The sequence below is a fragment of the Vigna unguiculata genome, chromosome 3, assembly GCF_037176805.1.
Source record: "Vigna unguiculata cultivar grain cowpea cultivar isolate G323 ecotype 2 chromosome 3, ASM3717680v1, whole genome shotgun sequence".
In the NCBI taxonomy this organism is placed as follows: domain Eukaryota; kingdom Viridiplantae; phylum Streptophyta; class Magnoliopsida; order Fabales; family Fabaceae; genus Vigna; species Vigna unguiculata.
Window position 1 is genome coordinate 4609887 of NC_140794.1, and position 121896 is coordinate 4731782.

At 31.8% G+C, this 121896-nt stretch overlaps 10 protein-coding genes, 1 long non-coding RNA gene and 1 pseudogene across 20 annotated transcripts; 6 read left to right on the forward strand and 6 right to left on the reverse strand.

Annotated features, from left to right (window-relative positions):
- Positions 1–1907: 1907 nt before the first annotated feature.
- On the reverse strand, positions 1908–2494 carry LOC146887434 (defensin-like protein 2). The gene is made up of 2 exons (XM_085670959.1): positions 2425–2494; positions 1908–2343 (listed from the first exon to the last, which is right to left on the reverse strand). Exons 1-2 carry the CDS (start codon positions 2477–2479, stop codon positions 2177–2179), a joined length of 222 nt encoding a protein of 73 aa, XP_085527085.1. The 5' UTR covers positions 2480–2494; the 3' UTR covers positions 1908–2176.
- Positions 2495–7293: 4799 nt separating this feature from the next.
- LOC114177507 (patellin-3-like) lies at positions 7294–10523 on the reverse strand. Its single transcript, XM_028062883.2, has 4 exons — positions 9062–10523; positions 8691–8815; positions 8464–8599; positions 7294–7751 (listed from the first exon to the last, which is right to left on the reverse strand). The coding sequence occupies exons 1-4, from the start codon at positions 10316–10318 to the stop codon at positions 7494–7496; spliced, it is 1776 nt and encodes a 591-aa protein (XP_027918684.1). The 5' UTR covers positions 10319–10523; the 3' UTR covers positions 7294–7493.
- A 13221-nt stretch (positions 10524–23744) lies between these two features.
- LOC114178478 (serine/threonine-protein kinase SRK2A) lies at positions 23745–26964 on the forward strand. The gene is made up of 9 exons (XM_028064410.2): positions 23745–24229; positions 24758–24832; positions 24929–25030; positions 25120–25173; positions 25270–25362; positions 25457–25549; positions 25797–25901; positions 25992–26090; positions 26448–26964. Exons 1-9 carry the CDS (start codon positions 24110–24112, stop codon positions 26760–26762), a joined length of 1056 nt encoding a protein of 351 aa, XP_027920211.1. The 5' UTR covers positions 23745–24109; the 3' UTR covers positions 26763–26964.
- Positions 26965–29064: 2100 nt separating this feature from the next.
- Positions 29065–35009, forward strand: LOC114175726 (ferrochelatase-2, chloroplastic-like). Its single transcript, XM_028060512.2, has 11 exons — positions 29065–29337; positions 29434–29595; positions 29962–30289; positions 30395–30538; positions 31062–31163; positions 32384–32487; positions 32583–32709; positions 33069–33221; positions 33843–33943; positions 34080–34281; positions 34478–35009. Exons 2-11 carry the CDS (start codon positions 29489–29491, stop codon positions 34700–34702), a joined length of 1593 nt encoding a protein of 530 aa, XP_027916313.1. The 5' UTR covers positions 29065–29337; positions 29434–29488; the 3' UTR covers positions 34703–35009.
- A 1278-nt stretch (positions 35010–36287) lies between these two features.
- LOC114174874 (ENTH/VHS/GAT family protein) lies at positions 36288–41625 on the reverse strand. 3 transcript variants are annotated; one of them, XM_028059603.2, is made up of 11 exons: positions 41211–41625; positions 40872–40953; positions 40338–40444; positions 40126–40204; positions 39801–39899; positions 39591–39704; positions 38795–38943; positions 38350–38425; positions 37840–37925; positions 37169–37330; positions 36288–36926 (listed from the first exon to the last, which is right to left on the reverse strand). In XM_028059603.2, exons 3-11 carry the CDS (start codon positions 40433–40435, stop codon positions 36593–36595), a joined length of 1197 nt encoding a protein of 398 aa, XP_027915404.1. In that variant the 5' UTR covers positions 40436–40444; positions 40872–40953; positions 41211–41625; the 3' UTR covers positions 36288–36592. The 3 variants fall into 3 exon arrangements, with proteins under 3 accessions (XP_027915404.1, XP_027915405.1, XP_085527189.1); XM_028059604.2 differs by having other exon boundaries at positions 40872–40956; XM_085671063.1 differs by lacking the exons at positions 40872–40953; positions 41211–41625 and having other exon boundaries at positions 40338–40459.
- Positions 41626–43192: 1567 nt separating this feature from the next.
- LOC114176396 (uncharacterized) lies at positions 43193–44921 on the reverse strand. The gene is made up of 3 exons (XR_003602997.2): positions 44816–44921; positions 44626–44699; positions 43193–43430 (listed from the first exon to the last, which is right to left on the reverse strand). It is a non-coding gene; the product is annotated as an uncharacterized LOC114176396 (long non-coding RNA).
- A 4125-nt stretch (positions 44922–49046) lies between these two features.
- On the forward strand, positions 49047–52974 carry LOC114178640 (GroES-like zinc-binding alcohol dehydrogenase family protein). Its single transcript, XM_028064656.2, has 9 exons — positions 49047–49063; positions 49158–49485; positions 49841–49976; positions 50072–50141; positions 50220–50313; positions 50751–50964; positions 51443–51584; positions 52155–52325; positions 52495–52974. The coding sequence occupies exons 2-9, from the start codon at positions 49212–49214 to the stop codon at positions 52684–52686; spliced, it is 1293 nt and encodes a 430-aa protein (XP_027920457.1). The 5' UTR covers positions 49047–49063; positions 49158–49211; the 3' UTR covers positions 52687–52974.
- Positions 52975–54185: 1211 nt separating this feature from the next.
- On the reverse strand, positions 54186–61084 carry LOC114174904 (uncharacterized). Of its 4 annotated transcripts, XR_003602764.1 has the most exons (12): positions 60928–61084; positions 59681–59835; positions 59299–59471; positions 57782–58200; positions 57532–57610; positions 56857–57203; positions 56238–56665; positions 55963–56128; positions 55726–55887; positions 55537–55625; positions 54459–54728; positions 54186–54370 (listed from the first exon to the last, which is right to left on the reverse strand). XR_003602764.1 is itself a non-coding variant. In XM_028059637.1 (11 exons), exons 2-11 carry the CDS (start codon positions 59791–59793, stop codon positions 54581–54583), a joined length of 2124 nt encoding a protein of 707 aa, XP_027915438.1. In that variant the 5' UTR covers positions 59794–59835; positions 60928–61084; the 3' UTR covers positions 54186–54580. The 4 variants fall into 4 exon arrangements, 3 of the variants coding, with proteins under 3 accessions (XP_027915438.1, XP_027915440.1, XP_027915439.1); XM_028059637.1 differs by having other exon boundaries at positions 54186–54728; XM_028059639.2 differs by lacking the exon at positions 60928–61084 and adding an exon at positions 60526–60682 and having other exon boundaries at positions 54186–54728.
- A 20143-nt stretch (positions 61085–81227) lies between these two features.
- Positions 81228–86626, forward strand: LOC114178038 (phosphatidylinositol 4-phosphate 5-kinase 2-like; annotated as a pseudogene). The gene is made up of 8 exons (XR_014993868.1): positions 81228–82744; positions 82822–82986; positions 83128–83293; positions 83446–83556; positions 83664–83857; positions 83953–84083; positions 84166–84205; positions 85233–86626. The product of XR_014993868.1 is annotated as a phosphatidylinositol 4-phosphate 5-kinase 2-like (transcript).
- Positions 86627–90610: 3984 nt separating this feature from the next.
- Positions 90611–96798, forward strand: LOC114178001 (uncharacterized). Of its 3 annotated transcripts, XM_028063660.2 has the most exons (8): positions 90612–91091; positions 92529–92620; positions 93188–93335; positions 93924–94055; positions 94155–94307; positions 94551–96083; positions 96171–96343; positions 96431–96798. In XM_028063660.2, the coding sequence occupies exons 1-8, from the start codon at positions 90972–90974 to the stop codon at positions 96576–96578; spliced, it is 2499 nt and encodes an 832-aa protein (XP_027919461.1). In that variant the 5' UTR covers positions 90612–90971; the 3' UTR covers positions 96579–96798. The 3 variants fall into 3 exon arrangements, with proteins under 3 accessions (XP_027919462.1, XP_027919461.1, XP_085527001.1); XM_028063661.2 differs by lacking the exon at positions 92529–92620 and having other exon boundaries at positions 90611–91091; XM_085670875.1 differs by lacking the exons at positions 90612–91091; positions 92529–92620 and having other exon boundaries at positions 93204–93335; positions 93973–94055.
- A 613-nt stretch (positions 96799–97411) lies between these two features.
- LOC114178720 (MACPF domain-containing protein At4g24290-like) lies at positions 97412–101763 on the reverse strand. Of its 2 annotated transcripts, none has more exons than XM_028064777.2 (6): positions 101325–101763; positions 100832–101070; positions 100191–100392; positions 99567–99750; positions 99212–99378; positions 97412–98530 (listed from the first exon to the last, which is right to left on the reverse strand). In XM_028064777.2, exons 1-6 carry the CDS (start codon positions 101577–101579, stop codon positions 97883–97885), a joined length of 1695 nt encoding a protein of 564 aa, XP_027920578.2. In that variant the 5' UTR covers positions 101580–101763; the 3' UTR covers positions 97412–97882. The 2 variants fall into 2 exon arrangements, with proteins under 2 accessions (XP_027920578.2, XP_027920579.2); XM_028064778.2 differs by having other exon boundaries at positions 101262–101533.
- A 6803-nt stretch (positions 101764–108566) lies between these two features.
- On the forward strand, positions 108567–121543 carry LOC114177638 (MACPF domain-containing protein At4g24290-like). The gene is made up of 7 exons (XM_028063064.2): positions 108567–109031; positions 109781–110019; positions 110799–110973; positions 115654–115707; positions 116275–116467; positions 119444–119610; positions 120561–121543. Exons 1-7 carry the CDS (start codon positions 108780–108782, stop codon positions 121242–121244), a joined length of 1764 nt encoding a protein of 587 aa, XP_027918865.1. The 5' UTR covers positions 108567–108779; the 3' UTR covers positions 121245–121543.
- Positions 121544–121896: the final 353 nt, after the last annotated feature.

The following is a 121896-nucleotide window of genomic DNA, read 5'->3' on the forward strand; positions in this document are numbered from 1 at the left end:
TTATATACTTTTATATAATTCAATTTATATTAATTATTTTTAAAGAATGTTCTTTTATAATACTGTTTAGCAAAATCCAAGATATTGTTTTCTTCCTTAGTAAAAGTTACATATTCATCATTTCTCAAAAAATAATACTTAGAATTTCTATTTTACTTCAATCTATATTAATTATTTTTAACGAATGTTCTTATAACACTGTTTAGCAAAATCCAAGATTGTGTTTTCTTTAGTAAGAGTTACATATTCATCATTTCTCAAAAAATAATACTTAGAATTTCCATTTTACTTGCCATAAATATCAATACTATCTAAAATATAATTAAATTTTATCGAAATATATTAAAAATTTATAAATTTCGACAAAAACATTATTTATGAATAAAATATTAAACCTATGTGCTTACGTAAGTTATTTCACTACTAAAAATTTTAATACTTTATTGATTTTTTTTTACAATGTTAAAAAATTTAGAACATTTTGTAAGTAAATAATTTTTTTAACTATTTATTTTTAAGAGTTGTTTTAATCAATAAATAATTCTTTCATAAATAATTATTTCTTACAAATAATTATTTTCTACTATATTATAATTTACGAATATTTTCTACATATCTTTTATGAAAAAGTTTTTTAAAAGAAATTGGTAATAATATTTTACAAACACCAAATATACTTTTGTTTAATAATGTTTTACGAACAGAAATATACTTTTTTTAATAGTGTTTTGTTCCAATGATGGTTGGGGGAAAAAACGGAACACGCGAACTTAAGTACTTAAAAGGAAAATAAATCATTTCATGATGTAAAACACAGAAAAAATTAAATAAAATGATTAAATTGCACAGAAAAGATTAAATAAAATAATTAGATTGTATTTTCTGTAAATATTAATACTTTTAGAAAGCACTTAAAAAACATTTAAACGAAACTGTTTCAGAATACTGACTGGCAACACCTTCTTCAAGACAAATTTTCGATAGTATTGGAGGTGCGGTCCAACTCACATACTATTAGTTAATATAAATAATAAATCACATAAACAAAATGAAAAATGTCAGATTGAGACTCTTCAAATTTTAAAATAAATATATTATATTATAAGTATTGAATAGGTGTATTCAAACAAAAATACTAATTAACAAAATAATTTCTTTATAGCTATTTATTTTATATTTTAAAATAAATATACTATATTATTATATTATAAGTGTTGAATAGACGTAATCAAACAAAAATTCTAACACATTCTTACTGAATTCTTGCAGGGCTTCTATAAAGATGCCTTGGAACTGTCTCATAGGATGTTCATGGTATGAGGAAGAAAAAATATATTTTTAGGCTGCAATTTCTTTAAAAATTAATATTAAAATTATCTTTATATTAGTCTCTGTAAAAAAAAAAAAAAAAAACTGTACTAAAAAATTTGATTCTAAATATATTTTTATCCACTTAAATTTGTATCATTTAAAAGTTTTCTAATCTTCTTGTAGTGTTTCATATATCCAATTTTGAAGCAATTTAAACTTTTTTCTATTTTATAACAATATAGATAACATATTTTTAATTCTTTTTTATTTTAAACTATTTTAATTATTAGTAACGAAATCCCCATTATCATTTTGAATTATAAAATTTAAAGTACTAACTTTAAAATTTTATGTTTATTATATCAGTATTTTCTCTAATGTAATTAATGCTATTACTTATTTAATACAATAGAGAACAGGCACAACTTTGAAACTCCATAGCTGTTCCATCTGAAGTTTAGCGAAGATTCATTTTCTTCTGTATAAACTAGTACTTCTAGTATTTTCAAGTCGTGTGTTATGTATAACAGAGTTCAGCATCCTTGTTCCCCATTATATTATTTTTCACTGCATTTGCATTTGTGGAGAAAAAGACAAGAAGAATGCAAAATATATTTCCATTAAATATTATTACATAACCATAGATAGAACTGATTACACTCTTAACAGAGCAAGAAGAAGATGGACCCATAAACAGATCACAACATCATACTTGCTCATGACAGACACATGTAGCTATATATATATAGAGATATATATAAATATAGTTACTTAACCCAGTAGCACCCCGGTGTAGTAGTAGCAGTGATGCTATGTTTATTTGTGATGACACGATATGATATAGGAAGCGGCGCGTGATGGCTACTCAGCAGTTGAGTAGACAATAGCAGCGGCGCGTGATGCCTTGGCACTTGCCTCCCATGTAACCATATTTCCTGCATGAATGTGCACAGGTGGTGTCAATTAAGCATCTTCCCCACCCTTCTTTCTTTGTCATGCAGGTTTTAGCCTCTCCTCTTTCTACAGCCACATCTGGTTTCACATCACAATTAACACATTATTAATCACTCAAATAACATCACCAACCAAGGAAATATTGTATATGCATCTTACCAGAGGCTAAGACGAGAAGGAGCAAGAAGACGAAGCTCAAAGTTTTTCTCTCCATGAGTGATGAATTGTTGAGGTGGAAGTGAAGAAATTGAGGGTGTTGATGTTGTTATATATGGGTGTATGTGTGAGAGATTGTGTTAGAGGTGGAAGATAAGTGTAACATGCAAAGCAATTACGTGTGCGCAGAGAAGGGTCGTAAGGTGCCACCGTAAGGTTTGTGGAAGTGAAGGTCCAATCAGAGAACCACACAATCACCACACACATTGACGGCAATCGGTGCCATGTAAAGTGTGAAAAACATTTATTGTACCTCTCTGTGTGTTTCCTTTTCAGCTTTTGCACGTTATAATTTGCAGGTGAATTAATGGTTATGTGGAAAATCGAGGAGATTTTTTCTTCTTCTTAAAACTGCACATATTTATGATTCACATGCCTAAGAAAATTCTAGTAAGTAAAAAATGAGTTCGTCCTCTTGGATTTATTAGATTTTTTAGTTAGATGATTCATGTTAACTTAGTTATTTTATCAATTTTTACCAAGGATTAGAAGAGTATTTTATGAAAAATACTTGAAAAAAATACACTTAGTTTGAAGTTGATTTTATCCTAAGTTCAATTTTTTTTTAAAAAAAAATAAGGGGATATAAAAAGAAAATCCCATCCAATTTTGTTAAACAATAGCCAGTGATGAAAGAATTTGAATTGTTCAAAACGTAGTAGGCCGTGGACACTTGTCCCATGCCTTATTTCTATGGGCCAAATTTAAGATCTCTAAACACAGACTACGAAAATTTACATCAAGCCCATGAGATAGATGGCCTTTTCTTCCTGCACGCCCCCTAAAGTCATATATTCCAATTTTACCCTTTTCCTCTTACCCATCGTTCTCTCCGTTCATCGCATCAGCACTGGTACACACCCCTAACATTTTCTCTTCAGTATTCTTTTACATCCATCTTCCCCCTTCATATGTGTCCATCATCTTTATCACCCTTCGTGCATTTTTATGACTTCGTTCCAACACAACAACACGAATCCTAAGTTATGGCAAGTGAGGAATGTCGAAAGTGGAAAAGATGGAATGCATTTTTCAAACACATCCTAGAAGTATTTTGAAAATGATTTCCAATCCAAAAAATATATTTAAGAACATCTAATTTGTAATGTATTTAACATTATATTTTAGAAAAATCATTCTGAAAGGTATTTATGGATTTGGAAATATTTTTCAAGATGACTATTCTCAAATAAAATTTTAAAAACATTCATTGGAAGATATTTTTAGATTCCAAATGACTTTCAAAATATTCATTTCATTTTTTATTTTATTTTGGAATGACTGTTTTGAAATATATTTTTGAATTTGAAAATATCTTTGAAAGGACTATTATGAAATATAATTTTAAATATATCTCAAATTGAAAGTTCTAAAAGATATTTTTAGATCTAAATTACTTGCAAAACATGTATTTCATTTTTCTTTTGTATTTCAAAATAGTGTTTAGGAAAGTATTTATGAATCTCAAAATACATTTCAAAATATAAAAAATATTTCTAGAACTAGTGTTCCAAAAGTTACTTTTAAATCCAAAAATATTTTCTGGAATATCCATTCCAACATATTAAAAAAAATCCAAAATGAGTGTTCTAAAAATTATTTTCGAATCCAAAAATACTTTTCAAATCACTTATTTTGAAATATATTTTTTAATATTACCTGGATTGAATTTGTTAGAAGACATTTTTTGAATTCAAAACTATCTTCGAAATATCCAATCAAAAAAATATTAAATATTCGTCTTATATTTTTCTATATTTCATAATATAATATTCATCTTTTGTTATCCGTAAAACCAAAAATAACTGTTTCTTCCATTTGATTTTTTTTTTCTATTTAGCAAATTTATCATCATTATACTGTTAATTGTTATATTATTATACCATATTAAATAAATAAATTTTAAATTTAACTTCATCTTATAAAATAAAATTTATATCCACTCAAATAGTGTAAATTAATTTTATTTTTAATGAACAGTAATATTTTGGTAACATAATTAATATATTTTTGATAATTTTTTTTATAATATGAACTAATTTTTTAAGTGATTTTAAAATATAAAAAGTTAAAAAAAAGTAAAAAATTAAATGAAATCTCAAATCAAATTATAAGATAAAATTGTCAAAGTTTAATTACTAACAAATCATTTACGTTTTTAATTGATACTATATAAGTAATATGCAACCAAACAAGTATGGCAGCCTTACATTTCAGATTTTATTTGAAAATCTTTGTATAGAAGACAAGAAAAGCACTTTATTTCCGTTACGACATAGCTGGTGGAGAATTACAAGGCCTAAAATTGCAGCTCAAACCACAACACTGAGAAAAAGGTACATGGAAAGAGAAAAAAAAACAGCAATAAGTGAACTAAAGTGACACCATTTTCTCACTTGGTTTGTTTCTTTTGGAGTCTCTGAATGTTGCATCTCCTTATTAATCAAAACACACACATAACATCTTTGGAAACCATGCCACTTTAGTTTTTTGCACTTTTTCTTATCACAGAATCGTTTTTTTGTCACTTCGTTAATGCTCGTGACTTGTGAACACCGAAATCGACAACTCCTAACGTTAAGAGACTGCAACATTTGACGTATCATTTTCAACTTCAAATATTCTTCTTCCTTCCTTCTCTTTTCATCAGAATTGGATTCCCTCAGATCCCATTGCTCTTTTCTAATCTCCTTTCCTTTTATCTTTTTCTTTTCCAAAAACAAAAACATTTTTTTGATCAATTATAAAAGAAGGGATAGAGGGAAATGATTGCCCCAGGATTCCAGAAGATTTTATTTTCTTTAAAATCAGGAAAAAATGATTGAGAATTTTTTTCACTTGTTGTGGTGTTTTATCTTTAAACCATTTTTGAACCCACTTTTCCTTAAAATAACAAAGACAGAAGGAGCAGTGTATCCACTTACGCAAGAAACATTAATGTTGATCTGACAGACACATGATGAAGGAGGAAATAGTACTAAGATGTTTTGTTTTAAGGCTTTGCCTAACTAAAGAAACAAAAACACTTCTATAACATTGCTACGTGCTTGGTCTAAATCATGCTCCTCCTGCACTTCATGCCTTAAAAGGATCAAAAGTTTGTTTGAAAAAAGAAGCTAAACAGTGCCTAAAGAGTTTTTAAACGGATCAAAAGCTAGCTAGTTTAGAGTAATCAGTGGTCTTTATGATGAAATTCGGTGCACAAAAGTTAAAGCACCCACTTTTAATATCTTTGGGCCCTTTCACTGTCTTCCTATTTTCTCAATTTACACATGCCATTTCTTCTTCATGGCTGCCATATGCAACTCAAAGATTCAACCTTTTTTTTATTTCTTCAGTAAATAAATACATTAACATACTTAACAAAATTAATCTCCTTTTGAGTAAGTTGTCTCCGACCATTCTTTTTAATGGATAAGTATATATAAATTTATTTGCAGAAAGATTAAATAAAAGATATGAAGGATATTTATGATTGGTTGGATGTTGTAAGTAGATGTAGTAGCCAAGAGTCATGAGTTGGTGCCAGCAAAAAGAGTTGTCAATGCATCACATAACACATGGCAATGATAATACCTACTAAAATATTTAACATGAAAAATAAAATAGTCTTTCTCTCTATTTTAAAAATATTTTTAAAGTTATTTCTTGTTTATTATAGTTTCATAGAAATATTTGTTAACCCACCGAAAAGAAGATATTTTTTTTTAATGTAATACTTTCTTGCCCTTTTTTCAGAATAGTCCTATTTTTATTCTTAAAATGATATATCTTGATCCTTATTTTTCTTTAATTTTTTGAAAAGCTTACTTTAGTTTCTGAACTTGCAAAATGTTGTTCACTTACATTCTTACAAAATGGTAATGGAAAAAATATTAAAATGAATAGCTTTTTCTTTGAAGAAATTAAAGTAAAAAAATTGTAAAATAATCTGTTTTCATGATCAATTTCTTTCTAAAATATTCGTAGATTTATTGGTTTCTTTATTATGCACCTCTCTAATGACAACTATTTGAGAATAAAGAAAATATAGTATTCTTTTTAACTAGAAATATAATTCTGAAGATCTGAACTAAGATGTAATTAACTATTTTATGAATTAACTGATTTTTAATTTTACAGAATTGAAGTTAGAATTAAATTTTCAATTTCGATATATGCACCAAAAGTGGAAATGTTCAGATCTCATTTTTAAGATTTGATTCCAACTCCAATTCTCAATCTCTACCTCAATGGGACCTAGATGTTTTTAATGGATAAGGATGAGAATTCAAGTAGAAAGAATCCTTGAAAATATTTTCAACAAAATGTTTGAATTTATACAAAGTTGTAAAAGAAACCTTGATACAGCTTTCATCAAGAAAAAAAAAAACATTTCAGACAGTGTATAAACATATTTTAAAACATGTCCAAAAACAGAATTTGTTTCACAGACCAAGTTTAGAACACCCAAAGAAAAATCCAAGAATGGTTTTAAGTTGGTGTAATGAAAGTGAGTCAAATCATTCAAAAAGCTGATTCAAGACTTAACCACAATATAACAACGTGACACAGCCATTATAGACATTCACATCATCACTTGATGGGAACACAGATCATGACAGCTCTCAAACACTTCATGCTTTGGGTACAGACAGAGAGACACAGATAGAGGTCCCACCAAAATTTACATGATATTCATAACATACAAATGGAGCAACAACTTCTCCATAATATGAATAACACCAACTCAAAAGACACCCCAAATTCAAAAAGGGACCTTGACATTTATCTTCAGTGATGACAACAACAATAAATAAGCATGCCAAGAGAAACACAGAAAGGGGTATATATAAAATTATATGATATGGTTGAACACATGATAATAATAATAATCATTGAAACAAAAACTTTATATATTCATATATGAACAGCAGGAAAGTCATAATTAATCTTTGTGAGCAACGAATGCAGGTACTGTTCTTGTTCTTCCCTTTCCCACTTGCAGATAAACATAATAATGATAACTTTAATCAATCTGAGGGTGAAGGTTTGGTCTTCAATCGGTACAAGAGCAGCTTCTTCTTGGAGCTTGTGTTGTCAATTGTGAGAACAACTTTTCCAGGTTCACCAACCTTAAAACTATTGCAAACCACTGGTTCTTCTGATGAACCAACCTTTCTACTCTTCTGCACAATTACTGTATAGCTTCCTTCTGAATCTGGTACAAATTCTGCACCATAGCTTACTTCCCACCCTATTACTCTCAGCTCCCAAGAGAGTAAACACTTCTGCACGTTCACAAAAACATAAGTAAATAAAACCATTCTACCAAACATTTTCATCATCTTTCAATCTATTCATCAATTCTAGGACTTTAACTGATATAACTCCTATACCAGCTTCTAATAGTAACTATATAAGATGCAGAACTTAAATATGCAACACTATACTTTGTAGGACATTAATATCATAATCATACTCTTTTCTTTTTCTCTCAAGTTTTCGTCCCGTGTTTTCCTTATGGTTGGTTGCATTTGATTGAACATCAATTTCTGTCATCAATCATCACTATTGAAATATCCGACAAATTTAATATTCAACGTTACTTTATCTTTTGCAGAACATAGCCTATCAGACATCAAAAGTGGTCCACACATTTTATTTGTTTCCTGAACACGAGTAGAAATTTGGCTCTAAAGCTTGAGAAATATATGAAAAAAAATTTGACTATTCCAACCTCTCTGCAAAAGATAGCTAACAAAAGAAGCTGGTTTTTATGTTCATTTTTCAAACCTCTACCGAATTTATCGTGCTCGTTCTTAATTTACTTATGTACGATGTATTAATTAATTTACTACTGAAATTTAATTTTCTTCAAGCCTGCACATTTTGTGGCATAAAATATTGAGAACAGGGAATCCTATGAAAGATTCCCCATTCCGATGCTGAATTCTTTGGATTCTCAAAAACCTGTCCGGAAAAAAGCAATGGAAAGCCAACCTCAGTTACTGGAAATTCAACGGTATGCTTTGACGCCGCCCTCACTGTGATTTCTGTGACAGCATCGGTATTTGCGAACTCCCCATCTTTGCTTAATCCACCGTATTTCACCGGAAGCTGTTCCGGAGCTATGTAACTGAAAGTGCAAAGAGACAGACACATCAAAACCATAAACCAAACCAAAACACCACAAAGATAAAGCAAAATTTGAAACTTTATGTTTTCACCTCAAAAGGGTTTCTGTTGATTTCGAAGGCCCAGCAAAGACAAACTTACTCTTACTCCTTTGAGTAAGAAAAGGACTTATCATCCTATTCACTGCCAGGTACCACCATGGTACATTAATGAAAATCTGAACCAAAACAAAAACGAGATTTAAAGCAACACGCATTTGGATTTGATTAGCATGTGTATGTGTATTGTATGCGCGCAGTCCCAATCTTTGCATTTAATCATTCAAATTCAGGCTGGGGAATCAAAGGAGAATCCAGAAAGACTAACAGACAAATAATCAGAACTAGTGAGATAATCAGATACAGTTGAAAATTTCAACAATTTATCATTAGAAACAGTGAATTGTAAAAGTGTAGGAGAGTACCTGTTTGGCTACAAATTCAGGGTAATTGTCTTGAAGCAATTGTAGGGCATTTTTGGTGGCTTGTCTTAGTTCCCACTTGGCAGGTCCAGGAGATTTGTTGAGGTCATTGACCTGAACAATGGTGCAAATGCCACCAGGGTTGAAATCCAACTTCCTTATACTCTTTTCCAGGAACTGAATTCTCCATCTGAGGAACTTCTCTCTCTTCTCCTCATCGGAAAAAGTTTTCCTGTACAAATCCTTATTCTGGAACTCCCCGTATATGTTGTAACACACGGGGTGTCCCTCCTTGTCAGTGCCATGCATGAACACCACCTTCTCCAACTCATCCCCCAGCTTCTCCTCCATCAGCTCCTCCATCCCAAACTCCTTCCTCCACCGGATCGTGTTCTTCAGCATGGTGAACGCCTCCTTAACTTTAAACTCTCTCGCGCGCAGAAACTTCAAAAGAATCACATCGCTCCTCTCGTCAGCAAGAAGTGGCACTCCCCAAATGGAAACTTCTTCGGGTGGAAGTGGCGGCGAAGCTTCCTCTTTGGCCTCCGTTTCAGAAGCTTTCTCTTCAGCTTGAGGCGGAACAGAAGAAGAGACAGCAACAACGGTCTCTTCAATGGCCTCCACAGTTTTTGCTCCATCATCATCTTCCTTCGTTTCTTTCACTTCCTCCTTCTTCTCTTCTTTTTCTACTTGTTCCTCTTTCTCTGTTTCGACTTGGTCCTCTTTCTTTGTTTCCACCTGTTCCTCCTCGGTTTTTTCTGGGGCAGCATCAGTTTTAGTTTCAGTCACAACTTCTTCTTGTTGCTGCGGCTGTTGTTGTTCTTCCTTGTCAGCAGCAGAAGCCGTTGTTGGAGGTGTCTTCTTTTCTTCTTTGGAGGAAAACTCGTGACTTTGGAGTGCTTCTTGAACGAGCTTCTTGAGGTCTTGGAGTGCCTTGTTCTGGTTTTCCGACAGGTCGGAAAGTTTGGTGCTTTCTTCCTTGAATTCAGAGACTTTCTCATCATTGCTGCTGTCATCGGCGTTGTTGGGTTTGGAGAGGTGAGTCTCGAGAGTAACGGTTTCCTCAACAGGCTTCTTCTCCGGCGCCTCAGGCTCAGGTTGTGGCGGCGAATCTCTCTCGACAGGAACAGTGGTCGTTGTAGTTGGCGGCGGTGGTGGTGTTTTGTCTGCAGGCTGAAGAACATCAGTTACCACCACTTCCTCCACTTGCACCACAGATTCTTGAGAAGGTGGTGCTTGGTTTGAAGCCTCTTCAGCCATATGAGATATAGAAAAGTTTATAGTGAGAAACGATGAGAAGAAGAAAGAGAAATGAAGAAGAGAGTATTGTGAATGAGGAATGAGGAATGAGGAATGAGGAAGAAGGGAGAGAGGGGTTATAAAGAGTGATGGAAGAAGTGGTGAGTCATGAGTGTAGTGGAGAGGGAGTAATGTAAGAGAAGGGAAGATCGTGTTGTAGTGTTGTGTTGTGTTGTGTTGTGACAGCTTGGAAGGAGAAACCTTAACGTAGAAGGTGGGACCCATGTGTGGGACCTGTTTTGTTGTATATCTTGTAATGTAACGTTGTAACTCGGAATTAGGAAAATCAACGGCGGTTTTGCCGGCTACACCATCTCAATTATCCAACGGATCGTGGCCCTACTTACCAGTTACTCACCCCCCACTTTCCAACCCAACTCTTTTTTCCACCCTTTTATTCTCAGCACAACTTAATATTAATATAACAATGTTCCCGTTAAAATATCCGATGATTTTGTTTTTTATTTTATAAATAAAATATATAGATTAATTGCATTATAGATATTGTGCTCAAGAGAATTAGAAGTAAGTAATTTACACGTGTTTGACTATTTATATACGTTTCTAAAGTAAAAACAATTAGACGCGGTTTTATCGAATTAGAGTAAAACCAAATTCAGAGACATGGTTTTGTGAAATTATATGTTATATATGTTTCTTAAAGAAAATCAATTCACATTATTTATCTCTTTTTTCAAAATTTGCCAAAAATGGCATTTCAAACTCCGGATTTTGGTGCCGTTGTTCATATTTGTTTCATATATTGTTCTTTAAAAAGATAATCTGGGAGTTAATGCTTGTGTCCAGAAGAAATAGTGTTGTAATTAACCAAAAGAAAATTGATAAATAGACAGAAAAAGAGAAGATGGGAAGGAATAACGTTAAAAATTGATGAGAAGTGTGGTTGGTTAGGGTGTTACTGTCCCTAAAAAGCTAGGGTGTGGCACACCTGCACTTTGCATGCTTCTTCTTCTGTTAGGAATCTGTTTTGTTTTGTTGTCATCTGTGAAAGTCTAGCTGTACCTATGATTCCATCCAGACCATTAAAGTGTTTTACTTTGGTCCACATTCCATCACAGGTCATTTAACAATTTTTTTTTCTTTTCTTATTATAATTTTTTTCAATTAATCAAAAACAAGTCAATGTAATTCTTTTTTGTAAAAAATTATGATGACAGCATTCCTCACATTTATAATTTATGTCAAATTATTTGTTATTCCTGTTAGATATTACTATCAACAACAAAAAAATTATATTGATTCGTTTTCATAAAAATTAATAAATTAAGAACATTTAGCAGTATAAAAAAATTGAAAAAAAAAATCCATAAGCCAAAGTTGAAAAACATAAGAAAATAAATATTACCTATTATTGTAGTTAGATGTTTAATTCTTCTAAAGACAGGGTGTGAAAGAAAACCGAACCATGACCATAATCCCTGCCAACAAAAACTGCTCTTTGGCAACTACAAATACAACTCGGCCCTTACTACGTTTTTTTCTGGGCCTTTCGAGAACCTTATTTCAAATTCTTTTACTTCCTGCACCTCCACAAATTCTTCACACACCTCTCAAATTTGCGAAAATGACTATTTTAAAACATTCCAGAACAAACTTTTAGGAACTTTTTGAACAAAACTCTCAGAACAAGATTTCTTAAATGAGATTTTCATAAATTTTCAAAAAACGCATAAAATATATATTGGAATGCATATAATTTCTTCCAGAAAATGTTTTCAAAACACATAATACGTGTATTATGGAAAGAGCTTTCTAGAAATCAATAAATACATTCTGCAAAAAGCTTATGAGAAAGTTTTTTTTTTCCACATTTTTTCTCGTCTTTTTCTTCTGCAGTATTCTTTCTCTGCAGCACCGGAGTGACAACGATGGTGAAAAACAACAGTGGTGATGTGATGCAATGATGGAAAATATTTGAGTCTTTACTTGATTTTGCAGGACACAATTAGTAATTATGGGGTGCATGAAGCATTAGCCTCTTTCAGTTGTCTAGTGGGCTCAACAATTGGGCACGGCTTTATCAACTCTTATATCTTACTACTCCTCACTTTTTTTCTATTACATCACACATTAAACTTGGAGTGACTTTAGTTTAGCCAATTAGTAATATATAAAGCATTTCTATTTTACATTTTCAATTTAAAAAATAAAACATTTTTCTTACCGAAAACCAGTGTTAGAAATATTCAATTAAGTTATAAATCTAACTTGGTCTTCTAGTTTTTTTCCTTAGATCCTCTTTTTATAAATTGATTCAATATGACTTTTTTTGATTTTTTTTTCATGAATAAAATTTCAATTTAATTTTATATTTATTTTTAGTTTTAATTTAGTTTCAATTTTTATAAATATAAAGTAATATTGTCTTATTCACAGTTATTTACTTATTTATATATATATATATATATATATATATATATATATATATATATATATATATATATATATATATAACTTTGAGGATTCTAATCACTTATCTCAAAATCAATTTTCATGATAATTGGATATCCCACATAAATCGATTTTGGATCCTAAGATTTGGGCTTACTACCTACCTAAGTGAAGATAGGTTAGGGTGATTTTTGAAGTTCCCTATATTCCTCTTTGGATGAGTATCTCTATATATGTGAGATGTTGAAAGATGAAAAGAGTTGGTTAGTGGTGGGTCCTTTGAAACAAAGCAACATTGAAGAATATTGGGCATAAGACAAGGATTGGGTATGGTTGTGTGAAATAGCATTAATTATTGAATTTGGTATAGTGGCACTAACAAGTAAGAAATGGAGAGTGATAGGGGAAAAATAAAAATTTGATGAAGTTGAACAGATAAGGTGCTTTTAAGGTGGTAGCCAATGGTGGGTTGGCATCTAAAAATAAAGGTTTTATGTTACCAAATATAATGAATGTGGTGATAATGATTTTTGTTGTGTAGTGTGGGGTATGTGTAACTCTGTAAACTACGTTCTTCATTTGCCGTTTAACTAATCACACTCTCTTTTCTTCCTCTGAGACAACCATGTAATTATGTTAAGTAACGTTATTCTTTTAACTCCACTCTCCAAGAATCAAAACCGGACCCGAAATTATCGCACAAATCACAACTTATTAAAAATTATCATCATCAACAAAGATATTTTCACATGGTTGCGTCATTTTTTTTTTCTAAATATAATATATGCAAAGGTAATTTATTTTTTATACGATTATGTAACTATAAACCGACTTTTATATATATATATATATATATATATATATATATATATATATATATATATATATATATATATATATATATATATATTAAGAACTTAGAAACAATCTACTTCATCGTTTCATTCACATATTAACCAAATGTCGGAAGATATTTCGTAATGTTTTTCTCACTCTCTAACTTATTTCGTGTAAACTTTCTCCACACTTTTCACAACCATGTTTTATTATTCTCAGATTTTAAAATCTTCTTCTAGAAATCCAAATTAGTATAATTTCTACGATGGATTTTTTTATAGGCAATATTACTCGTTAATATTTATCCTTTTAAATTTATCAAATCATATTTTTATATTTTTAAATTATTAGTGGGAGAATTTAATTTATAATCTCTTTTGCCATTCTTTTTAACTTTATCACTAAGTTATTTTTAGTCAAAAATTATTTGATTGGAATGTTAATTAGTAACTTGTTAGAGAGACTTTTAAAAATTTGACATCCATTATAAATAAAATCAATTTACAATATATAAATAAATAAGTGTAAACATATTTTATAAGCTAGTTTTTATAAAGTTAAATTATACTTAAATTTTACTTTTTGACATAATACGAGAGTCAGTGATGGATCTAAAACTTTAAATTAATAAGAGAAATAAAAATTATTTGAATCTCAATCCAATAAACTTTGAAAAAGAATAATTAGGAAGGATAAACATATAAAATGAGAGGAAGCAACCTAATTTATCTTTTCAAACATTTAATTATAATTTTAAAAAATCAGAGAATTCACTTGTGCACCTCGTACACACGTAGGTCTGTCACTTATGAGAATGATAAATTAGAATCAATTATAAAAAAAATTATTTACTAAACCTATTATAATATTCACTCGTTTCATATTATCTCTCAAATGAATTATGTAATACTTTAGACAATAAATTAATGATTTATTTGTTGAAGTCTTTTTTAATTGATGAAGGGAGACCAAGTATGAGACATGGTAAGTAAAAATAAGGCGACACGTTGGGGTAGGAAAAGTTGTAGAAAGTGGCATTTGATTTCATGGCAAGAAGCCAACAGAAGAGTTAAGAAGGTTTGGTTTTAAGAAAGTAACTAATCGACATAAATGATCCCATGCTTATGAATTCGAAGGTTGCTTAGAAGTCGACAACTACACTTTTTGTTACGTGGTTTGTTAGGTCAAGGTACAAACAAATACACAATCTCATCCAATTACTAACTCAAACAAAAATTCCTCAAACTTTGGATTGAAACGTGTAAGTTTAGAATTATATAAAGAAACAATATAAAATTCTAGAAACATCTTTCGATACCTAACACAACTCCTATAAACATAATTTACTTGATTTATTCCTGGGCAAAATTAAATAAAGTTTCTGTTCATTTAAAAGAACTTAATTAACATATTGTTTACATTTTTTAACATTTTAGTAATAGAGATCGAGAAACAAAAAACATAAAATCGATTGAAAAAAAATACAGATTTTATAAATTACACATATAAGATCAAAAGATGACAAAATCACTAACCAATGCCCATAAAATATCCTTCTCAAACTTAATTCCCAATGATTTAGTTAAAAAATCATACTGAAATACTTTTAACTGTAACAATTGATTTTTAAACTTTGTAACCAATAAGATCAAACAATCATTTATTAAAAATGTTGAAATGAAAATTCTGTGTAGTTTTTGTTACTGAGAAAAAACGAACAAGGGTCCATCATAAAAAAAAAAAAAAGAGTTAAATGTTTAGAGATCCCAGTGAAATAAGTAAATTATAGTATGTCCCAATGATATCTTTGAGTATTAATGAATTTGGATCGATTGATTTGTCTATGATATTGGCGAAATTAGCTTAAATCAGTGATGTGCATGTGAATTTGTGTGATTGAAGGATTTAGGATGTATCATTTTGGTCTATTTAAGGAATTTTCAAACTTGTATTATGTTATTTTTGAACTAATAGATGTGTAAGAGTGATTAGATGAATCAAATAAATTATTTGATATATTTGTTGAGTTTTTAATTTTATGCAAACTCAATGAGTGATCAAGTCACTCTATTGATGAAAATTTAATTAAATAATTTCAGTGAGTTTAGATAGATTTATTTGTTGGGTGAGTTATGACTCGTCAGACGAAGTTGGTTGAAACCAACTCCTAATGGTCTTAGTCGTTTTGTGAGTAAATTTCTCATCAGATGAAAATAATTTTGAAAAATCCATGGAGTCAAGGTGAATTGGTCCTTGGGCGAGAGTAGGTCTCATTGGACAAAATTATGAGCAATTTCTTCTAGTACTTGATTTGTTGGACAACTCTACTCTTTGTCGAAAAAATATTAAAAATGAAAAATAGTGAGTTTAAGAGAGTGTGAGTCACTGAACAAGTTGAGCGAACATACCTTCAATATTGTCTCGTTGAGTGAGAAAATGATCTTGAGTGAGTTTAAGGTTGGGTGAAAACTAACTTAAAGGTGTTGGACAAGTTTCTTAATGACTGAACAAGTAAAGAACTTAAGAATCAAAAATAATTTTTATTGGTGGGACTGAATACAAAGTTCGGTAGAGCCAGTACTGTTTTATGTCATAATTCTATTAAGTATGGGGTTGAGTAGAGTCATAATCATTTTATGCCATAAATATACTCAGTTTGTAATTATCTTACTTCATGCATGGATTGTTTATGGAAATATGGTCATTTCTAAAGAGGATTGTTATGTTATATAATACTAGTGTACATATTGAATAGGAATTCTGACATGAGATCATTTTGACTTTACTAAATGCCCAGACTAGCATAAAAAATGAGGTTTAGGTAGTGAGAGTTGATAGAGGTTTCGTAGTATAGGAGAATATATGAAATAAGATTGTTCTACATATTGTATGTAAATTACCTTAACATATATATTGGACTATATCAAAAATAAAATGGATCTATAGAGCATGAGAGTTTATGACAGGTGCATGACTTCATATGAATTTGACTCAATTACACACATTTTTTGAAAAATTGAGTATAGAATATGTCTAACATTTTCATGTTTAAGTATTAGTTGATTATATAGAAAATTCAGAATATTAGTATATTGAACGATACATGTGTATTACATTGTAAAAATATTAGTTTAATTATGTTTGTGTTACTCACTCTATTATATGGTATACGTGAGTAGATGATGATGCATGTGATAGTGACACAATGATAGAATTGTTGAGTTAGTGAGAATATTTAATGATTATATATATATATATATATATATATATGTGTGTGTGTGTGTGTGTGTGTGTGTGTGTGTGTGTGTTTAATCTAATATATTATTAATTATGTAATGATTAAATTAGTAGCATATTTTAGGTTAATTAATAGGGGTGACAATGCAGGTCGACCTGACTCGATTAGGCATGACCTGACCCGTTTAGGCCCGCCCCACACTTTTAACACAAGCTGAAAATTCTGACCCGCTTTGCATAAGTGTGAGCTCGTGGGCCAGCCCGCCTTTTTTTATGATGATGAAGCTTTCAATGTTCGACAAATTGGAAAACTTTAACAAATTTACAAAATTAAGTAAAGATTTTAGGAAGTTAGATGATAAATTGATGCACATTAAAAAATACATAATATTTGCTTTTGCAGTCATACAAAAATTTGAAACATTCATGCAGAAGTTCATAATTGATATACGCAAGTATAAGTTTTCTTTTTTTTTTTTATGCAGGCTGCAAACTTTTGTAGACCAATGGGCTCAATGTCCTGGTTTGTCCTGTGTTTTTCTGGCAGGCCTGTTAGTTGGCTTACCGGACCAAGTCTATATTATCACTTCTATTGATTAAGATCTTGCATTTTTGTTGTCATACGAATAATAATGGTTAAGATGTTTAAAATTTAACAAAGCTAAAAATTGATTTAAATTAAAATATTGTACTATGTTATTTCTTAATTAATTTAGCTCAGGTTTCAAATTAATAATCAAGAATTAAATCAAACCTCTCATTATATTATATTTAAGTTTAAAATTTAAATTGCATTTTTTTTAATTATGAAAGCAAGTCAGCACATTTGTATTATAATTTCTAATTATAAGATTATATATTAATTCATGAATATAACAAAAAGTTAAAATTATAAAAATAAACATAGTAATAATTATATACAATTTCTAATATATCTTTTTATTTAACGATTTATAGTTTCTAAATAAATATTTAACAATCTTGTAATAAAAAAAACTGTAAAACAGTTCAAATTGAATGGCAAAAAGTTAGTTTGCTTTTAATTTAAGTTTTATATTAAATTAAAATCAAACCAGTACTAATCATATCGAATTTTTAAATTCAGTTCGGTAACTTCTAATTAAAACCCGAATCATCCCCAGCTACTTACGTATGTCTTTTTTCATAAATAAAAATGAAATAATAGCATTAGAATAATCGAATTAAAATGCTCGCACATCATTTTGAATTTCATAACTTTTATTCTTCTCTTTATTCTCCATCTCTCAAAACCCCTTCCTAAATCAATTTTATCTACTTTTAACAATTTTTGAATTTTTTCCCACTCAATGAAACTAAATTAAAATCAGTTAAAGATAGAAGTTAGTTATTATTTTATTAATTTTCCATTTTTTATGTTGTTGTATTGTATAACTTTAGTTGTTTCCATTATTTAAAAATATAATATAATTTAGTTAAGCATTTTTCTATCTCATCTAAAATTATTGAAAATATTTCCCAAAAGAATATTACAAATAAAAAACCTCTTTATTTTATATTTTATTTATTGGTCACATGAATAAGAATAATGCTGCATGCAGGGGAACCATACCTGTTATTAATGGACATTCAAAGAATTGATCCATTTATGGTCTAAACACACTCATTGAGGATTTTAGTTTTTCTTTATGCCACTTGTATTACCCCCAAAACAAAATATCATAAATGCTTTTAATACAAAATTCATTTTTCAGCTTAATGTCAATATAATTTGGGATCTTATTTAATAATTTAAAATTTGACTTTTTAACTTTCTTAAAAGAATAAATTTTGATCTCATAACATTTACTTTTAAAATATAAATGTAAAAATAAATAAACAAATTTTAAATTTGCATATCATTTATTTCAAGAGAGTATTGTAAATTTATTCTTTTATAAAACTAACTTTGGATATAAATTTATATTTGTGAGTATATCTATATTATAATTTAATTGATGAAAAAAAAATCAATGCTTTTAGCATCAACTAAATCCGAAATAAAAAATAAAAATATAAAATATAAAGAAAAAAAATGAAATAGAGGGAAAAAAAGTGAAAATTTGGGTGAAGATGGTGAATGATTGGAAAATGATGAAGAGGAAGAACATGAAATTGTGGGAGATGGCACATGACTGACATTTGCATGTGGTGAAAACGTGCGATCATGTTGGGCATAATTGAAAACTACAGATGTTTTTTTTTTCATGTCCAACTCCTTTTACTCACTTTGTTTGTTATTTAAAATGGTATATAGTATTTGATTCAATAAATGTTCATTATAAGGTTTTTAATTTAACTAAACTACTTTTATAACTACATTATATGTTACTTTCAGTACATATATATTTACCACTTTATTTGTTTCTCAGAATAGTACTATAAAGCTGTATATGTATTTGTTCAAACTTATTTGCCAAATGTACCTTATTTATTTATATATATATATATATATATATATATATATATATATATATATATATATATATATATTTTATTTAATTCTTAGATTGTGGAATTTGTTAGAGCTGTAGGACTAAATTATGTTTTCGATTATAATCCTTGTATGATGGTACGTATATTTTTTAACTTTTTTTAAGAAAATAATTTTGTTTAGTCAAATAGTTATTTATCGATAATTTTATATCTTTAGATAAACTTATTGAAAATGACACAATAAGACAAAAAGAAAAAATTGCTTTTACACACAAATTTCAGGAGTCGCTTGTTAATAAAAAATAGCTACATTTAAGAAAGTTAAAAAAATACTTAGAATTGTTCATACTATTTTTTGAAAAAATTTATTGGATTAAATATATTTTTGGTTCCTTAACTTTTAGTAAATTTTAGAATTAGTCTATTTTGAAACTTTGGACCAATTTAGTTATTTATCTTTTAAAATACGTGGATTTAGTTCTTTTAATCAAATTTCTTTAGATTTATTTGATGTTTCGTACGCATTTCAGGGTTGTATTTGAGTTGTTTATACTGTTTGACACATTTTTGCATTAATATTAAGTCAAATATTATTATGAAACACACTTGAAATGTCAAATAAACTTAACAAAATTTAATTAAAATAACTAAATTCACACATATTTAAAAAGATAAATGACTAAATTGGTCTAAAGTTTTAAAATAGATTAATCTAAAATTCACTGAGTGTTAAGAGACAAAAAAAATATTTAACCTAGATTTATTTTGAAAAAGTTATTTGTGGTGCTTGAGGAGTAAGAGTCTCTTTGAATTTCAATTTTAACTTTTAAAATCAGATTTTTTTATTTAACATTTTTTAACGTGTTTATTTTTTTAAAATTTAATTAAAATCAATTTTCATCTTAAACTTTAATCAACATAAAAAGTATTTTTTAATTTACATGTGTGGAAGGAAAAAAAAGGGTGAGTTGGGCGAATGAAAATGAAGCGACGGTGGCGCTCTTTGTCGGCTGCCTGTGTATGGCCGACGCCATAAAAGTCGCGAAGAGATGTCCCTACTTCCAATCGGTCAACGCGTTTTCTACGTTACCAACATTTATTTAGTTTTTATCACACAAAATATTAATCTCTCTTTATTATAACCACAATAAAACTTTATCTTCTGATTCAGATAGATTTAAAATTTATTCTGATAATATGTATTAATGTATTTATGGGAATTATTTGTTTGTATTATTTTGAATTGAAACAAATTAGCCTGTAAAACAATTTTGTCCTTAAAAAATCAGTATATACTATTTTCTTAGTTTCTTTTTTTTAGCATTTTTTTTGTTTGAAAATAATTAAAGTGATTGTCAGTGTATAACAATTAGTGCTATAATTATTCATTATATTTAAAAATACTTAGGGTCTATTTGAACAATGAAACATGTTAATTTTTATTACCAATATTCATTATAATAATTCAAAATATAATATTTCTCTATTATGTTAAAAATATAAAGTAATTAATATTTAAATAGTCAAAATACTCAATGAAATATATTATTACATCTTAATTAATATTGTTCGAATCCCAACTCTTTTATTCATTACAAAGTTTTGGCTGTCATTGTCCACCATCGTGTCAGTATTGAAAATTGATTTATATTTGAAAGCAAGTTAAAAGGAGGACTTTAATTTTCATGCATAGTTGTAGTAGGATAACGTTATTTTACAGTGTTAATTAATAAATACTATAATATTTATGATATTTTGGGTAACAAATATAAAAATCAATAAGTTTATTATATTTAACTTTTTTTAAATGATCTCATTTAATTTTTTACATTGTTAGTGAATACATTATTTCTTTATAAAAAATATTTGTTTTTGTTTAGTCTGTAAATAAATTATTTTAATTAAAAAAGTTTTGTGTTTTCCAAAAACGTTTACCAGACTCGGTGTTGAACAATGACACCTTTGACTATTAACTTAACGTTAATTAATTTCGGTCAGTGACGATACTTTGAAACAGTTGTTACTTATAGTGATACCCGTAGGTATAAGCGAATTAAAAGTCAACAAAACAAAATCCATTTTTTTTCTCTTGATAAAATATATATATATATATATATATATATATATATATATATATATTAATTTTTAATATAATTATTAAAAAATTTCAGAAAAATATACTTATAAAAAGTAGTTATACTTTTTGTAATTTCATCACATGTAATTTTTTTACTAAAGATAACTAATTGATTTCAAAAAATATTTACAAAATTTAAAAGATAAAATAATAAAATGAAATATGTGAATAAAAAATAAATTTGAAAAAAAAATGTGTATATAGAATAACGATTACAAATCACTAAAAAAAAATATCATCTTTATCAATAGTTATAAACGAAATTTGTTTCTGATTCTTTAATAAAATTATTTTATCAGCGTTTGGTGAAACATTTTTTTAATAACTTTTCATTTATTTCAATAAACTCTGTAGATTACATTTCAAAATCATTTACAGATGCAAAACTTACATGATACCATTTTACTTTTAGAAAAATAACAATATAAATTATTAATAATGTATGTATGATAACAATTTTTGGTTTATGTTTTATTGCTACATTTTTTGTAATTGACGTTAAGTATACTTATTATTATTTAAATTATTCAATTATTTATTTTACTTTTAATAAAATATTTATTGTTCGTAAAGTGATAACTATTTTAAATTATAATGAGGAATAAATTTTTACATAAACATTATTTGAAATTTCATCTATATAATAAGTTTAGATTATAAATATTAAAGAAACAAAAAATACAAAATTATAATTTAAAAATATGAAAGTTATCTAATATTAAAATTTAATCCAATAATTAGTTATATTTTTATGAGTTAAGTTATAACTTTCAACTAGTTGATTAACTAGTTTTATCAAACATTTTCAACTTAATTTCTCAACTCTTAGTTAATTTTTTCAGTTACAACTGAGGTTTTCAACTAATTTTATTAAATACAGTTCAAATATCGCTAAAAAAAATAGAATACTAAAAGTAAGAACAAAACTGTCCAACTTTCATATTTCATTTAAGATTATAACACTTAAATCAATAACATTTTTTTTATGTCTTATTTATTATGTTAATATTTTAATGTAATTTTTTATTATTTTCAATAAGAGTAAATATAATTATTAACAGTTTTTATGCTTGGCATGCATATTTTTCAGAGTAGGTTTAATATAAATCAAATAAAACGACATATAATTTTTATTATTATTCAGGATGAAGTTACATATTTAATAAAGAAGAAATGGCATATTTACCAATACATATTTTAAAACGATGATATCATTGTTTTCCATGCTAAATATTGTCTTTAATTACATATGAATAGATAAAAGAGATACGATTTGAAATTAAAATTATAGTCTAAGATTCAAAATTTTCAAATTGATTTCACCTTCAAAGTTTATTACTATATTTAAATTGAGATTGGCAACAATGTTTGTGAATGAAAAAAAAAAAACACACACACACTATATTTAATATCAGAAAGTTATATAACATGGTAAAGAAAAAGTTTCCTAATAACACTTTTATTCAATATCAAGTCATTAATTTTAACATAAATAATCACAATACCAGTCTATTTGTTTTTTTGAGTTATATGGTTAGGATTGGATGTTTGTTAACATGACACAACGAGTTTGGATAGAAATATTTTATTTTTTTAGAAAATGAAATGAAGATGTGGCAATTTTGTGGATATGAGAATTTCTCTCAACGTTTAAAGGATAACATTTGTAATATTGTTTATTAATTTATTACTGAGCAAAACAGATATATTAAATGTGTATATTAATTCTATACTGTTATGTATTAAAAGGTAATTAATAATTTCATTTTAAACATTTGAAATTATAAATTAATAAGAATTATAATTCCGTAAGTGCTCAAGTACCTAAATATATCATAGTATAAAGTTAAACATAAAAAAATTTATGTATAATTATTGTACTTTAAATGGATTTTAAAAAGCACAACATTATAAAAATGGATAGAAGATACCCTAACGTATATATACGTGTGGGGTACATACTACATACAATATTTACGTATTTGTTTGATTAATTAATAATTAAAGGGTGGAGTGGTTTTTGGGCGAGTGAAAGAAATAAAGAAAGAAAGAAGCTGTTAAATTAAAAGAAAAAAAAAAGAAAAAAAGAAAAAAAAGAAGAGAAGGTAGCTTGTGAAAACGACAAAGAAGATTGAGGAATGAAGAGAAAGGAGTCCCTGTCCTGTCCCCTACAGCATCGGCGTTGTAAGAGATCCCATTCCAAATACCAATTCCAAATTTCCAATCTCAATTCTCAGTTTCACAACTCAAATCAAAAACCAAACCAAAAGGGTACTCACTAATTAACTGGATTCAAGCTGCTTTGCCTTCATCTTCTTCATGTTCATTGATTAGATCCCATCCTACCCCAATTTTCTAATGTTTTCTCTCTCACTCTCCCACGTGCACTTTCTTCTCTCCCGCTCTAAATAATTCTTCACCCCCACCCCCATCTCTCTCTCTATATACATATATTACACATTATTGTATGTGTGTGTGGAAAAAGAACCGTTTTTTTTTCGGTGAAAGGGACCACCTTTATATAACCCTTTTGATCAGAGTGTGAAATGGTGTTGTGATTCTACAAGGGTCTTGCATGCCCCCTTTGAGTTTCAAGTTTCAAGTTTGAACCCCTTTTCTTCCATTCGTAACCGTAATATCAGGTAGCATCTTTGGTTGAGTCGAGGGATTTGATTATGGAAAAGTATGAGGCTGTCAAGGATTTGGGAGCTGGGAATTTTGGGGTGGCCAGGCTCATGAGGAACAAGGAGACCAAGGAGCTTGTTGCCATGAAATACATCGAGCGTGGTCAAAAGGTTTCTTTCTTTCTTTCTTTCTTTCTTTCTTTTCCAAAAAAAGTATAATCGAATGTTATATTTTGTTTTTTCGTTTCTTCAATCTTCAGATTTGTTATTGCTTTCACGTTTTGCATGTGAAATGATGATTAATGACGGGCATGTGAGGTTGAAGCTCTGATTTGTGAAAAGTGAAAAATCTAGGAAAGGTGTTACATGGTTTTTTGTGACAATTTCATTACGCGTGATTGAAAGAAATGTACAAAGTGATGGAAAATACAATTATAAACTAGTTTTTAAATGTGGAGTAGCTCTTTCCGGAGATAGTTGATTCTGCTAACTGATTATAATTATGAACTGATTTTCTTTCACTAAATCTTTGAGTTGGCAAATCCAACGCATGGCTTTCATTCTGCTGTAAAACCAAGCAGACTAGATGGAGATGTTCATATTCTTTTATTTGTTTCTTGTTTTGAATTTCTATTTATGAAATTGAAAAGCTATTGTTTTGGCTTCTGAAAGTTTTATTCACCCCTTCTGCAATTTCAGATTGACGAGAATGTGGCAAGAGAGATTATCAACCACAGATCCCTTCGGCACCCCAATATCATTCGCTTCAAGGAGGCAAGGATTTAAGCTGTTAACATGTTGGATTATTTGGTATTGAGTACTTTATTTAATTAAATTATTTACTCATTTAATCGCATTTTGGTTTTGTAGGTGGTTTTGACCCCCACTCATTTGGCCATAGTGATGGAGTATGCAGCTGGAGGAGAGCTCTTTGAGAGGATATGCAATGCTGGCAGGTTCAGTGAAGATGAGGTTGATAACTTCCTTCTGGGATTTTCTTCACACCCTTAATACCATTTCTTGTATCCATGTCTCATTTATTTTCTCCTTTGATTCTGCAGGCTAGATATTTCTTTCAGCAGCTTATATCTGGTGTGCACTACTGTCATGCCATGGTATAACAATTTCTCAAGTTCTTGAAAAATTATTGAACTTTCTGCGGTCAGAAATGTACAAAGTGAGAACCTATGATTTTACTCCTTTTTTTGCAGCAAATTTGCCACAGAGATTTGAAGTTAGAAAACACACTTTTAGATGGTAGCCCTGCACCCCGCTTGAAAATTTGTGACTTCGGCTATTCCAAGGTACTACAATGATTAGATTAACACTAGTTTCAAAGTTGTAATAATATGAACGTTAGCCTCATATGTCTGAACACGTTTCTGATTTTTGGTTCAGTCATCTCTGCTTCATTCACGTCCCAAATCAACTGTTGGAACTCCAGCTTATATAGCACCAGAGGTTCTTTCGAGGAGGGAGTATGATGGAAAGGTATGTACTCTACAGTCTACATATAATTGGTTCTTTATAGTTCCCTATATCTTTGTATGTGTGACTGTGTCGTAGGACTTGATCTTTCAAGGGGAGATTTCTTTTCATTTCTTGTTACACCTTGCCTACCTCTAATTTTGTAGCTTTGTTTCTTTGACCATGCTACCTGGAAAAGTCTTTATATGTATCTATTATAACCAATGTATCAATGAATCTATTTAATGTTGTATTCTAAAAATTGTTTTAGTTGGCTGATGTATGGTCATGTGGAGTGACTCTTTATGTGATGCTGGTTGGAGCTTACCCTTTTGAGGATCAGGATGACCCTAGGAATTTTAGGAAAACAATTCAGGTATAATACCATCACTGTTAATACTGATTCTGATACTCTTTCATGCTATATTCTCATTATCTTACCCATATTTCCCGTTCTTATCCGCAGCGAATCATGGCTGTTCAATACAAAATCCCTGATTATGTTCACATATCTCAAGACTGCAGACACCTCCTTTCTCGTATATTTGTAGCAAATCCATTAAGGGTATGTTATAATTTTCAAGTAACTCATGTTTCCTTCTTACATTCCTGAGTTACACTTCTGTTATTTTGTTGACTTTGTAACCTTTGCGGATCATAATGCTGATGAGAAATAATCAAGCTGGTGAAATAATAAACCCTGTTGACTGAAAGCTATACCTATTGGGAAGTTCTGCACCCAACCCCTATTCTTTAATAATCATCTGCTACCCTCTTGTTTAGTTGATTGGTAAAGATCAAAATTTTCCCTCTTTTAACAGAAAGACAACATTTTAAACACAAATCTTGTGCTTTTGATATGAGTCAATATCTAGTATACATCAAGCTAACTGCCACACCTGGTTCTCTCTATTGTCTGCAGAGAATCTCCCTTAAGGAAATTAAGAACCACCCGTGGTTTTTGAAGAATCTTCCAAGAGAGCTCACTGAATCAGCTCAAGCTGTGTATTACCAGAGAGGCAATCCAAGCTTTTCTGTTCAAAGTGTGGAGGAGATAATGAAAATTGTGGGAGAAGCAAGGGACCCGCCTCCGGTATCCAGGCCTGTGAAAGGTTTTGGGTGGGACGGTGAAGAAGACGAAGGGGAAGAGGATGTGGAGGAAGAGGAGGATGAAGAAGATGAGTATGACAAAAGGGTGAAGGAAGTTCATGCCAGTGGAGAATTTCAAATCAGTTAAGCAGTATAATTCTTGTGTTGTTGGTTTAAAGTTTTATTTTTTTTTATTATGCTAGAAATCACCTATTTTTATGTGTACTATAATTTATATTAACTACTATAAACCAGCGAGGCAGTCTAAGTTGCTGCAGTGTTGATGTAATGAATTAGTATTACCTGTATCACCATGGAAGCCGTGTATGAGAATAGTAGTTGTCTGATAATTTATATTACCCGGCTAGTTAACTTTTGTTAGGAATTTAAGTGTGAGTCTAAGTTTCTTATTGGCTAAAAATGATAAAGTAGAGCACTATATAAGGATAAAGACCCTTAAATTCATTGTTTTAAAGTTTTAGGTTGAGAATGGTGTCAATGTTTTATGTGGTTAAAGATCTATAAACACATTGTCTTAAGGTTTGGGTTAAGAGTGGTGTCAAATGTCTTATGTGGTTGAACTCAGGTTTGATTGGTATTGTATTTTTCCCGTTAACCTCTCCCTCGATAAACTTTGACAACTTTAAAATGCTTTTTTTTTAATATCACACCAAACAATGACTTCAACCATGTATTGTGGCTTAAGTTCTTGTATTTGCTTCTGGTTTACTTCTAGAGTCGTATATCACAGAAAGCGGATGATTAAACTTTTCAATGCCATTAATAAAGCTTTGAATGAAATCTCAGTCACCTCTTAAGAGTATTATTTCCAAATACTTAAAAATTTTCCAACGTTGTAAGGGTTGTAACCAAAATGTTTATAAAAATTAATTGTTATTTCTAACATTCGAAGGAGTCCAAAAACTTTTTCATGTGACTTTGCATGATGAATGAAAGGTCGTCAAACTTGATTTGTTGGAAGTGATTATGTTTGAGGGGCGTAGAATATTTCAGTCTTTTAAATGAAGTCTGCAACACTTGACTGCTATATATAATTATTAGTTTATACGTGTTTGAAATTTTCATTAACCAGTTAGAAAACTTACATTTTACGTTAGTGTCCATATTGTACGTTGGTGGGAGAGTTTTTTAGATTGGTTAAATGTAATTATTTTTCGTTATACTTGTAAGAAAAAAAATGTTCTTGGTTAACATCAATTGAAGTTTTCTTTCTACACATAATTGATGTTTTCTGATGATGCATTTTCTTCTTCTCAAGTTATTTTTAAATGAATATTGATTATTTTTTTAGCATGTCTTAAAGTTATTTCTTGACTAATGATATTTAGAATTTTTTTGACCGATTTTAATGGTTTTCCCCTATATCAATATTAATTGAGTTTTTTTTTTCTTTTTTGTTGATGATAATAAAACTAATTTTTGACTGATGTAAATGTAAACTTTTTTCCAACTAATATTGATAAGATTATTTTTCAGTTTTCATAGTGGAGATTATTTATTTGTTGATGTGAAGTAATGCTATTTCTTAATCAACGTTAAATAATGTTTTTATGGATTAATGGTAAAATAACATAAAAAAACAATTTAAATTTAATGAGATTAATTTTTGTGGAAATTATGGGATTATTTGAAACACATATATAAGGGTTGATATAACGATTATTTGAAACACATAAACACAGTATGATGTAGTCAACAAAATCTAAGCAAAATGGTTTTGGAAAATCCGTTGCCCAAATCTAAGCTTAATATGCTAAAACACAAAAAAGTTTTTTTTTTCCTTAAGACCTTGGGTCTCTCATTTAAGCTCTAATTAAATATGCTTTTCTTTTTCCTTAACCTATTGGTATATCAAACCCAAATTGCGTTGACCTTTAACAAGTTAAATTGTTCATTGGATTATTCTAAATTTCAATAATTGAAAACATAATTATTTATATTTTAAAAACATTTACCAAGTTTAATTTAAAGATTGAGATAAAGGCAGGGCAATTAAGGAAGTTATTGGATAATTAGAAATATATTACTTTAGGAAAGAGAAAAGAGAGAATAAAAAAGTACGAATTTAAGAAAATATAAAAAAAAATATATTTCATTTTCTAAATCATGCATTATAAATCTAGATTAAACTCGTCTTTCTCATTATCCATCCCTAACCTTCTGCTAAAAAAAATCAACTCCTCATCTGAAAACAAATAACTTGAAATATATGTACCATACATAATACATCCAATAGGATAATTCAGAAATTCCATTTTTTTCATTTATGTTTTTTTTTTATCAATTTAGACTAGCTCAGATAAATAAAAATTGATTTAATACAAATAAAGCCAGAAAAGGTATACCAATCAAGGAAAGAGTGGTTTGTCCATGTAAGGAAAAATATCCAGGAAAATGGTGGGCAGTAAAAATTGTTGGAGATGAGATGATAATAACAAAAAAAAAAGAGGAAGAAGAGGAATTGTGGATTTTTCTCAGTCTCAGCAGTCACTCTCATCCTCAAGTGTCCCTCTCTGTATTCAGATTTCAGATGCAAATGGTGTTTCATCATTTATGACATTCCCAAAACCAATCCAATTGCAGATATACAAAATGTAAAATAAAAATAAAAATAAAAAATGGAAATTTACATGGTCTTCTTCGTTCACATTACACCCTTTGCTTAGGGATTGCTCCTTCTCTTCCAGTTTTGTGGAGATTTGGTAAAGTTTTTTCCTTTTCCGCAAATTTCTTCTGGGTTTAGTTTCTTTTAGAGCCTTGAGTTTCGCTGCTAAGGGTTCACACATGCATTTGTGCAGAAACAGAAAGACAATAAAGCGGTGAAAGTGCTGTATTTTTTTAATTAATCAAGCTATGAATTCTCCAATTCATGCCCCTTCACCACCTTCCTCTTCTTCTTGCTCGTATAACGGTCCTCCTCCTTGCCTCAGTCATGGTTCTCGTAATTTCAAGTCTCCTCTGTGAGTGTTCCTTCTGACAGTATGATATATGTGTTCTGAATTTTTCAGCATCTAACTTGTCGGATTCGAAGATGGAGTTATCTGTTTACCTTTAAACACCATATTTTAAAATCTGATTAGTGGTGGTAGCTAGTATAAGATGACTTATCGTGTGTTGATCATGGAAGTAAGCATTCCTTAATTATACAACGAGGGTCGAAAGTTGCATTCCGTAGTCTGATATGCTGTTCTCTGAATTACGTTAAGTTGCTGAAATGGATTTCACTGAATTGTTGTTATTATAGAAGTTCTATATAAAATTAAGATTCTGTACTTCGAAAAAATGTTAAACTGTGCTTTAATTTTAATATTTTTTTATTGTCAAAGGTTGTTGCCACAGACAATTCGTACCTCTCAAAAGATGTATCGCTGCTCTGGAGGCCATGTGGAGGCTTCTTCTAACACTAATCCTTTGAAAAATTATGTAGTGGGAAAAAGTACTTCAGGGTGGTTTGAAACACAGTCCTTGGTTTCTGAGCAGTTAGTCAAGAGGCGCTTGTTGCCACTTGAAGCTTTAGCAACTCCTACAGTTCAAGATTTTTCTGATACACCTCTTATTGGTGATGATAAGATTGGAGTGTTATTGTTGAACCTCGGAGGTCCAGAGACTCTGGAAGATGTGCAGCCTTTTTTGTTTAACCTTTTTGCTGACCCAGTAATCTTCTAGCTTTAACACAGTATTCCTTTGAGCTACTTGTTTTATCGATTATTTAAAGATTTTGATTTGTTACTGTTTTATATTTTCTGAACAATTGTGTAGGATATTATACGACTACCAAGGTTGTTTAGCTTTCTTCAGAAGCCCTTGGCCAAATTTGTATCTGTTTTAAGAGCACCAAAGAGCAAAGAAGGCTATGCTTCTATTGGGGGTGGATCTCCTCTTAGACGCATTACTGATGCACAGGCATGGCACTTCCTAATAGCTTCTTTTCCACACATTACTACATATATTTCACTTTGAACATGTTAGATAGTGCATTTGAGACGTCAAATTTGAAGTTATCTTGCGTTAAACAATTGCCCATGAACACGAGTGGTTCAGAGCTCTGTATATGCACCAAATGCATATAACTGTTTTAGAACGTGAAACCAAAGCACCTCTCTATGAAGAAGATTTTGTTCTTTGTATATAGTTATTTTGAACAAAGAAGTTATAACTGTTTTCTGCAGCCAAAATTGTTTCCATGGGGCATTTAACGTTCTCTACTCATTTGTTTTAATTAATCTTTTTCTAAGCATTAGAAACTAAGTTTTGAAGTTTTCAAATGTTTATTAGATTTTACAATTGGATATTTTTTCCTGAATGATTTTGAATACTGATGTTAGGGGTTGAGATACACAGCATGTACACGCCATTAAATGCTTTCTTTTGTCTGTTTTTCTTTCTCGTTGTTCTAGCTCTTCTAATGGTTCTGTTCTGTACACAGGCTGAAGAGTTGAGAAAATCTCTTTGGGCGAAGAATGTCCCAGCCAAAGTGTATGTTGGCATGCGTTATTGGCATCCATTCACTGAAGAGGCTATTGAACAGGTACTTGGTCATCTTGTCCTTCGAATACCATGTGAAATTGCATTGCATTTATTAAGATTATGCCACTGACAGTTCTGATTTTTATAAGTTTCAATACTCTGATTAGTTGTTTATAAATATATGAAACTAGTAATTTTCATCGATTTGATTTGGAAATACAAAATCTACATGAGTTGGTGGGTGGCATATGTTTACTTGCTTTTACTGCCTTTCTGCTTGTTAGGATTTCTTGGCTGATAATTATGTATCCTACATTAAGCAATTCACGAGTCTTTACCTATAGTTGGTTCATGACATAGTATCAGAGTCTTTATGGCCAAGTGATCTATAATGTTCTAGAGTATGATCTTGCCACCTTCATTGTTCTAATGAAAAGTTGAATTTCAGTACACTGTGGGCCTGGATGTTTCATCCCCAAATGGCTATTTTTGTGATCAGTTTTTTTTTAAATGTACTATAAAATCATTATAGGTCTTTTACCAAACAACGGCTAGTAGGTTCATGACGTCCTTATATACCATTCTAATTTCAAAACATAATTTTGATTCAGTCTGGTACTAGCTATTTTGACATAATTTGGTCTCCTTTCACTACACTACACTTTAGCAGACACACTAATGTGGTTGTTGTAAAAGATACTGAAAAAATAGCCTACAAAATATATGCAGAAAGGGAGATGATGGAGAGGGTAAAAATTAGAAGATATAAAGTTGCTTTGAGAAAATGGGACTATCAAATTAGCCAAAAATTTCTATTTATTTATTTAGTATATTTACGTAAGCTACATTCAAGTGAAGTAAGAAACCTTTTAAAATCATACTTTTGGTTTGTCTTATAAATTAGTGTTTAACCTTTAGACGTTATTACCATTCTTAATGCAAAACTTTTGTATTCTTTGGGACAGTTGAAGGTTGCTATGTTATATAATCAAAGATATGCAACCTAACAGGTTATCCTCTTGAATAAACTCTTACCTTCAAACTGATCCGTACCTTAATGTACTGTGTATGGAAATTATACGAGAAATAAATTATTGAAATCTAGGTTTACACATTTGGAGAGTAAATAGGAAACAGGATGGAGGAAACATTATATAATTTGACTTAGGTGAACTGATAGTTGTCTAAGTAATGAATATAGCTTCATTTATCATTTGTCTCTGATATATTTTCAATCCAATGTTAATTAATTTTTCCTTTGAAATAATTTACTCCATGTAGATTAAAAGGGATGGAATTACAAAGCTTGTTGTGCTTCCACTTTATCCACAATTTTCAATTTCAACTAGTGGTTCAAGTCTTCGTCTCTTAGAGAGTATATTCAGGTGATTACTTTAGTAAAAATGTACTGTGATCACATCAATATGCTTCAAATTATCTATCATCCAGTTTTGTTATGACTTATGTATTGGTTCTTCAGAGAGGATGAATATCTAGTTAAGATGCAGCATACCGTAATTCCTTCATGGTACCAGCGTGAAGGATACATTAATGCCATGGCAAATTTAATTGAAAAAGAGCTGAAAGGTTTTGACTGTCCTGAGAAGGTACAACATTATTTATGTTTAAGTGACTTAGACAAGTGTGTTGGTCGCAGACATTTTTATCTTGTCATCATCATTCTTCTTTGAATATTTATAGCAGAATTTATGCAGTCAGCATATCAGATATTTCTGGATAGGTTAGTGAATGATGGGCGTTGAGAGACATGATCTACTATGTGAAAGTGTGTTATACATTTTTTCTTTTTTATCAAGATTTTTCTATTAACAACTTCGGTTATCCTTCATATTTTGTTTTGTAATGCCGATGAAGTTTTTCCTGTACTTGAGCTCACCTTGAGCTTTTAGCAGTCACCATTTTATACACTTGTTGCTGACAGGAATTGATTTGATGCATGTTGAAGGTCATGATATTTTTTAGTGCACATGGGGTGCCTCTTGCCTATGTAGAAGAGGCTGGTGATCCATACAAAGCAGAGATGGAGGAATGTGTTGATTTAATCATGGAAGAGCTTGAAAAGAGAAAGATAACTAATGCATACACCCTTGCTTATCAGGTCACTACTTATTTTTTAATTATTCTTGTTTTCTGTTACCAAATTATTACTACATACTATTCATTTATAGTTAAAAGGAAAAATGAAAAAAAGAAGTTAAGTACTGGGGTTTATCCATGTACATGGAATATGTTACACTGAAATTGGAACCTTAACATCCAAAGATGAACATTTCTATCACGGTTGGCAATATCCAGGACAAGAAAGTGAAAAAAAAAACAGACTCTAAAGTGAGATTTCTGTTTATGTATATAAAGCATAAGGCTATTGATAGAGTTCTCCCCAAAATTGGGACTGGTATTTCGCTTAAAAAATGAGTGATTAAATAGGAAATAATATTCTGAACAGTTCATGTGATTCACCAGTCATTACATAAAGAAAGATCTTTGCAAAATGTATACCTCTTTGATTAAAGATCTTGGGGGAATTTGGTGAGTACTGGGAAACAGTATTCTAGCCAAAGTGTGAAAACTAGATAGCTCATCTAAGTTAATAGGTCAACTAGATTGCTTATCTCAAACAATAAATCTATACCAATCTCTTCCACAGCCAAACCTGGCTATTCTCTTTAGATGCATCATTTTTCAAATTTCTAACAATTGGCTATAATTCTTGTTACAGAGTAGAGTTGGACCTGTGGAATGGTTAAAACCCTATACAGATGAGACAATAGTTGAACTTGGGAAAAAGGGAGTAAAAAGTCTGCTGGCTGTACCAATTAGGTGACACTAGCCTGCATCATCTTTACTGTTTCTTTTCTTACAACTATTTATATGGTTGCTTGCCGCCTTCTCTTCTTCTTTGCCCCTGTCTGATACCGATATGATTAGTCTTTTGTTAAAATCTGTTGATTCACAGTTTTGTCAGCGAGCATATTGAAACTCTAGAAGAAATTGATGTAGAGTACAAAGAATTGGCTCTAAATTCTGGTATAGAAAAATGGGGTCGTGTTCCTGCTCTTGGAACTGAACCCACCTTCATTTCAGATTTGGCAGATGCCGTAATTGAGAGTCTCCCTTATGTTGGTGCAATGGCAGTTTCAAACCTTGAAGCTCGACAGGTACCATTATCATTTTTGTATTATAGCAAGAATTATCTTATTCTGTGTTCTCTGTTGAGTTGTATAGAAGCACAGGCCTAGACAATTTCCATTTCAGCAAACTGTTGATAGAAATTGAGCCAATGTGTAGTGATATTATATTTTGCAATTTCATTTCATACTTGTTTCATTTGATCTAATAGAAAGATTTTGGCAGTCTTTGGTTCCATTGGGCAGCGTAGAAGAGTTATTGGCAGCATATGATTCACAGCGGAGGGAGTTGCCACCACCGGTAATTGTGTGGGAATGGGGATGGACCAAAAGTGCTGAAACTTGGAATGGAAGAGCTGCTATGCTTGCTGTGCTTCTTCTGTTGTTTTTAGAAGTCACCACTGGTGAGGGATTTCTGCACCAGTGGGGGATATTGCCCTTGTTTAGGTGAGTTAATCCTCACCTACTCTCCACGGCAATGAAATTTAGTTTTGCTTGTATATGTATATACCTTTAGCATCTTATATGTCCCTTAAAATCGAAGGCATGCACTCAGGAGCTCTCAAATGTAGTTTAGACACATTATCTGTGGATGGAAACAAGAGAAAAATAATGTATAGTGATGTGGTCTGTATAGTACCTCTTGTATGTATCTAAAGCAGAGTTTTTGACATCACAATTTCCTTTCGGATCTTGAGACTTTACAAGTTTTACTATTTTGTTGACAAAAATGGGAGTTTTTCATAAACTCTTGTCCATTTTGGTTGTAGAAGTGCTACTGATTTTGATTGTATTCCAGTTACAAAATATGTATTTGTCTAGCTTTTTTCACTCCGAAGTATGTATGTTATAATCTCTAACCAGAAGCGAGGTTGAGGTTATGAACAACAAACCTCCAACCATTGTTTTTACAGCTACGAGTATTCTGATTTGTGCTTCTAACTTCAAAACCCTCACAATTTATAAAATTTTATCCACCATAAACTTCACATGTGCGGAACAAATTTACGGAGATACATTCAGTTTACTCAATCCCATATTTTATAGATAACATGATAATGAGTTGAATGAAGTTGAAAACTGGACGTTCAGCAACGATTCATAACTGTTTTGAATGATCAAGATTCATAACATTCTACACTTGATCTATTTTTCTGTTAACAAGAAACCAAATACTTGAATCATCATAGTGACAAGTTCTCTAATAGTGAGTATTACCTTTCATGAATTTCAATATATCATGTTTCTCAATTCCTATATTTATTCCAAGGTAAAAGTATGAGATATTTTTGTAAAAATAAATAAACAAATATGTGTAAAAAATAAATGAGAAATATCAAATTGAATTGAGTTTTACTCAAACAATAAATATGTGTAGAGTGAAATATCTCATTATTGGATCAAGTCTTATTCCTACTACATGATCTTTAAAAATTTTGATGGCATACCTTTAATTATAGGATTGTCTATCATAATTTTAGTAATAATGTATTCAATGACTATTTTTTGTTCTTTGACATATTCGTTATGATTAAATATTTAATATTAATGTGATTGCTTCGATGTTCACTTTTGTTTTTCTTAACCATACAAATTGACAGAGTTATCAGTTCAATGAGTTAGAAAGAGTCTAAAACACTAATCTCATATACAACTTTTACCATATAATATGCAAGTTATTCTCAAAACAAGAAACAATCTCAACTTCTGTAGGAGAAATAGTAGTTAAGATTTATTTTGCACTTCTATCATATATAGCTCCTCTAGATTGTATAGAAATGTAACCAAATGTCTCCTTATAATTGATTATTTCTATTTGAGTGAACCCTCTAACTACAAGTGTTGTCTTGTATCTCAGTGTTGCCTTGCGAGTCTTTATTCGTTTTAAAGACCCATCCACATCCAATGACTTTTACACCATCAGACAATTCAAAGAGATTCAACACTTTTTGGTTAAACGTCATAAACTTCATCTCATCTTTCATACATCTCCATCAGTAATAGAAAAATAAAAGCCAATTACAATCAAGTAACAGTTGGTGTAAGAAAAATATATTAAGAGCTTGTAAGTTGGGAGAAGAAAATATGTTATAGTTTCCTAGAGATTAGAAAAGAAAAAACATCATCACACTAGAACTTGGAACTTACAAAACTTCGGGTCTCATGGCACATGATCTCAGAAACTCCTTAATTATACATGCATTCCTATAAATTGAAGCAGGCTTATAAGCTATAACCCCCCATCTCTCACTCCAACACACGAAAAAGGACTACAACAGAAATCACTAACTTCAATTCCAATACCGTAGAAGGTTAAAGAAGATGTGTTTGTGTTAAAAGATCAATCACTAAAATCAAAGCTTCCACTGTGAGAACTGCTGCCATTGTGACTATGCAAGGAAAGGCCTCTCAAGTGGCCAGCCAAAGTAGCACCATCCTTTTTATTTTCCTGAAAATATCTCTCCCTCTCCATGTGTTTTGAAGGTGGTGGTGGAATTGCCATGTGAGGAGGAATCACAGCAGGTGCAGGACAATTATTAGCTTCTCGAGATGGCTCTAAAGATAGTGGTCTTATTAACGGACGATTGAGTCTCTCTTCAAGCAAACCAAAGTGAGGAAACTCAGGTTCCCTTTTTTCATCTTCAGGCCTTGCACAAGCCTTTCCTTTGCGTAATCTACCACCATTGTTCATACACAAGTTTATTAGCCCACATTCACACTATACTCATAAGCTCGGTTTGAAGTTTCTTTTTTTTTTTTAATAATCACTTAACAGGAAAAGAACCTAAAGAACTGGAATGAATCGAATTCATTGGGTAAAATAAATAAAAAGAAAATGAAAGGAGTATTCATGATACTGTTTCATTCTTGATAAAGAAGGGAATATGTTTAGCATGATGAAGAATGTGCAAGGTACCTCCGGAATAACTGTTCTGGTTCTTCTTCCTCTTCTGCTTCTTCACACTCCAAGTGATTAGCTATTGTCATGGCTCTGCCCGAAAGAAGTGCATCATGTCTTGTAAGAACCTTCTGGAGTTGCTCGTTTAATTCAATTGCTCGAGAAACTATCCTCTCATCACTACATACAACCAGAGAAAAAGCAGTTCGTGGTAAAAATTAAACATTGAGCAAAGGCATTCATGTGAAAATACATTAGTATTACTCAAATTTAATTCATGAGCAAAGGCGTTCATAAAAATATTTCCAGTTTCAGATCAAATAACCATTCGAGCAATTGATATATTAAAATAATGATTCATGAGTAGCTGCTTATGGATTCATTTGCAATTTCCCCTAAATACATCAATGTTTCCATTATATATTATATATATATATATATATATATATATATATATATATATGTATATATATATATATATCACTTGAAAAATAAATAACATGTTCTCTTGGTTCAATACAAAAATCTACAGCATATGAATCATTGAAATTGATAAGTATCAGCAAAATTTCTAAGATACCACGGACCAGAAGCAAAGGCATTACAATCAATCCTCTCATTGCAAGTGTAGAAATAAGAAAACAAATTGTGTCTGTTTTTAACAGAAAGATAATTTTAAGCAGCCTTACCGAGATGTCATTACAAGATGCATTACCCTTTGCTTCTGAAATGAACACTGCTCAACAAGATCAAGAGTGAATTCATCTTTTGCTGCCTAGAAAAGAAAAAATACAGTTTCAGCTAAAGATGGAATGTGATTGTTTCATGGTTCATTCATATATCTCAGGGTATTTGATTCATAATAAAATATATATTTAAAAAACATCATAGTGATTTGTCCAGTTCCTTTTGAAAGCATATGCCTCACTAACTTTTGAAGTTTTTATACAAAAGTTCTTAATGTTTCTATACTAGCTCTGTTTATCATCATCGATCACTATCTTGAGCTATTCAATCTCTGTGCTTGTTGTCAATCTCAGTCAACCAAGCACAACAAATTTGAGAGAACTTTGACTGAAAGTTGAACAAGCATGGTAGAATTGTGGATGCGAAGACAAGTCAAGTATGAATCAAAATAAGGAATAAGTCATATTCTAGAAGGTAAAATGTGGTTTTAGGATGACAGGTCCTTGGCTCACCTTAGGATGTTGGGCATTAATGGCATCAAGGACTTCTTTTAAAACTTCTAACGCATTACAAGCCTTCTGAATAATGCTGCCAAACACAATTGCAGAATAAAAGATGTGCTTATCTGGATCAGAAAAATAATTGCAGAATAGGATATGTGCTGAGCTGGATCAAAAAATGACAGCAACAAACTATTTTTAGATTAATATTTCTTCTTCTCCACCAGCTCAGTGGAGAGGTCTCCAGATAAAGAATAATCCATGCTTCTGAATTTATAAAAAAAAAAAAAGGGTGGGGGGACACTAGCAGAAAGAATCTAAGGAAAATACATTTTCAAATGTAGTTCATTTCATTGTTTCATTTGATAAAAATGATCAGTACATCCAGGCATATCTAGTAAGAAAAGGATTTCTAAAGAATCTGTCCATAAGTATACCAAAGATGAAGATAAGTCACCTAGATTCAGCAACCGTTTGGGACTCTGCTTGATGATGTCTGGTCGGGGCCTGATCTGTGTTCGGTACATTGTTAATCTCATTAAGTTGAGAATGAGGACGATTTGATGGGGTAACTTGATCCCTTTGAGGAAACTGCACCCCAGCACTCTGGAGAAGGGCAACACAAAGTTTAGCTTTGCCAAATGATAAACTAGTACCCACAAAAATTGTTTCCAGATGATCATTTCTATCACACACACACACACACAGAGAAAGGCGATACGAGAGTCATGACTGTCTATAATTCCGGTAGAAAAAATATCAGAAAGAGAAATTTAATAGAAAAAATTGCAGATTCTCAAAGTCTTTGAAAGGGAATTCACAGCATATTTATGGGCCACCAATAAAGGAAAAATACCATCATCTACTAACCTAAAAAATTTGAGATCATTCTTCCCACTTCATACAAACTTCTAATATAACCTTTACAAATTTATAATTGCATTTCATAAACCAAAATCAAAGACTACCATATGAACTGGTGACCATACCCAAATTCAGCATATGCAAGTCAGCACTAACTACCTTCTTCAAACATGAATTCAAGAATAGGGTGTGCAATATCAGCTTCTTACTTCATTACTCTTTCTAGTAAAAACTAAAACCTCACATTATAAAACCCATAATGCCTAAATTACTTCACTTCTTTTCATACTTGCTAAGACAATAGTCTAGCTGCCACTTACTAATCAAGTAATATATATATCAGAATCATAAGGAAATCTCAGGGTTGTACTTCACGTATCTGTACCTACCACCAAATCATAATATGCATTATAATACTGTGGGAACTTTCCAGAAGCACCACCAAGGGATGTTTGTGTGGCATCTAGTAGCAGAAATATCCGCTCCCTTACAGGCAAATCTGACTGTATGCAAAGAAGAAGAGAAAAACAGAGAGAGAGAAACAGGGAGTAAGAAAAAATAACTTTGATAAAGAACAATAGTCTGTGGAGAAAACTCACTTTTTTCTTCACAATTTTTACAAGAATAGGGATGATTCCTGTATCAATCACCTGCTGGTGAACATGATCTCCAATATTGTTCATCAACATTTCTAGCAACTAGAAAATCAACAGATGATACACAAGTTAGTACTACACAGTCGTATAAGAAACTAAGTAATAGAAATATTAAAAAGAGAAAATCGCATAGCCAATCTTCATTTAAGGTATGCTGAAAAATGTCATGCCAAATTATCTTCATATAAGTTGTGGGTGTAGTGAACACTATCTAGAAAATTCACATAAAATACTATAAACAGACAAATTCATGAGTTGCTATACTCACCAAGACTGCATAAAGTTGAATATTAGGGTTCTTGTAACCCAACCTCTTTTTTATAGCTTTGACGACATCTCTAGCCTGCCTGAATATTCAGAGGAAAAAAAAAGGATGGTCAATAACATCCACATTACTTGTAGCCCAGGTTTACTCTGGGCACATTTATGATACCACAAAACTTGAACGTCGCATAACGAAAATAAAGTTTTGTGGGGTACTTTTTATCATGAGCGACTAATTCACAGATTTCAATATTTTTTATCCAATCAGTTTCAGCTAGTTTCTCGCTTGTTGCAGCAATGACCAAAGCTGCCATTTTTTTTTTCTGCATAAAAAATGTCATAATTCAATAAAATATAAAATTGATAAGATACTTCAGACTAGAAAGCAAACATTGATCAGAGTAAATATCAATTGAAACTAAATTAGATCCACTTTCGCTAACTAGAAACAAACGAGATCTATCAGCAAAGAGACAAAATATAACCTTAAATAATAATTAATCCAAATTGAATACCAAACAGAGAATAAGCATAATAGCACCACATAATATAGTACTATAAACTAAAACATGGATTCCATATTGCATAAGACTGTTAGCCACTGTATATATAATTTCACAAGGGAAGTCCAAGTTAATTGATCAACAACACACAAAAAAAGTTGCCATCACAAGACTCAGAATTTGTTCTATATAAAACATCATCCAACATAGGATAATTAAAGTGACCTCAGCAAGAGATGAAACTCACATGTTGTGGCAGAATCAGAAGAACAGTGTTAAACTAAATGCCTAGCAACCAAATTCTGAACCACCTGTATGACATGAGCGACCTGCTACAGCAAAAAATTTAAGGCGAGATAGTTCAGCACTTAACCCAATTACAATATCAGTTCAAAGAAATGGAACTGAGGAAAATGAGAACGAATTATAATCTTCGTGTCCGCAACCCAAATGATCAGATCTTGATTAAGGCACATCAAAGACGACAGTGAAAGTAAAAAGTGAAACCTTAAAACAAAACTTAAAGCATTAATGATTCCTGGAGAAAAGATTACAACAGCAGTAGTAATAAAAAAAATATTTTTACCTGGTATAAAGACAAAGATCACGAGGAAGATACCAATGATTCACTGATGAACATGAGAGAAGTTCAGCATTCCAATTGCAACCCGGAAGATCAGTTTAGCTGCTGCTTTATTCTTACCCAGAGAGCTTTTTTTTTTTGTTAGCTTTGAAGTTGAGAGCTTTTTAACATATGATGATGAAATAGTTAATTGGGTAAGTGAGTACTAAAGTTAGAGTTGTGACAAATAACCAGGTTCTCAAAGACATGAATGAAATTGTGCTGTGCGAAGAAATGAATACAGTACGAGAAAAGATACTGAAAAATAAGGTTTCGGGTTGGTTTGTGCTTGTTGTTTGTTAAGGTAATTGAACAAACTACAACACCGCCACGAGACCTGTCCCTGTCTTGTCGTTCCTCTCTCCAAAGCTGTATCTTCTTTTCCAAGGAGAAGCTGCAATTTGATAACCTCACCCTCTCTTCTGTTCACTCGCATGTGTTTCATCCTTTTTACCTGATGACACGTGTGATTCAAGTTTTTAGTTATTTATTAGAGAAATGTTTTTAATCAGATAAAAAATCTTGAAATCTTTAATTTTGCCCCTTTTTCTGTTGATATCTAGTCGGAATATTATCCAGATTGGGGAACGGAATGGTTAGGATACGAGTAAAATTCGTAGGATAAATAGTCTCGTATATGTTCGTATATGTTGTATATTTGTTTGTAAATTCGTTATGGTTATGCGGATATTTGTGTTTTTTTTTAATATCTAATAAAAGTCAGTGAGTATTAGGTAAGTATTTTTATTTTTTTAATATTAAATTATATATTTTAATTATAAATTCAAATAAAACATCATACATATCATTTATACAAAGTCAAAATAATTTATTTAAATAATAGTTTATAAAAAATAATATATTTTAAAATTAATTAATGAAAAATAATTCATTCAAAATTAATATATTAATATTTAAAATTTTTTAATTTAAATTAAAATATAGTGGATATATACGTATGTACAAAAATACACATACTCGTTATTTTTGAAAGATATTTATTTACAATATTATTTTTTATCCGTTGTGTAATTTATCTATGAATACTTACAAGTATGAAGTTTTTTATATCAGTAATCATAATCATAGTTGATAATCAAAATGGAAAAAATAATATTTAGAAATTAAAAGTATAAAATATTTTTATCTTATTTTTCAATATAAACTAGTGTAGTATTTGCTTTTATTATATCATAGATATGATTTTACTAAAATTAATTAGAGAATTTAATTTTCAATTGATTGATATTTCTTTTACAAATAATATATATATATATATATATATATATATATATATATATATATATATATAGAGGTAAATAGTCAATTAATCAAAATACTCTATCAAAATTTGGGTAAGTTGTATTTTTTTTAGTGTAATTTTATTTTTAGAATTTTTGGAAGATAAATCTTAATTGATTTAATCAACTACAAAGGAAGAATATAATGATGACATGATCAAAGGAAGAAGTTGGTTAGGATGGATTAAAACTTTCAAAATCCGAGTTATTTTGTTTAGAAGGCAAGTTATCTCACGATACGAAGAGCAAAGCTAATTAATTATAGTTATTTATATGTATATTGAATTGATTTTATTTTTTATTTTTTAGATTGTATTGACTTTGTCTCTTAATTAAAATTGGATGGAGTTATAGTGAACTAAATTATATGGTTTTGATTTTGAATTGAGGGTTTTGAATAGTTATTTCTAATTTGAAATTATTCGTATGTAATTAATATAAGTGTTTAAAATATATTAAGATGGTTCTTAATCATTGAATGGTTAGATGAATTTGTTATACCATTTTATATTATTTTTTAGTTCTTTTGTAGTTTTTATTTTACTTTTAATTGTCACACATCCCATTTAAATATAATAGATATACTTAATAAAACATCACAAAATTATAATACTAAAGGAGCAATCAGATGAACAGGATAAGAAAATTAACTGATACAGTCATCCTTAAGAGTACTGGGAAGGAAGCTTAGACATACTACCATGCCATGAACAAAATAGAGTCTAAAAGCTGACAGTATAACAGTTTGCAAAAGGGGTTCCCACTAGGACAACTGTTACAAAAAGGCCCATAACCGTGAAACTACTCCTAAGAGCCACAAAAAATAGGATACTCTAAGCTGCACCGCTGCTACCACCAGACCCACCTTGAACGTTTCTCTCATCTGCTCCCACCAAAAGGTGATCATCGCAAAAAAAAAAAAGAAAGACAAGCACGAACACGAAAATGAAAGGGTAAGCTAGTGTAAAATCATTTGAACATATTATAACAATCAGGTACTTAAAACAATTCCAAGTATACAACACATTAGGCACACTGAATCATGTTATGGCAAGCAAGCAGGACAATATGACTCTCAATTATTCGGATAAATATAATAAGATCGGATTCACTGGACGCTTGCCCTTGTGGTGACCTCTACTGCTCTGCAGAGCCATTGTCAATGGGTTTCACCCTACCACACACAAGGTTAGCCTTCAAGCATCTAAGGTCATTATTCTGCCAAAGACTAGGGTCTCCCGCTACTCTCATCACTTGGATCAGTTTGCTCTACATGAGACTCACTGATCCTTTAGAGTTTCGGGATGCGATCATTACTTGAATCCTTATCCTAATTATATACACTCCACACCACCATGAGATCTCCCCACGAGACTCATGGAATTACGCTATCTCACAACCAAAACCATGTTTCTCATACCATTTCCATTACTTTTATTTCATTCATCCAACTCTCATGTTAAAACACCACCAACCCACAATTTCACGATCAATCTCATACCAAGCATGCCAATCTCATTCATAGGATTCTAACAACTAAGCATATTCACGTACATCATGTTTAGGAAGAGTAATCTAGACAAAACATGCAACAAATCATCTAACCATTCAAGAAAACAGTGTCAGGACGCACCAATGCACTAGCCTCGCTCAAGCTAGGAGCCCTCACTCGGGCAAGGGAAGTTGCCTCGCTTAAGCTGCAGGCTCTCGCTTAGGCGAGACTGCAACAGCAGCCCCTGGGAGATTTCACAAGCTCTCGCTTAGGCAAGGCCTTCTCGCCTAAGCGAGACGGTGTGTCGCTCAAAACGCGAATGGGCCGCCTAGGCGAGCGCTCGAGGGAAAACCTTAGGCGAGCTTATGCTATTCTCGCCTAGGCGAGACGAGCTCGCTTGGGCAGAAATATCATTTCTCCCCCATTGTTCACGTATGCAGGGCAAAAAAATAACACAAGATCACATCCAAAGAGTTCAAGCCAGCCATTGGCACACGATTTAAAACACCATTCAAGCACCCACAACATATAACAGAACATAAACATGCAAGAATAACTTTAAACTTAAAAACCTAGCTTCCCTTACCTGGATTTAGGACAGCAAAAGCAAACATACCCAAAGCTAAGGAGCACCATAGCTCTAGTAACTAGAGTGGTAAGCTGAAACGTGGAAAAAAAATAGAACAAGACGAAGTGTGGGGTTAAACCCTAACCAAACCAACTTTCCCAACAGAAAAAGGGAAGACTAGTGAAGAAGGTTCTAAGGCTCCACTTACCTGGAGGTAGAATAACTTTAGCTAACTCAAAGATGGAAAAATCTCTGTGCCCTAGCAAAGATCCAGCTGGAGTCAAGAGTGTTTGAGGGAGGGAGACAGTTTTTGAAAAGGAGACAAGTGCAAAATGAGTGAGCTGAAAGGGGTATTGGGGTCCCTTAGTGGGTTAGTCTTGGGCCTACGAAAAGGTCAGGCCCAACTCTTAAAGGCTGAAAGGAAAAATGGGGCTTATATCACTTAACTGGTACAAGAAGTACTTATTAAAGTAAGAGAGTCAGAATTAACAAAGTGTTAACAAGTCATGTTATTGAGTGATTAAATTTGGATTGGATGTGAATTTAAGAGGATGAATTTGTGTTAATTTGTGAGTAAAGTTGTGGTTATTTATAATAATAAATAATAATGAGTTAAGTGGATATAAGAAGAAAGTTTATTTATGATATAATTAATAAAATTTAATAAATTTATATTTTTAATAGATTGAATTATAGAATTATCGTTTTAACATAAATATAAGAAATGATATTAAAATAAAATTAAAATTATTATTTAAAAATAAAAAAATATAATTCAGTATTATTATCATTAATAACCTAAAATAATTTATTAATATTTTTAATAATAACTTGAAATAATTTATAATATATATCGTTTAATTTAACAAACAAAAAATATTTCTAGTTCTATTTAAATTTGTTTCATTTATTTTTTCAAAAATGAATTTATTCACGACGAAGGTGTTGGCAACATCTTTTAAATTAAAATCAATTTCACAAATAGTAACTTTTAATACATGCACTCTTAGCTCTTAATTCATTTTTTCTTGTATTTACCAAAAACCATAGATACTTTAAAAAAAATATAATTATTATTAGAAATAAAATTTGTTCTCAAATTATATAATACAGACTTTGTATGATACAAAGCTTGTTTAGTATTTCCAATTTAAATTAATACCAAACTGGCATACAAAAAATAAAGATTCTTTGTAACATTACATTTTTCATTACCTTTATGTTTAGTGTTTATTTAATTGTGTAAGATTACGGACACTTTTTGTTCTCTCAAGAAGGGAAGGAGAGAATGGAGCATGCTATTTTAAAAAATAAATCAAGTGTTTATAAAATTAAAATTACGTTAATGGAACTAATTTACGTGTTTAATTTAAATATGTGTTTATATTTATATAATTATCATATAAACTATATGATATATGTATATATTTAAGTAAAATAATACTTTTTAAAAATTTAAAATATAATTATTATTTTAAACAAAATAAATCAACTCATAAACGTAGAACAACCTAAGTTTATTAGATCACAACTAAATAGATTAGATAAAAGAATGGTCAATTTAATTTAAATTACCTTTTTTTTTGTCCAATCAAATTATTTAACAGATATTGTGTCCATAATTTACATGTGTCACCGAAAAGAAGTGAAGGGTGAAGTTATCATTAGCTACTGAGTTTTGTTTTGGTTGTTCCACGTGTCAGGTATGGTCCTCTGCAATATATTCGCAATACACTTGTCTTTTCCCTGACCTTTGATTGTGTTATTCGTTTTTAAAGATAATATGATTGTTAGAAAAACATATTTTTATTTTATAAGAAAAAATATATAATAAAAATTAACTAATAATATATATATATATATATATATATATAATGAGTGTAAAAATTGTTTAAGTATCAAAATATCATAGTATATCTGAAAAACAAATAAGCACTCCCAGTGTGACTATATTTATTTCACTCACTTAAAATTTAGATTAAAATAGGTATCTAAAGTATATTATTACTCAAAATTTACCTTCCCTGAATTACGTACCAAAGAAAAACATCCTCATGTGAGACTTACTAATTCAAAAAGATCCTTACCATATGGTTGATAAGAGTTATTCTCATTTGAAAAAATAAATGCAATTTTAAAATATTTGTCTTATAAATCAAATTAAATTGGACAAAATATTAAACTAATTGTTAATTATTTATTTAAAATAAATATCTGTGAAAGTATATATTAGGATCAACAATTTGGCATATTTTCATTTGTAACAAAAAAAATGTAGTTATGTAAGTAAAAAATGTATTTTGTTTAATAATATTTTTAAATCAATTTATAGAATAATAAAAACATTGGATTTTGGGATTTTTTTTGACATTTAAAGTTATAAATATTGTAATAAATATTAATGATAACGGTTTAAAAACCTACAAAATAATTATGAGTAATAGTTGTTTGTTAAAAGATCATTATATATTTAGACTTAAATACTTTTTTGTCCTCATTTTCGTAGTGTTTGTTGCGGATGATCCTCATTTTGACATAATGTTTAAAATGGTCCTTATTTTTACCGATTATTTTTACCGAATGTTTAAAATGATTATCATTTTCGCAAGGTCATTTTCTGTGACGCTGTTTAAATCAGTAACGGAACCATCTATACAATACACGTAACACACCTCAATGCAACCTAATACAAACAGTGTCACCTATACAGTTCTCAGTTCTCTGTTACTGACTTAAACGGCGTCACAGAAAATGACCAAATAAAATACGAATTTTAAACATTCGACAAAAATGAGGACCATTTTAAACATTCTGTCAAAATGAGGATCATCCGCAACAAACACTACGAAAATGAGGACCAAAAAGGTATTTAAGCCATATATTTGATATCTACAAGAATTTAAAGGTTTTAATTATAAAAAGCTCATGATAATCATTATATATATATATATATATTAATTCATTACTATATTATTGATATATAGAAAAAATATCTATTTAATATTTAACAAAGGTAAACCACCATATATTCAATGCTCGTAAGGATACAAAATTCAAATTTTAATGATAATATTTTAAAATGCTATATTTTAATTATATATCCCAACGTATTTTTTTTAATAAAATAAGCTTGTGCATAGTAAATTTATTAAGAAAAAAATGATAAATATTATTTATAAGAAACATAAACTAATATAAAACCAAATTATCAAAACAATAAATATCATTAAAAAAAAGTAAAGATAAATACTTCTATATTGTCCTTTTATGAAAGGAATCAAGAGATGCTCATCCAACTTAAGATTAACCAATTCGTAAGGATTAAAAATGTTAACTGGAAGTATAGAGTCACAACGAAGTTTACATCCCTTTAAAAATTATTTACAACCTTAGATCAAACTTCCTCTCCTCTTAAAGTATACCACAAAGATAATACTAATTATAAGTGAAAGTAAATTCTTTCTATTTTTTACTTTTTTTTTTATTTCAAATTTATAGTTTTCCCTTTCTTTTTAATTAATTAATTACACTTTTTATTGAATAGTTTCTTTAATTAACGGAATGAAATTAGGGATAACATAATTACTCATTAATCATTTTATATTATTATTTAATAAGCTTCACCCATTCCTTCTATTTATATATAAAAAAACATTGTGTGGCACCATGTCTTATCTTATCCGAGCAAGCCATATTGGTCTTATCCAAATGTTACTCCTAAAATACTCTCTGAATATTTTACTAACTACTTACTTATAGCTTCAATGGTTGGTTTAAATGTTAAATTGAAAAGTATACACACTCTCGAAAAAGGTTTCTTTTTGGATACAATTTGTTTCATATAAAGAATTGAATAGGAAAAGAAAACAATGGAGTTCGGTTAAAAAAAACTAAGGAATTGGTTTGAAAATTGGTGTTTCAATTAGCACACGACTCTAATTCTTTTTGTCGCTGAAAATTGTCTTTTCAATATACGTACACGACTCTAATTTATTTGAAAACGATAATAATAAGCTTTTTCTGTATTTTTTATGAAGATTGAACGAAATTAAGATGAAACACTTAATAATAAATTGAAGAATTTGAAAAAACGTGAAAGATTGAAATTTTATAATCATAACATCTGAGGGACTAACAAAATTTCTTTAAAAATCACAAATGTGAATCATATCACGTTCGTATACTTGCTTGCCCAGTCAAAAAGGATAAGAGTAAATAATGGTTCACCTGTTGAAAAATATCAGTTCAATAGTAAGGTAATTAAATTGTAAATCACTGTTAGTAGGATAATATTTAAAGTTTCAAGTATGCCAAATTTATTTTATTAACAGTTTCAAGCATTATAAGAAAAAAAAAAATCAGACATCGTCATAATGGATTATAAAAATATTTTACTAGGTCCACGGATTTGGCATTTTTCTAACAAGTTGCTGTCAAGATTGGGTTGAATTTTGGGGTACGATGGCATGTCAAGTTTGGATGTGTTCCATTGTTGTTTAGATTTAGTATATAATTCTTATAGAGCAGTAATCATCATTCACCTCACTCAGTGCTCGCAGGTTGTCGTGATCCCTCGCAGCAAATTGTTACAGAAATTTCACAAAATGGCCTTAGCCATGGTTCGTAGGAATCTCATCACCCACTACACCAAGTTTGCATCTTCTTGGAGTGTGTTGTCTCGCCATTCCTCAATCCATAACCCTTCCTTGGAGTCTGTTTCTCCATTTCATAGCCAATCTGGTGGTGGTGGTGGTGGAGGTGGCGGGTTGCCGTCTTACATGCGTGGAGCTGTGTATTGGGAACCCAATAAACCTCTTTCGATCGAGGAATTTCACATGCCTCGCCCCAAGGCCGGTGAAGTTCTCATCAAAACCAAGGGTAAGGGTACCCTTTAATTCTTGTGCATGCATAACGTTAATGGGAACGAGGGTCTCCCCCCAAAATTCAATTTTTCAGTATTATCTAATGCCATAATGTGTCTTTTTAACTCCATCCCGTTCAATTTGGTTATACATTGATATGATTAGAGATGTCAAGTGAGAAATGAAAGGGGGTGAAAAAACTTGAAGGCTGCTTGTAGAGTATACAACATTTTACATAACCACTACTTTCGATGGTTGTTTTCGAAGTAAAAGAAAAACACTGTGTGGAGGAATCCTAGAGTCCAAAGGAGAAGAAAAACATTTTGCTTATTGTTGGATCTAATTGTCTTTTGGTGTGGTTATTGATGTAGCCTGTGGAGTATGCCACTCTGATCTGCATGTTATAAAAGGTGAAATTCCGTTTTCCAGTCCTTGTGTTCTGGGGCATGAGATTACCGGTGAGGTTGTTGAACATGGACCACAATCTGACAGCAAAACAATTGAAAGGTGAAAGATATTGGAAATGTGAAACTCTTTAGCTGCTACATATTTGTGCCACTGTTTGAAAAAAAAATAGTTATTCTAGAATCTCCTTGTTTCAGGCTTCCCGTAGGGTCCCGAGTTGTTGGATCCTTCATCATGCCTTGTGGCAACTGCTCCTACTGTTCAAAGGTAATATTGCTTACTATTCCACTCTATATTACATGAATCCTTGTTCAGCCCTTGATGTTGTCTCCAAATGGTATGCAGGGTCATGATGATCTGTGTGAAGCTTTCTTTGCCTATAACAGGGCTAAAGGAACCCTCTATGATGGTGAAACTAGACTATTTCTTCGAAACAGTGGTTAGTATCATTTAGCTATTATTTCAAGCCTGGCTATGGAAATTGATAGTTTTCCCCCTGCTGCAGTAGTGATTATGATATTATTCAAAAGTCTACCAATTTGACTTTCTTTGTCATATTTTCTTTATCATCCAACTCAAGCAGCATCACCATTACACTTGTTAGTACTTGATAGTATTCACATACTACTAATCCTGAAGCCTGTCAACCTCCTTTTTCATGGAATAAGAGCAAGCTCTCAGTATTTTTGTTTACGCAAGCTTAATTGTAATGGATTATAATTTGCTACTGAGGTGTGTCCATAATGCCCATTTTTTCTGAACTATGGTATTTTATATTCAGCTTGTACAAATATATATGTTCTTAGAGTGTATTTATCCATAATTATGGAATCATTCAAGATTGGAATACTGAAAATAGTTTGCAATTTTTAATAGGAAAACCAGTATACATGTACAGTATGGGAGGGCTTGCTGAATACTGTGTTGTGCCAGCAAATGGAGTGGCTGTACTACCAGAATCATTGCCATATCCAAAGTCTGCAATTCTAGGATGTGCTGTTTTTACTGCTTACGGTGCTATGGCTCACGCAGCTCAAGTGCGTCCTGGTGATTCTGTTGCTGTTATTGGAACTGGGGGTGTTGGTTCTAGGTAAATAATCAATCTTCAAATTATTTGTGTGCTGATAAATCTTCACCTTGCTGTACCAATTGCACTTTATATTTGTCTTCAAATTATCTAGGTGAACAAGAAAAATCAGATAACTCTTGTTTGTGGTACTGTATATGTTACCTCTGCTAAATATGGTCAAGCCTAAGTGTTTGGAGCTTGTAATAATAACCATTTTATTCACAACTGATTATTTCTATGTGGCCTAAGTTACATTTGTTGAAAACTAGTTCTGAACAATATACATTTAAGAGTCTGATATTATTCAAAACATTATATGTGCCAGCAACTTGGCTTCTGAGAACCTGAGATGTAAGAAGATTTGTATAAATTATAAACACCTCAGGTCACTAGATCAGTTGATACTCGTTTACAGAATTGGTAGGTTTCCTATGTTGGCCATGAGCAACTGGCTCTAATCAAGTTGTTTTCCCGTTTAACTTTATATCACTCATTCCAGTTGTTTGCAGATAGCTAGAGCCTTTGGTGCTTCGGATATAATTGCTGTGGATGTTCAGGATGAAAAGCTACAGAAAGCAAAGACATTTGGTGCTACTCACACCGTAAATTCAGCAAAGGAGGATCCCGTTGAAAAGATAAATGTATATGCATATTTCTTTTGTCACACTGTTTACATTTTCCTTAATTGCATATACCTTGAATCACAAAATTTGCTTGATAATTTCTATAGCCCTTTAAGTAACTGCTGCTTCAATAAAATTTAAAAAGAAAATAAGCTCATTGATTTCGTGTTTATATTATATTATATTAACCTTGACATACCTAATGGCTTGTGTAGTCTGCCAAATCACCTTTTCACACCCGCACGCACGTTCTATCTATTGGCTGAGACATGTCATCAGCTCAAACGTTGGCGGATCTAAGACTCTAAGTTAGTGGGGACAAATAGAAATTATTTGGATCTCAATTCAATGACCTTTTAAAGTAAAAATAAAGAATTATGTGAGACAAAATTAGGGAAAGCAAATAAGATGAGAGGGGGCAAAATAAACTTTTTTTAGACATATGATAATTTTAACAAAACCAGAGGATGCGCTTGCATACCTTCATATACACGTAGGTCTACCGGTGTGCTCAAACCATCATGACAATGGCATCATTTGATCACTTGAAGACACCCTTTTTTATTTTTTTTGTAATAATTCACACAGGAAATTACTGGTGGAAAGGGTGTTGATGTTGCTGTAGAAGCCTTGGGGAGACCACAAACATTTGCTCAGTGCACACTAAGTGTGAAGGATGGTGGAAAAGCCGTAATGATTGGACTGGCACAAGCTGGTTCTTTAGGAGAGGTCGATATAAATCGGCTTGTTCGCAGAAAGGTATGTTCTTTGTATGTATGTATGTATACTTTAACATTAACCACTACCTCTATTTAGAATGAATCAGTGTCGATGAAGCATGTTAACCAAACACACCCTTTTGTTTTGTGCAATGTTTGATGGTTGTATTATCTTTTAATCTAAACATATTAAATTTGTATTTGAGCAGATACAAGTTATTGGCTCGTATGGAGGCAGAGCGAGGCAAGATCTTCCAAAACTAATTAGATTGGCAGAAACAGGTATATTCAATCTTGACGATGCTGTTTCTAGAACATACACCTTTGAGGAGGCAGCAAAAGCATTCCAAGATCTCAATGAAGGAAAAATTATTGGGCGAGCTGTGATTGAGATTATATGAGTGTATGTTCTCAGAAGTGCTTTTGTGCAGCATCAGCTCTGCTTCTCACAGCCCAAAAGGGTATATGTGGTTTGGAGTTGCAAGGTGTTGGTGCCCTGAGAACACAAATGGAGAAATGTCTTTTTATGTGACATTGCAGGGGCGTGTTCAAATAAAAACTGTTTCTTTTTTGTCCATTGCTTTGCTTCGTAAAGCAAGGTGAAAGAATAATGGTCTCTGAATGCTCATCATTGCCATGTTAAAAAAATGTGTTGAATGTATGTATAAGCAATGCGTATCAGTTGTCTATTGCCTCTTGTTTGACCAAGATGTTTAGGACGGTTATTTATTAGGCTATTGTCTACGAAGTTTGTTGTTTTTAGAATTCCCTTGTTACAAAGCCGGTACTTAAACAGATCACTTTAAAACAATGAAATTTACTTGGTACTAAATTTTCCTATTCACCAAATTTTGAGAAAATATTAGTGATTGTCCTTGAAAATTTTGAGGCTATCATTATTTATTTTTTCTTATTCTTAAAAGAGAAAAGAATGATGGAGATATTAGTAAAAGTAACGAAAATTAATTTAATAAATTTAACTACTTGAAAATTTATTTGTTCTCTTTTATTTCCATCAAATACTATGTATTCATGCTTATTACTAGTTAAAAGTAATTTAATTTGGAGTTTGACTTTTCTTTGAGTGATAAAAAAAGCAAACTTCTTAGGATAAAAATGTCTAAAAACGTTCAATTTCACTGGAAAATCAATTTTAACAAAACTATTTTGCAGAATTAATTCCATTCAAAAGGAAATGTAAGCATAGTTGGAGTTCAATTTTTTTGGAAAAGAAGCTCGGTCAAGTTTTACTTATATCTCGGCGGAGTCAGATTAGCTTAAACTGAAACCTTTAAGATATTGATATACCTGTATAAGGACAAAAATATCTTTTTAAAGAAAAATTGCATTGATATTTAAAATTCTATTTTATCAAAATCCATATACTAGTCGCTCTGTTATTTTTACAGTAGAAATAAATAAATAGTAAAGAATTGTTTTCCAAATTGTTAAAAATTGAAGAAAAGTATCATTACTGTAGAAAACAAAACACAAGAAATGAACGTTGAAAATTAAAATAAAAATACAATATATAAAAACCAGCGATAAAAAAGTAATCATTAGGGTCGCAGTTTAATTTGCATAAGTCCCCTATAGAATGCTAAAAAAACCTAAACCAATAATATTCAAATAAATATAGAAAGAAGTCGTAACCTTTAAAAGTAACAATAACGCATACAAGAAAGACTACTAAAATAGAATATTTAATGTAAAAGAGGAAAATATACTTTTCTACACATTGAAGAGTATAAAAAACAGTATAGTAATTAAATGGAAAAAAGGTGTCACTATTTTCAAAATAAAAATTTAAAGAAAGAATATTTTATAGTTTCAAAACAAATAAAAAGTATTTTAATTTATTATTTCAAAACCAAACTCTCAAATAAAATTAAAAAAGAACTAACCAAAAAAAATTGGTATTATACAACTTAAAAGGTTAGGGCCAAGACAGTTTTCTGAGTAAATTTGTCCCTAGTTTAATGATATACCCGTCCGGTAATAGCTGCATCCGCTCAAACTGATAATCAGTCAAAATGGAGACAGATTTGTTGACAGATCCGGAATGCTTGTGAATCCCTGGCAGTTCTGAAATAATTTCTTATACCTGTTTCAGTTACTATTGAAGAAGAGAATAAGTAATGTACAAAATTTCTGAAACAAGCATTATACATACATGCTTGTCCATCATCAAAAAATGGAGCGCAAAACTACTTGGTCTCTACTACTGTCAACGCAATGGATCAAACTCGCTCCTTTGAAAGTTCTAAGTTTTACTGTATTTGCTCCTACCACAGCCTATTCTTCTTTCCACTTGTTAACATATCTGAGGAAAGCATTGGCTGGATTCTGCCTAGGTGGAGCTCTAACACGAGTAGACCTACGAAGTACAGATTCATCTATAATCCTGTGCATCAAATCCTTTGACCTTTTCTGGAGTTCTGAGCTGTAAACATACAAATACAAGGAATGAATCACAAAAGTCATGAGAAGAATTGCAGAATAAAATCCAAGAGTTAATTAAGATAACACGGAGGCAGCTTTCAATCTTCTTAAACATTCCTATATAATTCAAATGTTTGTTAGATAAACTACAACAAACTTGAACTATAAAAGTAAATTTGAATCCCAAAAAAAATAGAGAATCGCAGGCTTTTTGGTAAAAACTAAATAATAAACTACACTTACCTTCGTTTCCTCAACTCTCCTCACTACCACATCTCTTAATTTTGCATGGTTATCTTTCACATTCAATTATTCAGTTAACTATAGTGCGGTAATTCACAGCATCTAAATCGTAAACATGATTGACGGAAATCGTGTTATCTATTCTATCACCGTCACTGATATAACTCCATTCGTAATAAATTAGAGTATACCACATTTCACTTGAGCCGCAGCTGACAACTTCATAATATATGGATTGGCCAAACTTGGAGATCATTCTTCATAAAAACAGTATCAATCTAAAATCACACATGCACCAGCAAATTTCTGATTTATTCCTGCATTTACTTTTATCAGCTAACAGTACATGTGACCTTAGAAGTATAAGTGCATATTGGACAAGCCCAATAACCAAGGCTTCTGTTGTGAAGTATGCATTAAGATATAACTAACTGTGCAAATACAAAACAAAGGAGAAAGCTATCCAGGTATTATACATTGAAAATAGAAAACAAGAGAAAAAACTATCTGGGTATTCATATATATTGAAAAGGGTATTCATATATTGAAAAACAAATCTAACTCACCATATTTTAGTATAATATTTTTGTAGTTGCTTTTGCAGTGCCCTTTCCCGCTCACCCTTGCAATTCAGGGAACTCATCAATGCATCGAGCTATTCAAGCAACCAAGCCATCGAAAAAAAAGAATTAGAAAAGAAAAATATTCACAAAACAAAATAACAAAGGGAAAAAAAAAATATTAGCATGTAGTACCTCTTCCTTACTGCTGTAGTATCCCCATTCCTTGGAGTCAGAGCTTTCAACAAATATCCGCCCATCTCGGCGGAACCACCAATACCTATTGTGATCTCTGTCTTTACCTAATGGACTTCTACGAACAAATCGTTTCTCCATCTCCTTTTCGAAATATTCTTTCTGTGCAATAGGCAATGTCAATAAAACATCAATTTAAAGAACAGATAACAATCTAAACAGGGAGACAGGCAGCACCCTCTGTTCTTTACTATTCTTCTCTGACAGATCCTCCTTATCAGCTTTCGACTGTTTTGGTGATTCCTTTCTGGACAATTCTTTTCCATTTTTAGTTGGTTCTTTCAGATCTGAATTTAGCTTCTTATGCGTCTTTTTTGAAACAGGATGTAAAGGCTTGATCTCACTACAAAGTAGGTTTGAAAGGAAATAAAGTGAAATGGATACCCACCAAATTGACGATTTTCATAAATATAAATTGGCAAGCAGAAACAGCACACAGGACTAAATCTAACCTTCTATCCATTTGTCCGTTTTGCCCAGATGGTTCTATCTCTACAAGACTTTTCTCATCCATGTCTCCATTTTGTATACCATGATTATCATTCGTTGGGACTTTAGCACCATTCAGAAGCCCATCCACAAATCCATTGCTTCTTGACTCAGCTTTCAACCGCTCCTTTTCTTCTCTTGTCCTCCTACACTCTTCCCTTCTAGAGGCCCCAAGTGCCTGCCGCTGTTCAATAATCTCATCTAACTTTTCCCTGAAAATTGCAGTTTCAAGGGCTTGATTGACCAATTCGGATAAGATTTCTAATTTAGCGCTGACATCTACAAGGCCATAATGTCCCCGTTTTATAGTTGCTTCATGGTGCCGCAGTTCAGGAATATTGATCACATCTAGGAAATAGCATAAATATTCTGTCCAATTATTCATTGTAATCTGAAAATAAAAGTGAATGAGATATTGTCACAATAAAAACAATAATGAGAAAAGCATTACCCAAATCATCAAAGATACCAGACATAGGAAGAAGAAATACTCAACAGGGCAAAGCCATCTCACAAAATATGAACGATTATCTATTACTGATACTAATACTAGAAAAAGATAAATGCAAGTCAGATGATAACCTTAGACTTTAATTTTTGGTTCTTCACAGCCAAAGAGTATTCATCGCCATCTTTGATGAGAAATCGAAAAAGTGCTGCATGAGATTCCACAAGGAGAACCACATTGCTATCCTTATGACAGATTGCATTTTCAAAATCTTCTAGAGAGTAAGGCCAAAGGTGTAACAGTCTACCAAAGGAATTAAGCAAATCCCAAACCATTAAGAGATCCCCAACACAACTCATTGGAATGTTGAAGTCTTTTGATGGAGAAGGACGATCAGTGAAAACAGGATCGTCTGGACCAGGCTTCACCAAGAGATCATCAATTGGGTATTTGATAGCTTCATTCTTCTGTTGAGCATTTTCTGGAAAAATTTGCAGTTTCAAAATCCTTCTCAATAAAATTAAATCACAAGGGAAAAGGGGGTTTCAAGGTTTTTTTGTTAAAGAGATAGTCTGTATTATGATACCGATACCAAGTACAGGGGAAAAAAATATCACAGCATTGTAGTTTCTAAACAAAAAGAGAAACTGCTTTCTACATAGTACATAGGTAAACAACAAGAAAAGATGCATCTGCAGTCTCCACACCACCCAATAGAAACAACAAGGAGCGAGGGGAAATTTGAATTCCAAAAATCCATGCCTTATAAAAGTACTGTATAATGAAACAAATGATTTAAACAACTCTACCTTTCTCTTGGCAAGAATCATCAACTTGTGCCCCATTCAACTTCTTCCTTTTACTGTTATCAGTGTCTTCCAGTGATTCCTAGAATTGATACAGATAATAATGCAATGAAATTCATTAACAAAATAACAAACCAATCATAAAAGCCATATATTAGAATATTAAGCCCGTGTTCTTGTCATTTATCAATAATATTATACTTCTATAAAAAAAAGTGAAGCAGAAGCACCATGTTTCCCTTATTCGGTCTACCTCATTTTTCCTTTTCTTGGAGCAAATTAAAAGTCCATCTCTGTAAAAAACCCTCCCTCTTAATTCTTCAGGAATGTCAGTTGATATTCCATGACTTTTTGCTAGTTCATCATGTAAAACCCATGGGGCATTCCGGCATGTAGATTCCCGAATAAAAGACTTCAAAATATTTCTACTAAAAAGCGGCTTCTTATGCACCAAATCTTCTGCACAGAGTTCAGCTTGTTCACTTATACTTTTGTTTTTGTCAAGCCAAGCTACCTCATAACAGAATGTGTCAACTCCTTTCTGAATTACTTTTAATATTCTGCATGGATGTACTCCATCACCCTTTTTCCCATGTAGCTCAGCACCGACAAACAAACGTTTCTGCAATTTTTCACCAATAGAATCAGCAAGATCCTTTAAAGGGAGCATGCCTGAAAAACAAAAAGATCACTAATCAGTCCAGCGCAAAGTGAAAAGTATTGCAACATTTTTCGGATGAAGAGCGTTCCATAATCAAACTTGAATCAACAGCTGGCATGTCTCAACAACATTTTAGGCAGCAACTCTTAAACATGCATGGCTTGTGTAGTTGAGTTTTTAAATTCTTAGAAACGTGTCTTTTACTATTTTACGTTACTGTTCACAGAACACAAGCTCAAGGAGTCTTCACTCCAGACAAGTTGTGTTACTGCTTTACACTTCAATTTGATCGCAGCAAGTACTGCAAACATCATAACTTGAATAGTCAAAAGTCTAATATATACCTCAGATACAAGGAGAATTAAAAAATAATCTATGCTACATCGCCAAGGACTTGTCTAGAAAGAACCCAAAGTTCTTATATGCATCCATAAGATAAACCTAGACCATGCTTTAATTTGCTGTTCAGCATTCTGTGATCAAAAGTTAGGACCTTCTATAATGCACAAATGAAGAACTATGTAAACAAAGATATATCAAAACTGAAACTCCAACTGTCTCTACGTCAATAAAAAGATGACTCGTAAGCATATTATAGAGATTAATCTTATGGGTACACATGAATAGGCTTAAAGTCTTAACAAAGCAGTACACAGGTTAAACCAACCCCATAGTTATTCACTAATGCAATAAAATATTAACTTGTTTGTAAAGCCAACTCATTCAATCGAGTTCACAAAGGTTAGGAAGCACAAGACTCAGGGTATATTTGAGGCATCATCACATACTGAAACATAAGTGGATATTTTATATGATACCATTCTGAATAAATATGGGAAACTTAGTATCATCCCCTTCATTAGACACTCGAAAACTATACATCCAGACAAAATAGGAACCCATCTATATACTGTATGTTAACCCTCTACATTAACCTCCAAAGCCTTCATACAAAGTCAGCAGATACACAGGAGGTATCAGAAGTGCAGAGAACATCAGAGTTATTTATGCAGAACAAAAATTATACGGCAATACATAAAGTAAAAAAGGTAAGCATCATCATGTGAACAAATATTTCTCCATAACAGAACTCAGAGAGTAGTTCTTACTGTATTGAATAATCCCTAAAGCAGTAGTCATTAATTCCTTAGGAAACTGTTGAACTTTCTCAGTAGCATGCTGTTCAGACACCATAGCCTCTTCATAAGTCAAGCCAGTTTTTCCAGTGACTTTACACATCCAAACCCTCTGACGGTATTGATTCAATTGCTTCAAATAATCACTGCTATATGTTAAGGAATCATTATCCTCTCATTGCCGGGACCAAGATGGAATGCCAAAGACATATTATTGATTAACTATGCAACAACTTCCCTAAGATGCTAAAAAAAGGACAACTCAATCAACATTTTTTAACCACTTTCAAGTTAAAGACAAAAAAGTAATGATGTCAAAAGTAAAACAAGAGCAATTGAAGGTCATATAGGATACGGATAATCTCGAAAGATTTCTTTTGTAAATCGAATTTGGTAAACAGGCTCGTCTGGCTTCAATTCCTCGGGGGGCTCAGCCAAGGCAAAAGGCTTTCTCCTTAAAAGAGGCATTGGGTAAGAACCTCAGTTCTTCTCCGATACCCGCACCTTACACTGAGATTTTTACAGAACAGAAATCAGTCAATGGTATGATCTTAGCAGTTCAATTGATGATTGGGGGCAAAAAATAAAAGAATCTCGACAGTTAATGAAGAAGCAATGAGCAATAGCAATACAGAAGCCACTGGAAATGCATTTATTCTGACAGTCTGAACTACATTTATTCTAAGAATCTTAAGTCTGAATCACGTACACGAAAATCATTCATCCATGAATATTTATCAAGAAATGCAAAGCAGAGGGGAAAATGCCTGAATTGCTTTTTATTTGGTCTCCTTGATCAATCACGAGCAGATTACAAACTAAAGAAATAAAACACGTAAGCCCAGTCTAACCCAAAACTAGAAGATACTCTTCCCTCACCGAAACACACTCTCAACTGCATCACAATCTCATGCGATTCAAGCTCACTCGTCCCGATAACTATTCTCAAAAGCAGGAACCCTAAGAAAATCCCAAAGACCAAAATCTACGACTAACAACAACAAAATCAATCCACAACAATCTGCACCACAAAATAGAAAAATAACATCACCAAAACCAAGCCTATGTCCAATGCAACAAGAAAGAAACCAACACAAAACCCCAATACTTGTGTTCGAAAACCCAAAAGCAAGAACGGAAGAAGAAGACAATCACACACATTCATACTGTCCAATAAATGCACGCAGCGTAAGGTCCTACATTGAAAACCAAAGCTCAAAGCATTGCAAAGTCCCATGAAGAAACCCCAATAGAAGAAAACCCTAAAATGGGTCCTCAATAGGGATCTCAAAAGGCGTAAACTCCAGTGTACCAAAAAACACGCAAACGCCACACCAAAACGCGGCACCGAATGTCCAAAACGCACGCACAAAATAAAACATAGACGACACAGCGCATTCACAAGAACCTCCGGAACCGAAACAAATGAAGAATTTAGAATCGGCGAAAAACCCCAGTTCCCGCCACAACCAGATATTAGGTAATTACAGTTGAAAGTAAATTAATTAAATAAACGAAGGACACGAAGTTGCAGAGTAGAAGAGAGAAAGTGTGTATGGAATAGAAGAGAGGGAATGAGAGAGTGAAGAGAGAAGATCTTACAGTGAAGAAGTTGGTGAATGTTCGAAGGAAGAGCGGAGACACGTTGTGTTTGCGATGTTGTGTCTTCGTTTTTGTATATTCGGAATTGCGAGCGAAGAAGTTTCTCACCTTTTCTTTTTTTTCTCTCTGCCTCCGCTCCTTGTGTGTGGGAAAAACACACTATTCTTATTTTTATTTTTATTTTTATTTTATTATTTGTTTTTTAATAATATTTTTATGCCAAATTTCCAATTGCGACTCCTTCCCACTTTAATATTCTGGCACTACTCTGCAACACGTGTTTATTCTCGCTGCATCTTGCAATTCAAATTTCGGAGTTTTCAACCAAACACTTTTTTGTTTTGTTTTATACTCTTTTATTTTTCACAGTCATAAATAACCAAACGCAGTAGGTGTGTTAAGTATTTTTAATCAAATTTGAATAATATAATTTTAATATTGCACTAATAAATAAATGCAATAGTATAAATGAAAGAATATTACTTTGATTTTTGTTATGGGACTCTCCCATATATTAAACGTTTTCCATTTCACATAATTGATACATGTTAAAATAACTGACTTTGCTTGTTCTTTTTTAGTTAAGAATATTTTTTATGCGACTTGATATAATCCAGACAAGGTTGTTACGTTGTATTTGAATTACAAACTTATTATTAAGGGTGTAAATTCATTTCAAATTTAGGAAAGACATTTTAAGAAACCTTCCATGAAAAAAACAAATATATATATATATATATAATATATATATATATAATATATATATAGAAAAAGCTAAGAAGAAGTGAGAAGACTTGCGAATGCAAGAAGAGGAAGATACGTAGTGAAAGAAAATTTGAAAAGGTTGGAAATAAGAGTAAAATAAGGATTAGATTAGCAATATTCACTACAAATACAAAGATACAATTGACGGTATTAATGAGTTGGATAATAACAAATAAATAATAAGTCTAAGGAAGAAAAAGTTTGAAAAAAATAAACATAAAAGAAGTTTTTGCAAATTACTGCATTTAGTGTATCTAACTTAGATATAGATGATCAAAAAGTGGGGATTGAAACTATTTTTTTATCTATTTTATGTTCAACTGAAAAAGAAGAAAAAATAAATGCTTTGGGAAATGCAAATGGAAGGAAATTGGGTTCAGAAACCAACTCAGGTTAAAAAGTAAAATTTGAAAATACTTTAACTATAAGTTTAGTTAGACTATTTTTAATATACCTAAATTAAATATAAAATAATTAATAAAAATAAAATTTTAGAAAATATTATTATAATATTTATGAAAGGAACAAAATTATTATTTTTTAATTAATTTAAATTAAAAAAATAATGAATATAAAAATTAAATGGAATAAAGAAACTAAACTAAAAAAATTAAAATAACATAACTACAAATTTACAAATTGACACGTAACAGTAACATTGATACATGGTATACGAAAATTAACTTAACGTGGACAATTTTTTAAAATTTAGAAAAAAAAAACAAAAACTAACATGTAATATATACAAGGACATTAATTATTTAAACAATACTAATCAAATAAAATTATTAACAAAATTTAAAACATGTCTAAAAGGAAAATTAAAATTAAAATTAAATTAAAAGAACACAATATAATAAAGACTAAAAAATTAAAAAACTAAAAGAGTATTTAGAACTAAAAATTAAAAAACGAAGATGAAAAATACTAAAATATCTCTCAAAGTAAACAGCAATTAACAAAAAAACCCTGCTGCATCGTGTCATGTTAAAAGAATAAAAAAATAGTAATGGTGATAACAGTTATTTATTTTGTGTATATTATATAAATTAGATATGATACAATATCGTAGAACATATTTAAAATTAAAATATGCTTTTATTATTTTAAATATTAATTATTTATAAATAATTTATTTTTAATTATTATTTAAAAAAATTATTATGTCTTTCAAGTTTTGTATAGACATATTTTATTTTTAATTTTAAATCTAATAACTATTTAAATAATTAATTATATATTTTTTATTAATTTTAACTTCAATTTTTATAAAAATTAAAAAATATGAATACACAACCTATGTTTTTTGCTAGTTAATGATAATAAGACTTTCATATATGTTTTGCATATTTTTTATTAACTAATACATGACGGGTACTCAAATATCACTAATTTATCATACTAAAAATGATTCATTACTTTATAATAATAATAATTTTTAGTTTATGATAACTTTTAATAATAATATATATTTTTTAACTGTTTCATAGCACCATAGTTAAATCCTTTGAAAGTGTATGGTTACGATGTTGAAGGTCAAACGATTAATAGTGTCAAATCGAAATTGTTTATCCCAAATTGACCTAAAAATTCTACCAACATTCTTGAACGACGGAAAAAACAAAATTGTTTCGACAATTGTTTAAAGGAAGAGACCATCTTATGTTTCAAAATCAAAGCCAAATAAGAAACGTCGCGTTTACATGTTCTTTGTAGTCATTTTAGAAAAGCTAAAATATTCCTTGATATACGTTTTCGTTCAAAAATCTCAATTAGATTCATAGATTTTTTTTTAATCTCAATTGAATCCAAAAATCTGCAAAATTGATACAATTAAACCCAAATCCTTAACAATGTTAAATTGATTAACGATTTCTTATATAGGACTACACACGTTACAGTGGACGACTAATGTGGATTTATTATTTAATGTGAACAGTAAAATGTGGAAAATAATTTTTTAATTAAAATCAGTCATGTTTTTTTAATTGTTAGTTAAGGTGGTCGTTTTGTTTAATGTTATAGTAATTAAAACTGCATTTTGATTTTAAAATTAGGGATTGCGAAAATAGGGATTTCGAGGAACATGGATTGCGAGTGAGTGGAACGCAATGCTGAGGAAGACAATTCAAATTGTGATTTGCAATCGTGTTTCAGGCGAAGGTGATTTGTATTGAAGGTGAGCGAAGGTGATCTCCAGTGAAGGTTAGAAGTTCGTTTCAAAATTTGGTTGGTTATTTTCGTTGATTGGGAATTAGGGTTTTTTCGATCTTGGTATTTGATTTGGTTTGTTTTCATCGATGGAAGTGTGGGAGTGTTGTGTGATTGGGGTTTAAGCATTATATTTTCCATTTTGGGCATGGCTTTGTGGTCCCCTATTTGATTTGAGTAGTGTAGTTTATATTATTTGTGGTCCCCCATATTAAGTTGTCGGTTTAACAGTGGTATGGACAGTAATATGTGTATGATTATGTGGGCATTTTAATTTCAGGTTGGATGTCTGAGGAGCGTTTCGAAGTGGTGGTCCACCATAGTGGACATTTTGTCAATGATGACAAGCTATGGTATGACGATGGGGAAAGGGTATCGTGGTTCTGTGATCCTGATACGTGAAGGTATTTCGAGATTCTTCATGGACTAGGAGAGTTGGGACATGTTAATCCGAAAGAGTTGTGGTACTCTGTTAGAGGTGAGTCAGTGTTGGAAGATAGGTTGGTGTTGTTGGTTGATGACAAAGGGGCTATGCATATGGCCACCATATCTATGATAAATGGTGTTGTTCATCTTTATGTGGTGCACAGGATGACTGAACCTGAGGTTATTAACATGATCGAAGGGGTTGTGGTTGATAAGGAAGTGCATAAAGAAGTGGAGGGTGATGGTGAAACTGAAAAGGACTTGGATGATGGTGAAGTAAATGGAGAAGAAGAGATAGATAACCATGATGTGCAGGAGACTGATGCTGAAATTGAGAAGGAGTTGGGTGATGGTGAAGTAAATGGAGAAAAAGAGATAGATAACGACGATGTGCAGGACATTGATGCTGAAGTTGAAGAGAACTTACATGAGGTGGATGAGGTGGATGAGGTTGAGGCTTATGATGAAGAGTCAGATGAGGAGGGTGATGATACAACGACTAAGCTGCTACTGAGAAGTTTTGTGATAAAGGGCTTGTGGATGTCAATGTTGAAGGTGACACAACAAATGAGTCTTTGGATGGTTATGTGGAATGTGAAGATGGAGGTACTCCAAAAAACATTGCAGGAGCAGGTTCTTCCAATCAACAACAATGTAGTAATTCACATGAGGATGAGGTTGGAGGAGTAGGATCTGGTGACGAATTTCCTGATGTTGAGTGGCACTCAGATGAATTTTTTACTGCTACAGAAAGTGATGAGGAAGACAATGATAAAAAAAGTTATGGAAGCTTTCCAACCTTCTTAATGCCAAAAAGTATGGACCAATACAAATAGGAAGTATGTACTTATTTCATAGAGAAAAAGAAATTTATTGAAGCCATTCGAACCTATGCATTGGCAAATGGAAAGAATTTAAGATTTGACCGAAATGACAAGAATAGAGTTACTGTCAAATGTGTTGGTGCCAAGGGAAAGTGCAATTGGTATGCTTAGTGAAGTCTTGACAACTTAGGAAAATAATTGATGAGCATAGCTGCAATAGAGACTTTAATGTAAAGTTAATGAATGCAAAATGGTTAAGTACGAAGATGGAAAAGACTGTTACAGAAAACTCACATATGAAGGTGATGGATATTCGAGACAAGGTCTCTAGAAAGTGGAATGTATGTATATCTAGAAATATGGCTTTCAGAGCAAAAGCTATTGCAAGAGATGATGTTGATGGGTCATTCATAGAGCATTATAGAACAATATACGATTATGCACATGAGCTATTGAGAGGAAATTCGGGTTCTACAGTAAAGGTAAAGTCGAAAACATTGATGGTGAAGTAATATTTAGTAGGTTTTATGCATGCCTGAAGGCATGCAAAGATAGTTTTGTCACATGTAGACCTATCATTGGAGTGGATGGCTGCTTTTTGAAAGACAAGTATGGACGAGAGTTATTGACAACAGTTGGAAGAGATGGCAATGACCAAATTTTACCAATAGCATATGCGATTGTAGAAGTTGAGAACAAGGACTCATGGAAATGGTTCCTGGAGCTTCTAATAGATGATCTGGGTGGGGATGCAGTAGGTGCATCATGCACCTTTATATCATATCAGCAGAAGGTGGGATTCTTATAATATTCTACCATAATGGTACTATTTTCAGACAAAGTATGTTTATAACTAAATTGTTTGTATTTGACAGGGTCTGTTACAAGCTATCCAAGAACTTCTCCCTGGAGTGGATCAGAGGTATTGTGTCCGACATCTGTATGCAAATTTCCGTAAGCAATTCCTAGGAAAAAATCTCAAGCATCTCATGTGGATGGCTGCATATTCGACATATCCACAATGTTAGGAGAAATAAATGTTGAAAATTAAGGAGGTGAATGAGGATGCATTCAAATACTTAATTGTGATTCCCCCAAGGTTAGTCAAACATAGACATTGTTTTCATTATTAATGATTTAATAATTTTGTATATTATTTTAGGTTCTGGTCAAGATTTAGGTTCACTATAAGACCTCAATGTGACATTATGGTAAACAACATGTGTGAGTCATTCAATAGTGTGCTACTTCAAACTCGGACCAAGCCCATTATAAGCATGTTAGAGGATATCCGAGTGTACATCATGAGGAAATGGGCCAACAACAGAAAGAAAATTGGAGCTTATAAGGGCTCGATCATGCCGAAAATTGTGGACAGGCTCAAACACGAATCAAAATTAGTGAGGCATTGGTTACCAAGGTACATTGACACCTTCTTTCGTCCCTTTTACTTGGTCCTCTGTGATTATAAAATATTTGTATTTTTTATTGTAATCAGGTGGGCATGAGATAGGTTGTTTGAAGTCCGCCATACATAAGAACTTAAAGAACAATTTGTGGTTAACATTGACAAAAGGAGTGCACGTGCAGAAAATGGAGTGTCAATGGAATTCCATGTTGTCACGCCCTAGGTGCAATGAAGTTTTTGAATATCAATGCAGAAGATTTTATTCCAAGTTGCTTTAAGAAGTCTACATATGAACACACTTATGCATCAATTGTTTACCCTATTAATGGTCACCAAGTGTGGGAAATAACTTCTTATCCATATGTCATGCCTACAAAGAAAAGAATCTTGCATGGAAGACCAAAGAAAAATAGAAGATTGGAGTCCTGGGAGTTAAAGAAAAATGATACTCAAATGTCTAATTGAGGGTTTCGTAAAAGACGTAGTGTATGCAGGCCACTTGGTCACAACAAGAATTATTGTCCTATTCGACCACAACAAACTGAATCACAATCTGGCCCAACTGGTGCTTCATCACAAGGCCCACCACATACTGTTCCACCACATTCTGACCCAGCAATTGCTCTACCACTATTTGCTTCATCACAATCTGGCCCAACAGGTGTTCCACCACACACTGCTCCACCACAATCTGGGTCACTTGTTGGTCCACCACAATCTGGTTCATCACAACCTGGCCTACAAGGCCAACCAACAACAGGGACACCAAAATCACGCCCACCAGGTCCAGGCCAATCAATGAGGAAAAAGCTGAAGCCTAGAAGGGGACGTGTTTGGAAGCCATGAATTTGTGCATCTACTGTCATTTTGTGCATCTGCTGTAATGATGAAGTGATGTTATTTTGTTGATACACAAATAATATTTTGTGTTTTGTGGTTATTTTGGCTCTGTTATGAGAAACACTTTGGATATTGTACTATTCAACTGGGTCTGTTATAAGCAACAATTTGGATATATAACAGTTTGGATATTATGTTCTGAAATTGGGTCTCTTATACCACCACTTTTTTTTTTAGTTATTCAATTGGCTCTGATATATCAGTACTTTTATTATCAGTTCTTCAGTATAAATGTAAATTAGAACAACGACATTGGAATTGGAGACCAAAATGGTGTGCTTAAACTTAATCAAATTTTTTCATTCAATATACAATCAAACTTTTTAAATGCATTATGGATTTTTCATCAACAACGAAAATAAGATTACATTCAATACACAAACAAAACAAACCCCACAAACAAACTCATAACAATATATAAAGAGAATTCTCTCTTTTGTGTCCACATTTCATAATACCAATTATATCCTTTACAATATAATTATTTATTAAATTTTTTAAAATTAATTTTTATTTTTACCTATTTTCTATAAAATTGTTTATCATTTTTTCTCTTTTTTTTATTCATCAACAATTAATTTTTCTATTCATTTCACTCTATTTTTAACATTTTACTTCAGTTTTAATAAATATAAATTTATTTTATATATTAACTTAATAACATTACATTATTATCACTTACTAAGATACTATCTTTCATATTTAAAAAGTTGAATATATATTTATTAGAGTATTATTAATAATATTAATTATAAATAATATTATTATTAATTATTATTAATATTATTACTAATATATTAATATTTAATTATTATTTATATTACTACTATTATTACTGATATATTATTATTATTATATAATTATTATTAATATTAATAATAGTTATTATATTATTATTTATTTAAATATTATTAATAATTATATAATAATACTATTAATAATTATATATTATTATTGTTATATAATAATAATATTATAATTAATATATTATTATTATTATTATTATTGTTATATAATTTTTATTCAATGTAGGGACTAAGCACTTATCAAGTTTCAACCAGAGATCATTTTCAAATTAAGTTCAAATTTCAGGGATCAAAAGCATTTATTTCTCACGTGAAAAACGTCGACTTCGTGGACGCTATATTTTTTTTTATAAAAAATGTTAAATAACATATGACACATCGTTTGTTATTTTTAATACTTTCAATCAATAAGGATTAAAAATAATGATTTTAAAAGTACAGGGACCAACCTGTGACAAAGTATCGAACAGGGGATTACATTTACCATTATTGTTACTATCATTACCATTACCATTATAATATTGTTACCGTTACCGTTATCGTTACCATTACTATTACCATTTTGGTTACCGTTACCGTTATCGATATCGTTATTGTTACCGTTATCGTTATCATTATCGTTACCGTTATCGTTACCGTTACCGTTACCCTTACCATTAACGTTACCTATACCGGTACCGTTACCGTTACCATTACTTTATCATTATCGTTACCGTTACCGTTACCGTTATCGTTACCGTTACCGTTACCGTTAACGTTATCGTTTTCGTTACCATTATCGTTATTGTTATCGCTACCGTTATTGTTATCGTTACTATTATCGTTACCGTTATCGTTATCGTTAGTATTACCGCTACCATTACCGTTACCATTACCATTACCGTTACAGTTACCGTTATCGTTACTGTCATCGTTACCGTTACCGTTATCGTGATCGTTACCGTTACCGTTGTCATTATCGTCACCGTTACCGTTACCGTTATCATTACTATTACCGTTACCGTTACCATTATCATTATCGTTACCGTTACTGTTATCGTGATCGTTACCGTTACCGTTACCGTTACCGTTACCGTTATCGTTACCCTTACCATTACTGTTACCTTACCGTTACCGTTATCATTACCGTTACTGTTACCTTACTGTTACCGTTATCGTTACTGTTACCATTATCGTTACCATTACCGTTATTGTTACCGTTATCGTTATCGTTATCGTTACCGTTACCGTTATCGTTACCGTTATCGTTACTGTTACTGTTACCATTACTGTTACAATTATAGTTATCGTTATCGTTATCATTATCGTTACCGTTACCATTACCGTTACCGTTACCGTTACCGTTATCGTTATTTACCGTTACCATTATCGTTACCGTTACTGTTACCGTTACCGTTACCATTATCGTTACCGTTGTCATTATTGTCACCGTTACCGTTACCGTTATCATTACTGTTACCGTTACCGTTATCGTGATCTTTATCGTTACCATTATCGTTATCGTTACCGTTACCGTTACCGTTATCGTTACCGTTATCATTATCGTTACGTTATCGTTACCGTTACCATTACCCCATTATCTCGTTATGGTACCGTTACCGTAATCATTACCCTTATTTTTACCATTACCGTTATCGTTACCATTACCGTTATTGTTACCGTTATCATTTCTGTTACCCTGTTACCGTTACGTACCATTACACGATTATTTACATATGCTTTTTGACAAGCATTTGCCCAATAAAAATTAGCATTCTATTTCGATTATATTTCGCCTATGATAAGTGTAGTAAAAAATTTGGGATCAGTTTCAATAAAAATGTTAAAGCAAGATGATAATAGAAGACTCACATCGACCAATATAAGTTTGAAAAGTGGTACAAATTTGTTATGTATATTCAGTTGATACATTGAGAAATATTGCCTTTTTTTTAACTTTTAAGTATTTATTTTCTTCCTTATGTGGATCACAAATGTTAAAATTAATAATTAGTAAGATACTACTATTATTACTGACATATTATTATTATTATATAATTATTATTATATTAATAATAGTTATTATATTATTATTTATTTAAATATTATTAATAATTATATAATAATACTATTAATAATTATATATTATTATTGTTATATAATAATAATATTATAATTAATATATTATTATTATTATTATTGTTATTATTTTTGTTATATAATTCTTATTCGATGTGTAGGAACTAAGCAGTTATCAAGTTTCAACCAGGGATATTTTCAAATTAAGTTCAAATTTCAAGGATCAAAAGCATTTATTTCTCAGTTCGTGAAAAACGTCGGCTTGGTGGACGCTATATTAATTTTTATAAAAAAAGTTAAATAACATATGACACCTCGTTTGTTATTTTTAATACCGTCAATCAATAAGGATTAAAGATAATGATTTTAAAAGTACAAGGACCAACTTGTGACCAAGTATCGAACGGAGGATTATCATTACCATTATCGTTACAGTCATTACCGTTACCATTATAGTATTGTTACCGTTACCGTTACCGTTACCGTTACTGTAACATCCCGTCAGGATATTACGAATTTACTTAATAAACTAAGATAATAATATTAAATGCTCATTTATTAAGCTCCATTTTCCAAAACATGAGAAATATAAAACTTTTATTACATCCGAAGTTAACTCAAATCCAGAAAAATTTAAAACTCAATTATAATGTCTACGGGTAGTAATATGAAATATTACAAATTCTTTAAAAACTCATAAAATATAAAACTCTGAGAAAGTCCTCTCCCAACTAGCCCCGCTTCGGCTCTATACCTCACCAGATCCACTTGCAACATCGACTGCTCTCGTGTACCGCGTACACGATCATCGCCAAACACAAACAGATAGGGTGAGCTAACAAAATAAAATATATGCATCAATTTATATAACAAAACACACCCAAATCCAAGGATCATCATCCTTTGATCTCATATCACATGGCCACCACCATGTAATCCATGTTCTACGTCTTTGGTTGATAATCTCAAGCTATCGTTGTTGTCCAACCTACAAGCCACCACTGGTAGAACACATGCGGGAACACTCGCTATTCTGTGCCATAACTCGAAGAATGCTCGTGTTACGCTCCATCCTGAGCCACAACTCCAGGAATACTCCAGCATCTGACCCTTGAGATATCACCCAAGGCCTCGTAGACCACACACATCCAAAGCAAGCAAAACACAACGTCTGCTTCATCAAAAGTCGCCTGGCGCTCCACATGAGTCGCCAGGCGCAAAAGACTTCTAAATCACTTGGCGGGGGACACGTGCCGCTAGGCACTAAGCACCTCTAATGCTACTGTTTCTACAACTATCGTCTGGCGGGACAACCCTTATCGCCAAATGCCACACACTTCAATTCTCTACTGGTCTCGTAGCTATCGCATGGCGGTCGAACACCACCGTAAGGCGCTACACCAGTACTTGCGTAGTACTAGCTTTTAATCACCTAGAACAAAGTAAAAATCAATCCATTCATATTTCATATATATTCTTCCCTTTTAAACCATGCTAGCACTCAATTCTAACTTATGAATAACGCATGCTCAAACAAGTATAAGCAGCATCACTCTAATAATTTAAGCACATGATCTTGGTACCAATGCAAATTAATATTGACACACATGCATTCACCAATAACCAATTCTCAACATGTGACTAACCCAAAGGGACATTCAAATTGATAGAGGCTTACCACACAACCAAATCCTGCTTCATTAGAAGTTACTTGAAATTATCAAGAGCTTATTCATGTATTTTAAATACTCCAAAATCAGCAATATTGAGTAACGTATATCTCTGGCTACTGACCTCCAAATCAAATCATCGTTCAAATAAAGAACTACATGTTGTGGACCACATGTCAAAATTTCACCTAAATCGGACGATTAACGAACCGGGAAATGTAGTTTTATGAAAACTACGCGAACCAGAAAAATGGTGGCGCCTAGCGCCCAGAAGTGGGGAAGGTGGCGCCAGGCGCGACTATACTACCGCCAGGCGGTTCCTGTTTCGCGAAGAGTACGAAAAACAACGTTTTTCGTGAATCAGAGTGCCACACATCACTGGTGTGGCGCCTGTCGGCCAAATGGGTGCCGCCAGGCGGTTCCTGCAGTTCTAGGAATTTCGCAACTCTTCCCTTGCGCCTGCGAATCTCAACTAGCCCAACCATCCCGATTTCCTTCAATTTCAACTCAATACTCACCACTCAAAGATTTAGGATCACAATTCATCCCTTAAAACTTTTAATCGCCGAAATTCCATTAATATTACACATTCATTTAGTCCATCTCTAAATTCCCACTTTCACAAACCCTAACACGATGTCCATGAGGTTCTCTTCCAATTTAACCACTAACCATGTATGATTCAATGAAATACAACTAGTAATTATTCTCACATAGTGAGAACAGCCTTTTTCCCCCCGATTAGAATCATCCCCACACACCCAGAACATTAAAATCGAACCAAAAGCTCGCGTCGCCTGGCGGGCCAATCACCACCGTCAGGCCCTTCATCCAGAAAACCCAAAATTGGGTTGAACAGCAAGCACCGCCTGACGGTCCAATTTGTGCTGTTGGGCGGTTCCACTCGAAACCCAAAAAAACACACAAAAGCATATGCGTCGCCTGGCGGCAGTTCGTCGCCCGCCAGGCGGTTTCTGGGAATTTTCCAGAAACACAAAATCCAAAAATAATATACGGCAAAGAGCATACACAATCATGCTATAATTCATGTAATTATTCAAAAACATAAATAAACGTGGTCCAGCTCCCCTAACCTGGATATCCTTGCTCCCAAGACAATTTGTTGCAATTCTTTATGATCTCCAATGGTCTCCCTTTGACTCTCCACCCAAAAACTCTAAATCTCTCTGTAATCCAACTCTAGTGCTCTTAGTTTAGCAAAAAGAAAACTTAATTTAGGTTCACCAAGGTTTGAACCCATAACCACTCAATCACAAAGACAATTGCACAACCAATTCAACCAATTCATATTTCATGATAATTCTTATAATTCTAAGATTTTGTTATCACTCAACATGATCATGCACATAAATAAAATAATAACAATTAAATAACACATAAATGACATACATAATACTCGAACCTAAGTCCTCTCACACAAATTAAACATTCTCAACTATTTGAACTAGTACATTTCCACATCATAACAATCTTCATTAAATGCCATAAAGGCTCTCCTACCCGTATTTATTAAATAATTATTTAAATTTCACGGGTCTTACAGTTACCATTATCGTTATCGTTACCATTACCGTTATCGTTACCATTACTGTTGTCGTTATCGTTACCCTTACCATTACCATTATCGTTACGGTTACCATTGTCGTTATCGTTATTGCTACCGTTACCGTTATCGTGTTTGTTATCGTTATCGTTATCGTTACCGTTACCATTATCGTGTTCGTTATCGTTATCGTTATCGTTATCGTCATCGTTACCGTTACCGTTGTCGTTACCGTTACCGTTACCATTATGATTACCATTACTGTTATCGTTACTGTTACCGTTACCATTATCATTACCGTTATCGTTACCATTGTCGTTACCGTTACCGTTACTGTTACCTTACCGTTATCGTTACCATTACCATTATCGTTACGGTTATCGTTACCATTACCGTTATCGTTACCGTTACCGTTATCATTACCATTATCGTTACCGTTACCGTTATCGTTACCGTTATCATTATCATTATCGTTACCGTTACCGTTATCGTTATCGTCACCGTTACCGTTATGGTTACCATTACTTTACCGTTATCGTTATCGTTACCGTTACCGTTATCATTACCGTTATCGTTACCATTATCGTTACCGTTATCGTTACCGTTATCGTTATTGTTACCTTACCGTTATCGTTACCATTATCGTTACCGTCACCATTACCGTTATCGTTACCGTTACCATTAGTATTACCGTTATCGTTACCGTTGTCGTTATCGTCACCGTTACCATTATCATTACCGTTATAGTTACCGTTACCATTACCGTTATCGTTACCGTTACTATTACCGCTACCGTTACCATTACCATTATCGTTACCGTTACCGTTATCGTTATCTTCATCGTTACCATTATCGTTACAGTTATCGTTACCGTTACCGTTATCATTACCGTTATCGTTATCGTTACTGCTATTGTTATCGTTATCATCACCGTTACCGTCAGTATTATCGTTACTGTTATCGTTACTGTTGTCGTTATCGTTACCGTTACCATTACCATTATCGTTACGGTTACCATTGTCGTTTTCGTTATTGCTACCGTTACCGTTATCGTGTTTGTTATCGTTATCGTTATCGTTACCGTTACCGTTATCGTGTTTGTTATCGTTATCGTTATCGTCATCGTTACCGTTATCGTGTTTGTTATCGTGTTCGTTATCGTCATCGTTACCGTTATCGTTGTCGTTACCGTTACCGTTACCATTATGATTACCATTACTAAATTAATCAAAGTCTTATATTATTTACCCATAAAGAATCTTGCCTGGAAGACCAAAGAAAAAGAGAAATTGGAGTCCTGGGAGTTAAAGAAAGATGATACTCAAATGTCTAATGGAGGGTTTCGTAAAAGGTGTAGTGTGTGCAGGCAACTTGGTCACAACAGGAATTATTGTCCTATTCGACCATAACAAATTGAATCACAATTTGGCCCAACTGGTGCTTCATCACAATCTGGCCCACCACATACTACTCTGTCACATTTTGACCCAGCAATTGCTCTACCACTATTTGCTTCATCACAATCTAGCCTAGTAGGTGTTCGACCACAATTTGGGCCACCTGTTGCTCCACCATAATCTGGTTCATCACAATCTGGCCCACAAGGCCAACCAACAACAGGGACACAAAAATCATGCCCATCAGGTGCAGGCCAACCAATGAGAAACAAGCTGAAGGCTAAAAGGGAACCTGTTTGGAAGCCATGAATTTGTGCATCTGCTGTCATTTTGTGCATTTGCTGTAATGATGAAGTGTTGTTATTTTGTTGATAAACAACTGTTATTTTGTGTTTTGTGGTTATTTTGGCTCTGTTATGAGGAACACTTTGGATATTGTGCTCTTTAGGTTTGTTATAAGCAACAATTTGGATATACAACAATTTGGATTTTATGTTCTGAAATTAGGTCTCTTATACCACCACTTTTTTTTTCCAGTTATTCAATTGGCTCTGATATATCAGTACTTATATTATCAGTTCTTCAGTATAAATGTAAATTAGAACAACGACATTGGAATTGGAGACCAAAATGGTGTGCTTAAACTTAATCAAACTTTTTCATTCAATAAACAATCAAACTTTTACAATGCATTATGGATTTTTCATCAACAACGAAAATAAGATTATATTCAATACATAAACAAAACAAACCCCCCAAATTAACACCTTTATCTTGTTTTCTAAAATCATGACAGATTTTTCTAAACTCAGAATTTTGATCATTTGCCCATACATTTCTTCCATTGTTTTATTACATTACATTATCTGTCAAACAACGCAAAATAATTGACTTTTATGGGTCAAATAATATAAGACTTTGATTAATTTAGTAACAAAATGTCACTACTTTAAACATCACAAAATAAAACTTATTTATAAATCTCTTTAGTTAGAAATTTTATTTTGTTAAGAATATATATTTTTTATATAATCAAGATAAATTACTGAAAATCAATGTCATCCTACTTTATCCAAAAATATTGATTATCCTCTTATTAACACATTAATGTTCATAATTAATCACTTAAAGAAGGTGATCCTTTTTACAAACATTAATATTGATTGTTAGTATTTTAGTAATTATTAATTTTAACATTTGTGATACACATAAGGAAGAAAATAAATACTTAAAAGTTAAAAGAAGGGATTATTTCTCAATATATCAACTGAATACACATAACACATTTGCACCACTTTTCAAACTTATATTGATCGATGTGAGTCTTCTATTATCATCTTGCTTTAACATTTTTACTGAAATTGATCCCAAATTTTTTACTACACTTACCATAGGCGAAATATAATCGAAATACAATGTTAATTTTATGGTGGCAAATGCTTGTTAAAAAACATATGTAACGAATTATGTAATGGTAGGTAACAGTAACGGTAACGGTAACAGGGTAACGATAACGGTAACAGAAATGATAATGGTAACGGTAATGATAATGATAACGATAACAGTAACGATAACGATAACGAGGTAACAGGTATCCGGTAACAGTAATAATAACGGTAACGATAACGATAATGGTAACGGTAACGATAACGGTAACCGTAACGAGATAACAGGGTAACAGTAAAGGTAACGATAACAGTTACGGTAACGATAACGGTAACAATAACGATAACAATAACGATAACGATAACAATAACGGTAACAATAACGGTAACAATAACGATAACGATAACAATAACGGTAACAATAACGATAACGGTAATGGTATCGGTAACAGTAATGATAACGGTAATGGTAACTATAACGATAACGGTAACGGGGTAAGGATAACGGTAACAGTCACGGTAATGATAACGACAATGATAACGGTAACGGTAATGGTAATGATAACGATAACGATAACGGTAACGATAACGATAACAGTAACGGTAATGGTAACGATAATGAAAACGGTAACGATAACGGGTAACCGGTAACGGTAACTTAACGGTAACAATAATGATAACGATAATGGTAACAGTACTATAACGATAACGTAATGACGATAAAGGTAATGGTAATGGTAGTCCCTTGTTCGATACTTGGTCAGTGTTTTGTTCCTGTACTTTCAAAATCATTATTTTTAATCCCTATTGATTGACGGTATTAAAAATAACAAACGATGTGTCACGTGTTATTTAACTTTTTTATAAAAAAATATAGCGTCCACCAAGCCGACGTTTTTCACAAACTGAAAAAGAAATGCTTTTGATTATTGAAATTTGAACTTAATTTGAAAATGATCCCTGATTGAAACTTGATAGATTACACATTGAATAATAATTATATAATAAATAATAATAATCATAATACATTGATTATAATATTATTATTATATAACAATAATAATATATAATTATTAATAGTATTATTATATAATTAGTAATAATATTAAAATAAAAGCTTAAATATACATTTGGTCCCTATTTTTGTTGATTTTATTCAATTTGATCTCTATTTTCATTTTATGTTCAATTAGGTCCTCATTTTCGTCAAATTGTGGTCAATTTGGTCCTTTTCACGTGTTTAAATAGTTAACGTTTTTGAACAGTACATGCCACGTGTAAGTTCCTGGTTTTTTTGATTTTTTAAAAAATTTTTTAAAAAATTTTTTAATTTTTTTTTAATTTTTTAATTTTCTTTAAATTTTTTAAATTTTAAAAAAATGATCCACGTGTCAAGTCACAATTGTGCCACGTGTCAATGCTAGTGCCACGTGTCAGTTTCTGGTAGTATTATTTTTTTTTGTTCAATTTAGTCCCTATATTCGTTATTTTTATTCAATTCAGTTCCTATATTCGTTATTTTTGTTTAATTTAGTCCCAAATTTTGTTAAAATAAAACCATTTAATTTTTAAAATTGACATTATTATTACTTATTTTTTAAATTTAATTGTAAATTATAATATTTAATTATTAATTGAATATAATTTTTAGATTCAATTGTTAAATAGAATATAATTATTTAAATATAATTAAAATATAATTATTAAAATTTTAAAAATATATATTAACATTTGTAAAATTTACATTTAAATTTAAAATATTTAATATTTTTATTGCATTTTAGATATTAAAATCTAAAATATTTTATATGTAAATGTTAATTTTACAAATATTAGTTTATTTTTCTAAAATATTTTGAATATTTACAATATTTTTATATATCAATTTTAAAAATATTCTAGAATATAAATATTAGAAAAAAAATTAATAATTATATTCTTATAATATTTTAAATAATTATATTCTATTTAGAAATTAAATATAAGAATTTATTCAATTTATAATTAAATTTAATAATTTATAATTGAATTTAAAAAATAATAAATTTAAAGGTCAATTTTAGAAAAGATATTAATATAATTTGTATAAAAGATATTAAATTTAGTGTTTTGAAAAGGATAAAATTGATTTATTTTAATAAAAATTGGAACTAAATTGAACAAAAATAACGAATATAGGGATTAAATTGAACAAAAAAATAATACTACCACAAATTGACACGTGGCACTAGCATTGACATGTGGCACAACTGTGACTTGACACGTGGATCATTTTTTTGAAATTAAAAAAATTTAAATAATAAAAAAAAAATTAAAAAAAATTAAAAAAAATTAAAAAAAAATTAAAAAAAAATTAAAAAAAATTAAAAAAACCAGGAACTGACACGTGGCATGTACTGTTCAAAAACGTTAACTATTTAAACACCGTTAGTGAAAAGGACCAAATTGACCACAATTTGATGAAAATGAGGACCTAATTGAACATAAAACAAAAATAGGGACCAAATTGAATAAAATCAACAAAAATAGGGACCAAATGTATATTTAAGCCTAAAATAAATAATAATATAATAACTATTATTAATATTAATATTAATAATAATTATATAATAATAATAATATATCAGTAATAATAGTAATAATATAAATAATAATTAAATATTAATATCAATAATAATAATAATTAATAATAATATTATTTATAATTAATATTATTAATAATACTCCAATAAATATATATTCAACTTTTTACGATACTATGGTATACACACGCTAATATGCATTTTTTAAATATGAATGATATTATCTTTTAGTAAGTGATAATAGTGTAATGTTATTAAGTTAATATATAAAATAAATTTATATTTATTAAAACTGAAGTAAAATGTTTAAAATAGAGTGAAATGAATAGAAAAATTAATTGTTGATGAATAAAAAAAGAAAAAATGATAAACAATTTTATAGATAATAGGTAAAAATAACAATTAATTTTAAAAATTTTAATAAATAATTGTATTGTAAAAGATATAATTGGTATTATGAAATGTGGACACAAAAGAGAAAATCCTTTTTATATATCGTTATAGATGAATTAAACATGAATACATAAATGTACCGTATATCGTTAAAAGTAAATTAAAATTAACAATTTTAGCTCAAATTACGTATAAAAAATAATTAAATTTATTTTTTAAGAATTTCTTATAACTTAGTTGCTAATCTATTCCTAGGATGTTCAAGTATCTCCATGGACTATGTCTCTTTCTTTCTAAACATTAATACACTAAAAATCCAGTTCAAATTTAACCTGATTTTTTTTTTTAATGATTTAACCTAAGTTGTTTTACGTACTTTTGGAACAAGTCCATTTGGACCCAAACCAGCTTATGTTGGTGGGGAATTGAAACAAAACAAAGACAAAAAAAAAATGAAAGCACAATAACAGGCCGAGCCCAATTAGGTGACATTGCAGAGGAAAAAGGTTATGGCTTCCTGCACCGCTAGAATCATTAACTGCACCTGCAAAATAATAGGAAAAGATTCAAACATCCTTCACTCACCCATGCACCAAACATACTAAATAAACAAACCTCACTATTTTGTCTAAAAAACGTAAAAAACATAACTATCTCTACAACTAAGCACACACACTTTTATCATAACAACAACGAACGTAAGATAAATTAAGCTATTGAATCAAGAAACTTTAGATGAAAAGAAAACGTAAATACTATATGCAGAAAAATATGGTTTTGTTTAATAACCATTGACTGAAATCTTGTTTGGTTTGGGGTTTTATTGGGTGGAAATATAGGGTAGTGAATGAGCTTGTAGGAGAGCAATGTTGACTTGTTTCAAGAAACTCGATCATGGTTGTGCCCGTGACCCACTTGCATTTTAATAACCAGTCTAGTTCACAAAAACCAAAATTACCTAACCAAGACTTTTGTGACCACAAACATCTCCTCGTAGCATTAATATAACTAGTTTTTAAATTTAAGTTGCAGAAGTTTTTTCTTGATACCAGAACGACTTTAAATGGTAGAGACATTTGGCACTTTAAGACTTTCGTAATTTCGTAAATTGGATAAGGTAAAAAGTAAAAGAAAGAAAGTGTATTAGTAGAATGATAGTGGGCTATTCCAAGTCACGAACTTTGAAGGTGGTGGATGAGAAGAGGTAAAATGGTCCCAGAATTACCAATCTTTAAAGTTCTGCGATACCCATGTTTGGTGAGTGGTGTATAAACACATGTGGGCATAAAATAGCAAGTATAAAGAAGAAAAGTCCTAAAAGAAGGAGGAGCAGAAATGATGGTTATTTATTTTAAAAACGAATGAATCAGAATGATACTTGTGGAATTTGGTTGGTTGATGATTTGGATTCTTGTCTTTAAGGGCAGCGTGTGGCCCAGAAATCATTGACGCAAAATATGGAGCTACGATCTGATATGATGAATCGTGAATCATCTTGTTTTGTTTTTGTTTTTTTGGCCGACAATTGTCAACAGATCAAAGTGACACACTTTTCTTAATGCCTCATGTGAAATCGACCTACCGAATCAGCGTCACACACTACTTCTCTACCCGTGTCTCTCCAATTGCATTTTCTCAGGATAATTAAAATTTGTCGTCACAGGTTAGTTAGAAGTCCCACACCACTAAATTAAACTCAAATTCTTGTAATAACTTTCTAGTTTTGCACAGGGGGTGAGGTCACTCGCCACAATCTTCTCTGTCAACAACATTGTGTCTTACTTCAAGGTTCTATATAAGGTTCAACATGTTTGGATCACAGACAGAATATAATTTTGAAAATATTATATTTTTGTTCAATTTCAAGAAAAAAAAAGTTATCACCCGTTTGGATTGAAAATTGTAACGCGATTTTTGCGTAATTCCACCTAATTAACAAACACAACACCGCACTAATGGCGATGCATATGATATGATTCATGTGTTACACTTACACACACACACACTCTCTCTCCCTCTCGTATGTTTCATTACAACAACTACTACTACATAAAACTTTACGTATAATAATATTGACACTACGATAGGGAGACGTAGGTAACGTCGGTGACGGAGGAACAGTGATAAAAAACATGGTTAGTACGACATTGACGTACATGTTGGAAAGAAAAAACAAACCGTAAAAAGCAAAACAAAGCATTGCAGCAGCAATGGTTGAAAAAACCAAGCCAAGGCACCAAAGCAAACCAAAACCAAAACCTCTTAACTCCGTGTCATAATTTCTCTCTTTCTTTTTCGGTTTCCTAGGATATGCTGCCACCGTTCGTTAACTCTCCGGTTGCTCTCCGCCGGCGATGAGAGACCATGCAAGAGACGCTTCTCACTCTCCCTCTCTCACACCACCAAGACATCCACATTCGGGCCAAGAAGAAAAAGCCGCAGCAACCGGGAACCGGACATAGCAGCAGCAACAGCAGTAGCAGCGGCGGCGGCGGCCACTCCACCACTCGCGTGTCGCGGCGCGTGAGTCCTGTCGGGGAGAAGTCTCTGCCGAACGGGGACATCTACAGCGGCACCCTGTCGGGGAACGCGCCGCACGGCACCGGGAAGTACCTCTGGTCCGATGGGTGCATGTACGAGGGGGAGTGGCGAAAGGGGAAAGCTTGTGGCAAGGGGAGGTTCTCGTGGCCCTCCGGCGCCACCTACGAGGGGGAATTCAAGTCGGGTCGGATAGACGGGTTCGGATCCTTCATCGGCGTCGACGGCGACATGTACAGAGGGTCCTGGGTGGCCGACAGAAAGCACGGGTTCGGCGAGAAACGATACGCTAATGGGGATGTGTATGAAGGTTGGTGGAGGTGCAACTTGCAGGACGGGGAGGGGAGGTACACATGGCGGAACGGCAACGAGTACGTGGGGGAGTGGAGGGGTGGTGTGATTTCGGGGAAGGGGGTTCTGGTGTGGGCGAATGGGAACCGTTACGAGGGGTTTTGGGAGAATGGCGTGCCTGTGGGGAAGGGTGTTTTCACGTGGTGTGACGGGAGCACGTGCGCGGGGAACTGGGGGAAGGAGTTTATGGAAGAGGCACGTGAGGAGAAGATGAAGAGGAGTTCGGTGGATGGGTGTAGGAGTGTGAGCTTTCCCAGGATTTGTATTTGGGAGTTGGATGGAGAAGCTGGTGACATCACCTGCGACATTGTTCACAATGCTGAGGCTTCTCTGTTCTACAGGGATGGCACCACTGCCAGTGAGTCCGAGAACGGTGGAGATGATATCATTATTGATAATAACAATGGGTGTGGGGTTTTGCAGAAGAGTCCTTGTTGGTCTCTTGATGGTTCTGGTGGTGAGGTTAAGAAGCCTGGTCAAACTGTGTCCAGAGGGCACAAGAGTTATGATCTCATCCTTAATCTTCAACTGGGTATCAGGTATCGTTGGTTTTTGCTTTTGGAGTTTGCTATTTTTGGTTTCATTTCAGCTTTTCATTAAGGTGTTTTTGTTTTAGATACACTGTTACCAAGCATGCTGCTATAGTGAGAGAGCTTAGACCGGGGGATTTTGATCCCAAGGAGAAGTTCTGGACGAGGTTCCCACCTGAAGGCTCTAGGTTTACGCCCCAGCATCATTCAGTGGACTTCAGGTGGAAAGACTACTGCCCCATGGTGTTCAGGTCTGAACATTAGCGATTTTCTTTGCTTTGAATGTTTTTTTTTTTCTTAGTGAGGAAGGTTTGAGTTATTGGTTGTGGATGGTATACTAATTGTGTCTGTGTCTTGGTGGGTACTTGTTGGTTGGTTGGTTGGGTATTTAGACATCTAAGGGAATTATTTGCCATAGATCCTACGGATTACACGCTTGCTATTTGCGGAAGTGACTCACTTAGGGAGATGTCTTCTCCGGGAAAAAGTGGAAGCATCTTTTATCTTACTCAAGACGACCGCTTCATAATTAAGACTGTCAAGAAGTCTGAAGTCAAGGTTAGTTACTTGAATGCATTCATTAATTTGAAGACACTAGACAGAACTATAGACAATGTTAATTGAGTGAGGTGAAACTTTGCTTTCAGCTTTGGTTGGTTACCTTGTTATTTTCTGGGTGTTCAATAGTAATTTTTCGCTGTCCATGTCAGGTGCTCATTAGGATGCTTCCAAGCTACTACCAACATGTTTGTCAGTACAAGAACTCTTTGGTGACTGCATTCCTGGGCGTGCATTGTGTCAAACCTGTCGGAGGTCAAAAGGTATGGTTTGAGATTTGAGTTTTGTTGCAGTAATTAAGATGGCCTTTTTAGCATCTATAATGCTTGTCAAAATGTAATGCAAAGTTGTGATACCATGGATGAAACAGACCCGGTTTATTGTAATGGGCAATGTGTTTTGCTCCGAGTACCGGATCCACAAGAGGTTTGACCTCAAAGGTTCTTCTCATGGTCGAACAACGGATAAGCCAAGGGAGGAGATTGATGAGACTACCACTCTCAAAGATCTTGATCTTAATTTTGTCTTTCGCCTAGAACAGTCTTGGTTTCAAGAGCTTATACGGTATAGATTTTCATTCTTTTATTTTCTGGGTTTTCCTTTTGTGTTTTCTTACTTAAGAGTTGGTCCTAACTTTTATGTAATGGCTTTTTGTTTAGGCAAGTCGACAGAGACTGTGAGTTCTTGGAAGCAGAGGGAATCATGGATTACAGTCTTCTAATCGGGCTGCATTTTCGTGATGATTGTTCGGTTGACGAAATGAAAAGTTCACCACGCAATTCATATTCAGGTATTTATTTGTATAGTTTTTGTTGTTTTTTGGTTCCAAATCCTGGAGGGGTATAAAATCTTGTGTGTTACTGATTTACCAGGCAAGAGAGACATGCTTGACGATGAGATGCTCACATGCCGGTATGTTTTTTTTCTCTCCTTTATTCACATTTGAGTTTCCCTGTCGTCACAAGTGTATATAATTAAACTGTTCACAATATCTTGCATTTTTCTTTCACTGTTTAATAGTATTTAACTGAGGACAATGGTTGAAGATCTAGAGAAATCTTGACGCGGTTTGTGTCAGTTTGTGGCTTGAACTATTAATGTCACTTCCAACTCAGCCTTCGGTGTACAAATACAGTCAAACAGGAGAATCTGGATTGTTTTAAGTATACACCAATTCTAAGTTAATAAATGTTACTCCTATATGATTCATAGGGGATAGCATTTTTGTCTTTTAACACCGTTCTCTTGTTCTGTACCCGATGGTATCCGTGTGTCGTGTCCTTGAGGTTTATTGAACATGGTCCCGGCTCTAGAACTAGCAGAGAGATTAAATGCTTTCTGTTTATACACATTTCAATTTGGCCCATGTGCCTGCAAAATGCCAAGAAGATGTGGCCGCAAGTTGGGTACAAACAAATCACTAGCTGGTGATGAGCATCATATTTGCAACTCTCTAGTCCTATCCATCTATGACTTAGGTGTGACTTGTTGATTTCTTTTTAAGAATACCATCGCAATGGCTGAGAATTGAAATGCATCGAAAGTGACCTGAGTCGTCGTACTGCATAAATTGGAGTTAGTTTTTTTCTGACATTTCAAACAAACGCTGGTGGGGTCTTTTTGATTTTTTTTAGGTGAGGGCACTGCTTTCTTTTCAACAGCCAAATGGTAGCTGACAGGGATTTTGATGGATCAGAATGTTTTCTAGGACACCAGACTCGTGAGATGTATTTTCATTTTTTGTATAGCACCATTCCATTTCAACCCCTAGAGAGTATAAAAAATCTAGTCACGTCTAGGTAATAAACTATTAGTGTTTGTTGTTTCTTCTACAAATTGAACCAACCAACCAAAATAAACTTAAGTAATTTTGTTTATGTTTGGTCCCCTTCATGACATCTGCATAGGATCCAAATAACGTTAATTGTTGATGTTCCAGGGGACCTCTGATCCGGTTGGGAATGAACATGCCTGCGAGAGCTGAGAGTGTGGGTAGTGGAAGTGGGAATTCTTGTTGTATCCCTTCAGAGAGTAACAACAACAGCAGCAGCAAGATATCTGATGTGATCCTCTACTTTGGTATCATTGACATTCTCCAAGACTACGATATAAGCAAAAAGATAGAACATGCATACAAGTCGCTACAAGTGGATTCCACCTCTATCTCAGCCGTTGATCCCAAGCTATACTCGAAAAGGTTCAGGGATTTCATACACAGAATCTTTGTAGAGGATAAATGAGTAATGAAATGATGGTGTTGTTGGAGGCTTGCTAAGGTGACACACTCCATGCAGCAAGGGTGGTTGTTGTTGATGGCTAAATTTTTCTCATAGCCATTGCAATTGCAAAGTTGAAAATTGAAAGGGACGGGGGGAAGAGGAGTTTGGACAGGAATGACACTTATTTTCACTTTTGTTGGGAGGGGAGAGAGAGATTGTCACAGTAGCATGTGATGAGAGTTCTTTATTTGGATTGCTTTTGTTATGGATGTAGACATTGTGGGGTGTGGAGAGAGATTGAAAATGAGGCGGAGAGGGGGTTAATAACTGTACAGACAGTCAAAAAGATTGATAATAGAATTGAATTGAACATAGATTTTTGGTTGGAGGACTGAGAAAAGAGATGGTATACCTGTTGAGCAAGAAAGAAAAGTTCAGAGAGGGCCCCCCCTTCTCTCTTTGTGTCTCTGCGATGTGCGTTCAAACGGGTTTTTTTAAAACTTTTTTCAGTAGCAATGCATAAAAAGAAGTGAAAAGCAGAAGAGAGAAAAGGAAGAGGTGGGTGTTTCGTTGGTTGTTGATGTCCCTTGCAAAAACGAAGTTTGAAAAAAGCAGAATAACAATAATACAGTGTTATGGTAATGTCCCTTTTACTTGTTTTGAACAATACACAGAGGAGGATGCAAAGAAGACGACAAAACAATCACGTCAATGTGGACCCTTGTGGCATCTGATAGGTATTTATGCATGTTATGCCTCAGCAATTTAATAATCACAAAAATGATGGAACTTGACACAGAAGTCTCCGCTTCACTCAATCACTGACCCCACAGAGACCAAAAAAATAGCGATTTTGATATGTATCTCATGTGGTCAAATCAAAGGAGAAGAGAATAGTGGATTTTGTGTTGGCATTGAGATCCTAATGCTGCTATGATTTGGCAGTTTTTGAGCGTGACCATGTCCTGTGTCCGACACCACTGCTACTGAAACATCCTTGTAGTTGTAGAATACTCATTATACTCAATCTGCCACTGTCTAGTACCTACCTGGTATCTCTTGTTCTTTTCCTCTTTCTTCTCAAAACACTCACAAATTCATTATTTTTCATTCATTTTTCTTTTCTTCCTCTTCTCTATGCACATTTATGCACATTTTAACTACTTCCCTTCCAAAACTTTTTCACCAGTCACACAAAAGTTGAGTTCAGCTGCATCTATCACCACCATTTCAACCAGATTCTACTGCCATTACGTGATTGTTTCCTATTTTATATGCTTTTCTTTCTCATTGTTGCTTGCTTGGTTATGCAGTAAGTAACTTAACATGTTTTCAAATAAACTACGTAGCCAAAAACGTATCTTTCAATCACGCGCAATAGATAGTACGTGTTTGGTTCGATCGTGAGGATGAATTGAATATTAGGCGAAAAAACTTTAAATAATTTTTGTAATAAAATATTTAACTGAATTTTCTTATTTTATATTTGACTTGTTATAATAAAATTATTCAAAGACAGAATTCATATTGCTTTAAATTAATTTTGTCAATGCCGAACTAAACATTCAACTAACTTTCTTTTCCTTCTCAGCATGGTGTCGCGTGAATTATGTATTTACAATTAGAGTAAAATATATATTATTGTCAACTTGCATATAAAACAAATTTGAATTCAATTATTTTTTTTAATTTTTGTACAATAAAAAGATGTTAATAGTTTGTGAATAAAAAAGTCTCGCAATAAAGTTAAACATTATATATAATCCAACAAAATATTATCTCTAAATATTTCAAGTTTAGGTATAAAGAGAAAGTAATAATGTAAATTCGGTTCTTTTTATCATTTTTTTTGTGTGACAATATGTAATCTGCACTAAACATTAAATTCAGTATACAAATTATCAAAGTAACATATTTTTTAAAATTTGGAGAACTCAATTTGAATCTATCAATTTTCATATAAAACAAAATCAAGACAGGTTAAAAAAAAAAAACTAAAGACCAACAAATATTTTTTATTTTTCTGGGATTTTGGAATTAAGATTTAGTTAAGCTAAGGTAAGTTAGATAAATTTCATACTAAATCTTTTTACTACTACGATTGAGAATAAACATGATTTTTTCATCAAATTAATTTAATCAAAATTGATTGTGTAATCAAAATATGAATCATTTTTGGGACATAGGTCCTCTTTTATATGTTTATTTTCACATTTATATTTTAGAGTGAATCTTAGATTCTTAATGTTGTATCATGATAATATAAAATGATTTTAAATTGTTATATTTTATATTTTAAATTTATGGAGAGAATAACTTAAATTTTTAAATAAATACAAGTACGTGAAAGTTTAATTTTCTATTTTTGAAGAAGTTTAGTAGCATTAAACAATTAGGTGAAAAAGTTGGATGATTAAAGTTAAGCACATTGATGAAAGAAAAGTTACTGCATTACAAAATCAACCTTGAAGTTGATTGCAGAAGAAGAGAGGAAAAGAATTGGTGGATGAGAGTAAATCATTTTACACCGAATAAATGATGCCACTTTATGAAAGATGAACAAAATAAATCACAACGTTACTAAACACCAAACACATGATGACATAACAAATTGACAAAAAAATAAAGAAAATGGGTTTAGTCGGTGTGTTTTAACATCATTCCATGATGTTTCAACCTTATTTCTTTTATGTTTTTTGTTTTATTTCTTTAACGTCGTCACTTTTTAGGTATTGTGATGTTATTAGTGTTGTGTACTTTTTAGGTGTGTTTTTCAATTCGAAAAAGTTAAGTTAGGGAAGAAGAAAAACTCTTTATTTTATTATGACGCTTTTACATATGCACCCTCACAACTTCTTCCCACACCCACACAACTTTTTTCAAAATTATCATTTTACTCTAAGAAAAAGTGACTTACATAAAAAAAAAAAAAAATATATATATATATATATATATATATATCGGAAAATTTTTGGAATTTTTGAAATAAAATTTCAAAAATTGGATTTTTAAGATGGAGATGCAGTTAGTAATTGTGGGGTGCTGGAAACAATAGCCTTATTCTGGTTAGGAGGACCAACGCAGTAGTTAGATAGATGAAATTGGGTCACAGATCCGATTCAAAGCCCAATAACTGAATAACCCGTCCATTTAATTTAACTTGATGTGGGCCATACCCAAAAGAACTATTAATAGCCACGCCTGATTAGACACCTCTCTCCTCCAAGGAAAAGGCATGCTTGATTTAATTATTGTGTTGTTAAGAACAAAAAGAGAAAAAAAGTTTCATTAGGTGGTCAAAAATTTTGTTTGCATGTGAACTTTTTCTAATAAACAATAACTTACATAACAAATTTCTTTTTTTCTTTTTTTCTTTTTCTTTCTCTTTTGACTTTGAAGCCACTTAAAAAGATTTTATCGACATCATTTTTCTACTCTTCAAAAAGTCAGTTCAACAATAGACCTATTTATAGTTATTTCAATATAGGCTTAATTGTAATTTTCATCCTCATAATTTATATAAAGTTACAATTTTAATTTTAATTTAAGTTTCTTATTTTTACCTTTTTAGTTTTTTTCATTATTTTTTATGCAGTTTTAATATTTTAACTTAGATTTTTAATCGATCCATCTACAAAACGTCTTAATTTTATTTAAAAAACATAGTGACTGTGTTGATTAAAGAAGTATATTTATAAAATAAAATAAATTTAACGAACAGAAAAATCGTTTTACTAGAAAGGATGATCTAAGATTTTATACAGGCAGCTTAAATTACATCCCATATCAATTTAACTCAGTTTGATATTGGGCTTTTTTTCTTAGTTTGATATGGTACAATCTACACCTGGCAATTTCTCCCTACACCTCCATAATTTTATCCTGCACTCCAATAATATAACCAACCATTATAAATAATAGTAATAATAGCTTGGTAGTTTGATGATAATTTACTCTAATAATACAAGTATTCATTAACTTACACATTTTTTTTTTTATTTCTTGGACTTGTCTTTTGCTAAAGTTTTAGATAAAATTTACGAAAATTTTGAGAATTTAAGGATTAGAAATTATGATTAATTTAAAAGATTAAGAATAAAAAAAACTCTAAAATAAAAAATATTCTTATTTTTTTATTAAATTAATGTATCTCGTTTTTGAAATCCAACGTATGGTAATATCATTTTAATTTTAAAGTTTTACCTTATTTAAAAATAAATAAAATCTTTATATCATGCATAAAGTTGATTTGATTTAGAGAGTTAAGTCAGCACAAACTTAGGAATTTACGTTCAAATCTTAAAATGTAAGATTTGTATATTACCAATCATAATATAACTACTCCTTCATAAAAATAAAAATAAAATTGAATTAGATACAAAAATAACAATCCTGTCCAAAATCAAATCGTGACCATAAACAATAAAAAAAAGTTTATTCCAATATAAAGTTTATTTTGTATTTCCTCTATTTTGTTCCCACTTGCAGGATTGGAGTTTGAGAGAAACTTCTGAGCTACAACTCTATCAATCATCTCATGTTTTTGTTGACATAATGCAAGACAAAAGGAAATTAGAAGGAGACAAGATTTGAGGTTGTGCCGGAGGAGAGGACACGTAACAACCTTAGATGCCTTAACAATCATACACATAGTAAATAATTCTCCCACCATAAAAACCGAACACGCTTCCTCCATTCAAAGTTAACTAATCTACACATTTCTCAACAATGGAATGCGCAATAGTCCTTTTTTTCTCATCATCAATCGCAAATTAAAAAAATGTTAGAAAATATTGTTTATTGGTCGTTTGATAAAACCAAATTTCTATTTTCTTTATAATTTTTGTTTTTGCTAATTTCCCCCTAATAATCAAGAAATAGTTGATAGTGGGACCGTGAGAATGCCCTTTTAATAACGCCAAAGTACGCCGTCCGAAAATCCTACGTGTTAATAATTATAACATTATTAAGTCCTCGAAACATGGCATTTAATTAGGGATAGGTGCCATTCATAAAAGTAACACCCTTTGCAAACTAATCAGTGTTCACATTTCACGAATAAAATTTTAATGATGGAAGGGCATGAGAAGGAATGAAGATGTTGACCAAAAATTTTCAGCGGAACAAGACAAAGGATCGAAAATGTGGTTGTAAATAGGAAGTGTGGGTTAATAAGTAACTACAATACAACCTCATAAAATGATGCATACTGTGTTTGTGTTTCATTTCACCTTTCAAACTTTGTGTTCCACTGTACAGATAACCAAAAGCCCAAAAGCCAGAATCCGCGGTGTGTTTTTTGTGACGCACCACTTTTTGTCCGTCGCAGGAAACAACGACACAACGCAACCGATACGAAGATGTATGCACACCAGCACATGATACATGTATATAAAAGCGTGTCGGGTATTGCTTACGTGTTGAATTTGGGGTGACAGTTTTGGGGGGAAAACAGAGCAATGGTTTGTGAGGTTTCTTCATCGCAAACTGCTCCATCCACGGAGCTCTTCACAATGCTTTCTTCTTCTTCTTCTTCTGCCGAATCCAACTTTCGACAACTCGATGATGCATTCCTCCAGGTTTATCACTCTCTCCATCACTATTTCCATGGTTGATTCTTATTTTGCGATTTAGTAACCAACCAATCTGTGTATTGTTTTTGCTTCTGGAATCGGATTGTGTGGTTGATTAATAGTATGAGCCAAACGTTAGAAGACGATAATTGTATGCATATTTTCTAGTTCTTGTGCTACCGTAGGTCGAGCGTTTTGATGATTTGGAATTAGGATTGTATCTGTATGGATATCTGTAATATGAAGTTATGTTGTGCGCGTTAACTTTGTTGTCTATAAGATGTTGGGTCTGTGATGTTTTTGTGTGTTGTCGTGTCGAAGTCCTTCGAAAAAGGACTGAGGAAGTGAGATAATGTTCTTTGTTCTCGTTAGTTTTATCGACATTGAATGGAGTTCGTTTTTGAACTGGTAACTCTGGTAATTACTTTTTCACTCTTAAATATAAGTGGTTCGTAGCCACTCTCATTATACACATTAAGATTAAGATAAAGATATCTCTAAACGTACTCTTCTTGAGATTTTTTTTTAATTACTATTATTTTTTATATGAAGTTTGACATTTAAAATCTTTGTTTACTTTTTAGTTGTTCGTTAGTATACGTATATAATATTTACCACTTTTTTTTATTAATGTAATGATTAATTAATTTTACTTATATGTCAGTCTTAACAAGTATAATAAAATGGACTGATAAAATTTGGTCTGTGAGAAAATGAGAAGTTAAGATATACAAAAATGGGTTTCTGTGGCTGTTAATGCTTCAGAAATATCGCTAGTTATAGCCACTTGATACTGGTAGAGAATTTGTAGGATAAGGTAACTCCTTATTGGTGACATTATCCCTGTGGAAAAAAGATTGGAATAGACTGGCGTAGCAGAAGTTTTTAACACTGTAATTCAATTATGTCATATAAAGGAACATTGTTATTTTTTTAATTTTTTTTTTAATTTAAAAATAAAATTTAAAACAATTTCTCATGTTTGATGGAATAAATTTTATTATACTTGCAATGTATCAAAATTAGACTAAAACAGAAACATTTCCTGCTTGTTTATGGAGGAGCTTTCTTTCTTTAATGTTGAATTTGGGGTGGTTGAACTCTTCGGTTGGCTACTAGACAACAAAACTTCAGCTTTTAAACCATGTAATCAAGTTAAAGGTTGAATGAACTTGTTCATTATACTTCTAACGAATAAATTTGTAGATATAGATATAGAAGTTGCTAGAGAAACACATTACAAATGTTTTTAATCACTATATAATTATAATTGTTTTTCGTCCTCTGTCTGAGACATGATCGGTGGTTCTCTGCTTCACTGTTCGAAAATAATCTGGTACTTCATATATTTTATAGGTTGTTTTTCTTTCCTTTTTCTTTTAACTGAGTTTTAGATGACATGGTTTTTTCATAGTGGAAGCTAATTTGTTTTTCAATATACAGACTCAAACAAGAATTTGGCTAGGAGAAGTATTGCAGATAAGACTAGATGAGCAACTCATTATATCAGAACTACTTGCTGATGGAGAATTGCTGTACGTTGTTGATAATATGTGTGATCAACAATTGTGTTTTAAATTTTACTTTTTCATGGTTATTATTGCTGTTAATATATTAATATGTTATGTTTAAATATAGTTTATTAAAAATTAAAAGCTGCATTAATCATGCTAACAATCTTAAGAGAAGGCACGTTAGATGATTTTTTTTCCTGTTAGTTATGGATAGTTGGTAATCAATTTTTTTAGGATAACACTTGATAGAATTTGAGAAAAAAATTAATGAACGATTAACACATGATGGTCACTACCTGGATGGAATGTATCAGGAATTCGACAAAATGTTTTTTTGAACCTATCTGTTTGTATGTTTTTGAGGAAAATACGTTATTAAAAAAAAATCGAAAATAATTATTTAAATACTTCTTTAATAAATTGAAAATAATGGTTTCCTAATAAAAAATTATGCCACAAAATCATGTTTTCAAACATAAACAAATCAGCCTTTATTGATTACTATTGGTACTAATATTCATCACACAAGTAGCTCCTGGATTGGCACTTCACATTGCTTGGAATCTGAACAGTTTTATTGGTTTTCAGGTTTCAAGTGTCAAAAGTGGTGTGGAAATTGCTGTCGGCAAAGCGTATGGAGCTAAGGCATATAAAAGCATACAAAATCCAGTCATTTACTTCTAAGAAGAACATTGCGACATATAGGCCTTATTCTAATGTTGATTCATTTTTGAAGGTAACATGTTCGATTATCATATCTTTGCTTAACTGATATTACTGACCAAATGAACAGGGAAGTGAAATTTACATTTTCATTATTGTATTAAAACCTGTAAATTTCCTTAGTATGTAATGAGTGTAGAGGTATAAGGTTGCGTGGAGAATGATAGTGAATTTTCTTATCTGAATTGAAGTTGAAGTGTAGTTCTGATGATGTTTATACTTAATAAGTTGTGCTCAACCTTTCTTTAGTTCTTCCATCCGCCCTCTATGTGTTTGAAGTTTGAATTATGCTGTGTTGTAATGTTTTGTGCTACTATGTAATTGAACTGCATCACCTTGATGATTTGTAATGTTACTCATGACATGAAGACGCAAAATAATTATTGGCCATCACATCCTATCAATTTTATTTAGATTGAAATCTCTGTATCTTATGCTGATACTGGCTTATTTGAAATAGTAGGAAAATCTCTTGATGTAAGCATGGGAATGCAAGAAAGACAAATTCTGAAACCTCACTTTATTCGTTGATGTTTCTAACATTTGAATCATGTATACAGATAAAATTATCAAAGTAATCTCAGTAACTTCTAATATACAGATTTGCAAAATTTTGGGATTGACTGGCGTTGACCTCTTCTCTCCATCAGATGTAGTTGAGAAAAGAAATACTCGAAAAGTTTGTATGTGTATACGCTCATTCTCCAAAAAATCAAGATCTATGAACATTAATGTAAGAAAGTTTCTTCATGTTCCTTACAATCTTAATTTACTTCTTCTATTTTTAATCTCTAAACAACGGTCTTTTGCTGATGAAAAAACGTGGTCTCAGGTTCCAGATTTTGACATTGTGACCTGTATGGTAATCATGCCCAAAGATTTGGTTGGGTGCATGCGTAGAAGCTTAGAACTATCGCACAACATCCCTGTTGATTCCTCTGGTGACTATTACTTACAAAAACATGCAAGAAGAAGATCTAGACAGGTTTGTCCACAATTTTACTAATCAATTCAAACAAATATTAAATTGCTATTATCCAACGTAGATCTTGTGAGTCAATTGACATCTTTTGTTCAAGTGTTTTTCATCCAATTTGACCCAAAACAAGTAAATAACTTGCCAATGACTATGCATTTATGTGAATGTCGTGTGCTGTACATCGTGCTTCTACTTACCAAATCATTTTGATATTTGTTCTTGTATCCCTAAAGCATGATGACTTTGTAGGGTTACCCACTTACAGCCTCCACCAAAGACTTTGAGACATATTCGGATCAATATGAGGACTCGGAAAACAAACATCTAGTGCTTCAATTTGATGACTTGCACACTGATGACTTGTATGATTATACATCAGAGACAGACTACAACATAGCCTCTCCAATGGCTGAACGTATTTGTTTGCCCGAAGATTTAGATCAATTGGATATCCAAAACCAACAGAGAAATGGAATTTATGATGACTTTGAATTGTTTTGTTCAATGGAATCATTGCAGTATCATTGTTCTGAGGATATAGAGCATGATTGTGAGCTGACATGGTCATCATCTCCTCCCAGTGGGGATTTACGTACTGACCTTATTCATATGTCATCTCATTTAGATACTAAAATGGAACAAGTCCAAGAAAGTAGGAGGATTGTGGACTTTGATTACTTTGAAAATTTGTCATTAAGCAGTAATGGTTCTGTCAATGTAACTCCTAAGAATGAAAAAACACCAGGTAAAAGGGATGCTAGCTCTCTAACAAAAGATATGAAGGATCCCGATTTGTTTCATGGAGAAAATAGTACACCAAATGTTTATCAAAGTGCCAGCTCTCACGGTTCAAATCCAACTCCACAGACTGCTGAAAGAGGCAAATTCTTTGAAACTTGCGATGACAAGAAGGTTCTGCTAGTTGCTTGCATGAACTGTTATTCAAGGGAAGCACTGAACATGGGAGATCAAGTTGATGTAGAGAACAATTTTAGGAATATTGAGTCTTTCAAAGTGCATAATGACAAGAATGATCGATGGGACAAGATAAAAGAAGAGCACGAATCCCAAGGAATGGTGAAATGTAGAGACATGCCGTATCAAATCATTTCTAAAGCAGGATATTCTTGCTCTGTAAAGAAATTTGAGGAAACTGATCCTTCCTTATATTCACCTGATTGTTACTTCTGCAATACCAATTCTCCAGATAGAGTTCTTCCTCATAGCAATGTCACTAGTTCAACTTCAATGAAAAATTTTCTAGCTTATGAAGAGAAAGAATCTCAAGTTGGTTTGAATTGTTCGGATAATGCTAGTTGCTGTCCGTCTTCATACGAGCCCGAGTCTTGTAAATGGGATCAGAAAGGAAAATGCGCTATTACATCATATAAAGATAACAAAAGTTCATGTTATGTGGGAAATGGCTCACATGAGGAAATTTCACCTTGTATACATAAAAATTCGGAAGTCTTGTCTACTATTGCTAAGTTGGACACTGATGGCAAAGAGCTAAACATCCATCCTCTGCCTCTGGCCTCAAATGCTGTAGTTTTAGGCGACTGCGAAAAACCTTCCACTCTTGGTGCCGATCCTAATGATTTCAGCAGAGGTGATGCAGCTGAAGACATTGGAGATGGAGGTCAGAGAGTACTAGATATGATAATCAATGATGTTGTAGTTCCTCTTAACTGTGATGAGGTTGTATCACTTACTGAATCCCTCACAGCAAACCTAAGCTCAAAACATGAATTTGATCCTGTCTACCGTTCAGAACATGTTAAAGTAAGTTTGTTTTGACCCCTTTTCAGGCATGCTTGTGTTAATCATTTTCATTGTAAATTGAGTCTCCATTACAACTTTGCTTTATAGGATGAAATAAATCCAGAAGATAAGAAGAGAGTACACTTCTTAGAAACTTTACTTGGAACAGAAGAGGGAGGTGAAGAAATACCAAAAGAAAAACTTCAAAAGAAGAAACTGCTAAGATCAGTCTTGGGTGGTGCAGCTGCTGTTGGTTTGTTATTCATGATTTTGCAATTAAGGTTTGTGTTTGGCCCTTTTTTGTGTTTTACAGGTAATGCTGGTTTAGTGAGTGCATTGATTTGACGTTTTTGTCTTTTGTTTGATAGGAGGAAGGGCGGGGAAAAGGCTGCACAACCAAGTATGGCATCTAGTCATAATATAGGAAAAGAGAAGATTCAGAAAAAATCTGACAGGAAAGTAAAGAGAAGTACTAAAAAGGGGGTTTATCCAGCTGAAAAGATTAATTTAAAGTGATTAAGATTTTGGCCTCTTATGTTCAAATAGTGATAATGGTTGCATAAGGTAATAGTTTCAACTTTGGAACCTCGCTGGTTACACATTTGAGTTAACTGAAGCTATATACAAACACGACACTGCATGGCCAAATTACAAAATATGACACTGAAACACTGCGTACACAAATATACAGCTTCAGTTATATATAATTACCTCACACATATTTATTGATAATTAAGATTTACATATCCAACATCTAAAACAAGAATGTTAAAATTGGTCTTATTTTTTCCTTCCTGATAAATGAAATATACATTCCTTATATTGTTTTAATGTAGATCCATACATTTGTTTTTTTATATTTTTAATAAAATGGTACTTATATCCAACATTTTACTTAAAATATTATATTCATTAAAAAAGTAGAAGAATAATTATGAAAATTTAAAATGTTAAAATGTAAAAATCAAAGATTTTTATTTTTTTTTTCTAGATGTTGCTACTACATAGTGTTGGTTGATGTTAATAAAAGGGTCAAATTAAATTTGAAAATATAGTATATTTGAGGGTTAAAATAAAATAGACTTTCGTGTGATTTATGTTGCAAGATAAAATTCTTCCATCGTAGATTTTGCTTAGGTGAAATAAGATACTTAGTATAACGTGTGTAGGTCGTGAAAAGGAAGTGGAAACTATCACTCGTGTGTAGGTTGTCTGTAACGAGTCTTTTTTTTTTTTTTTGGTATTTGTAGTGTTATTTTGCTTCTTAACAAAACGGCACATGCCATCACATAACATATGGGTTAACTCCAAATTACAATAACTATTTTAAAAATAATACAAGGACTGAATTACCAAGTGAGAATTTTTACTATAAAAGAATAAAAGTGAATAACAGGTTCATGGTTACTATATGAAATCATAAAAGCTTATGATTAAAACATAAAATCATGCTACTTTTTAAGGTGAAACACCCATATATGATATACATTTCTTTCACCTTTGTATACAAACACTCATCGCATTTGATAGTATACGTATACTTACTATATCGTTTAAGAACTTACCACATCACATTAAATTATTCTTTTATTCGCATAGGTTGTTTCCAGAGCAAGTCTTTCTGGTGAGCAGGGTAAAATATATCTGCTTTAAGTATTCACTATTTTCCTTTGTTGTGCAAAGTGAATATGAAGCTTCTATGAAGTGTTTTAATGCTCACTCCACTTCCATTTGAAGTCAAACGTTGCATGGTTGCAATGGAAGGTAGAGTGATCATTAAACACTTATGTTAAGCACTTCTGTGAAGCTTCAGTTTCACTTTACATAACAAACGATAATAGTGAATACTTAACAAGGAGATATATTTTGCCATGCTCAACAGAAAGCCTTGCCCCAGACACAACCCAATATCCAGGAGTATCTTCTGGCCCTCTCATCATTTCGGTTGTGTCAACAAACCTTTGAAGCTTTGGTGTGTGAACTGGTGCAGGGCGCACAGAAGAATATGTATTTGAACCAATGGTTTTATCACCTGGCTTTGGAAGGCCCCTCTGTCCCTCTCTTGAAATGAATGCTAAGATGCCACCAGATTTGATGCTAAACTGGCCAAGACTGGAGGATTGATCCCATTCAGGTGGCTTCTGCAGAATGGCACCGATTACTTTGGAGAAACGCAGCCTCAGAAGGAGACACTTCTTTTCAACTTGTAACATAGCTCCTGTCACAATTGAAACACTATCATCTGACTCAACTGGAGCAGTACACACGTATGAAAAAGAGTTCCATTTAACTTTCTTATGCAAGTTGCAGTTATATGAGTCACAAGATAAGTAAGTATTTGCGTTGTCAGAAAGTGGTAAGGACTTTGGTAGAGAAGCCAGATGCTGAAGGTGAATGGCCAACCGGTTGCTTCTTCTCCCTTCCAATTGTAATCTTAGCCCAACTACTGGTCTATTCCCTACATCTACCTGCAATCAAGGAAAAGGAACCAAGATTATCAAATTCATTATTGTATAATGTATACAAACCATAAATCTCCTAAGTTGTCAATGTTTACTAGTATGTTAGTACTCGAGTGACGGAACTAAGATCCTAAGTCAATGAGAACAATTAGAAACTATTTGAATCTTAATTCAATAACCTTTTAAAGTAAAAGTAAAGAATCAGGGGACAAATATATAAGATGAGCGAGAGCAAAATATTTTTTTTTTCAGATATTTAGTAATAATTTTAACAAAATCCAGAAGTACACTTGCACGTCTTCATGTACACGTAGGTCTACTACCGCCACCGTCATTGCCACTGCCACCGAGTATTTCTACTCTATCAATATGTATGTAAAATGCAGAGTTGGTGTTTACTACCACAAGGGTCGTATTAGAAACAGAATGTCACTGCTCTAACATAACTAAATCATGAACAATGATGTTCCACATTAACCTAGTCTAGACAGAAAAACACCAACATCGTGCATATTCAACAAATATGTAGAGAAACTACTCGTGCCTTCTTTATGTTGTTTATAATAGAACAAAAGAAAAACCAGAATAAGGTACATCTTTTTCTGCTCACTGTTTATAAAACACCGAAAGCATGGGAACCCTTCAACTCATAAAATGTACATAAAAACTGTAAGATGGAAAACTTACCGGAATGGTGTTTACGTAAAGCTTGGGACCCAAGATACTGAATCTAAGACAGGTGTTCTCTTGATTCTTCGAACGAGAACCAAGGCGAATCTCACTAAGTACAGGTGCCCATTGTCTTGGTAGCTGAAACTCACAAAACTGATGAAGGTCTTCAATTGGAGGTTTATCTGTTTCAGCAATCACAGTTTATGCGCAGGTTCAGCTACTTCAGTTTCAGAAAGAGAATATCATAGAAAAACTCAATTTACTAGTATGCTTGACAAAACAAAGGAAAGTGGTGAATGTCCCCTTTAAAGAGCAAATTCTTACTACTGTGAAATATTTGTGCAACAAAACAAATAAAATAATTGCTTACAACGGAGATAGAGATTTATGGCATGGCTCACAAATCCACTTCCACGGATGCTTCTCAAAAGGGATGTCAGAGGGAGAAGGAACAGTGATATTACATCAGGTTCCGAATCAATAGTATCCAACCATTCATCATGATACATTGTTTGATTGCTTCCACCCCTCCTACTATGTATCATAACAAGATTCTGCAAACCCAGTTGAGAGAATTTATGAATAATCAATGTGGTTAGGAAATTTAAAACCCTTTTTGTTTGTAGCATCCGTTGCATTGCAAGAGAGGGACTTTGGCACAAATGTATTAACGGAGCATAACAGACCAAGCATTTCTCATTATACTGGAAATTGAATATTTTTGCTGTGACATTATTAGTAACATTACACTATTTATTCCATAAAAGGACACTGACACCGTAGAATTCTATATAGAATTTAAAATTTCAAGACGAGTTATTTCATTTTAAGATAAAAAGAGATAATTCATGGTAGTATGGTACTAAAGGATGGTCAAAGCATTCTGTGAAGCTAGACAGACACAAAATGACAACTATTATGATATTTATTTTCTATTTCGAACTAAAAAATTCCAGAACGACTAAATCAAGTTAATAAAGAAGTATAATGACACCTCTTTTTCTTTACTGAAGTCTTCAGAAGCCTGGCAATGATTGTCTGCAGAATCCTTGAACTTCGTGTCAGCTGTATCCTTCAAAAGTTTCTGAATACTAGTAGGTCCAAGATATGATGTATCCCCTTGTCTAAGATATAAAACATCCTTCCCTCCCATGCTCACCCCAACTATCACATGAGTTCCAAAACGTTCTATAAACCTTGCATGAATCAGTAGAAAAATTTTATCATTCTGAACATACAGTTATGCAATGTAAATCGTTTCATTCAAGACATCCCTTCATAACTTGATAATTGAAGAATTAACACAGCAGAGTATGAGGAGATTTATGAAATATACAGATTGAAATTTATGATGTGATTAAAGACATTGTTTATCTACTTGATGCATTATATCTGGTGAAGGAAAGCATAACATGTAGTCTCTAAATAGATTGAAATTAACAAAAAAAAAAGGTTTGAACTAGTATTGATTGGGTGAGTGGTAATGAATGAGCTAAAAATACCTAACATGATCGTAAAAGTATGTTGAAACGGTAAACACTGCAAGAGAAGCTCATAATTTCTGGGTCAAAACACTTCTCATACATGGAGTAGTAACTTGTTACACCATACTACTACAAGGCCTCAAAGTCTTACCTTGCCAAGGCCTCAGGGTCCCACGACGATGGCACTGCTTCTTTGACATGATCAAGGAGTTCACCATGATACTTTTCTAATTCAATGGCATAGCGTTTGATGAACCAACCATCATAAGCAAGAGACTTGATAGAAGTCAAATCCTTTATACCTCGACTGGACAACCCAAATGAAGCACTGAAATGACCCGATGCAGTTCGTCCACCAAGGCACATTTCCTGGTTGAAGTGCTCCAACATCTGAAACACAGGATAGGATCACAAAAATTAACATCACAGCATTGCCAATAGCAACAAACAACTCCATTTCTAACATACCCTTCTATTGCATTCTCTAGTATTGGCTAAACAAGAAGTAAAAGCAACAAATTTTCGTAACATCTAACAAATTTCAGCTAGTAATGAAGAATATATGATAAAAAAAAGCGTACTACAGTATGCTGATAACACTTCCGAAGCATATAAAAATGGTGACATATTCATAATCAGCATGCCTGTTGCAAGGGTAGCACTTCTGAGAAGACTCTAATGGATTCCCCTCTGACACATTTGATAGAGTTAGGGACATTTGGAACTGAAATCCCTCCTCCAGGAATCTCAAGAAGACGGCACTGTTTCTCATCCACAAATATCAACCTTGAACCCTTCTTAAAGTTGTCAAAACCTATGTCTTGTGTTATGTCAAAACCCAGCCCAATTGAGTCTATGGCTTTCTGAGCTGCTTCCAAGCTCGAAACTTTTGGTGCCATTACTAAATTTGAAGGTAGAGAACATGAAAGCAAGGCAAAAGTTGAAGGATAAGAGGAAACTATCACACACTGGATTAAGACCAAGCCAAGTCAACACGGACAAAGACTCAGTTTTTAACAGACAATAACTTCGTAAGAAGTTTCATACATCATTTACCAGAAACTGGGACCGTTGATTTGGCTTTCAGAAAACCGTAGGAAGTAGCCAGGAAGAAGGGTACTTACGAGGAGACACCAATTGAACCATACTACAATTTGAAAGAGTCTACTAATTATGCATAATTAGAGGCTTAATTCCATCTTACTAATCTAGTTTAACTTTAATTTAAACATGATAGTAATAATATAAGTTTATTTATCTAAAATAAGTAATTTTGGTAGATAGAAAAAAATGGTATTCAAATTTTTATTAGTACTTTTAAGGTTAAAATACTCCGTTGGTTCTCGTTTTTGTTGCAGAATCTCAATTTGATCCTCGTATTTTTATTAGTCTCAATTAGGTCCTCATTTTTGTAAATTAGTATCAATTAGGTCATTTCCGTTAGTAGAAAACTAACACCGTTAAGTAGGTACCACGTGTCAACTCCTCGTTTTTTTGAATTTTTTATTTTTATTTTGATTTTTTTTTTAAATATTTATGCCACGTGTCACTTCTGTAATGTGTCACGTCTCAATCTAATATGGTGACACGTGTCAAATTAATGTATGAATCTTAATTTGGTCCTCATATTTGTTAAATTGATTTGATTTGAGTTCCAATTTTTTTTTTAAATTTTCAATTTCGGACACTCCAAATTTAGACCAAATTTTACTTTTATATAATGTTATCATTATTTTTATTAAAATTGATATTTTTATTAAATATTTTAATAATATTAATTATATTTAATATTAAAATTTTAAATATATTTATTTTAATTTTTTATAAAATTATTTTAAAATTTTAAATTTGAATTTATAAAATTGTTATTTTTAAGCCAACTCTAAAATATTGTTGATATTGAATATTATACAAATATTTCAAATATAAATTTATTAATTTATATATTTATAATTTTAAAATAAAATTAAATAAAGTTTAATGTAAAATATAAATTTAAATAAATTAAATGTTGTTAAAAATATGTTATAGAAATATCACTTGTAATAAAAGTATCATCATTACATTTATAAAAAAATTAAATTTGTTCTAAATTTGGAGCATATGAAATTAAAATTATTTTAAAAAAATTTGGGACTGAAATCAAATCAAATTAACAAAAGGACCAAATTGAGATTCATACATTAATTTGACACGTGTCACCATATTAGATTGACACGTGGCATATTACAGAAGTGACACATGGCATAAATATTTAAAAAAAATTCAAAAATTCGAGAAGCTGACACGTGGTACTTACTTAACGGTGTAAGTTCTCTACTAACGAAAATGACCTAATTGATACTAATTTACAAAAATAAGGACCTATTTGAGACTAATAAAAATACAAAAACTAAATTGAGATTTTGCTACAAAAACGAGGACCAACGGAGTATTTTAACCTACTTTTAAACTTTGATTTTAATTTTTTTTATTATGTTACTGTAGTTAGTGTTTTATCTATTTTTTTTTATCTCGTTAGTTTATTTGTTTTCTTTTCTCTATCCTGGTTACCAGTTTGTAATATTCTGACAATTATTGCGTTGTCTATTTTTAATTTTAATTTAAATATTTATAAGTAAACAAGTTGATAAAATTCAAATTTATAAAGAAAAATAAGTTGTAATAATATATGAAAAATGTATATCAAATGATAAAATGTATTTAATTAAATTATAATATTTTTTTATGAAAAGGAAGGAAACACAAAAGAATCACAAAAACATAAAATGTAAAATAATTGTGGTCATCCATTACTTTCAAAAGAATTATATTACTTTACTCAGACAAAGTATCTTCATAATTCTTTTTAAAATCTTATCTTAATTTTGAAATAGTAAAAAATTAGAAATAAAGTTAAATATTGAAAGTGATATGCTTTCTTCATTTGAATTTTAAATGCTTTATATACTTATTCAGATTTGTTTAAGAAATAATAATAAAAAAGGCTTGATTGATAAGATATTTATAGAAGAACTTCACAGAAAGTTTGAAATTTTAATATTAATAAAAATATTAGTTATGTTCCTTAATTTATGTGCTCTAATTATAAAAGGTTTTATCAAATTTAGAGTTGATATCAACAGTCAAAATGGTTAGGTCTTTGTAAGAAGAATATGAGAAATAACTTTTGTATTCTTATGAAATTAAATCTTTTTGAAATAAAAATGTGTTATTTTTCACACTTCAACATCAATAATAAAGCCTTATTAACAAAAAACTAACGTCAAAGTATTAGGATAGTTGCACATAAAGAATCTAATGTGAAAGCATATGAATAAAAAACCACACACAAAAATGTTAAAAGGTAATGATAGAACCAATAAGTACTTTTGATAAAATATTGAAACTAAACTGATAAAAAAAATCTGACAATCCTTCTAAGAGTTGAAAACTGGTCAAAATTATTATCTTTTAGATTTTTCTGATTTACCATTTTAGAATTAAATTTAAATTTTAATCCAAAATAGAAAAGTAAATCAAACTAAACCAAGCTGTTTATTATACTTAAATTTAGTATTATATTAATAATATTTCTAGAAATTTATTTATAATATATGTATATTTATTTAAACAAGATAATTAATTTGTAAGATATTTTTTACCTTTATCAGCAAATATGAGATCAAATTTAAATTATAAGTTAAAATATTTCCTTAGTATTTATATTTGTCCAAAAATCTTAATGTATATTTTGAGTGATATTGACTTTTATTTCCGGAAATGTGTAATAATTAGGTCATTAATATTATATTAATTGTGTTAAATATGTGTCATCTGTTATTCTCAAAACTGGAGAAAATATCATAGTTGTTGTCATTGACAACCAAAAACAGAATACTATGTAAAAATTTTCAAAACACATTTTTTAATTTTCATAAATAACTTTGGAAAGGATAAATAATGTTTTCAAAAAATACTTTGGAATAATCAATAATCGATTATCTCTAGTAGATGCAACTTGGTTTTTCAATTTCTTAACCTAATTTTGAAAAATCTATTTATAAATCACTCAACCAGTTTCGAGAATAACGTTAGTATTGTAAATTTTTTATTGTGTTTGTTAGGAAAGATGTTCATCCTCTGTTACTCAAAAAAAATATTCTTTATCTCTTGTGTTATCAATAAATGTTTATTATAAATCCTTTAACTCTTTTATTTTTTACTGTATTGTAGTTTATTTCAGTGATTCATTAAGTTAATCTTTCTATTTAAGATATTAACAAGTTAGCTGTATGGAAACCAATATAAATATTTTTGTCAATCTTCTCTTTTCCTTCTATTTTATTAATCTGCAAACATTTTAAAGAAAATATTATTTAATTAAAATGATAAATTTAGAAAACAAAAAATTAAAATATTAACTTTTATTAATTAAACCAATTTACATCTCTCTGTCCTACTCAAAACATTCCACTATGCCATTTTATCAAAAGATAAAGTCACTCTGAGAAAATTTTACCATACTCCAGAGTGTAGTAAAACAAGTCATGCATATTAAATAATTTGTCAAAAATATCTTAAATCAATACTTTATAAAAAAACATTCTCAAACTTATGTAAATGCAAGAAGAATCATCAACTATAAAATACGTTCAACAACTCTATATAAGATTTTTATGAAGAAAACGAATATTGACGACTTTGAGAAGACGAAACTAATGTAAAACAACAAGACTCTCGATAATAACTTGCAAAAAAAATTAGTGTACCGATCTTTTATAGTCATAAGAAAGAACACTATTTTGTTCTTTAATGAAGTGGAAGAAAAAACTTAGACCTTGTATTGAAAAACTTATAATATTTGCATTGGAATCAAGTTACATTGAACTGGGCTTCTTCTATTTTGGATTCCCACCAAACAAATCCATAGGTTCAACTGGATATTAACCCCACCATCACCATGCATTCACACCAATATTTCAAACTTTTTTTTTTCATAATAAATATTTCTAAATATTTAAATTCTTTCATTTTTATGATATAACTTTTTTGAAAAAAATGTATGATTTAGAATTTAAGGTTTCGAATTTTTAGACCGAAAAATGCTAAATAAAACTTGAAGCTCAATCGCATTTTTGTGTTGAACACTCTGTTTTTCCTCATCTAAGAAGTTCAGAACTTAACTAAGACATTGAAATATAATAATATCACTTTAAACTGCTATTTTAAAATTTTGATGTCCCTTCTAATCTTGACTTTGGTAAAACTCGTGTTATTATGTTTAACTACACTTCGCCGCTTAATAAAAAAAAAATTCTTTTGTGTACATCTCAATATTTTTTTCATTCAAGTTTCTGCTTCAACACAGAACAATATATACTTGACCATGAAGCATTGATTTCTCATTTGTTTTTTTTTTATAGTAATAATAATAATAATATGTATTACATATTAAATAATTATATCATTGAAAACATCCATTATGACAAATCATTATACGATAAAACGATCCTATTATCATCCGAAATGTTAAAATAAAATATCCATTTATCGGATATTAAAATTAGGTTCCTAACCATTTTGGTCCAATCATAAACTCCCACATAGAAACAAACTAATGTTTTATATAAATTAAAGATTGAGATTTTTTTTTCTACACTTGATTTATATATTTTTGTCAATGATAAAAAGGATTAAGTAATATTTATTTCATCTTATATGATTTATTATTATTATTATTATATTTATTAAGGCATGTGTTGATTAATGAAATGAGGTATAGCAGCCGTACTCGAACTTTGACTTTTCTAGAAACAAAGTTAGCTGTATATATCCCTTTCATTACCAACCACTCTGTGGGATACATTTATTCACATCATCATAAAATTGCTTTATATACTTTTATTTTCCACTAAAAATATATATTCAATTTTTTATACAATCACTACCACTTTTTTTACAGCTTAATTTGTTTAAATAATGCTTATTTGCATAATGAATCGGCAGGTTTTCTAAAAGCTTAATAAATAAAAGTTAGTTGTTATTAACGTTATTCAAATTATTTATAATTAAAAAAAAACTTATCTCGATTTCGACCTAAATCGACAGATATTATTAAGAATAATGACAGCGTTCCTAATATATTGTCTGTTTTGGAGTGTTTGAATTTCATCACGATTTTATTTTTAAAAAACGCTTCGAAAAATGAAAAGAGATAGAAGTATGTAAACTTTGTTTGATCTTGACCGTAAATGATGTAGAATTTATTGGATATATCGGAAGAAACTTAGGTTTTAATTTTATTTAATATAAAATATTTGTTTCATATTTTTAACATATGTGTCGGAATAATAATTTAGTAGGGAAATCCTGGGACACTTGCTGTACAAATCATGGATTGGTGTCAACTAACAGCGTCAAACCGTCAAATAAGTACGACAATCTTATTGAATGTTACACTTTTCGATCAAAGATGCATATAAAAATCATTCAAGTTTAACAATTAAAAAAAATAAAATATTTTTCTAATTTCCATGTGATTTCTATGTAAAGGAATCGCAGAGGAAAACCCCATATGTATTTATATTCTATGGTGTGAATCCTAAGTCTTCTTCCTATGCACAAAACCCACCAATGAAAGAAAACTAGTTGCAAAGTTGACATCAAACTCTATTTGGTTTAATAGTATTATCAAAGAAAATTGTATGCTTCTACTTTTAGTTTTATAATTCCAAATTGGATTTCTTTTGCACTGAACCTATGTGCAGGAAAATCTGGGCATGCAATAAATTATTTTTTTGCAAACAATTTATTTTATTTCTTTGACTTTATTTATTGCTCACCTTCTTTTCTAAACTCATGCACGGTGACTTAAGCCATGACCAAGTATAAAAATTAGTTTACTTATAGTTTTGGTTAAAATTCAAAATTCAAGTGAACGGTCACTGTGTGTAAGGTTTGAGAAAAAAATGGAAACATTCAAGTATAGCTTCCAAGTTGTTATTTAATTTAATAAAATACTAAGGTAAAGAAATAATGAGGAATAAGCCTATACTTAGAAGATTAAAAAAGTTTTCGTTTTCATAACGGTTCTAATGTTTTGAATTCAAATCCGCTGAGATAATAATAATGTTAAAATTTTTTATTTTCACAAATGATATTATTATTTTGATTTTATGTATATTATGAAATATGTATCTGATCAATGATTACAAGAGTATTCATATATATATATATATATATATATATATATAAATGATGTTAATGTTTATATTTTTTAATCATTTTATGTATAGATTAAAAATTTTATCGCTAAACATCGGTAAAACATTTTAAAGTATAGAATACAAATACATATCCGATACACAACTATAAAATCCATTTTGAGAATCTACATTGAAATATCGGTGTTCTTCTGGTCAATTCAATAAGTCTTACATTGTTTAGGAGGTGAGGTTATGCGAAGTTTAAATTATTTTACTTCCCTCCACCCTTTGAGGTGCATTTTAAGAACAAAATCATGACAGAACTTCACGCTGCTCCAAAGCAAGACAATCCAATGCCTCGAGAATGCGTTGATTGTTCCTGACTATGACTACAATGACTCTCGGACAAATTTGGTATAAATGGAATCGGAACATGTGCATTATAGATTTAAAGTAATTGATTATATAAAATTATTGATTATATTTTTTATATAAATTAAATATTATTGGATTCACATTTTTGCGATGAAATGCATAGTGTTGGAATGAGATAAAATGGAAACAAGTGGAGAGAGAGAGGTGGAAAAGGGGTTAAGAAAGTTAGAAAAGGGTGACTAGTTTGACCAGTCTTGTAGCATAAAGATATTGAAGAAAAGACATAACATAAAAACACAAATATAAGGCAAGGGAAGTATAATAATAATACTACGTCTCCTTTGACTATAGACATTATCAAACAGCCACCTTCAAATCTCTCCCACTATTCGCAATTCCAATTCTCGTGAACTCCATCCATTGCTTTTTTTTTTTTCTTCTTCTCTCTTCTGCACAAATTCCATTCCCACAAAGAGGACCAAAACCACATCCTACCAATTTCATTCACTTCGTTTTGGGTGATGAGCGCGTGAAGAGATGCTGCCGGGGAGAAAGAAGGGGGTGGCGGCGGAAGACGCCATAAGGGTCATTGGGTTGGGATACGATCTCACCAACGATCTCAGGCTCAAATTCTGCAAGAACGACTCCAGACTCATCGCTATCGACGACGACAACCTCCGAACTGTGGAACTCCCTCCTCGGATTTCTATCCCTAATGTCCCCAAATCCATCAAGTGTGACAAAGGCGACCGCATGAGACTGTGCTCCGATGTTCTCTCTTTTCAGCAGGTACAATATCTATTTTCTCAACCCCACAGGCTCTGAAAATATTAGTAACTAGTTTTAAGTTACTTCACAATAGTAAATATCTAGTTTTTATATAATAAATAAATATTCTTTCAGGGAAGAAAAGTTCTTTTTGACTTTTAGCATGGATTTTAAGTGGAGGGTTTTGTTCTGCTTACCAAGCTTGAAGTTGGTTGTGTAGAAAAATGTTGAGTTCATGGTTTCATTTGGGTAACTAAGTTTGAAGTATATTAATGTGGGTGGAGAGGAAGGATTTTTTATTTTAAAATTAATTAGAAATAATGGAACGATGTGTCTTCAAATTAACTTCAATCGCAGATTTGACATCATGGCATGTTTTATAGCTGGGGAGTTGTTTGTGAATATTTGCCAAATGGGCACAAGTTGTTTGTGTCCGTGTTGGAATGTATTTTTTTAATTAAAAAACAATTTTCTCTGTTTTTTGTTTGGAAATTTGTGAATGCACACCCCATTTTTCTGGGGTATATGGGTGGGAGGAAACGAGAGATAAAAAAATAATAATAAAATAGAAAGTGGTGGATGTGATAAGTTATGTGATGAAAAATGACTAGATTGATAAGAAGAAAAGTAGTTAGCTATGAGATGGAAGAGAAAGTTAATGTGTGATGATAACAAGTTTGTTTTTGAGGTTGATGGATACTATGTTGTTGTTAACAAGTGGAGGATTTCTTTAATAAGTTTCTTTAATACTATGTTGTACTTCGTTTTAGATGTCAGAGCAATTCAACCAGGAGTTGTCACTGTCTGGTAAGATTCCAACGGGCCATTTCAACGTTGCGTTTGGGTTTACATCAGTTTGGCAAAAGGATGCTGCCGATACCAAGACTCTCGCTTTTGATGGTGTATCCATCACACTCTACAACATTGCATTTGAGAGAACCCAGCTAGTTCTTCAAGATCATGTCAAACAAGCTGTTCCTTCGTCCTGGGATCCGGCTGCCTTGACAAGGTACTTCCTTGATTCAGCAATATATAGAATTATGCCTAGTTGATGTGTTCAATAGTTGTCCAGAAAAAGCTAACTATAGCTAGCACAAAGTCTCCAGAGTTTACATGAACTCATGGAACTTTGATAAACTCAACTTGTAATTCAATTGGGAAATTCGCAAGAGTTTTCTTCATATAAAAAATATTAAAAATTATTAATGACATATATACATAGCATAATACTCTTAATACAACAATAATTCAATATTTCTCTATCATTATAAAGAAAAGTAGCAACTCACGATAATAAAGTGTGATAATACATTATAACTAAATAAGATTAAGCTACATCTATGACTACATCATAAATCAAGTTCTTAACGTCAAAACAATTAAAAAAGGAGATAATTTCTTCAATTTTTTTAGTATAATAAAATACTGTCATTGTTGGGTAAAAGGTGGCAAAAAGATTACTTTTGATTTCAAACTTGTTGACTGGGTTGTCAACTCAAGATTTTATGCTAATTCATCATGAGTTTATAAAGTTTACTCAGGAAAGAGTTTGATAGCAAGTTAACTTATTTTCTCTATCTAGGACGTAAACTTGTAAGAGTTTAAGAATTAAGTATGGAGTTTGATAACTTTGTTCATAAGTGTATGCTAATACATACATACCAACTTATGTCTGTTGGAACTCTGACAAGTTTAGTGTACATATTTTGCTCCTTTTCCATTCATTTCAATTAACAAATCCACTTGCAGTGTTGGAGTCGGAACTCATATTTGATCTTATCATTTCAGATTCATCGAGAAGTATGGAACTCATGTCATAGTTGGGGTGAAAATAGGAGGAACTGATATAATCTATGCAAAGCAGCAGTACTCATCTACTGTCCAACCTGCCGTTGTACAGAAAAAGTTGAAGGACATGGCAGATGAATTCTTTGTTGGTGGGAGGATTAATGAAAAGGAAAAGGTTTGAAGTTTTTCTAGTCCAATTTTATTTTTATTCTCATCAATTTTTGGTAAATTCTATAAGGTTACACCATTTTACAATGAGGGTATGCTCTTTTTTGTATGATACCTGATGAGGGAGTTGAAAGATGGAATCAGTGGTATGTTACAGTTGTGATGGGAAACTTTTGAATCAAATTCTTTTTTTATCAAGTAGAAGTAAAAAGGAATAATTGAAATGTAAATCCAGCAATATTTTACTAGCACTGTCTTGGATGGAGATGAAAAAATGGAGATTGTAAGATTTTTAGTATCGTGGATGTGGAATTTAGAGGTATAGATATTTGAGTATAATAATATATTTAGTTAGTGTGGGATCTCCAACACACTTCATTTGTGGATAGTGGTCCAATGAAAGTTGATAATGGATGACACGATAAACTCAACAAACTTTGCTATGATAGACATTAGTACCATCCTAGAAAGTAAATTTTAAGTGTAAGTTAGTCTCACAAGATCAACTTGGAAGGTAAGGATTGTACTCAATTATATACAATACTTTAAAAGTATTTCTAATCGACATGAGATTTCCAATGGTGTGTACTAAATACAATTAAAGGACAACATAGGGCATGATTGGAAACCAACCATTTCTCTAACAGTGGTTGGGTGTGAACATATCAGGAAATTGGAACACATAATGTTTGTATCTGGGTAACTTACATGCTCTTGATAACAAAATCACGTCAATATGGATAGTAAATGTAGAGGCTTATAGCTTCTGCTATGACTCACAATAGAGAAAGTAAAAGTGGCAAGTTGTTGAAAATGTCACTGACAATAATAGCATGCTAGATTTTTTCTTTTTCTGGTGTGGTGTGGTGGACTACAGCATCGGTGACCAGAAGAGTGACTGAATGTGTCAGATGAGATAACAAAATGGAGGAGAGCGTAAACCAGCAGTATCAGAACAGAGGTGACAAGATTGAAAACACTCTGGAATACGGGCTGAGGAAACAATAAATACATGAAAAATTTGGGAGTCCCAAATTTGAAGGGTCTTAAGGTGAGATCCGAACTGTCCAAGGTTTATAAAAACTACATTGGCCAAATTTCTAGAGAATGTGAGATATCAATAACCCCCTCACCACCACCCCACCCCTTCAATGGTCAGTATTAGACATTTGGAGGGTGGACAAAAGCAGATAACCTAATAGCAAATTCCCCTCCTGCATAGAAATAAATATCTGGTGCACGGGAAATAAGGGTGACCCAATAAGTGATATAGGGTAGTTTTTGATAAGAATTTGGGTTGAGTCTAATTTAATCTCGCAAAATTAATTTGTAAGATGAGGATTACCCAAAATAAGGATTACATTTATCATATCTCTAGTTCAATGGTGGACAGTAACACTTTCTTACCATGTTGAATTTAGAGAGGGAGATAAAGAGGAACCTAGCATATTTTAGAGAGAATATAGAGAATATGAATCAATGTTGTTAAATAGTTGCACCATGGCTGCTGTGATGGAATGGTGTGACAGGTACTTTGGCTGACCACCATAGGCAATTTGTGAAGGGAGGCCCAGTGTGGCGGCTAGAGATGACAAATAAACCCGTCCCCGTGGGTATTGTCCGAACTCGTTCCCGTTTTGACGGGGAATCCCCACATTGACTGGGTATGGGTATGAGGAATCCCCGACTTTTTCAATTGGGTATGGGAATGGTTATGGGGATGTACATATCCCCACCATAATACCCGTTCCCGCCATATATCTGTCATCGTTTAAATTATTAAAATATTCACAATTAATTAAGTAATCATATATATATATATATATATATATATATATATATATATATATATTCAATTTTTTGTTTCTTCTAATTATTTGGTTTGTCATGAAACTCATTCGCATCTCCAAAATATTTTTCATCTTATCATTAACATTTATGTAATTATGTTAAAATGATGTATGTCAATTAAAATTTTTTTATGTCTCATATTTTAATATTCTATTATTCTTTTATATTTTTATTTATTCTATATTTTTCTTTCACATGAGTATGTTTATTACTCTTAATTTAAGTGTTTAATAGCATAAACTTTTCATTTACTAGGTAATATAAAAAAAAATCTTCACTTTCTTTTATTAACTTTTGTTTCATTTAAAGAACTCTTTTGTTTTGCTAAAATAATTATTTCTCAACCATTGAGTATATATGTTGATATTTGAAAAGTGTTCTTAGATGTCTAAGGTATTTTTCATCTTATCATAACCCTTAATTATAAATTTGTTTTTCTTTGTGCGATCTCTTTCAATAGTTTCTCATTTTGTTTCTAAGGCACACATTTGTTAATTTTTTAATATTTTTATTTGTTATTTATTTTCATCATGTAGAATACTATTTCAATATATTTTATCTAATTATTTTTTATTTTCTAACTCATTATATCAATCATACTGTAATTTTTTCACTATAATTGTATAAATAATTTTTATTTACTACAATATCAAAATTTAATGTAATTGCCATGAATATTTTTTTATCACCATCCAACATATATTGGAATTCAAAAGATACAATATCTATGTTAAAATTTTATTATTATGTTTATTATTTTTTATTTGTGTCATTTTGATTAAGTGATGTATTATCATTTTTATTAGTGTATAAAAAAAGAGATACATTAGAATTTAAAAAATTGAAGTAAACAAACATTTAAAATATATTTTAATTTGAATATTTGTTTTCCTTTAAATTTTTTTCAAAATATTTTTAAATCTTATCAACTAGGTTTCATTAATGTTTGCAATTTGCAAATTTAATAAATGTTTTGATTCTCATGAAATTTGTAAACAATTATGATTTATTTAAAAGTATTTGATATCGAAGAAACAATCATCCTCCTAATATTGAATATTTGATAATATTATGTTTCCTTTACCGTAATTTTTTATTATTTTATAAAAATTAATTAAAATTTATATTGAAGTAATAGGGAAACGGGTACGGGTACGAGATTATACCCGTTACCCGGTAGGGATGAGGATGGGATAAAAGTTTGATACCCGTTGGATTTGGGTATGGGGATGGGATGAATTTTTTTTACGGGATGGGTATGGGATAGCGAAATCCGTCCCCGTCACGTCCTGTTGCCATCCTTAGTGGCGGCAACTGGGCTCATAGGCCACACTGCCGTGCTTATACGGTGGAGTTTTGGCCTTTCAACATATTCTGTTGCCCACGAACTCTAAGGAGAATGCTTTATTATTCACCAGAATTTAGTATGTATGTTCTGCATGTTATACATATATATAGACTCTTGATAGACTTATTGAGGAATATTTCCTACGCCAATGCAACTCCCTAGACATCAATACTACCCATGAATACCAAATGCTTTAGGCGTTATGGTACTAAATTTGTATATCGTAATGTAACTCACTGATTTGTGTTCATTGTGTTCAAGCAGTCAGTTGGAAAAAAAATGCATTCCATTAGTTTAGGGTGGTAAAGTGCCAGCGAGAACATAAGCTAAGCGTTGCAAAGTTGATAATGTTGTAGTGGATGAGTAACATACAACAAAAGATATAATTAGCAATGTGTATCTTAGAGAGAAAAGCACCTGTTGAGGAAACATGATATGATTTCTCCAAAGACAGTTCGGTCTTGTGAGATGAAGAACTATAGAAGGTCCTGTAAGAAGAATTGATCACATGGAGAATTGCCGAATAAATAGAGACAGTGGAGGACGAAAATAACTCTATGAGAAACCATAAGAAACCTTTGTGCTCATGTGGCCTTTCGAAAGACTCAGTCTTAGAATACAAAAGCAATGTTTGTAAAAGTAAAGGGAAATAGGGAATAATAGGATTCTGATTTATTAAGAAACATATGACGAATATATACACAAATATGTATCTTTAATTTGATGATTCTGCACCTATAAGTCAGCTACTTACTCCTCTAGTTAAGCTATTATAATATAAGAGTTTCCATATTTACAACAAGAATCATGGGATATGATTTACTTTCCTTACAATGTTGGATTTGTTGGAGATGGACTAGCCCACTTTCTAAGAGGATTCATGCAACTAAAAGCTAAGACTCCATTTACTGGGAAAGAAAATTGTTGTGGTTTTGTTTTGGCCAGTTTCATTGAGTGTGTAGAAGCTTTAAAAAAATTTAAAATTATAAAGCTTATATTCAAGTGATATTGATCTTTAGATTGTAGGATATGTCCAATGTTAGATAACATGATTATCCTGGTCTTTAATAAAAAGGATATTCAAGTCCTTTACTAATGTAAATATATGTTTCCAGTAAAAGACTAGAATATTTTGGTAACAAGTCACTTTTTACATCTTGTATTATGTTCTAACTCATAAGTTAACGGAATTGTGTATGGAACCGCTTTACATTGTAAGTGGTAGTTTAGAAACAAATTTAAAATCTTTCATTTTGTGTCCTCCAATGAATTTTTTAAAATCAGGAGCAACAATGAAAGTATAATATATTTGCTATTAAGACTGAATAATCAGGAGTAAAATAAGAAAAACAGATCAAATGAAAATAAAGAAATCCTAAGGACCATCCTGTGGGATACAGGGCTAGATACCATTTATTTGTGGCAAAGTCAGTCCATTTATAACATTTATTCTTTTTTCTGAAGAAAATATTACATTTTCCTATGCAGGACAATACTCTAGGTTTTATGGATATTCAAGCTGGTTCCTACTATGAATCAGAGGTAACTACATTTTATTTTAAAAATTGAATTTATGCTAGGTTCAGGATCCTTCAGTTTTCTCGTATTGGTTTGTGCTTACAGAACTACTACCAGATTCCTTTACTAATTTTTTAAAATTTAAATTGCTGTGTAACATATAGCTGATCGACTTGTTTGTTCAACTTTATTTTGTAAAATTTCATGTGTTTTCTGATGCAAATTTTAATATTGTTACTAAAGAGACTTTTCCTGCTCTATCTGTTGTTGTTTTAGAGCTTTATTAATCCGAAATTATTTGTGTCATTTTGTTCTAGATATTTAATCTTTGAAATTGTATGTTCAACCCAGTATTTTGATGTTGAATACCATAACCATCATTTTAGCATCTGAATTTGGTCTGTGGGATCAATATTATTTGTTTTTGCCTCGATGCATCATTGATTTAATCGTTCCAGCCAAGGTAGTCCTCAAATTGATGCCCTTTTCAGTGTCAATGTCGTCTCGGTCCACTAGTAAAAATAAATAAATAATACAAAGGTCACACAATAATTATTCTTATTTTTTTTCTCTTTTGATTGAACAATATAGGTGCAGGATATCAAGTTCATATGCAAGAGGAAAGGTGGAAATGGGAAAAAATCTTTGTCCCATAGTGACTGGTGCCAAACTGTTCTGTCTCAACCTGATGTGATATCAATGTCATTTGTACCAATTACATCTCTGCTTGGTGGAATAAATGGAAGTGGATATTTAACTCATGCGATGAATCTCTATTTACGATGTAAGCAGCTAAGTTCGACTCCTTTAGCCATTTTTATATTTACATTTAAATTTTACTTAGATGTGATCTGTTTTTGATTTGTTAGAAAACCTCATAATTTTTCTTTAGCATAGTTATCAGTGGTGCACCATAGCATTGTGGTGATGTCATGTGCCACCACTGTTTTGAATTGCAGTGAGTTATGCAATAGCAGTCAAAATAGAGGCTGTAGAGGGAGGCATTTTTAGCAACCCATTCTGGCCCTCAAAATAGCAGCATTTTTGGAATTTTTCGGGGCAAAGTTGAGATTGTCTTCCTCTTTAAAATTAAAAAACACTAATTGATGTAGTTTCCCATGCTTTTATTTACTATGAGACACCCACATTGTTTGACTAACACCCACCTCTTTCCAGCAAGATATCTTGGGTCCCTCACCTTCTCTTCTTTTCTCTGTTTTGAACTCTGAATCACCTTAATTGTGAGTTCTGAATCCCCTATCATCTATGTTCTTTTCTATGTGCAATACCCACCCTCACTTCTTTTTGAATGTTTAATATGTCTTGTATTTGAAATTTGAAATATAAATATGCTTTTAGATTTTGTTTGTTTCCTTGACCTATCTTATTTACTTATATGTTTTTCTTAAAACTTATGACCTTTTATTGTTTATTATCAATATATCATGAATCTTGTGTAACATTAAATTTGTTAGCATTTATATATACATGGTATAAGTTATTTAATCATATAATCAAGCAACTTTAGTTAAATGGGGGTACAGGTGCTGAACATTAGTTACTGTAAAGAGAAACTACAATGGAAGTAGGGATGATAAATAGACCCGTTCCTATGGGTATTGTTTAAACAAGTCCTGATTTTGATGGACAATTCCCGCATTGACCAGCTATGGGTATGGATAATACCTTATTTTTGAAATTGGCTATATGGGAATGAGTATGTACATATCCATCTCATCCCCATACATGTATCCGTCTGCATTTTAAATTACTAAAACACTTATAGTTTTAGGTAACCTAAAAAAATCATCTTTAGTGTTCTCTATTGACCTTAGTTTCTCTTGTCCTTAGTTTCATATCATTTGGAAAACCCTTTTTTTTTTTTTTGTACACAATTTTTCATTCATTCTCAACTATTGTTTGACTATTCAATATTCACCAAGTTTATTCTGATCCTTAGGGTACATCTCTCTTATTACAACCTTTATTATACATTTTGTCATTCACGTGGTTTCGTTCAAATGGTGTACTACATTTCATGAAACACAAACATCAATTTCATTAAATCAAATAAATTTTAGGGCACACATTTTATTATTTCTACTCCTTTTTAATATTTTTTGTTTCTTTTTTCAAATTAGAATATTTGACTCTCAATTTTAAGTGTGTTCTTTTGACATTGAATATTTTATAAAATCATGTTCATTTGCTATGATTTTTATTTTTTTTGTAAAAAAGAGTTGTTTAATTAATATTTGAAATAGGAAGGAGGTGGATACAAGTATACCCTGGTTATTCGATGAGGATGAAACAAATTTTTCATACCTATTGACTATAAGGATGAGAATGAATTTTTACTTCGAAGATAAGGATGAGATAATCAAACTTGCTCCCATCCTACACCATTTTCATGCCTGAATGGAAGAACAAAATCTTTGATTCAATAAGATGATAGATACATAAAAAAATAGATAGCATGATACACAGAGCAGAAAAGGAACATAATCAGTCCTAGTGAAAGGAATAAAAAGCCACCAAATTAGTTTTGTATGTGAATCCCCAAATTTAAAGGATTTTTGGTTTATTTTCCTAATAATTATATTAATGTTTATGCACTTACAGCTTAGGGTGGCGGGTGTTGGAAAGTCTCACATCACCCCCCCTTAATTCTTTGGGTGTGCCTTGTATATCTGCTAGACAATTTCATCTAATGTCATTTGGTTTTAAGTTGAAATGTAACATGTTATGAGAGCCTAGAGTGCATCTTAGTAATTGCCTATTTTGATTCTTTGGGGGGTGAGTCTCAATTGTTGGGATCCGGCTTGGATACATGTTTGGTAACTTGCCTAATGCCAACTGGTAATGAACTATTTTGGTAGGCTAGCATGGTTTGGCATACATATGTGGAAGGGCTGTTATGTGAAGTTCTGCATTGCCAGTCTTAACTCTTGTGGGAGGGGAGTGTTGGAAAGTCCCACATCATCTGCCTCAAATTTTGGGGTGTGGGTTTGGTAACTTCACTTAATGCCAATTGGTACCACATGATTTGGCAGACTTCCGTGGAGATGGGTGTTATAGGAAGTACCACATTGTCTGTCTCACTTCTTGGGATACGACTTATATATATATATATATATATATATATATATATATATATATATATATATATATATATATATATATGTTAGGCAATTTCATATAGTGCCAATTTGTTAGGATGAAATTTGACACGGTATCAGAACCTGTATCTCATCTTCGTAATTGTATATTTTGGTTTGGCATACATTTGTGGAGGGGAGTATTGGGAAGTCGCACATATCTTGTCTCATTTCTTATATTGCAAGTTCTATCTATTAGACAACTTTGCTTAATGTCAATTAGTTTTACTTTGAAGTCAAACAAGTTTTAAATAGATGTCTTCTATTCCTAGTTAGGCTATAAGATCTTGAAACCCAAGCTGTTTAGCATTTTTTTGAGAACATCAAACTATTGGTGCTCTAATGAAACATAGGACATCCACACCAGATCTCCCTCTAACTTTTATATTATCGAAGGGTCTATTATTTTCAATATATTTTGTCATTTTTTGTCTGAATTCATTGGGAACGATTATCAGAAAATTGCTGATTGTAATTATAGTTTTGTATGCTATTGTTGGAGATGATCTAAATATATGCCACAAATGTAATCCTTGCATTGGAGGTTAAAAAACATGTCTTTTAATAAAATGCAATCGTCATCCTATGTAACTTGACTGCAGATAAACCACCAATTGAAGAACTGCATCAATTTTTGGAGTTTCAGCTTCCAAGGCAATGGGCCCCTGTATTTGGTGAGCTTGCCCTTGGTCCTGAAAGGAAGCCTCAAAACACTGCATCTTTACAGTTCAGTTTCCTGGGTCCAAAGCTCTATGTAAATACAACACCGGTAATGCTACCAGATTTATGTTGAACTTTTTGTATCTAGTTGGTTTGTTCTTATCTTTGAATCTGTGATTTCTACAACTTATCTTCAATAAATGTGAATGGACATTTTAATACATGTCCCTTCCCCCTCCTCAGTTATATAACCGTAACAAGGAAAATACGGTCTATTTCTGTTTTCTTTAATTTTAAAAAATTGAGAGACTGAGGATATTAGGATTCTTGTTGTTTTAGAAGTGCTGCTGTTCTAGGTTTGTACTAGTTGCTCTTGTACTGGACGTGGAGTGTCAGTATAAATATGAGCATTTGGTCAGTTTTTCTTGGTCAATTTTGCAGAATTATAGTGATAAAATATATTTTTTCCCGCATTTTCATTTTGGTCCAATCCACCAATAGAGATATTTGAAACTAAAGAAATATAGCCTTCTTTTACAATAAGAAATATAACCTTAAAGTTGGGGGTTACAGTCTGCTTTGTTGTATGCCATTTGTGCTTTTCTTTGGAGGATGCTTTACTGATTTTTTTCCGTAAATTTGTCCAGTTGTTCTCAGAAGACGAGAAGTACAATTAGAATATATCCTCTGATGTGTGTACCTTTGCTTTTTTTTTTTTTTGTGTGTGTGTGTGTGGATTTTACTTATGTAATTGGATATTTTAGCCAAAAGTGAAAATCAGAAACAAAAGTGTATGTCTTCACATCAATGTGTGAACAGATGAACAGACTTCGTATTTCATTTAAAATTTTTAATGACTAGATTTTATGTTTCTGGGGGCTGCATGTCACTCTTGTCACGTTTACTTTTGTACCCTATATTTTCTAAATTGTTTTGACAGAAAATAATAACCCATTAGCCTTCTGTTTCTTTGTTTAGTCATCAAAAGTAGTTTGCTAATGCATTCATTATTTAGATGTATTGTACATAATGTCACAAACTTGATCCACTTACATACAGGTTGATGTGGGAAAGAAGCCTGTGACAGGCCTTCGATTGTATTTGGAAGGAAAAAGAAGTAACTGCTTGGCAATCCATTTACAGCACCTCTCCTCACTGCCCAAAACCTTCCAACTCCAGGATGAGCCTAATGGGAATGCATCCAATGACTCTTCAGAACGCAAGTACTATGAGAAAGTTCAGTGGAAGAGTTTCTCTCATGTTTGCACAGCTCCTGTTCAATCAGATGATGAACATGCTGTTGTGACTGGTGCTCACTTCGAAGTTGGAGATACTGGTCTTAAGAAAGTTCTATTTCTAAGACTTCATTTCTCTAAAGTTGTCCGTGCAACCAAGGTGAAAGAACCTCAGTGGGATGGTTCTCCTGGATTGACCCAGAAGTCTGGAATAATCTCAACATTGATCAGCACTCACTTCTCAGGTCCACAAAAGCCACCGCCGCCGCGGCCGTCGGATGTGAACATCAACTCTGCTTTATACCCTGGGGGGCCTCCTGTGCCTACTCAGTCACCCAAACTTCTAAGGTTTGTTGACACAACTGAAATGACAAGAGGGCCACAAGACTTTCCTGGCTACTGGGTTGTGTCTGGGGCAAGGCTTTTCGTGGAGAAGGGAAAGATATCACTTAAAGTAAAATACTCTCTTTTAACCGTGATACCTGATGAAGAGGTGGGAAATTTTTGAAATTATCAAATGAGGGATTGTAGAAGATGATCTCCTCAGGTAAAGTTCAATGAGATGGACGTGTGTGTATATAATAGTAACTGATTCTTTTCCTGTGTACATTTGCCATTATTTGTGTATACCTGCACTGCAGATACCTTTGGGGAATTCCTTGTTGTAGTTTTGGGAAAGGCTTGTGTAGTCATGCACGTTTCATTTTTTTCTGCCTGATTGTTTGAATGTATTCCTGTGTCAGTGACTTCTATGCAGTAGTTCCACTTAAATTTTACTCTCAAGACAATGAGGGGACATTCATTTCATACCCTAATTAGTGTGTTTGCATAAACAACTTAGTTCAGAAGTATTTATCATACAATGAACCATTATCATAAGCTCTTTCAAAAAGAAGTTTTCTATTATCATAAGACAAATTTCAACGGTATGTGAATACATTGTTCCAGCTGAACTTTTAGTATAATACAAGTGTGAAGAATAACAAAGTCGCATGCAAGATAGAAACATTATACTTGTAACTATTTTTTATTTGTAGCAATACTTTCCTATAAAAATTGAAAATCCAAAAGCTATTTTTACCAAATTGATATAAATTTAAACAATTTATTGTAGTCGTAATTATACTGTATAAAACACAGTATACACCTAAAAGAAAACT

Excerpts from the sequence above, each read along its gene's own strand:
- LOC146887434 (XM_085670959.1), bottom strand. The coding sequence starts at position 2,479 with ATGGAGAGAAAAACTTTGAGCTTCGTCTTCTTGCTCCTTCTCGTCTTA. Across the intron at positions 2,344-2,424 it reads CCTTCTCGTCTTAGCCTCTG|ATGTGGCTGTAGAAAGAGGA; the intron begins GTAAGATGCATA and ends ATGTGAAACCAG.
- LOC114177507 (XM_028062883.2), bottom strand. The coding sequence starts at position 10,318 with ATGGCTGAAGAGGCTTCAAACCAAGCACCACCTTCTCAAGAATCTGTG. Across the intron at positions 8,816-9,061 it reads CTGAATTTGTAGCCAAACAG|ATTTTCATTAATGTACCATG; the intron begins GTACTCTCCTAC and ends GTTTTGGTTCAG. Across the intron at positions 8,600-8,690 it reads TCAACAGAAACCCTTTTGAG|TTACATAGCTCCGGAACAGC; the intron begins GTGAAAACATAA and ends TTGCACTTTCAG.
- LOC114178478 (XM_028064410.2), top strand. The coding sequence starts at position 24,110 with ATGGAAAAGTATGAGGCTGTCAAGGATTTGGGAGCTGGGAATTTTGGG. Across the intron at positions 24,230-24,757 it reads ACATCGAGCGTGGTCAAAAG|ATTGACGAGAATGTGGCAAG; the intron begins GTTTCTTTCTTT and ends CTGCAATTTCAG. Across the intron at positions 26,091-26,447 it reads TTGTAGCAAATCCATTAAGG|AGAATCTCCCTTAAGGAAAT; the intron begins GTATGTTATAAT and ends TATTGTCTGCAG.
- LOC114175726 (XM_028060512.2), top strand. The coding sequence starts at position 29,489 with ATGAATTCTCCAATTCATGCCCCTTCACCACCTTCCTCTTCTTCTTGC. Across the intron at positions 30,539-31,061 it reads GACGCATTACTGATGCACAG|GCTGAAGAGTTGAGAAAATC; the intron begins GCATGGCACTTC and ends TTCTGTACACAG. Across the intron at positions 32,488-32,582 it reads CTCTTAGAGAGTATATTCAG|AGAGGATGAATATCTAGTTA; the intron begins GTGATTACTTTA and ends TTGGTTCTTCAG.
- LOC114174874 (XM_085671063.1), bottom strand. The coding sequence starts at position 40,450 with ATGCAGAAAAAAAAAATGGCAGCTTTGGTCATTGCTGCAACAAGCGAG. Across the intron at positions 38,944-39,590 it reads ATGCATATTATGATTTGGTG|AGTGCTGGGGTGCAGTTTCC; the intron begins GTAGGTACAGAT and ends GCCCTTCTCCAG. Across the intron at positions 36,927-37,168 it reads CCAGAACAGTTATTCCGGAG|ATTACGCAAAGGAAAGGCTT; the intron begins GTACCTTGCACA and ends CAATGGTGGTAG.
- LOC114178640 (XM_028064656.2), top strand. The coding sequence starts at position 49,212 with ATGGCCTTAGCCATGGTTCGTAGGAATCTCATCACCCACTACACCAAG. Across the intron at positions 49,977-50,071 it reads GACAGCAAAACAATTGAAAG|GCTTCCCGTAGGGTCCCGAG; the intron begins GTGAAAGATATT and ends TCCTTGTTTCAG. Across the intron at positions 50,314-50,750 it reads ACTATTTCTTCGAAACAGTG|GAAAACCAGTATACATGTAC; the intron begins GTTAGTATCATT and ends AATTTTTAATAG.
- LOC114174904 (XM_028059637.1), bottom strand. The coding sequence starts at position 59,793 with ATGCCTCTTTTAAGGAGAAAGCCTTTTGCCTTGGCTGAGCCCCCCGAG. Across the intron at positions 57,611-57,781 it reads CCAAGAAAAGGAAAAATGAG|GAATCACTGGAAGACACTGA; the intron begins GTAGACCGAATA and ends TATCAATTCTAG. Across the intron at positions 56,666-56,856 it reads ACCAAAAATTAAAGTCTAAG|ATTACAATGAATAATTGGAC; the intron begins GTTATCATCTGA and ends TTTTATTTTCAG.
- LOC114178001 (XM_028063660.2), top strand. The coding sequence starts at position 90,972 with ATGGTTTGTGAGGTTTCTTCATCGCAAACTGCTCCATCCACGGAGCTC. Across the intron at positions 94,056-94,154 it reads CAAGATCTATGAACATTAAT|GTTCCAGATTTTGACATTGT; the intron begins GTAAGAAAGTTT and ends ACGTGGTCTCAG. Across the intron at positions 94,308-94,550 it reads CAAGAAGAAGATCTAGACAG|GGTTACCCACTTACAGCCTC; the intron begins GTTTGTCCACAA and ends ATGACTTTGTAG.
- LOC114178720 (XM_028064777.2), bottom strand. The coding sequence starts at position 101,579 with ATGGCACCAAAAGTTTCGAGCTTGGAAGCAGCTCAGAAAGCCATAGAC. Across the intron at positions 101,071-101,324 it reads AAGTGCTACCCTTGCAACAG|ATGTTGGAGCACTTCAACCA; the intron begins GCATGCTGATTA and ends CCTGTGTTTCAG. Across the intron at positions 98,531-99,211 it reads TTTACGTAAACACCATTCCG|GTAGATGTAGGGAATAGACC; the intron begins GTAAGTTTTCCA and ends CCTTGATTGCAG.
- LOC114177638 (XM_028063064.2), top strand. The coding sequence starts at position 108,780 with ATGCTGCCGGGGAGAAAGAAGGGGGTGGCGGCGGAAGACGCCATAAGG. Across the intron at positions 109,032-109,780 it reads ATGTTCTCTCTTTTCAGCAG|ATGTCAGAGCAATTCAACCA; the intron begins GTACAATATCTA and ends ACTTCGTTTTAG. Across the intron at positions 110,974-115,653 it reads GGATTAATGAAAAGGAAAAG|GACAATACTCTAGGTTTTAT; the intron begins GTTTGAAGTTTT and ends TTTCCTATGCAG.